The 144179-nt window shown below is 46.8% G+C and overlaps 2 protein-coding genes across 7 annotated transcripts in view; both read right to left on the bottom strand.

Annotated features, from left to right (window-relative positions):
- The window catches only part of USP36 (ubiquitin specific peptidase 36), a 211766-nt gene extending 202609 nt beyond the window's left edge, over positions 1 to 9157 (bottom strand). For 2 of the 6 annotated variants that reach the window (XM_063960724.1, XM_063960726.1), the window contains exon 1: positions 8955 to 9155. The gene's annotated coding sequence lies outside the window, so the exon portion shown is untranslated. The other 4 variants (XM_063960725.1, XM_063960721.1, XM_063960723.1 and 1 more) reach the window with 4 other exon arrangements.
- Positions 9158 to 56179: 47022 nt separating this feature from the next.
- Positions 56180 to 110960, bottom strand: TIMP2 (TIMP metallopeptidase inhibitor 2). The gene is made up of 5 exons (XM_063960720.1): positions 110393 to 110960; positions 82459 to 82559; positions 79734 to 79842; positions 63456 to 63580; positions 56180 to 58305 (listed from the first exon to the last, which is right to left on the bottom strand). Exons 1-5 carry the CDS (start codon positions 110526 to 110528, stop codon positions 58108 to 58110), a joined length of 669 nt encoding a protein of 222 aa, XP_063816790.1. The 5' UTR covers positions 110529 to 110960; the 3' UTR covers positions 56180 to 58107.
- Between the last annotated feature and the right edge of the window lie 33219 nt (positions 110961 to 144179).

The raw sequence follows: 144179 nt of genomic DNA, 5'->3' as shown, positions 1-144179 counted from the left end.
TAGGAACTGAATTGAATAGTGAACTGAATTGAATAGTGAAGATGTCGAAATATGAAAATTCTTAGATCGCATGGACACGTTCAACGCATAAGAAGCCGGCTGCAAAGGGGATCGCCGCTCAGCGACGGGATTGTGCGAAGGATCAATTCGCACGGGCCTTTTGCAAGGTGATTGACAAAAAGAAGGCGTTTGTGGGTTGCAACTGACCGTTTTCAGGTAGTGTCTGGAAAAACACAGGCATGTTCAAGCATTTGAAGGGAGGGTGTCTGACGTCAAATCCGGTCCCAAACAGACTAATGTGAGTCTTGGGCTGCGCAGAGACTTCCCAAAATCTGTTTGTACAGCTCTGCTCCACATGCGTTCGCACGCTTGCACAGCTAAAATACACTCCCCCCTGTAGGCGGCGACTATCTGATCGCAGGGATGCACAAAACGCTGCCCAGCAATCAGATCTGAATTGCCTCCTTTATCGGGCGTGTGGTGGCAGTGATGCTGCAACAACGTACGCTTGCATAGTAGGATTCATGGGAGGAGGGACGCCAAGGCATATGACTCCACTGTCATTTAGGATGAATTTAATTTTATTTTATTCAAGTGCAGCAACAGTGTGCAAATACATGCGCAGGTACGGGGGGGGGGGGGGGGGGGGGGGGGGTTTAAGGTAGCGCCAGTCAACGTCATGGGGTGCAGTGCACTGAAGGTACTAATAACATTTGGCTGTCGCCTGTATGTCCCTGACTGCAGTGCTGCTGACTCAGGCTGATGGCGGCAAGACGAAGCCACAAGATAGCGTCCACCTACCCACCCGAGTCAGCAGCAGAGCAGTCAGGGACATGCAAGCAATGACCAAACGGTATGATAGTGGTATGATTTTTAGCCTATGTTATTAGGTGGATCTCAAGGAACATTTCAGTGAAAACCTGCCAACATACATACAAATTATTTTATTAATAGTATAGATATATTTCTTGAAACATTTGGGGGGGGGGGGGGGGGGGGGTTTCAGTCAATTTATCAGAAACAGACAAATGACTTCACTTTTTAAAAGCAGACATTAACAAAAAAAGATGTGATTGAAAAAAATAAGAATTTACTCACCGGTAATTCTATTTCTCGTAGTCCGTAGTGGATGCTGGGGACTCCGTAAGGACCATGGGGAATAGACGGGCTCCGCAGGAGACTGGGCACACTATAAGAAAGATTTGGTACTACCTGGTGTGCACTGGCTCCTCCCTCTATGCCCCTCCTCCAGACCTCAGTTAGGATACTGTGCCCGGAAGAGCGGACACAATAAGGAAGGATTTTGAATCCCGGGTAAGACTCATACTAGCCACACCAATCACACCGTATAACTCGTGATATTAAACCCAGTTAACAGTATGAAATATAACTGAGACTCTCAACAGATGGCTCAACAATAACCCTTTAGTTAGGCAATAACTATTTACAAGTATTGCAGACAATCCGCACTTGGGATGGGCGCCCAGCATCCACTACGGACTACGAGAAATAGAATTACCGGTGAGTAAATTCTTATTTTCTCTGACGTCCTAGTGGATGCTGGGGACTCCGTAAGGACCATGGGGATTATACCAAAGCTCCCAAACGGGCGGGAGAGTGCGGATGACTCTGCAGCACCGAATGAGAGAACTCAAGGTCCTCCTCAGCCAGGGTATCAAATTTGTAGAATTTAGCAAACGTGTTTGCCCCTGACCAAGTTGCAGCTCGGCAAAGTTGTAAAGCCGAGACCCCTCGGGCAGCCGCCCAAGATGAGCCCACCTTCCTCGTGGAATGGGCTTTCACTGATTTAGGATGCGGCAATCCAGCCGCAGAATGCGCCAGCTGAATTGTGCTACAAATCCAGCGAGCAATAGTCTGCTTAGAAGCAGGAGCACCTATTTTGTTAGGTGCATACAGGATAAAAAGCGAGTCAGTTTTCCTGACTCCAGCCGTCCTGGAAACATAAATTTTCAAGGCCCTGACTACGTCCAGTAACTTGGAATCCTCCAAGTCCCTAGTAGCCGCAGGCACCACAATAGGTTGGTTCAAGTGAAATGCTGATACCACCTTAGGGAGAAACTGGGGACGAGTCCTCAATTCTGCCCTATCCATATGGAAAATCAGATAAGGGCTTTTACATGACAAAGCCGCCAATTCTGACACACGCCTGGCCGAAGCCAAGGCCAATAACATGACCACTTTCCACGTGAGATATTTCAGATCCACGGTTTTAAGTGGTTCAAACCAATGTGATTTTAGGAAACTCAACACCACATTGAGATCCCAAGGTGCCACAGGAGGCACAAAAGGGGGCTGAATATGAAGCACTCCCTTTACAAAAGTCAACTTCAGGCAGTGAAGCCAGTTCTTTCAGAGCCGAAATCTGGACCTTAATGGAACCCAATTTTAGGCCCATAGTCACTCCTGACTGTAGGAAGTGCAGAAAACGACCCAGCTGAAATTCCTCTGTAGGGGCCTTCCTGGCCTCACACCACGCAACATATTTTCGCCAAATGCTGTGATAATGGTTTGCGGTTACTTCTTTCCTGGCTTTTATCAGCGTAGGAATGACTTCCTCCGGAATGCCCTTTTCCTTTAGGATCCGGAATTCAACCGCCATGCCGTCAAACGCAGCCGCGGTAAGTCTTGGAACAGACAGGGCCCCTGCTGTAGCAGATCCTGTCTGAGCGGTAGAGGCCATGGGTCCTCTGATAACATTTCTTGAAGTTCCGGGTACCAAGCTCTTCTTGGCCAATCCGGAACCACGAGTATCGTTCTTACTCCTCGCCTTCTTATTATTCTCAGTACCTTTGGTATGAGAGGCAGAGGAGGGAACACATAAACCGACTGGTACACCCACGGTGTCACTAGAGCGTCCACAGCTATCGCCTGAGGGTCCCTTGACCTGGCGCAATATCTCTTTAGCTTTTTGGTGAGGCGGGACGCCATCATGTCCATCTGTGGCCTTTCCCAACGGTTTACCAACAGTAGGAAGACTTCTGGATGAAGTCCCCACTCTCCCGGGTGTAGGTCGTGTCTGCTGACGAAGTCTGCTTCCCAGTTGTCCACTCCCGGAATGAACACTGCTGACAGTGCTAGTACGTGATTTTCCGCCCATCGGAGAATCCTTGTGGCTTCTGCCATCGCCACCCTGCTTCTTGTGCCGCCCTGTCGGTTTACATGGGCGACTGCCGTGATGTTGTCTGATTGGATCAGAACCGGCTGGTATTGAAGCAGGGGCCTTGCCTGACTTAGGGCATTGTAAATGGCCCTCAGTTCCAGAATGTTTATGTGCAGGGACGACTCCTGACTTGACCAAAATCCCTGGAAATTTCTTCCCTGTGTGACTGCGCCCCAGCCCCGAAGGCTGGCATCCTTGGTCACCAGGACCCAGTCCTGTATGCCGAATCTGCGGCCCTCTAGAAGATGAGCACTCTGCAGCCACCACAGTAGAGACACCCTGGTTCTTGGAGACAGGGTTATCAGTTGATGCATCTGAAGATGCGATCCTGACCACTTGTCCAAGAGGTCCCACTGGAAGGTCCTTGCATGGAACCTGCCGAATGGAATTGCTTCGTATGAAGCCACCATTTTTCCCAGGACTCGTGTGCAGTGATGCACCGATACCCGTTTTGGTTTTAGGAGGTCTCTGACTAGAGATGACAGCTCCTTGGCTTTCTCCTGCGGGAGAAACACTTTTTTCTGTTCTGTGTCCAGAATCATCCCCAGGAACAGTAAGCGTGTGGAAGGAACCAGTTGTGACTTTGGAATGTTTAGAATCCAGCCATGCTGTTGTAGCACTTCCCGAGATAGTGCTACTCCGACCAGTAACTGCTCCCTGGACCTCGCCTTTATTAGGAGATCGTCCAAGTACGGGATAATTAAAACTCCATTTTTTCGAAGGAGTATCATCATTTCTGCCATTACCTTGGTAAACACCCTCGGTGCCGTGGACAGTCCAAACGGTAGTGTCTGGAATTGGTAATGGCAATCCTGTACCACAAATCTGAGGTACTCCTGGTGAGGAAGGTAAATTGGGACATGCAGGTAAGCATCCTTTATGTCCAGGGATACCATGTAATCCCCCTCCTCCAGGCTTGCAATAACCGCCCTGAGCGATTCCATCTTGAACTTGAATCTTTTTATGTATGTGTTCAAGGATTTCAAATTTAAAATGGGTCTCACCGAACCGTCCGGTTTCGGTACCACAAACAGTGTGGAATAGTAACCCCGTCCTTGTTGAAGTAGGGGTACTTTGACTATCACCTGCTGGGAATACAGCTTGTGAATTGCCTCTAGTACAGCCTCCCTGCCCGAGGGAGTTGTCGGTAAGGTCGATTTGAGGAAACGGCGGGGGGGAGGTGCCTCGAATTCCAGCTTGTACCCCTGAGATACTACTTGAAGGATCCAGGGATCCACCCGTGAGCGAAGCCACTGATCGCTGAAATTTTTGAGGCGGCCCCCCACCGTACCTGGCTCCGCCTGTGGAGCCCCACCGTCATGCGGCGGATTTGGAAGAAGCGGGGGAGGACTTTTGTTCCTGGGAACCTGCTGCGTGGTGCAGCTTTTTTCCCCTTCCTCTGCCTCTGGACAGAAAGGACCCGCCTTTTCCCCGCCTGTTTTTCTGGGGTCGAAAGGACTGTACCTGATAATACGGCGCTTTCTTAGGCTGTGAGGGGACATGGGGCAAAAATGCTGACTTCCCAGCTGTTGCTGTGGAAACAAGGTCTGAGAGACCATCCCCGAATAACTCCTCACCCTTATAAGGCAAAACTTCCATGTGCCTTTTAGAATCTGCATCCCCTGTACACTGCCGAGTCCATAAGCCTCTCCTAGCAGAAATGGACAATACATTTATTTTAGATGCCAGCCGGCAGATCTCCCTCTGTGCATCTCTCATGTACAAGACTGAGTCTTTATATGCTCTACGGTTAGCAATATAGTGTCCCTGTCCAGGGTGTCAATATTTTCCGACAGGGAATCTGACCAAGCAGCTGCAGCACTGCACATCCACGCTGAAGCAATAGCTGGTCTCAGTATAACACCAGTGTGTGTATATATAGACTTTAGGATAGCCTCCTGCTTTCTATCAGCAGGTTCCTTTAGGGCGGCCGTATCCGGAGACGGTAGTGCCACCTTTTTAGACAAACGTGTGAGCGCTTTATCCACCCTAGGGGGAGTTTCCCAACGTGACCTATCCTCTGGCGAGAAAGGGAACGCCATTAGTAATTTTTTTGAAATCACCAATTTTTTATCAGGGAAAGCCCACGTTTCTTCACACACTTCATTTAATTCTTCCGATGGGGGAAAAACTATTGGTAGTTTTTTCTCCCCAAACATAATACCCTTTTTTGAGGTACCTGGGTTTATATCAGAAATGTGTAAAACCTCTTTCATTGCCTCAATCATGCAACGAATGGCCCTAGTGGACATTAAATTTGACTCATCGTCGTCGACACTGGTATCAGTATCCGTGTCGACATCTGTGTCTGCCATCTGAGGTAGTGGGCGTTTTAGAGCCCCTGATGGCCTTTGAATTGCCTGGGCAGGCACGAGCTGAGAAGCCGACTGTCCCGCATTTGGCATGTCGTCAAATTTTTTATGTAAGGAGTCGACACTTGCACGTAATTCCTTCCATAAGTCCATCCACTCAGGTGTCTGCCCCGCAGGGGGTGACATCACATTTATAGGCATCTGCTCCGCCTCCACATAAGTCTCCTCATCAAACATGTCGACACAGCCGTACCGACACACCGCACACACACACAGGGAATGCTCTTAAAGGAGACAGGACCCCACAAAAAGCCCTTTGGGGAGACAGAGAGAGAGTATGCCAGCACACACCAGAGCGCTATATAATGCAGGGACTAACTGTATTATGTCCCCTATAGCTGCTATAATATTTACTGCGCCTCAATCTGTGCCCCCCCTCTCTTTTTTACCCTTTTCTGTAGTGTAGACTGCAGGGGAGAGTCAGGGAGCTTCCTTCCAGCGGAACTGTGAGTGAGAAATGGCGCCAGTGTGCTAAGGGAGATGGCTCCGCCCCTTTTTCGGCAGACTTTTCTCTTGCTTTTTTCTGTATTCTGGCAGGGGTAATTACCACATATGTAGCCTCTGGGGCTATATATTGTGGTTATTTTGCCAGCCAAGGTGATTTTATTGCTGCTCAGGGCGCCCCCCCCCCAGCGCCCTGCACCCTCAGTGACCGGAGTGTGAAGTGTGTATGAGGAGCAATGGCGCACAGCTGCAGTGCTGTGCGCTACCTTGGTGAAGACTGAAGTCTTCTGCCGCCGATTTTCCGGACCATCTTCTTGCTTCTGGCTCTGTAAGGGGGACGGCGGAGCGGCTCCGGGAACGAACACCAAGGACGGGTCCTGCGGTCGATCCCTCTGGAGCTAATGGTGTCCAGTAGCCTAAGAAGCCCAAGCCAGCTGCAAGCAGGTAGGTTCGCTTCTTCTCCCCTTAGTCCCTCGTTGCAGTGAGCCTGTTGCCAGCAGGTCTCACTGTAAAATAAAAAACCTAATATATACTTTCTTTCTAGGAGCTCAGGAGAGCCCCTAGTGTGCATCCAGCTCGGCCGGGCACAGAAATCTAACTGAGGTCTGGAGGAGGGGCATAGAGAGAGGAGCCAGTGCACACCAGGTAGTACCAAATCTTTCTTATAGTGTGCCCAGTCTCCTGCGGAGCCCGTCTATTCCCCATGGTCCTTACGGAGTCCCCAGCATCCACTAGGACGTCAGAGAAAACACATTTAAAAACATCCACGTGCATAAACAAACTAAAACATATGTTCCTACATCAGTGATAGTCAACATGATATAGTTCGGGCCAATATTTAAGGGGCATACACACGAGGCGATGTTTAGCTCACTTGTAAGCAATCTGACATTGCTTAGAACATCGCTCCATGTGTAGGGGTGCCGGTGACAACGATACGAGGTCCCACGCGTCGATATCGCCGGTGCTAGATTGTCCTGCATGCAGGCACAGTCTAGCAGGTTGCGTATTTCACCGCTGGGTGAAATGAGCGGCCCCCTGTGTCCGTCCCCCCCCTCGCTCAGCACATCGCTCTGTGTGCTGAGCGGGGGAGAGATGTGTGCTGAGCGGTCTGTGCTAGATCGCTCAGCACACATCCCTGGGGAAAACTCCCCGTCAGTATGGCCCTTAAGTGGTCATCTAACCTCCAAAACTGCCACACATTGCTTGGGGGTTTATTTACTAAGCCTTGGGTGGAGATAAAGTAGACGGAGATAAAGTACCAGCCAATCAGCTCCTAACTGTCATGTCACAAGCTGTGTTTGATCCTAGGCTAGGGCATCCTAGGCTTAAGGGGGGTACACACGGAGAGATCCGTGCTGTTTGCTTAGTAGTTAAGCATGGATCTCTCGTGTGCATGCCCCCCCAGCGATAGCGATGCGCGGCCCCGCGCGTTGCTATCGCCGGTGCTAGATTGCCTTGCATGCAGGCACAATATAGCACATCGCTCATTTCACCTGCTGGGTGAAATGAGCGCCCTTCTCGCTTGGCACACATTGCACTGTGCTGAGTGGGGAAGGGGGGGGAGAGATGTGTGCTGAGCGGTCTGTGACAGATCCGCTCAGCACACATCTCTCCTAGTGTGTACTGGACTTTAAGCCCCGTACACATGGGGGACGTGTGCTGAGTGCTCTAGTACAGACCACTCAGCACACAGCGGCCATTTCCAACGGAGAGCTCCTGGGAAACCCTGCTGCAACTACAACTTGCGAAGTGTAGCCCACAGGCCACAACAATGAAAAGACTGCAGACTGCAGTACCCAATATCAGGAATGCTTGGCATTCTCTATATTGGCAAATCTGGCAGCATCGAAACCTATGGTGGATGCAGGCGGCAATGGAGCTGCTATCCCTTCTTCTTACATTGCAGGGATACATAAAATTTGTGGCTAGCCCCTGAAAGCGGGTGTAAACAATGGTGGTCATTCCGAGTTGATCGCTCGTTATTTTTTTTTCGCAACGGAGCGATTAGTCGCTAATGCGCATGCGCAATGTCCGCAGTGCGACTGCGCCAAGTAAATTTGCTATGCAGTTAGGTATTTTACTCACGGCATTACGAGGTTTTTTTCTTCGTTCTGGTGATCGTAATGTGATTGACAGGAAGTGGGTGTTTCTGGGCGGAAACTGGCCGTTTTATGGGAGTGTGTGAAAAAACGCTACCGTTTCTGGGAAAAACGCGGGAGTGGCTGGAGAAACGGAGGAGTGTCTGGGCGAACGCTGGGTGTGTTTGTGACGTCAAACCAGGAACGACAAGCACTGAACTGATCGCACTGGCAGAGTAAGTCTCGAGCTACTCAGAAACTGCACAGAGAAGTCTTTTCGCAATATTGCGAATCTTTCGTTCGCAATTTTGATAAGCTAAGATTCACTCCCAGTAGGCGGCGGCTTAGCGTGTGCAAAGCTGCTAAAAGCAGCTTGCGAGCGAACAACTCGGAATGAGGGCCATTGTTTGATCACTGATCCCCAGCACTGCGTGTAACATGGCAGTTAGCAGCTGACTAGCTGGTGCTTCATTTCGCCAACGCTTAGTACATCTCCTAGATTTTCAATTAATGGAATACTTGCTGGCGTGCAGATAGCAGGGCACGCGTTCACTATAAGGCTATACGCGGACTGTTTGAGAGGCGGGAGATCGGCAGCTGCACCCGGTATAATGAGCGAACATGTCACCGCTACCTGCTGTATATGCGTGCCCTGGAGGTTATGCCGCCATGGGTGCGGGCACTGGGCCGAAATAACAACGCGTCTCCTGCGGATACTGGGAAGACGGTGCCGGCGGGGAACGCACCTGGCACGTCCATAACCCGCCCGTGGACGGTCATACCGAGCGCGGCGCTATTTACTAACATAAGGTGAGGAGGAGACGGACGAGACACAGCCCGACAACCGCGTGCATAAGTACTGGCCCCATCACTTACCGCCGGGTCACTAGGCCTCCTCTCCGGACTGTTTTACTTCCTGTCCCACCTCTCGCAATATCCGCCTCTACTTCATGGCGCTGTGAGATGATGATACGGGCGCGCCGACCTGCAACATGGGTGCTGCGGCCTCGCTAACTGGCACCAGCTGGCAGCATCGTATTCCCGGGCACTGGGTGGGCAGCGGTGCTGTTGCGGGGCGTGTCTCTGGCACTAGGCTGCACTGGCGGCCGCCACTCTTACATGGGAGAGTCTCCTGAAATTACACGTTTACCTTTCTTTGGGAGACATGCTGCTGTTAGTATGCAGTCTCTTACATTATATTTTGTATTATTCATATGTGCATGTATCTTGTTTCACAGGGATGAGCATGATACCCATAAGTTGGTGTGTGATGCAGTAAGTAGCCACAGAAGGTGGAGAACGTGCAACCAGAGTTTCTTCATACTTATTATTGAAAGGACCCCCTGCAATTGGAAAATGCTTTTTACTGCTTATCCATCACAAGCCGATTCATTTCAGCAAAGTCCGGTTGTGCACACTTACGGATATTACTGGGGGATTCAATTATGGAAAGAGTGCAAATGGCCATTGCCATGGCATTTAAACGCTGTCAATAGCACCCCATCTCATACCCTTCGCCTGACCAGCTGAATGCCAAATGTACACAATATGCTTACTACACATTGGGTCAACAAACACTTTTTGTGCGAGATCTGGCTGCTGTATAGCGTGGCTATTGCTGGCATGGATTCGCCAGCAATTAAACATGCACCTATATCTAAGCAATGTTTTTTAGCTGTAAAATCCTTCCAGATCCTGTGTTCAATTGGATCGCCTCTTTACGATAATTTGTTACCACTGTGTGGTTTGTGTCCTCATAAGGAAACAAACACCCCATAAAAACAAAACCACTATTGTTAGTTGTAACTTTAACCCTATGAATATTTAATGCAGCCCTCTGTTTAAGGGGACACCTGTAAAACAGCAATTTTAGTTTTGTTTGAATTTTTTTTATGCTCTTCAGAGTGGTTTATTTCATTTTTATTTATTTTTTATTCCGTCTGGTGTCAGAAAATATTATGTTAAGTAAAACTTTTCAAATAGGATTTTGATAACCTACCGGTAAATCCTTTTCTCCTAGTCCGTAGAGGATGCTGGGGATGACATCAAGACCATGGGGTATAGACGGGATCCGCAGGAGACATGGGCACTCTAAAGACTTTTCATTGGGTGTGAACTGGCTCCTCCCTCTATGCCCCTCCTCCAGACCTCAGTTGTAGGAACTGTGCCCAGGGAGACTGACATTTCGAGGAAAGGAATTATTTAACTAGTGGTGAGATATCTACCAACTCACACCCTCAACCATGCCGCACACATGGCATTCAACATAACACACGCCAACAGGCATGAGCCAATTGCAGCAACATGCTGAAACCAAGAAAACACAACTTGTGTAACTCTAATAACTGAACTGCAGGTAAAGTACGCACTGGGACGGGCGCCCAGCATCCTCTACGGACTAGGAGAAAAGGATTTACCGGTAGGTTATCAAAATCCTATTTTCTCATACGTCCTAGAGGATGCTGGGGACGACATCAAGACCATGGGGTCTATACCAAAGCTCCAGTACGGATGGGAGAGTGCGGATGACCCTGCAGCACCAATTGACCAAACTTGAGGTCCTCATCGGCCAAGGTGTCAAACTTGTAGAACTTAGCAAATGTGTTTGACCCTGACCAAGTAGCTGCTCAGCAAAGTTGTAATGCTGAGACCCCCCGGGCAGCTGCCCAGGATGAGCCCACCTTCCTAGTGGAGTGGGCCTTTACCAACGTCGGTAACGGCAAACCAGCCGTAGTATGAGCTTGCTGAATCATATTTCTAATCCAACGTGCAATAGTCTGCTTGGGAGCAGGACAGCTAATCTTGTTGTGAGCATACAGGACAAACGGAGCCTCTGTTTTCCGTATACGAGCCGTTCTAGCGACATAGATTTTCAAAGCTCTAACCACATCTAGAGATTTTGAATCAGTGAATGTGTCAGTAACTACTGGCACTACAATAGGTTGGTTTATGTGGAAAGATGAAACCACCTTCGGAAGAAAATGTTGACGAGTCCTCAACTTTGCCCTATCTTCATGGAAGATCGGGTAAGGGCTCTTGTGAGACAAAGCCCCCAATTCAGACACCCGCCTTGCGGATGCCAAAGTCAAAAGCATCACCACTTTCCAAGTGAGAAGCTTCAACTCTATCTTTTGTAGAGGCTCAAACCAATCCGATTGAAGGAACCTCAATACCACGTTAAGGCTGGATGTGCAGAACCCCTTTCACAAAGGTCTGAACCTCTGGAAGAGAGGCCAATTGTTTCTGGAAGAACACTGACAAGGCCGAAATCTGGACCTTAATTGATCCTAATCGGAGGCCCGCCTCCACACCAGCCTGCAGAAAATGGTGAAATCGTCCCAACTCAAACTCTTCCGTAGCAGCCTTCTTGGATTCACACCAAGACACACATTTTCACCAAATACGGTGGTAATGTTTCGACGTTACTCCCTTTCTGGCCTGAATAAGGGTGGGGATGACCTCCTTGGGAATACCCTTCCTGGCTAGGATACGGCGCTCAACAGCCATGCCGTCAAACGTAGCCGCGGTAAGTCTTGGTACATGCACGGCCCCTGCTGCAGCAGGTCCTCTCGAGAAGGAAGAGGCCGAGGATCTTCTATGAGCAACTGCTGAAGATCTGGGTACCAAGCCCTCCTTGGCCAAACTGGGGCAATGAAGATTGCTCAAACCCTTGTTTTTCTTATGATCCTGAGTACTTTTGGGATCAGCGGAAGTGGAGGGAAGACATACACTGACGGAAACACCCACTGGGTCACCAGTGCATCCACTGCTACTGCTTGAGGGTCTCTCGACCTGGAACACATCTTCCACAGATTTTCTCCAGCATGCAGCCTTAGATTCAGACTTATCTAATTTACGGTTAATCATATGCATACTGTCACGTATCTTTCACCCATGCAGGCTCTTGGTGTGCCGGTAGCGCCACCACATTACAACTCTGTATCCCTAAAATGGCTTCTTCTGGGGAGGAACTCCCTGCCTCAGACATGCCTCACACTTGTACAGCACACCAACAGACACACTGGGACTTATTTTGGGGACATACCCACAGTGAAATCTGTCAGAGGCACACGGGATAGGAGCAGCCAATTCACAACCCCAGCGCCAGTATTCCCTGTGAACACAGAATGTCCACAGCCAAATAGCGCCTTTAAACAGTAATTCACACTATTAAATGCACCACAATCGCTTTGTGCCCCCCCCCCCCCCCCCCCCTTAATAGCACCCTGTACTTGTCAGAAGTGGAGGAGAGGACCAGCGTGTTCTCTGCAGCCTGAGGAGAGAGAGAAAATGGCGCTTAGTAGTGTGCTGGCTGCCTGAGGTAGAAGCTCTGCCCCTGCAATGGCGCATCCTTGCACTCATATAAACACTGTGATATTTATATTGGCGGGGGTAGGGCTGTGCCAGCAGCAACTTATGCCCCCTTTTAGCCAGTTTTGAGGTATTTTTCTTGCTGCCCAGGGCGTACCCCCGCACCCTGTAGTGCCTGTGTGTGTGGGCAGCAATGGCGCGCTGCGCTCCCGCCAGCTGCGCCGCACCTTAGCCGTCACTGGATAGAAGATCATTCTTTTTATACTCGCCTGTCTTCTGGCTCTGTGAGGGGGATGACGGCATGCTGTGGGAGTGAGCATCTTGGCATGGCTAGCGTTCAGTTCCCTTCAGGAGCTAATGGTGTCCTGTCAGCCAGAAGCAGGGCCATGAAACTCTAAGGAAGTTGGTTCTGTTTCTGCCCCCTCAGTCCCACGAAGCAGGAAGTCTGATGCCAGCAGATCTCCCTGAAAATAAAAAACCTAACATAAGTCTTTTCAGAGAAACTCAGTAGAGCTCCTCAGAGTGCATCCAGTCGACCTGGGCACATTTCTAAAACTGATGTCTGGAGGAGGGGCATAGAGGGAGGAGCCAGTTCACACCCAATGAAAAGTCTTTAGAGTGCCCATGTCTCCTGCGGATCCCGTCTATACCCCATGGTCTTGTTGTCGTCCCCAGCATCCTCTAGGACGTATGAGAAACAGGTTTTCTTTATAATGAGAAGTTGGGCTTATATGTATTTGTGTGCTGATTAAAAATTGTAACAGGAAAAAAAAGATTTTAGGGAGTTGTTACACTGTTGAACACAGTAAAATGTTCAATGACTATTGAAGATTAATGGGCCCTACACACTTGTCGACCTGCCGCCAAGCTGCCCGACGGCCAATACGGCCGGCGCGGGGGGGGGAGGGAGGTGACCGGGGGAGTGAAGTTTCTTCACTCCCCCGGCTCCATAGCACTGCATGCTAATATGGACGAGATTGTCCATAGTGGCCTGCATGCATAAGCGACGGGGCACCAAAAATGAGCGATGAGCGGGGCCGCGGGGTTCATTGTTGGTGCTTCCACACTGAACGATATGAATGAGTTCTCATTCATTTAGAACGAGAACGTTCATATCGATCACTGTTATCGCCCAGTGTGTAGGGCCCATAATTTGCTCCTTAATGGTACAATGTCCTCCCTGAGTATTTATTTGGGGATGGGGTGGGTGAGGGAAGCAATGGAGAAGAGAGAGGGGTTCTGTAATTTGAGTATTAATGCAGATCATTGCTTACCCAGGTGTCCAATGCAGCTCTTGTTTGTCTGCTGTGATTTGGTGATGGTCCTCTTTTTTTTTTTTTTTATGTTGATAAACAATATGCTACCTGTACAGCAAAAGTCTGCCTGGGCAAGAGCGAGGAGTAGCCGCTTCTGCCGATGCGGTATGGTCTAATAGCCGTACTACCAGGGACTTAGGAAGTTTCATTTATATTTCACCATCTTCTGAAGAAACTTTCAAAAGTCTGTAAAAGAGTTGTCCACTTTGATCAAATTCATCCCGTCTATATAATCTGCCACCTTCCTACCCCCTCATTCCTAACAGACTCGGGGGTCTATTTACTAAGCCTTGGATGGAGATAAAGTGGACGGAGATAAAGTACCAGCCAATCAGCTCCTAACTAATTTTTCAAACACAGCCTGTAACATGACAGTTAGGAGCTGATTGGTTGGCACTTTATCTCTTTCTACTTTATCTCCACCCAAGGCTTAGTAAATAGACCCCTAAGGGCGGTATCCTATTAGGTGCAGTGATTTACCGCACAGTAATAACAGGCTTTCTCTAATGTCCTAGTGGATGCTGGGGACTCCGTAAGGACCATGGGGAATAGACGGGCTCCGCAGGAGACTGGGCACTCTAAAGAAAGATTAGGTACTATCTGGTGTGCACTGGCTCCTCCCTCTATGCCCCTCCTCCAGACCTCAGTCAGAATCTGTGCCCGGCCAGAGCTGGGTGCTCCTAGTGGGCTCTCCTGAGCCTGCTAGTAAAAGAAAGTATTTGTTAGGTTTTTTATTTTCAGTGAGCTTCTGCTGGCAACAGACTCACTGCTACGAGGGACTGAGGGGAGAGAAGCAAACCTACCTGCTTGCAGCTAGCTTGTGCTTCTAAGGCTACTGGACACCATTAGCTCCAGAGGGTTCGAACACAGGAATCTGTCCTCGATCGTCCGTTCCCAGAGCCGCACCGCCGTCCCCCTCGCAGAGCCAGAAGAACAGAAGCTTGAAGACGGCGAAATCGGCGGCAGAAGACTCCTGTCTTCATTTAAGGTAGCGCACAGCACCGCAGCTGTGCGCCATTGCTCCCAGCACACTTTCACACTCCGGTCACTGTAGGGTGCAGGGCGCTGGGGGGGGGCGCCCTGGGCAGCAATTGAAGTACCTTTTTGGCATAACATACATATATACAGTCAGGCACTGTATATATGTAAAAAACCCCGCCATTTTTTTCACACAGAAGCGGGACAGAAGCCCACCGCTGAGGGGGCGGGGCCTTCTTCCTCAGCACACCAGCGCCATTTTCTCTTCACAGCTCCGCTGGAAGGACGCTCCCCAGGCTCTCCCCTGCAGTATCCAGGTACAAGAAGGGTAAAAAAGAGAGGGGGGGGCACATAAATTTAGGCGCAAAAGACATAAAATCGGCAGCTATTGGGTAATCACTTATTATAGTGAATATCCCTGGGTTATATAGCGCTGTGGTGTGTGCTGGCATACTCTCTCTCTGTCTCCCCAAAGGCCTTTGTGGGGTCCTGTCCTCAGTCAGAGCATTCCCTGTGTGTCTGCTGTGTGTCGGTACGGCTGTGTCGACATGTTTGATGAGGGTTACGTGGAGGCGGAGCAAGTGCGGATAAATGTGGTGTCGGGGCCGACACCTGATTGGATGGATATGTGGAAGGTCTTAAATGATAATGTAAGCTCCTTGCATAAAAGGTTTGATGACACTGCAGCCTTGGGACAGCCGGGGTCTCAACCCGGGCCTGCCCAGGCGACTCAGAGGCCGTCAGGGTCTCATAAACGCCCACTATCTCAAATGGTTGACACAGATGCCGACACGGAGTCTGACTCCAGTGTCGACGATGATGAGGCACAATTACAGCCTAAGATGACCAAGGCCATCCGCTACATGATTATTGCAATGAAAGATGTATTGCACATTTCAGAGGTTAACCCTGTCCCTGACAAGAGGGTGTATATGTTTGGGGAGCAAAAGCAGGCAGTGACTTTTCCCCCGTCACATGAATTAAATGAGTTATGTGAAGAAGCGTGGAGTTCCCCTGATAAGAAAGTGGTGATTTCCAAAAAATTACTGCTGGCGTACCCTTTCCCGCCAACGGACAGGTTACGTTGGGAATCCTCCCCTAGGGTAGACAAGGCGCTGACACGCTTATCTAAGAAAGTGGCCCTGCCATCTCAGGATACGGCCGCCCTAAAGGATCCTGCGGATAGGAAGCAGGAAGCTATCTTGAAGTCAGTGTATACACACTCTGGTACTCTACTGAGACCAGCTATTGCTTCAGCCTGGATGTGTAGCGCTGTAGCAGCATGGACAGATACTCTGTCAGAGGAAATAGACGCCCTGGACAGGGATACTGTCTTGCTAACCCTGGGCCATATAAAAGACGCCGTCTTATATATGCGGGATGCCCAGAGGGACATTTGCCTGCTGGGCTCTAGAATTAATGCAATGTCCATTTCTGCCAGGAGGGTCTTATGGACTCGGCAATGGACAGGGGATGCCGATTCTAAAAAACACATGGAGGTTTTGCCTTATAAGGGTGAGGAATTGTTTGGGGACGGCCTCTCGGACCTTGTGTCCACAGCGACAGCTGGAAAGTCGACTTTCTTGCCTCAGGTTTCCTCACAGCCTAAGAAAGCACCGTATTCTCAAATGCAGTCCTTTCGTTCTCAGAGAAGCAAGAAGGTCAGAGGTGCATCCTTTCTTGCCAGAGGCAGGGGTAGAGGAAAGAAGCTGCACCATGCAGCTAGTTCCCAGGAACAAAAGTCCTCCCCGGCTTCCACTAAGTCCACCGCATGACGCTGGGGCTCCACAGGCGGAGCCAGGAGCGGTGGGGGCGCGTCTCCGAAAATTCAGCAACCAGTGGGTTCGCTCACAGGTGGATCCTTGGGCTATACAAATTGTATCTCAGGGATACAAGCTGGAGTTCGAAGTGACTCCCCCTCACCGTTACCTAAAATCAGCCTTGCCAGCTTCCCCCACGGAAAGGGAGGTAGTCCTGGCGGCAATTCACAAGCTGTACCTCCAGCAAGTGATAATAATGGTCCCCCTCCTTCAACAGGGAAGGGGTTACTATTCCACACTGTTTGTGGTACCGAAACCGGACGGTTCGGTAAGACCCATTCTGAATTTAAAATTCTTGAACATTTATATGAAAAAATTCAAGTTCAAAATGGAATCGCTCAGAGCGGTCATTGCAAGCCTGGAAGAGGGGGATTTTATGGTATCTCTGGACATCAAGGATGCTTACTTGCATGTCCCCATTTATCCACCTCACCAGGAGTACCTCAGGTTTGTGGTACAGGACTGTCATTACCAATTCCAGACGTTGCCGTTTGGTCTGTTCACAGTACCGAGAGTATTTACCAAGGTAATGGCCGAAATGATGGTACTCCTTCGGAAGCAAGGAGTTACAGTTATCCCGTACTTGGACGATCTCCTCATAAGGGCGAGGTCCAGGGAGCAGTTGTTGATCAGCGTAGCACACTCTCAGGAAGTGTTGCAACAGCACGGCTGGATTCTGAATATTCCAAAGTCGCAGCTGATTCCTACAACGCGTCTGCCCTTCCTGGGTATGATTCTGGACACAGAACAGAAGAAGGTGTTTCTCCCGGAGGAGAAGGCCCAGGAATTAGTGACTCTGGTCAGGGACCTCCTAAAACCAAAACAGGTGTCGGTGCATCACTGCACACGAGTCCTGGGAAAGATGGTGGCCTCATACGAAGCCATTCCCTTCGGCAGGTTCCATGCGAGGATCTTTCAGTGGGATCTGTTGGACAAGTGGTCCGGATCGCATCTTCAGATGCATCGGCTGATCACCCTGTCCCCGAGGGCCAGGGTGTCTCTTCTGTGGTGGCTGCAGAGTGCTCATCTTCTTGAGGGCCGCAGGTTCGGCATACAGGACTGGGTTCTGGTGACCACGGATGCAAGCCTCCGCGGATGGGGGTAGTCACTCAGGGAAGAAACTTCCAAGGGCTGTGGTCAAGTCAGGAGACTTGTCTGCACATAATTATACTGGAACTAAGGGCCATATACAACGCCCTGAGTCAAGCGGAGCCCCTGCTTCGAGACCAACCAGTGCTGATTCAGTCACACAACATCACGGCGGTCGCCCATGTAAACCGCCAGGGCGGCACAAGAAGCAGGGTGGCGATGGCAGAAGCCACAAAGATTCTTCGTTGGGCGGAGATTCACGTACAAGCACTGTCAGCAGTGTTCATTCCGGGAGTGGACAACTGGGAAGCAGACTTCCTCAGCAGACACGACCTCCACCTGGGAAAGTGGGGACTTCATCAAGAAGTCTTCACACAGATTGCAAATCGATGGGAACTGCCACAGGTGGACATGATGGCGTCCCGCCTCAACAAAAAGCTAAAAAGATATTGCGCCAGGTCAAGGGACCCTCAGGCGATAGCTGTGGACGCGCTAGTGACACCCTGGGTGTTCCAGTCGGTATATGTGTTCCCTCCTCTTCCTCTCATACCCAAGGTACTGAGAATAGTAAGAAAAAGAGGAGTGAGAACAATACTCATCGTTCCGGATTGGCCAAGAAGGACTTGGTACCCAGAACTACAAGAGATGATCACAGAGGACCAATGGCCTCTGCCTCTCAGACAGGATCTGTTGCAACAGGGGCCCTGTCTGTTCCAAGACTTACCGCGGCTGCGTTTGACGGCATGGCGGTTGAACGCCGGATCCTAACGGAAAAGGGCATCCCGGATGAAGTGATTCCTACGCTGATAAAGGCTAGGAAGGATGTAACAGCTAAGCATTATCACCGTATATGGCGAAGATATGTTGCTTGGTGTGAGGCCAGGATGGCCCCTACAGAGGAATTCCAGCTGGGTCGATTTCTGCACTTCCTACAGTCAGGTGTGACTATGGGCCTGAAATTAGGGTCCATAAAGGTCCAGATTTCGGCCCTATCCATTTTCTTTCAAAAAGAACTGGCTTCACTGCCTGAGGTTCAGACGTTTGTAAAGGGAGTGCTGCATATTCAGCCCCCTTTTGTGCCACCAGTGGCACCTTGGGATCTTAACATTGTGTTGGATTTCCTGAAATCCCACTGGTTTGAACCACTTAAGACCGTAGAACTAAAGTATCTCACGTGGAAAGTGGTCATGCTGTTGGCCTTAGCATCGGCGAGGCGTGTATCAGAATTGGCGGCTTTGTCATGTAAAAGCCCTTATTTGATCTTCCATATGGACAGGGCAGAATTGCGGACTCGTCCCCAATTTCTCCCAAAGGTGGTATCATCGTTTCATTTGAACCAACCTATTGTGGTCCCTGCGGCTACTCGGGACTTGGAGGACTCCAAGTTGCTGGACGTAGTCCGGGCTTTGAAAATATATGTTTCCAGAACGGCTGGAGTCAGGAAGACTGACTCGCTGTTTATTCTGTATGCACCCAATAAGCTGGGTGCTCCTGCTTCAAAGCAAACTATTGCTCGCTGGATCTGTAGCACGATTCAGCTGGCTCATTCTGCGGCTGGATTGCCGCATCCAAAATCAGTGAAAGCCCATTCCACAAGGAAGGTGGGCTCTTCTTGGGCGGCTGCCCGAGGGGTCTCGGCTTTACAGCTTTGCCGAGCGGCTACTTGGTCGGGTTCAAACACTTTTGCAAAGTTCTACAAGTTTGATACCCTGGCTGAGGAGGACCTTATGTTTGCTCATTCGGTGCTGCAGAGTCATCCGCACTCTCCCGCCCGTTTGGGAGCTTTGGTATAATCCCCGTGGTCCTTACAGAGTCCCCAGCATCCACTAGGACGTTAGAGAAAATAAGAATTTACTCACCGGTAATTCTATTTCTCGTAGTCCGTAGTGGATGCTGGGCGCCCGTCCCAAGTGCGGACTTTCTGCAATACGTGTATATAGTTATTGCTTAATAAAGGGTTATTATGAGCCATCCGTTGAGTGATGCTCAGTTGTTGTTCATACTGTTAACTGGGTAAGGTTATCACGAGTTGTACGGTGTGGCTGGTATGAGTCTTACTCTGGATTCCAAAATCCTTTCCTTGTAATGTCAGCTCTTCCGGGCACAGTTTCCCTAACTGAGGTCTGGAGGAGGGGCATAGAGGGAGGAGCCAGTGCACACCAGATAGTACCTAATCTTTCTTTAGCGTGCCCAGTCTCCTGCGGAGCCCGTCTATTCCCCGTGGTCCTTACGGAGTCCCCAGCATCCACTACGGACTACGAGAAATAGAATTACCGGTGAGTAAATTCTTATTTTTTAGCCCAATAACGCTATCGCGCTTTTTAATTCCATACCATTTTTACTGTGCAGTAAATCACCTGTTATCAGCCAATATCACATGGTATCTGTGACAATATCACGGACCAATGTGTTTCCATCTGATAACGGGTTTTTGAGGCTGGTTATCGGGGATTGTTCATGCAAAGCATAATCCTTGATAACTGCCGGTTTACGGGGCTATTAGGATACTGCCCTAACTCTCCACCTGTCCCTTGACGTTTACAGCACTGCAGTGACACAAGAAAAAAAAGAGGATTGCAAATGAACTGGAACCGTGGTCACAGTTTATTTGCTGCCTGGTGCTTTAAATAAAGTAATTAGATGACGCCTAAAACTCCGGCTGCATAATGGTCACAGCTTGCTAAACTGTGCAAGAAAAATTGGTAAATAGGAAAAAAGAATCACTGCGCTTGGAGTGAGGAAATTGTAGTGTTATAAAACCAAACTCCCTTTATGCTACCTACACGTGATCCCCTGCTGTCGGACCTTGCCACCGATCTCATCAGTTTGGCACGGGCTCCATTAGCTGTGTGGCGGTGGACGGCGCCACAGACAAACCAGGTCCTGCATCTCCTTCACGCCACTGTGGGAGATTAACAGCGCCCAACGGGACATAGGGAGTGGATCATTACCTATACAGCTGCACCTGTTGCAAATGGGACATTGCCGCATTTGTATCTTTACCACGTGTGCAGCCTTACAAGGAACCTCTATCATTGATATATACAGGGACCAACACAGTAGTAACTATACATAAAGGGGGTCATTCCGAGTTGTTCGCTCGTTATTTTTTTCTCGCAACGGAGCGATTAGTCGCTAATGCGCATGCGCAATGTCCGCAGTGCGACTGCGCCAAGTTAATTTGCTATGCAGTTAGGTTTTTTACTCACGGCATTACGAGGTTTTTTTTTTCGTTCTGGTGATCGTAATGTGATTGACAGGAAGTGGGTGTTTCTGGGCGGAAACTGGCCGTTTTATGGGTGTGTGTGAAAAAACGCTACCGTTTCTGGGAAAAACGCGGGAGTGGCTGGAGAAACGGAGGAGTGTCTGGGCGAACGCTGGGTGTGTTTGTGACGTCAAACCAGGAACGACAAGCACTGAACTGATCGCAGATGCCGAGTAAGTCTGGAGCTACTCAGAAACTGCTAAGAAGTGTCTATTCACAATTCTGCTAATCTTTCGTTCGCAATTTTGATAAACTAAGATTCACTCCCAGTAGGCGGCGGCTTAGCGTGTGCAAAGCTGCTAAAAGCAGCTTGCGAGCGAACAACTCGGAATGACCCCCAAAGTTCTGTGACTGCCTTCTGTTATACTTACCAACTAATCAGTGCATGTGCTTAAGAGAGCATAATAATTAGCGGAGTTTCCACAACTAAACCCCACTGGGACGCCGGTGTAAGGGTTATTAATATCTTTGGGAGAGACTATTATTTTAACCATTACTAACCTATATCAACCAACATTAATCAGTAATCTATGGTATAACTTCAAACCCAGCAATCCGTTGTCTTCAGTTGACATTAATTATTTTTAAGCTTGCAAGCTCATATTGTGTGCTTTAACTTTTAGATTTGTTAAATTAGTGTTTGTAACATTGTGACTTTTTTATTCATAAAAAAATATTTTATAATATTGGGCTTTACTGTGTCCGTGTCATTCTTGGTGGACAGCACAATTTTTGGTTTTATAAAACTACAATTTCCTCACAACAAGCGCAGTGATTCTTTTTTCCTATTTACTGCAGTGACACTGCTGCAAACTACCAAGTAACACATGAATCCAGGCTTCAGTAGTGACTTATAGAACATTAGAGAGAAAGATTAGACTGATTGAGACCCTCTGTGTCTGAAGCTATATGGAAGAGCCGGTTATATTCAGGGAGGTGTTCACTAGAGATTAGCATTTATAGAAGGATAGACCTGAAATGGCCAGCATGGGTGGTGTAATGGTTAGCATTACTGTCTCACAGCACTTAGGTCATGGGTTCAAGTCCCACCAGAGCCCTAACTGTGTGGAGTTTGTATATTCTTCCAGTGCATGTAGGTTTCCTCCCATAATCCAAAAATATACTGGTAGGGTAAATTGGCTCCCAACTAAATTAACTGTAGCGTGAATGTGTATGCATGTACATGTGGTAGGGAATATAGATTGTAAACTCCACTGGGGCAGATAATGACATGAATGGCCAAATATTCTCTGCAAAGCTCTGTGGAATATGTGTGTTCTATATAAATAATTGGTAATAATAAAAACATGAAATCCTTTGAAAATGCTTCGCAAACCACACACAATAAGATGAAATTTGATTGAACCATTGTTTGTGGGAGTAATATTTAGAGGGTTGGTGTTTTCACAAGGTGGTTAAAGGAACGTTATAGTTGTACAGATCTAGAAACCCAGAACATCTTAGTACTTACATTGTTGTGCCTCAATGTTCCGCACACCATACATTGTGGACAGGTGAAAAAAAAAAGTCTTTCATCCAACTTCCTGCTCTTTAACTACTACTCTCTCTTTTCTCCTAAAATAAAGCTGACTTGCTTACTGATTACATAAACATCCTTACTTGGGATTTATTTAATGTGTCCAATTCTGTGAGTTTAAAGTTTTCCATTATGTAGTGTGGAGTGCATAAAATATTGCCCTTCTCCACTAAAGGCATATTTCTATTTGCATAAAAATGTACTCCTCTGAAAGTACGCCCCTTTTCTCTTACATCCTAGAGAATAATGGGGTCAACATTAGTACCATGGGGGATAGACGGGTCCACTAGGTGCCTTAGGCACTTTAAGAAATCAATAGTGTGTGCTGGCTCCTCCCTCTATGCCCCTCCTACCAGACTCGGTTTAGAAAATGTGCCTGGAGGAGCCGGTCACGCTTAGGGAAGCTCCTGCAGAGTTTTCTGTATTTATTTTCTGTTTGTTGTTTTCAGACAGGGCTGGTTGGCACCAGCCTGTCTGCTTCGTGGGACTTAGGGGGGAAGGGGGGGGGGATAGCCCAACCTCTTATAGGGTTAATGGTCCCGTTCCCCACTGGCAGGACACGGAGCTCCTGAGTGTCCTTTTCGCAAGCCCCACCACAGCGAACATACAGTCCCACAGCCCGCCGCCGCCCCTAACAAAGCCAGAAGTAAGAAGAGTAGTGAGTAGGTGGCCGGCGTCCCGGTTAGTGGGTCGCCGGCTGTAATGGCGGCATAAGGGTATGGAGTGCAGCACTGACGTGCAGGCTGCGTCTCCAGGCTCCGTACAACAGGCTGTATGTTGTGTGTTTCCGCTGAGAGGGGCGAACTGAGCTTTTTAACATTACTCTACGCTGGCAAACAGCTTACAGGGGTTCTATCCCGCTGTAAAGCTTCTCGGGCACCTCAGCCAGTATAATAAAACCGGGAAGCCCGTGCGCCATTACGAGGGCAGGGCATCACTATGAGCGGATCCAGCAGCTCACCAGCACCCTTTTCCCTCTGCAGCTCACACTGACAGGACTTGCAGGGAAGCGCAGCTCCTCCACAAAAACTCCACATTTCCTCAGCGGTACCAGGGGGTCATAGTAAGGGGGGGGGGGGAGCGGTGTTAGAATACTAAGCCCTATCAAGGAGCTTAGTTTGCGACCCAGCTGAGCTTGGCTTTAGCATAAAATTACTGTGTGTGTGTGTCCCCCTTCACATTACCATGTCAAGGGAGAGTGTTTCCTGCACAGCAAAGTGTTTGTCTTCCCGGGGGATTCACTACAGTGTACCCAGGATATCAGTAGGTGTGAACATCAACAAACCAGTACATCCCCCACTAGTACACAGTGATTTCCTACTTTAGTAGTGGCTAGGAATAACTAATTATAAGTAAAGTTGCATGTTACCTAGCACAATTCAAATAGTCATTAAACGTTGCAGGAATGAGATTGTTGCAGAAGTAAGATAAAGTTGCAGGTTACTTAACAGCTAAGATGCTTGCAGCCAAGAGGCTTGCAGCCAAATATATTCCTCATCCACCTCCGCCACCTTGTCAGGAATGTGCAAGACTTCTCCAATAGCTTCTATCATGGGCTGTATTCCTAGGGACAGGGTTGCATCCCCCCACACAAGTCCACTTCACCATCCTCCACGTCTGATACGTCATCATGTGTCAGCCTACAGAATTGGGCCAGAGTACGCTTTTTTGGACAAATGGCAGGGGTCTGAGACGCTAGTATGGGAACTGAATCTCTAGTCATCAGGTCCTCCACAGACTGTCTTAAGTATTGTGTCGCTTTCTCATTATGGGATAATTTATTAGAAATATGTGAGATCATCCCTTTAAGGGAATCCAACCATGTGGGTTCAGACCCACTAGCCTAGTTCCCACCATTGAATATAATGGAGTGGCATAATGCTATGCGCCGTCTGACAGCTCAGATGCGCACAGCCAATCAGGAGAGTGCCACGACGTGGCGCTCCCTGATTGGCTGAAGGGACCCTCGGTGACAGGAGTCACAGGGGGTCTCAGCAGTCGGGGAAAGGGGTCCCATGTGTAAACATGGGACCCCTTTCAGTGCGTGGTTCGGGTTTTTCGTGTTTTTTTTTGCCAAGTACGTGGATTACAAACAGAAGAGGACCGATCTACACAGGATTGTTGTGAGTATAATTTTATTTACAGGTACCCCGTGGATTCTACGTGGAGAAGGGGACCGAGTCGGCGTGTGAACATAGGTAAGTATGTGTGTCGGCGTGCATGTATGTAATAAAGTTTTACTTTCACGGTGTGCGTGTACTGTTTTTATTTGGGTATTTTTTTTGCAGTAGAAATACAGGTACCAGCGGGCCCGTTTTCCCCCTGCATGCTGGTACTTGTGGTTCTCCAAGTACCAGCTTGCGGGGGAGGCTTGCTGGGACTTGTAGTTATGCTACAAAAAACAATACTCTTTATTTTGTCACTTGGCTATCAGCCTCCCATCCGCAGCCCTTGGATGGGGGGGACAGCCTCGGGCTTCACCATTGGCCCTTGGGTGGCTGGAGGGGGGACCCCTTGATTTAAGGGGTCCCCACTCCTCCAGGGTACCCCGGCCAGGGGTGATTAGTTGAGGATTTAATGCCACGGCCGCAGGGACCGGTATAAAAGTGTCCCCCGGCTGTGGCATTATCTCTCCAACTAGTGGAGCCCGGTGCTGGTGTTAAAAATACGGGGGACCCCTACATCTTTTGTCCCCCATATTTTTTGCACCAGGACTGGACGCAGAGCCCGGTGCTGGTTGTGAAAATACGGGGGATCCCCTGTCATTTCCCCCCCCCCCCGTATTTTTACAACCAGGACCGGCTCAAAGAGCCCGAGGCTGGTTATGCTTAGGAGGGGGAACCCCACGCATTTTTTTTCACGATTTTTAACCCATTCCCACCCCTTCCCACTGAAAAACATGCTCTGATCTCTCCATATTATTTTAGTCAGTAAAAAAAAAAATATTCTTTAAAAAAATATATAAATTATACTTGTGGCTCCTAATAGACATACCAAGTACATAATCCCTTCTAATATAAATAGATATGCTATTAGCAATAAAAAAAACAACTTGTTTTTAAAAAAAATTATTAGATCCCACCAGCAAAATGAGGTGGACTGAAATTGACGAACTGACTGTCGAAAAGCACTGTTGTCGAATCGACATTCTTCAATTGAATATACTTTTGTCGAAAAGCCGCACTTTTACCATTGCAGACATGTCGAATTGCAAAAAGTCGAATCTGAAACGGCAGGTTTTTTGTCGAAAAGTACTGTATTGGATTGTCGAATCTTTTTTTGTGTCGAAAATGCCGCGTTTTTCGACATTTGCGGCAATTCGACCACAATTGCATATACCCCATAAGGAGATAAACAGGAGAGAAACAGAAGGACAGCAGACTATCTTCCCCGCCTCTACAAAAGAACTGCAGTCAACATACTACAGTGAGTTACCAAATCCACTACCACCAACGCCTGCAGCCTGCACAGCCTGGACACTGAACTACCTGTCTGATTAAGTAACAGCCCTACTGCTCTCACACATTGCTCACACTCCTCATTTATACAATCTACAACCACTGTGTATCCATCTCAGCCTTTCCGTTTCTTCAATTTATTTCTTAAAATCTTTGCCTTCACTACACCCCACCATTCTATTCCTCAGAACAACACTACTGTACTGGAATTATGGCTCCTCGATCCTGTCCCATACCAATTCTCACTGCCAGGTCTCACACCCCAAATTCCAAATCACCCACACACACTCAAAACCCAGCCCACCTTATCCCTTTCTCCCCTGTCCCTTCCTTTCTCCTGTGCACTCTGATATGCTAGATTAATCTGCAACAAGCTGCCAACTATCCACGACTTCTTCATCTCCCACTCTTTTCACCTTCTCGCCATCACTGAAACCTGGCTCTCCTCCTCTGACACCACCTCCCCTGCAGCCCTCTCCTATGGAGACCTCTCCTTCACCCACACGGTCAGACCTGATGGCCGCGAGGGTGGAGGCGTGGGCATCCTTCTCTCCCCTAACTGCACCTTTCGTGTCATCCCACCTGAGCCCTCCCTCACCTTCTCCACCTTCGAGGTCCACACTATCTGCCTCTTCTACCCCATTCACCTCCTTGTGGCAGTGATCTACCGCCCCCCTGGCCACTGTTCACCTTTCCTTGACAACTTTGCTGCGTCGCTTCCCCACTATCTCTCCTCTGACCTCCCCTCTGTCATCCTCGGTGACTTTAACATCCCTATTGACATCACTAATGCTGCTTCCACTAATCTTCTCGCCCTTTCCACCTCCTTTGGACTTTTTCAATGGACCGCCACCCCTACTCATATTCTCGGCAACTCCCTTGACCTTGTCTTCACCCACCGATGTGATCTCTCTCATTTCTCAAACTCTTCCTTCCCTCTCTCTGACCACCATCTGCTTTCTTTTACCCTCTCATCCTCCTTCCTCCTCTCCATGCCCAGACCCACCACCACCAGACGCAATCTCGGGTCTCTCGACCTCACTTTCATGTCCTCCCTCGAGACTTTCCTCTCTCCTCTTTCCACTATGACCTGTCCCAACCAGGCAGCCTCCTTCTATAACTCTTCTCTAACCGCTGCTCTCGACTATGTGGCCCCCCTCACCTCTGTCCCCCTTTGCCGCTCCAAACCCCAACCCTGGCACACCAAACTAACACGTTTCTTACAAAAATACTCACGCTCTGCTGAACACCATTTCAAGTTTATTCTCTCCTCCTACAGCTCTGCTCTTCCCTCACCAAGCAATCCTTTTTCCAAGTACTCATCTCTTCTCAGTCCTCCTGTCCATGCCGTCTCTTTGAAACTTTCAACACTCTCCTTCGCCCCCCTCCTCCTCCCCTCCCATCCTCCCTCACTGCCACTGACTTTGCCTCCTTCTTCATCTCCAAAATTGAGGACATCCGACACGACATCTCCCGCCGTCACCCCTCTGTTACCCCCCTGCCCCCATCATTCCTCCCCTCCATCTATCCCACCTTTCCTCCTTCCGTCCCACTTCAGACAAGGAAGTCCACTTCCTCATCTTATCCCCCCTCTACCTGTTCCCTGGACCCCTTCTCTCCCGTCTTCTCTGCTCCCTCTCCCCCACTGCCTGCTCCCACCTTGCTCACCTCTTTAACCTATCGCTCCCTACCGGCATCTTACCCTCACCATTTAAACATGCTCTGGTCTCACCTATCCTCAAAAAATCCAACCTCGACCCTTTATCACCCACTAACTACCGCCCCATCTCTCTTCTCCCTTTCACCTCCAAATTACTTGAATGACTGGTCTCACAAGCTACCTCTCTGACAACTCCATCCTCGATCCACTACAATCTGGCTTTCACCCGCTCCACTGAGACTGCCCTGGTGAAAGTCACCAATGACCTGCTTTTGGCCAAATCCAGGGGCCACTTCTCTCTGCTCATCCTTTTGGACCTCTCTGCTGCCTTTGACACCGTGGATCATCCTCTCCTCTTCCGCACACTCCAAAACGCTGGCCTCTCTAGCTCTGTCCTTGACTGGTTTTCTTCTTACCTTACTAACCGCTCCTTCTTTGTGTCTGCCTCCGGCACCACCTCACACCCTTCCATCCTTCCTGTTGGTGTACCTCAGGATTCTGTCCTTGGCCCCCTTCTGTTCTGCCTGTACACCTCTTCCTTGGGTGCGCTCATTAACTCCTTTGGCCTTCAGTACCACCTCTATGCTGATGACACACAACTCTACCTCTCCTCTCCTGACCTGTCCCCCTCTGTCCTCGCTCAGGTTTCCAGCTGCCTCTCCGCAATCTCCTCCTGGATGTCTGAGCGCTCTCTGAAGCTCAACATGGACAAAACTGAACTCATCATCTTTCCCCCATCCAGAGCAACACCCCCGACCAAAATCTATCATTGTTGACAACACCACCATTTCCCCCATTCCCCAACTCCGCTGCTTGGGCGTCACTCTTGACACCTCCCTCTTCTTTGCACCCCACATCCAAGCTCTGGCACAATCCTGTCTGTTCCAGCTACGCAACATTGCTCGTATCAGGCCATTTCTCCCCCAGAGTGCAACTAAACTTATCATCCACTCACTGGTCATCTCACGACGCAACTACTGCAATGTTCTCACTTGCCTCGCTTGCTCCCATCTTGCTCCCCTCCAATCTGTCCTGAACTCCGCAGCTAGGCTTATCTTCCTCTCTCGCCGCTCCACATCTGCCACTCCCCTTCGACAAAATCTACACTGGCCCATTCACCTACAGAATCCTCTTCAAACTCCTCACCCTCACATACAAGGCGATCTCTAATTCCACTGCTCCCTACATCCAACCTCCTCTCCCTTCATACTCCCTCCCACCACCTACGGTCGACCAATGACCGTCGCCTCTCCACCGCCCTGGTCACTGCTTCCCATGCTTGAGTTCAAGACTATGCCCGTGCTGCACTCCTTCAGTGGAACGCACTCTCCCGCTCCATTAGACTCTCCCATACCTTGCAAAGCTTCAAACGGACACTAAAAACCCACCTATTCATCAAAGCATACCCTCCCGATGCATAACCTAGTCCTGATGCCTCTCCTCCATCCCCCTGCCTCATGCCTTGAACATCTCAGCTTTGCTTGCATACTGCCATCAGGCTACCTCCCACTTGCTTGCACCTCATGTCATCTGTCGACCCTTCCCACTAGATTGTTAGCTCTTCAGAGCAGGGCCCTCTTTCCTCGTTATCTAAGCCCTCTTCTCAACACATTTCACTTGCAGCTCTCCCCTACTCAGTGACCATCTTTACCGCTTTTTCTCCTGCTGGTAAAGGCTCATCTCCATCTATGGCCACCAGCCCCTAGTAGTACGATGATCACTTCCTCACTACTTACATCTTAGCTGTATTATGTCTTGAGAATGTGTGGTGCTCCTTGTTACCTGTACTCTGTTTTTGTTATTTATTTACTGTAATGCTAAGATTGTCTCCCTGTACTGTCCTTTGTACGGCGCTGCGAAACACTTGTGACGCCTTATAAATAAAATGTAATAATAATAATGTCAAAAATAAATCCTCTGCTACTTTCCCTGCTACAAAGGAGTTAAATTCTCTGTTTGAAGAAACTTGAGTTAATCCGGACAAGAAGTTTCAGATCCCAAAAACTTTACTCACATCCTTCCCGTTTTCTCAGGATGATAGGAAAAAGTGGGAAAATCCACCGATTGGTGACGCATCGGTGTCTAGATTGTCATGTAAGATAGTCTTACCTGTCCCTGGGGCAGCCTCCTTAAAGGACACGGCTGACCGCAAAATGGAGACCACTCTCAAATCCCTGTACACAGCTGCTGGGGTGGCCCAGAGACCCACTATTGCTTGTTCATGGATCACTAGGGCCATTGCAAAATGGTCAGCTATCCTAATTGACGGGTTCCTTATCCAGGGGGGAGATCATTTTACTCCTACAGCATATACAGGACTCTGTTAATTTTATGGTGGAGGCCATAAAGGAAATTGGTTTGCTCAACGCACACACCACTGCCATGGCACTGTCAGCACACAGGGGCTTGTGGCTACGCCAGTGGACTGCGGATGCGGATTCCATGAAAGGCGTGGAAAGCCTACCATTCACAGGTGAAGCCCTTTTTGGAGATGAACTGGATACATGGATATCCAAGGCTACGGCGGGTAAGTCTACATACCTTCCTTCCGCAGCACCCGGGGCTAGGAAAACCTACTCTGCAGTCCTTTTGGACAGCGAAATGTAAAAGTAAATCCAAAGGTTCTTCTACAGCCTTCAAAGGGAATAGATGTAAACACAGAAAACCTGCAACATCAGTTTCACAGGAACAGACCTCCGGTTCTGCTTCCTCAAAGCCATCAGCATGACGGTGGACCACACTGCCTGGAAGACAGGCAGGTGGGAGCCCGATTAAGATATTTCAGTCACATATGGGCAACATCATGTCTGGATCCATGGGTCAAAAATCTTATCGCCCAGGGCTATAGACTGGAGTTTCAGGAACTCCAACATCACAGATTCCTCAAATCAGGCTTACCAGCTTCTCCAGAAGCAAGCATGACTTTACAGACAGCAATTCAAAAACTGGTACAGACTCAGGTCATTGTTCCAGTTCCACTTCAACTGCAAATCAAGGGTTATTATTCCAACCTGTTTGTGGTACCGAAACCGGATGGCTCGGTAAGGCCCATTTTAAACCTAAAACCTCAAGTCACTGAACCCGTACTTACGGGTGTTCAAATTCAAGATGGAGTCTCTGAGAGCAGTGATCTCAGGTTTGGAAGAGGGGGAATTCCTGGTGTCTCTGGATATCAAAGATGCGTACCTTCATATTCCGATTTGGCCACCTACCAGTTCCAGGCCCTGTCATTTGGCCTCTCCACGGCACCGGGGGTGTTCACCAAGGTAATTGCAGAGATGATGTTTCTCCTCCGCAAGCAAGGAGTGAACACAATACCGTACCTGGACGATCTGCTGATAAAAGCACCATCCAGGGAGAGGTTGTTACACAACATTGTCCTCTCAACATGACTACTTCAGGATCATGGGTGGATTCTGAACATGCCAAAATCTCACCTGGAACCAACACGGGGGCTTCCGTTCCTGGGGATGATACTGGATTCGGAGGCACATAAGGTATTCCTTCCACTGGAAAAGGCATTGGTTATTCAGTCGATGCTGTGGGACGTTTTAAGACCGACCCGGATATCGGTGCATCTATGCATTCGCCTCCTGGGGAAGATGGTAGCCTCTTATGAGGCACTGCAGAACAGAAGGTTTCATGCAAGGCCCTTCCAGCTGGATCTGTTGGAAAAATGGTCCAGATTGCATCTTCACATGCACCAGAGGATACGCCAAAAGCCAGGATTTATTTTCTGTGGTGGCTTCAGACTTCTCACCTGACTGAGGGCTGAAGGTTTGGGATTCAAAATTAGATTCTGCTAACCACAGACGTAAGCCTCAGAGGTTGGGGATCAGTCACCCAAGGGGAACAGTTCCAAGGAAAATGGTCAAGTCAGGAAACCATTCTTCCGATCAACATTCTGGAACTAAGGGCCATATACAACCCCCTTCTACAGGCATCACATCTTCAGGATCACGCCATTCAGGTTCAGTCGGAAAATGTGACGGCGGTAACGTACATAAACCGACAGGGCGGAACGAAGAGCAGAGCTGCAATGTCAGAGGTAACAAGGATTCTCCTCTGGGCAGAACGGCACGCTGTGGCGTTGTCTGCAGTATTCATTCCAGGGGGTTACGGTCGTTAGGTCGACACTCATTAGGTCGACCACTGAAGGTCGACATGCATTAGGTCAACATGGGCGTTAGGTCGACATGTAGTTTGACATGTACTAGGTCGACATGAATTTTTCACTTTTTTCTTTCTTCATTTTTTGGATTTTTTCATACTTAACGATCCACGTGGACTACGATTGGAATAGTAATCTGTGCCGAGCGAAGTGGTAGCGGAGCGAGGCACCTTGCCCGAAGCATGGCGAACCATGCGAGGGGACACGGTGCACTAATTTGGGTTCTCCGTCACTTTACGGAGAAGACGACACCGAAAACAGTCAAAAACCCCATGTCGACCTTTTGACCTGTCGACCTAGTACATGTCGACCTAATGACCATGTCAACATAATTGCAATGTCGACCTTCAGTAGTCGACCTAATGAGTGTCGACCTAAGTTGGGTTGACCAAAAAACCCATACCCATTCCGGGAGTGGACAACTGGGAAGCAGACTTCCTCAGCAGACATGACCTCCACCCAGGGGAGTGGAGCCTTCACCCAGAGGTGTTTGGGTGCTTGACATGTCGGTGGGGAATTCCACAAATCAACATGATGGCCTCTCATCTCAACAAGAAGCTCAAGCAGTATTGTTCCAGGTCGAGAGACCCACAAGCAGTGGGCGCTCTGGTGACTCCATGGGACTACCAGGTGGTGTACGTGTTTCCACCACTTCCATTGATCCCAAGAATTCTCAAAAGAATAAAAACGGAAAATATCCAAGCTATTCTCATTGCTCCGGACTGGCCAAGAAGGGCCTGGTACGCGGATCTACTGGAGATGCTCATAGAGGACCCGTGGCCTCTACCTCTTCGCGAGGATCTTCTACAACAGGGGCTGTTCGTCTATCACGACTTACCGCGGCTACGTTTGATGGCATGGAGGTTGAGCATCAAATTCTAGGCCGGAAAGGGATCCTGGACAGGGTTATTCCTACCTTGATCCAAGCCAGAAAGGGGGTAACATCTAAACATTACCACCGAATTTGGAAAAAATACGTCTCTTTGTGTGAGAACAGGAAATTTCCTGCGGTGGAATTTCAACTGGGACGTTTTCTCCTTTTTCTGCAGTCAGGAGTGAATGTGGGCCTACGTTTGGGCTCCTTAAAAGACCAGATTTCGACTTTATCCATTTTCTTCTAGAAACAATTGACTTCTCTCCCGGAGGGTCAGACATTTTTGAAAGGTGTTCTGCACATCCAACACCGCTTTGTGCCTCCTACGGCACTTTGGGATCTCAACGTAGTGTTGCAGTTCCTGCAATCAGAATGATTTGAGCCTTTACAGGACGTTGATGTCAAGTTTCTTATGTGTAATGCTATCACACTGTTGGCCTTGGCTTCAGCAAGGCGTGTGTCGGAGCTGGGGGCGTTGTCTCACAAAAAGCCCCTATATCATTTTCATGAAGATAGAGCTGAACTCAGAACTCGTCAGCAATTTCTTCCAAAGGTGTTCTGCGTTTCATATCAACCAGCCTATTGTGGTTCCGGTGGTTACCGACACCTCTGCTACTTCAAAGTCCTTGGATGTTGTGAGATTTTTGAAGATCTATGTGAAGCGGACAGCTCGTCACAGAAAATCGGACTCGCTGTTTGTTCTCTATGAGCCCAATAAAATTGGGTGTCCTGCTTCAAAGCAGTCTGTTGCTCGCTGGATCAGGCTTACTATCGGGATGCAGTCAATTTACCGACAATCAAAATCCCGATGGTCAAAATACCGACAGCAATTGACCAATGGTCAAAATACCGACATGATCAAAATACCAACATTTAAAATACCGACAAGGTCAATATACCTACATTTATAATGTCGACAGGTCAAAAAGTCGACATACATTTTCAGTGATTTTTTTCATTGAAACCGACTTGTTCATACTTTACTTTCCCAGTGGACCTGGAGGGGGAATATAATAGTGTGCCGAGCGCAGCAAGGCACTGTGCCCGAAGCATGGCGAGCGCAGCTGAACACTTACATGGTGTCCATGTCTACATACACCCAAAAAATATACAAACAACTTGTGTCAGCATTTTGACCTGTCGACATTTCACATGCCGGTATTTTGACCTTGTCGGTATTTTAAATGTCGGGATTTTGTCCATGTCGGGATTTTGACCGTCGGTCAACTTCTGTCGGGATTTTGAGCGTCGGGATTTTGATTGTAGGTATTTCATACCGATCCCTTACTATCCAAAAGGCTTATTCTACGGCAGGTTTGCCGGTTCCAAGATTTATACAAGCCCACTCTACTAGGTCGGTAGGTTCTTCCTGGGCGGCTGTCCGTGGTGTCTCGGCTTTACAGTTCTGCTGAGCAGCTACTTGGTCAGGTTCGAACACGTTTGCTAAGTTCTACAAGTTTGATACTTTGGCCTCTGAGGACCTTCTGTTTGGTCAATCAGTTCTGCAGGAACCTCAGCACTCTCCCGCCTGGTTTGGGAGCTTTGGTACATCCCCATGGTACTAATGTGACCCCTGGTATCCTCAAGGACATAAGAGAAAATAGGATTTTAATTACCTACCAGTAAATCCTTTTCTCGTAGTCCATAGAGGATACTGGGCGTCAGGCCAGTGCTTTGTGTTTCCCTGCACTGTTACTTGGTTCAGTATTGTTGTTGATTCAGCTGTTGCTGTTCCTGTTCAAGTTTGGTTAGCATGGTTTTCCTCTTGTTTGTATGTGTGCTGGTTGGAATCTCACCACTGTTTTTTAAAATCCTTCTCTTAAAGTATGTCCGTCTCCTTGGGCACAGTTTCTAGACTGATTCTGGTAGGAGGGGCATAGAGGGAGGAGCCAGCACAAACTATTGATTTCTTAATGTGCCCAAGGCTACTAGTGGACCAGTCTATACCCCATGGTACTAATGTGGACCCCAGTATCCTCTATGGACTACAAGAAAAGGACTTACTGGTAGGTAATTAAAATCCTATTTATTCCACATGCCATTTAGGTAAACTTGTGCCACTATATGGCTGTGCAGCCAGCTATGCACCCATTACACAGAAACAGCTATTGCTTCACCTCTACCTCTGTAATCTGCTGCTCCTCAAAGATGTACTCATCCTGCTCCTTATGTGGGCACGGGGCTGGGTCCAAAGCTGCATTTGTGCTGTGACTTGGTTCTTTTGTGCTTTGGTGTTTAACTAAATGTTGTAATTGTACCTACGTGCTGCTTTTGTGGCACCCCTGAACTTGGCGTGTGTACCCCTTCAAGAAGGTTTGCTGCAGCACTGCAGCAGCAGGAGGAGTTAACTGCAGCCCTGAGTTCGGTCACGTGGCCTCAGGAGAGAGGGTTGATTGGACAGAGGCTGCTAGGAGGAGAGACTGCTGAGAAGAAGAGGGGAGAGCGCACGTGCGTGCTAGACAGAGTAGCGTGGGGGAGAGTGGGAGCCGTATGTTGGAGATGGCTGCAGGACACTGGACGGTAAGAGCAGCGCTGCTAAGGAAGAGCAGCGGAGTATTGCCGCAGAGCAGGTGTTGAAACGCCACAGCCGGAAGACCGGACACCGCCAGGCCTGGTGAGAGGCGCAGAAGCCGCAGCCATCTTGAAAGGGAATAAGCAGCTCTTACAGCTGGAGCAGCCAGCTTGAAACTCCATTCACTGGTTCTGAGTGAGTACAGTTTGAAACCGACAGCTAGCCACAGGCAAGTGTGCCTTCAGCCTCTGCCGGGTTACAGACCAAATGATGTTTAAAAAGGGCGCAGCCAGCAGTGCAATATTGTGCCAGTTAAGACCCATAGAAAGAGTGCTAAACAAGGACTGAGTTTATTACAAGTTCAGTTACAAGAATAAGATAAATATTAGTTCTAAAGGACTGAGTTTTGTGCAACTGACAGATAGTTATTGCTGGAAGGACTGAGCTAATTATGCAAATGTATATCAAACCCTACAACTGAAAGATAGTTTGTTCTACACAAAAGCCCCTTATTGTGACGTAAGTGCCGTGGTCAGGAGACCCTCCTGTTCCTTCGCTAGTTACATCCTTTTTGAAATAAAGAACTGAGTAACAAAATTTTCCATCCCAGGATCCCCTCAGTATCTGTGTGCCCCTCCCCCCATTGACACGCTGACTTTAACCAGAGCTCCAACGATATTGCCGGTGAAGATATTTGTTACCTTGGCTAGTGAGTGCTAGAAAGTTAGTATTTAGGATTATTAAACATATTGCTATTATTCTTCCTATCAGCAGTGCCGGCCCTAACCAATATGATGCCCTAGGCAAGACTTTGGCTGGTGCCCCCTAGCACCACCGCTGGTTCGCCTCTGACCTTTCACCTCTTTCCCAGCACCACCACCCCTCAGCCATAGCAGTCCTTATTTTGGTGTTGGTACCCCCTATATTTTAAATAGGAACAGTTCGCACATTTGGCGCACAGCCCAAAAAGGGGTGTGTTTTTGCTGGCAAGGGGCATGGCCACACAATAGTAACCCCAATTCCAATTACGCGACACAGTACTGCAACTTTATTCACATTTGATCATGCGATAGTGTCCATAATTAATATTACATCCCACAGTAGTATCACTTTAACTTATAAACGTTACTCCTCACTGTAGAGCCCCTTATTCACATTACATCACACTGAATTGCTCCTTATTCACATTACACCACACCCTATTGCTCTTTATTCACATTAGATGACACAGTAGTGCCCTTTCTCTACGCAATGCCACATAGTAGAGAACCTTATACACATAATGCCACACAGTAATGCCTCTTACACATATGAGACACATTATTAATGTCCTTATGAACATAATGCGCCTTACACATTATGACAACCTTTATTAATGCCCTTTTACACATAATGTCCCTTACACATATGCTGCACATTATTAATGCCCTTATACACATAATGACACACATAGTGCCTCCTACACATTTGCTGCACATTATTAGTGCCCCTATACACATAATGACACACATAGAGTAATACCCTGTAACACATATGTTGCACATTATTAATGCCCTTATACACATAATGACACACAGAGTGCCCCTTACACATATGTTGCACATTATTAATGCATTTTTACATGACACACATAATGCTTCTTACACATATTCCGAACACTACTGCACAACCAACCCACTCACATGCACACAGCACTCACACTGCCACTAACACTGTGACCTCTGCCTCTGCTGGATACAGATGTGTCCTCATAAATCTTGCCTCAATACTAACGTTGGGCACATTTTTTTATGAAAATGCATCTTATTTGCATTGCTATGTGGCTAGGATGCACAAGCAGCTTCTGCTGATTAAAATGATATGCAGCATCCCTATATGCTGTGTGAGACTGTGGCTGTATCTGCATGTGAAATGCTACACACAGAATATAGGCATGCCGGATATCATTTTAATCAGGAGAAGCTGCTGATGCCCCTAGGCATATCAAATGCCCTAGGCAATTGCCTAGTTTGTCTATGCCTATGTCTGGCTCTGCCTATTTTCACTATTATAGAGTGGAATGCACAGTGTCTGATATTATTTCATGATACCAATGATTTTATGTTAATTATTTGTTATTCCAATTGTTCTTCATCCTGATTCCAATTCTTCTTCTGTGATTCAAATTACTTGTCTTTTGCATATCGGATGATTTTTTTGAGGCATGAACTGTAGTGAAATGTATATTCCTGTTCTTCTTGTGCGTCAACGTCTTCTTTTTGTGATTTTACAACCAAAGCAACATCCCCTAATCAACCAATTACTCCAAATCCAGAGTTCATGCAGATCACTAAAAATGCTTTCTGTTGGAATTGCTGACTCTCACTTCTGATTTGTATCAATCTATTCTAGCTCTCTGAGCACGGTACTATGAGACGATGTACAGGAAACAACATTTCAGGGGAAAGGTCCGTCACATAGCCACCGCAGCTACTTAGACATACCTGTTAATCCTGGGGGTGTTACACTTTGGAGGACTCAACACAGACGGCAGTGCTTTTAATATATTTAAATCCAGAAGATGGGATAATAATGAGAGGAAGTTTAATTCCTTACGTTCTGTCTTCAACCAAAGGGTCACTAAGTGTTTGAAAGTAAAACATTGGCCACTTAATCTTCTACTATTTTAAATAAACTATTAAACGTGTATATTTGTGTACAAAATTCTGTGCTTAGACTGATAAATAGACATTGGTGCTGCTGCGCTTTTAATAAGGTGCAAATTACATAGTGTTGTGCAAATGTATCAGGGAGGGGGGGCATGTGGCATATCAATGACTGAAAGAAGAAGGATTTCACATGCAAGAAAATCTATATATTAAGACAAGCAACTCCTTACGACTAAAATTGTATTGTATGAAAGAGTTACTGACAATGGGCCTGATCCAGTTGTGGATGGAATAGCTATCGCTGCTGTTTACATGGAAGCAGCAGCGATGGCTCTAATATGGTAATGCAGCATTATCAGATCATTCTACAACCCCATTGGCCGGCTGCCTGAACCATGGGCTCACGCAAGCCAGCTGCTGCAATATCTGCCAAGGGGCCAGGAAATCTCCGTTCTCTGACTGAGATTCTGGCCTCGTCCCTCTGAGAGGGTGGTGATGGCCTGCGAGTGCGTGTGGTGGTGCCTGCTGCCGTGCAGGTGTAGACTCGGTACTCACCAGGCGCCGCTCTCTCTCACCTTCAGGTACCGGAACCTTCAACGGACCTGGAATTCTTCAGTCGGATCCGGACACGGCGATTCCCTCTTGGAGCTGACCGTCGACCGAGCTGAGGGGAGAATGGTCTACATTAAAGGGGGTATCGACCCTGCTTCCGGTGGAACAAGGGATACCCCAGGGGTGGCTGCGACCTTCACCGGCTGGGTGAATGGTCATCACCGGCACAAAGCCTCAGCTACCCAGCTTTCACACACTCGCGCTTTCGCACGTAGTGTGATGAAGGGATTCTCACGTCCGTGAGCAATCCTAACTCCGGCGCTCGGGGACAAACAAGGGACAGACATACACGGATGCTACTCACCGTCACAAGTCTTGCACTCCGATCTTCTCCACTTACAGGTCCCTGTAAGGAGACAAAGAGAAACAGCCGTGCAGGGCCTAACTCTGACCTAGTGTCACACCCTATACTATCTACAACAGCAGAGCCCTCAAACTAGCTCTGTGGGTGTGGTGCAACACAACTATGCACAACTTACACAACACATACACTTTGCCCTGCACGGTAACAACATATATCACACTATCGGAGTTACAACATAAAACGGTGCTGTCCCTTTATCTACCCGACTCAGAACACCCAGCAGTGGGGACCGCACAGCTCACCCACCTACCGTACTCTCAGGGTGGCCTGAGCCTAACGCCCAGTGTCACCTTTACTCACGTCGGGGAAAACACTGCTTCGATGGGCCTAGCGCCCCCTAACTGTCCACAGGCCGGAGGCCTGACTTTGCCCACGGGCCTAGCGCCCGCCTACCTTGCTGCCCGTTGGGTGAGGTCACCTTATCGTACCTATTTGGCCAAAATCCACTAGGGCCTAATGCCCTCTAATGCTCCCACAGGCCTAGTGCCTGACCGTGCCCCTCGGGCCTAATGCCCGCCTAACTGCGCCCACAGGCCGGTGGCCTGACTATACTTATGGGCCTAGTGCCCAACCTGCGCCCAGGCCTAGTGCCTGCCTATGTGCCCCCACGGGCCGAGAGGCCCGACCAAATGCCCACGGGCCGGGAGGGCCCGACTACATGCCCACAGGCCGGGAGGGCCTGACTGTGCCCACGGGCCTATTGCCCGAACACCCGGTGGTCTAGGGAGGGGCGGGTACAGGGGCGCCTGATAAGGTCCTACCTGACCCGCTGGGAGAGGCACCGGGGGGGAGCTTCGGCAGCCCTTTGCTTCCCACCCCTGGTGACCCCTCCGGCGCTGTTCTTTAATCTTCGGCCGCTGGCCCGTCCTGGCCAGCGGCGCCGCCGTCGTCGCGCCGCGTCCAGCCGCCGCTGGACATCTTCTCCGAGCCCGTCTTCTTTCTTCTTGCCGCCGGGATCTTCTTTCCTCTTCGCGCTCTTCTGCGCGCGCGCCCTCTTCGGCTCCCGCCCGGCGTCTCTTCTCCCTTCGCCGCTCTTCGGCGCGGCCTCCTGCTCCCCGTCCCGCCCGGCGTCTGACGTCAGACGCCGGGGGCGGGGCCTATGACGCGGCGAGCGCCGATTGGCTCGCCGCGTCTCTCTACGATTGGCTGCCGCTCCGGGAGCCGCGATTGGCTCCCGGAGGGCGCCAAGATTCAAACGCTGCTGGCGGCGCTTCTGATTGGCGGCCCGAGCGGCGCCAAGTTCAAAGCGCCGCCGCGCCGCTCCCCGCCGCCGCACACTCCGCGCTGGGGACAGACAAGCTGCCCCAGCGCGGCCCCCAGTTAGGGACAGCAGCATGGATGTGCCCACAGGGCACATCCTTACATTTCCCCCCCCTTTTTCCTTTGTAGTCCCTACAAAGTTCCTCACGACGTCCATCGTCCGCGGGTCAGGGAATTCCAAGGTCCTTCCGGCGAGGGTGCATTCGGGGGCCCAGCCTGGACCAGCTGTGACCCCACATCCTTCCTCCTCCAGCTCCGGGTTCCTCTTACGGCCTGACCTCCATCGGCGGATCCTCTGGGGGAGTGGCATCTCCTCACGGTCGCTTGACGCTGGCCACCAAGGGGAATCTTCCTCCACGGGGACAACAGTCACCCACTCTTGGCCTCTGATATTGTCTGTGGCTTCGTCCCTGTCTTCCGGGTGTGGTATCGACCACCACCCAACAGCGGAATCCTCCGGGGCATCCGTTTCCTCCCGGGTAACAGCCACCACATGTCGAATTTCCTCGTGGGGCATCTCCAAAGGTCCTGTGTCTTCCTCTGGAACGGGTCCTCCCACGGCATCACAGTCCTGTCCCCGTACGTCGGTCCATCTCAACACTCCTGGCAGGTACTCTTGCTCCAGGACTATCTCCTCCTCTTCACGGAGGGCATTCAACTGGGAGCATGACTCCACCCGATCCTGCCAGTCTCTCTCGTCGGCGCTTCCGATGCCAGAGTCGTCCTCCATCTGTTCTTGGAGGGATTCGTCGGCGGACAGCTCACCGTAGTCCGAGTCTTCTTCCGATATCTGGACTGGGGTATTTCCCTCCTCAGCGTACTTAGTCCTTTCCGCTGGCACCTCTGTTTCCTCAGCGTACTCCTTCGCTTCCGCTGGCATCTCTTCTTCCTCAGCGTACTCCTTCGCTTCCGCTGGCATCGTGACTTCCTCAGCGTACTCCTTCGCTTCCGCTGGCATCTTTTGGTACCCAGGACACTCCTGTTCCGCACGTCCTGGACGTGGACGGTTCCATCGCGGGGAGATTCCGGACGTCTCAGTCACTGGGTCTTCACGCTTTTCTTCGCAGCGTGGTCTCTTCACCTCCCAGTCGTCCACCTCCGCCTCATGCGGGAAAGGATCCTGCCTTACTGGGGTCACTCTCTTGGGACAAAGTAGGTCCGCGGCATCTTCCCAAGGGCACTCACTGGCCGCATGTCCTGGTCGCCGACACTTCCAACAAGGGAGGGCCACTGCCACCTTCTCCAAGACGGGTTCCTGGTCCACCTCCTTCACTGGGGAATCTTCACCCGTTGGTTCCGGCTCAGAGGAAATGGGCACCTGCGAATTAACTTCAAGCAAGGCCTTCCGCTCCATTTCCCTGGTTTCCTCCTCCCATCTCTGGGCGCGACCATCCGCAATCATCCGGTCTTCATTCCACGGACAATCGGGAAGCGCATGTCCTCTCGCCTCGCAGAGCGCACACACAGGCTCTGCAGCCACCCGGTCCCAAAGCTGCTGACGAGATTCCGTCAGCTGCTTCACCGTGGCCTCGTAGTCCGTCCTGTCTTCCGTCCATGGACATTCCAGGAGCCGATGTCGGGGATCTCCACAGCCTTCACACCGGGAATCAACCTCGTCTTCGCTCAACTCTTCGTCCCAGGGACAACTGTTGTGCTCATGCCCGTAGTTTCCGCAGAGCAAACACCAGGACTCTTTCGCTTGGCCCTTCTGACGTCTTCGGTCCGCTTCCTGGACCACCTTCTTTGGGGACGTCTCTCGCCAAGTACACTCGTCGGCAAAGTGACCTGTTTGCCGACATTTCTTGCAGGGCGTCACAGCGGCCTTCTTGCGCCCCTTCTCCCGGCGCTCTTCTTTTTCCCGCTGGACCGACCGCTGCACCATCTTCAGGATGTCTGCCCCAGACACCGTCACCCAGTCGCTCTGGTCCGCACACGTCCGGGGGTGAGTCTTCTCCGGAGCCGTCCGCAGGGAGGTCTTTTTGGTGGCGTTCCACATCGTGTCCGTGATCCGGTCTCTTTGATCCTGCCGACTACGCCAAGTGTGAGAGGGTGGTGATGGCCTGCGAGTGCGTGTGGTGGTGCCTGCTGCCGTGCAGGTGTAGACTCGGTACTCACCAGGCGCCGCTCTCTCTCACCTTCAGGTACCGGAACCTTCAACGGACCTGGAATTCTTCAGTCGGATCCGGACACGGCGATTCCCTCTTGGAGCTGACCGTCGACCGAGCTGAGGGGAGAATGGTCTACATTAAAGGGGGTATCGACCCTGCTTCCGGTGGAACAAGGGATACCCCAGGGGTGGCTGCGACCTTCACCGGCTGGGTGAATGGTCATCACCGGCACAAAGCCTCAGCTACCCAGCTTTCACACACTCGCGCTTTCGCACGTAGTGTGATGAAGGGATTCTCACGTCCGTGAGCAATCCTAACTCCGGCGCTCGGGGACAAACAAGGGACAGACGTACACGGATGCTACTCACCGTCACAAGTCTTGCACTCCGATCTTCTCCACTTACAGGTCCCTGTAAGGAGACAAAGAGAAACAGCCGTGCAGGGCCTAACTCTGACCTAGTGTCACACCCTATACTATCTACAACAGCAGAGCCCTCAAACTAGCTCTGTGGGTGTGGTGCAACACAACTATGCACAACTTACACAACACATACACTTTGCCCTGCACGGTAACAACATATATCACACTATCGGAGTTACAACATAAAACGGTGCTGTCCCTTTATCTACCCGACTCAGAACACCCAGCAGTGGGGACCGCACAGCTCACCCACCTACCGTACTCTCAGGGTGGCCTGAGCCTAACGCCCAGTGTCACCTTTACTCACCTCGGGGAAAACACTGCTTCGATGGGCCTAGCGCCCCCTAACTGTCCACAGGCCGGACTTTGCCCACGGGCCTAGCGCCCGCCTACCTTGCTGCCCGTTGGGTGACCTGGGCCTTGTGCCCAAGGTCACCTTATCATACCTATTTGGCCAAAATCCACTAGGGCCTAATGCCCTCTAATGCTCCCACAGGCCTAGTGCCTGACCGTGCCCCTCGGGCCTAATGCCCGCCTAACTGCGCCCACAGGCCGGTGGCCTGACTATACTTATGGGCCTAGTGCCCAACCTGCGCCCAGGCCTAGTGCCTGCCTATGTGCCCCCATGGGCCGAGAGGCCTGACCAAATGCCCACGGGCCGGGAGGGCCCGACTACATGCCCACAGGCCGGGAGGGCCTGACTGTGCCCACGGGCCTATTGCCCGAACACCCGATGGTCTAGGGAGGGGCGGGTACAGGGGCGCCTGATAAGGGCCTACCTGACCCGCTGGGAGAGGCACCAGGGGGGAGCTTCGGCAGCCCTTTGCTTCCCACCCCTGGTGACCCCTCCGGCGCTGTTCTTTAATCTTCGGCCGCTGGCCCGTCCTGGCCAGCGGCGCCGCCGTCGTCGCGCCGCGTCCAGCCGCCGCTGGACATCTTCTTCTCCGAGCCCGTCTTCTTTCTTCTTGCCGCCGGGATCTTCTTTCCTCTTCGCGCTCTTCTGCGCGCGCGCCCTCTTCGGCTCCCGCCCGGCGTCTCTTCTCCCTTCGCCGCTCTTCGGCGCGGCCTCCTGCTCCCCGTCCCGCCCGGCGTCTGACGTCAGACGCCGGGGGCGGGGCCTATGACGCGGCGAGCGCCGATTGGCTCGCCGCGTCTCTCTACGATTGGCTGCCGCTCCGGGAGCCGCGATTGGCTCCCGGAGGGCGCCAAGATTTAAACGCTGCGGGCGGCGCTTCTGATTGGCGGCCCGAGCGGCGCCAAGTTCAAAGCGCCGCCGCGCCGCTCCCCGCCGCCGCACACTCCGCGCTGGGGACAGACAAGCGGCCCCCAGTTAGGGACAGCAGCATGGATGTGCCCACAGGGCACATCCTTACACCTCTCCCGCAACAGTTGTGGCACGTCTCGCTTTTAAGATACAGAGGCCGCCGCCACCCCCAAATGGCATCAGGTTCTCAGTCACTGACAGTCTGATGCCGCCCTGCATCCCCGTAGTGCACTTTACTGAGATTCTGGCCTCATCCCTCCCCCGCAATGGCGGTAACATGCCTCCATTTTGAGAACCAGGCCGTCGCTGTACCCTCTTCACCCCAAAATGGCATCAGACTGTCAACCACTAACAGTCTGATGTCGTCCTGTATCCAAAGTCACAGATCCGTCCTGCACATGCACAGGGTCCAGCGCATGTGCACAGTATCAAACATCAGGTACTTTGCACTATGCACCACAGGTCTGTTGGGACCTAAATAAGGCCCAATGTACACAGATACTGTATATAGTATGCATCCTTTCCAGCAGATTGCCAACATCCCAATAATTAGAGGTCACCGAAGAAGGATGATTCTGTTTGCAGGGCAGCCCTCCAAAATTATTGGGATGTATGTTTTTACTATAAGATAAAAACATATTTCTGAGGGATTTACTGAATTGTAATGTATAGTGGCGACAGCTATTTTGTAGTTTCTCTTATGTCCTAGAGGATGCTTGGGTCCACATTAGTACCATGGGGTATAGACTGGTCCACCAGGAGCCATTGGCACTTTAAGCGTTTGAGAGTGTGGGCTGGCTCTTCCCTCTATGCCCCTTGTACCAGACTCCGTTTAGAAAATGTGCCCGGAGGAGCCGGTCACAGCTAGGGGAGCTCTACAGAGTTTCTCTAGTAAAGTTTATCCTTGAGTTAATTATTTTTCAGGGAGGCTGCTGGCAACAGCCTCCCTGCTTCGTGGGACTAAGGGGGAGAGTAGTGTCCGCCCTGCGGGGTCTGAGCCACTATCTCCGCTGACAGGACACTGAGCTCCTGAGGGGATAGATCGTTCCCCGCCACAGGGGATCACTCACCCCGGCAGCATGCCGCCACCCCCTTACAGAGCTGAATATTTGTGGCGAGTGAGTCACCGACCCCCCTAGCAAGCGGGGGGCCGGTGTAAAGATGGCGGCATAAGGGAGGCTCAGCGGTACATAGTGCAGCGCTGTGAGGGGCGCCCTGAGCCAGCTCCTACACCCTATACTGGTCACACAGCCTGTCGGGGTCCCCGGATCTCAGCCAGCACAAATCCTCAGGCCAGTATAATCCTATGAAGAGTGGGAAGACAGCGCCATTTTGGGGGTAGAGCTTCTCCTTAGACAGACCCAGCAGCGTTCAGCGCCATTTTCCTGCCTGCACAACGCTGTCAGTGAAGAGCAAGTCCCTCCACAGCAACTCCAGTTATCTATCACAGTACCAGGGGGTTGCAGAAGGGGGGGAGGCTGCAAAATGACTGTGTAACCTATTAAGGTGCAGAGTCAGCGCTGATAGGGGGACTCCCTTTATATTAAAAGCGCTGTGTGTGGGTTGGCTCCAATCTCTGTGTCTCTCTTGCCATTCTTGGGGGGTGAAACTCTGTCTGCCCTCCCGTGTGTGTGTGTAGTGTCTGTGGTCTCCATTAAGCAATGTCCAGGGACTCTGTGTCATATGCCTCGCAGGATGATCCCATTCCATGTAATCAGGATTCCGCTGGTTTAGCACAGATTCCAGCAAGGGAGCCTGAGTGGTTATCCTCTATCAAATCTATGATTTCTCAGATTTCAAATAGGGTTGCACAAAATGAATCTGCAACTCAGGCTTTACAGAACTCTATTGCAGTCTGGCCCAGTTCTGGTACATCAGGGCTCACCGCTGTATACAGTAGCGTATCTTGCCACAGGCAAGTAGGACTTTTGCCCAGGGCGCCGCCTTCCGAAGGGCGCCGCACCAGGGCAAGATCCGCTGCTGCTGTGTCCCGCTGCCCGCTGTGAAACGCGTCTAGTTTCCCTTCGTGGAGAGGACCTTTACTGTGCGGTGCACGATGACATCATCGCGCACCGCACAGCAAAGGTCCTCTCCACGAAGGGAACCACGATGACATCATCGCGCACCGCACATCATTTCAGCGGCGCTACTACTGTACAGGGGCGTAACTGACCATGCCCCCTGTATGAAGCCATGCCCCTATTGCCGCACGGGGCGTAAAAAGCCCCTGAAACGGCCCTGTCTGTATATTCACATAAACGTGCTCTTGCTCAGATCATGCAGGATGATACCGATTCTGATACTGCAGACGGTGATGGGGATGGGGATGTGTTGCGGGGGGCTGCATTTCTTGCAAAAGTGGTGCAGTTGATGATAGAGGCTATCAGGGATGGGTTGAATATTGCTGATACAACACCCGAGCAGGTTGAGGAGGCTTACTTCACTGAAAATAAGAAATCCTCGCTAACCTTCCCTGCGTCAAAGGAATTAAATGCTATATTTGAAAAGGCTTGGGAAAACCCGGATAAAAAATACCAGATACCTAAAAGGGTTCTGGTAGCGTTTCCTTTCCCGGTAGAGGATAGGAAAAAATGGGAAAATCTGCCTATTGTTGACACGTCAGTATCCAGACTCTAAAAAAAGGTGGTTTTACCGGTGCCAGGATCTACCGCCTTGAAAGAGCCGGCTGATCGTAAAATCGATAATACGCTCAAATCCATGTACACGGCTTCTGGGGCAATCCTACGTCCCACTATTGGCAGTGCTTGGATTGCCAAAGCTATAGTAAAGTGGTCAGGCACGTTACTTGAGGACTTGGATACTATGGAGAAATATGATGAATTGTTTTTACGTAACATTCAGGATTTGGCAGGATTTCTGGTAGAATCCATCAAAGACCTGGGTTCTATGGCTGCGGGGATTTCCTCCATGTCAGTATCAGCTCGTCGAGGACTGTGGTTGTGTCAGTGGCCTGCCGACGCGGAATCCAGGAGAAGTGTGGAGACCCTACCCTACACAGGTCAGGCTCTCTTTGGGGAAGCGTTAGATGCATGGATCTCACGGCTACGGCTGGTAAGTCACCCTTTCTTCCCTGCTCCGAAGAAACCCTTTTCTTCAGTTACATCACAGCCCTAACATCACATGCATAACATCACTTGGGATACGGTAAGGATCCCAGCGTTCGGGATCTTGGCAGTTGGAATACCGACGCCGGAGTCCAGACACTGCTTGGAATATCGATGATGGGATACCGACATGGATTGCAGTGCCGGAATTCCCGAACGCTGGGATGACTGCCGGCTCTGCATTGAGGTAAGCCGTGGTGGGAGGTTAGGGTTAGGCACCACCGCAGGGTTGCCTACTTTAAATAGCTCCTCTCCAGGAAAAGCCCAGAGAGGAGACGCAGCAGGAGACTTCAGGGGGCGGGGCTGGGACATCATTAAGCCCCACCCCACATCGTGAAACGCCGCAATTCGCGGGTCCACGGGAAGGGGGCAGGGCTAAAATGACGCAATTTGCGCCATTTTAACCCCACCCTATGGACTCGCAAAAACGGCAGTGTATCTCTTCATCCTGACCGCATCACAAGAGTGCGAGCAGGATTCGGGAGACCTGCCTACTCTTCCGGGGCTGCGGAGGGCTACCCCAAAAAACGGGATCCTCCCGCAGCTTCCGGGAGAGTAGACAAGTATGCACCACCGACAAGGGTTAGGGTTATGCTGCGGGGGAGGGAGGGTTAAATTTAGGCTGCAGGTAAGGAGATTAGGGACTAGGGGTAGCATAGTTAACTTTTAGGTATTGGGATGCCGCTGTCGGTATTCTGAATGCTGGCATCCTGTGTGCCAGGATCCCGATACCATCTCAATCACTCATCATTGCACCATAAAGGTGTAAGCAAGGGGCAAGGTTTTGCTTCCTCTGGTAACCTTCAATGTGCAGCATGGGCCTGAGGTTCTGACTACATACACTTTTTAAACAAGACCACTAGATGGTAGCCTTGTATAACACAAATCAGAGCACAGCATCCATTTTCTAGGAACTGTAGGAGCTCAAAAACTGTAAATAAACTCCGAGAGTTCCAGGGGAAAGTAAAGGACATGAACTGAATTGTTCTTTTCCTGGGCCCTTGTTCACTGGAACACTATATAATATGAATGTTATATTCTAAACACAAAAGTACTGAAACCTAAGCATTGAAAAGAACATTAGATTTGTCATTTGTAAATCGCAATAGTTAGTGGTAGTAGTGTACCACACAGTGGGGTAAACAGGACAAACATAAAACAGGGACATACAAAGTAGGCAAATTAAATGCAGATTTAAAGATAAATGGTCGGGAGGACCAGGCCCATAACTGTTCTACTGGGCATCACAGACCTCAATATTCTAGAGACATATACTTCAACGCTTCATTCTCCAGCGTCTCCAGTGCTACCTATCTACTACTACAGCCTTCTCCATCTGCAACATTTCTGGCAACCACCAAGAACTGCACATTGCCATCCTCTGGTGATGACAAGATGATCAGAGACATTAACACCATGACTGCTAAGGCATTGCTTATTTACGAGTAGCACAGAGTACTGCTGGGCACTCTCTGCAGTCGCCTGAAGATTGATCATATTTGCTGTCCCCTCTGGTATTTCAGAGACTGTTCCAGTGCCCCTGTTACTTCCTTGGTTTCTATCCAGAGCCGGCCCTAACCAATATGATGCCTTAGGCAAGATTTTGGCTGGTGCCCCCTAGCACCACCGCTGGTTCCGCCTCTGACCTTGCGCCTCTTTCCCAGCACCATCACCCCTCACCCATAGCAGTCATTATTTTGGTGTTTGAATCCCCTATATTTTAAATAGGAACATTTCGCACATTTGGTGCTCAGCCCAAAAAGGGGTGTGTTTTGCTGGCAAGGGGCATGGCCACACAATAGTAACCCCAATTCCAATTACGCCACACAGTACTGCAACTTTATTCACATTTTATCATGCGATAGTGTCCATAATTCATATTACATCCCACAGTAGTATCACTTTACCTTATAAACGTTACTCCTCACAGTAGAGCCCCTTATTCACATTACATCACCCTGAATTGCTCCTTATTCACATTACACCACTCCCTATTGCTCTTTATTCACATTAGATGACACAGTAGTGCCCTTTCTATACGCAACGCCACATAGTAGAGCACCTTATACACATAATGCCACAGAGTAATGCCCCTTACACATATGAGACACATTATTAATGTCCTTATAAACATAATGCGCCTTACACATTATGACAACCTTTATTAATGCCCTTTTACACATAATGTCCCTTACACATATGTTGCACATTAATGCATTTTTACATGACACACATAATGCTCCTTACACATATTCCAAACACTGCTGCACAACCAACCTACTCACATGCACACAGCACTCACACTGCCACGAACACTGTGACCTCTGCCTGGATACAGATGTGTCCTCATAAATCTTGCCTCAATGCTGACATTGGGCACATTTTTTTTATGAAAATGCAGCTTAGTTGCATTGCTATGTGGCTAGGATGCACAAGCAGCTTCTGCTGATTAAGATTATATGTAGCATGCCTATATACTGTGTGAGACTGTGGCTGTATCTGCATATGAAATGCTACACACAGAATATAGGCATGATGCATATCAATTTAATCAGCAGAAGCTGCTGATGCCCCTAGGCATATCAAATGCCCTAGGCAATTGCCTAGTTTGCCTATGCCTATGGCCGGCTCTGTTTCTATCCAATGAACATTAATCTATGTAATACCTATGCAGAGGGATTTAATCAAACATCCAAGTTTCTATTACACGGCCTCCAGCAATATATCCTCAGATACTACCGCGGATCCAGACAAACATAGAGCCTGTATATAACAGCTTACATGCCAACTGATCAGTTATTGTTATGTAATGGAATGATGTGATTGTATTACATTAGCACGATAGGGCTGTGGCAGCATATAATGCTATCCTAAAGACTGTTAGGCTGATGCAGAATTGCACACAAGTCTGTACTGTGGATGGATTTTGTGACTTTATTCACTGCACTCCTAGCCAAATGTATGCATAATCCGGTGATACAGAGTCATACACATCTCACTCACATATACTATTGTGACTGAATGGGCATAACTAACTAGGTGATGATGATGGGTCATTCACACATGGGCTTAGCGAGCGCATGTGGGAGCAATTGTGTGCTTTGCAGAGGGGACGGCGGTCAAATTACCGATGCCAGGATCCCAAACGCTTATTAGCCCGCCAGTCTGCATGCCCAACAACAGGGACCATTCCCACGCCATGACACCCATAGAGTGTGAATAGAACCTGTGGCTTCATTGCGCTCAAACCCCCCCCCCCCCCCGCCCCCTCTCCGGGCATCTAAATGCCGGGATCCTGGCATCGGTATGGTGACCGGTGGTCTCCCAACCACCAGTCAACTGAACCCAACCCTTACAGAGTTGTGCGTATACAGAGATCAATCTGATTTGTGGTAGGCATAAATCTTGCCTGTCTCAAATCCCCCATAGTACTGAGCACTTGATTCTGTTTCCTGGAAGGGGGGTGGGGGGTGTCCAAATAATGTGTACTAAATCAATGCTGACAAGCACTGGCCTATTCTGCTTCTCCTCCTGGCTGTTGGGATCTAAAAGAATGTAAAAAATATAGCGCTACCTTTTGGTAATCTTCTCTTTCTGTGTTTCTAATGCAACCAGCTGCAACCCCGTATGGAGTGCCAGCTGCTGACATTAAGAGGCTATGTGAGAAACTATTGCTGGGTACACACTGGCCAATATATTGCTTGTGGGTCGGCGGGTGTATACAACCAATAGGTCTGTGAATGACATCGTTTAGACATATCGCATAGGCTGTGCAACACAGTCAAAGGCAGATGTATCAACGCATCTGGCTGTGTGTACAGGCGGTCCACCATCCGTACACTTTCTGCAGGGGCTGACATCACAACTGGCCAGGCAAATTGAAATGCCCAACCAGCTGTGCCCAACCAACTGTTTGACAGGACAGACACATGGAGCAGCTGATTGATAAGTGTATAGCCCTCACGAGCAGGGCCCTCTTCCCTCATGTGCTTATCCTTTCTTACTTTAATAATCTTCAACTGCACCAAATCCAGCAGTCTTCTGTTACCTGATACTTATTCCAGTGTCATCTGCTGATGTAACTATGTTTATTTACCCTGTACTTGTCCTATACTGTCATCAACTGTAAGTTGCTGTTTTCCTGTTTGATTATTTGTTTATGTACTCTGTAATTGGGCGCTGCGGAACCCTTGTGGCGCAATATAAATAAAGGATAATAATAATTCTTACCTGGATCAGCTGCTCTGTCAGGGCAAGGGCGGGTATGCCGCCATCTCTGTCTGCTGTGTACTTAGACAATGATGTCACTGCCAAGCAACTCACTCCAACTGTGGAGCAGAGGATGCCAATCCCACCTCTTACAGAGGATAACACAGTGTCTGGGGGGGGTGTACCCTTTCCAAGAGGGACGGGTGCCCCTGGAGAAAGCGCTGGTACACCACACCAGGCGCTGCACTGCAATATGATCTGGCCTAATCACAGTCAGTTTAGTGGTTTTCAAACCAACACCCATTGTATAACACCTTAAACGAATCAGCGGCCATCCAGTTGAGGTGCACTTTGGCAAAAGCATACTTTGCTTTCCTACTCTTGACACTGCTCAAGGGCTTCTTGCTCATACAATGAGCCAGTAAGCCATGATCTTTCAGTCAATGCTTTACTGCTGAAAATGTGATCACTTTATAGTTTTTCTGAAATCTTGAACTTTTTGCCACACAGACTTGCGAGGATCAGCTACAAACTTATTTGTAATCATTCTGTCCACTCTGCTTGTGGTTTTCTTGGGGGATGCCCTGCCAAGAGTTGTTGCTGACATGGCCCCAGAGTGACACTCTGGAGAGGATTCCAAACATTGAATATTTGACATGAGATATCAAAATCACGGGCAGCGCTGGGCTACGTCATTGCCTTGCAGCACATATTACAACCTCCCTCACGTTTTGCTGAGTATTATTTTCTGCCTGTCCTCTCCGTGCCTGTCAGGGAATGCCATTACGTACAAAACAGACTTCACAAACCTTTTTACCCATTGTATTTTTCTGATAAAAACTGTTCTTACCAATATCATGTGAAATCCCTGTGCTGAGGTGACAAGTATGTATTTCCTATAAGCTGTTGTGTGTCAATCAGAGAATCACACCACTGTTGTCACTTCTAAGCGCCAAACAGTGATCTGTCAACAGACTTTTGTAATCTGGCTGGACCAATTTGATCCTAATCTTGTGAGAGAGTCCTCTTATCTCTATGTCTGTCTATTATTACCAGTCTTGTTTGTTATGGTTTTGTTCCCAATTGTAAAGTGCAGAATATCCTATACAAATGTTAATAAATTACACATGTAACAAAATTGCATATAATTTGTTGCAGCAGTAAGTATAAGGCATAAGTAATGTCACATGATAACTTTGTATTTATAGTGTAATCCAATGAGTTTTGCTGTTTTTCAACCTAAGCATAGGCACTGGAACAGAGGGGCAGCACCCCCCCCCCCCCCCCCCTTCAAAATAAAAATAAAAATTGAGATCCGCCAAAGTACTGCGTCGCAGAGGGCAGTGCGGCCGCCATCTTTGTCTGGATCCCTCCCAGGTAAAGACACTGGTGTATGTGCAGTCATATGATTGCACATGCAAAGCAGGCCCACAGCATAAAGTAAAGTGATCCCTAATGCGATCACTTTAGCTTACACATTGCTGGGGTGGGCTCAGGGACGGATTGGGGGGTCGAAGTCGGCCCTGGCATGTGGGTGCGCGTGCACGATTGGGGACGCACGGACACTGTAGACGGGGGCATGCCACGAGTCAGGGGTGCGTGGACTCACGGCACGCCCCCATTTCCATGGAGATGGGCGGGGGCGCGCGACACACACATGGGGGTGTGCCACGAATCAGGGGGCATGGACTTGCAGCACGTCTCAATTTCTAAGGAGGCGGGGGAGCGGCCAGACCAGAGAGCCGTAAGCTAAGCTGCGTGCGGCCTTCCCGGCTCTGTGTGTGACAGGTCCGGCCCATCTAGCATTTGCCAAAAGTTCCAGATGAGCCTTCCGGCCCTGGGTGGGCTCCTAACGAAGCGCCGGTCCCTGGGTGAGATTTTTTATACATCTGGGCAGAAATGAATTTCTTATTGCCCAAATAGTGGCAATATGAAATAGTATTTATCGAGTCTACACCTCAGTAAACTAAATGGGCCCCTTAATGTTGTATTTTTCTTCTAATACACTATCTGCATTCCCCATAGTGACCTCTATGGTGTTTTTGACATAATTGTGTGTGTATGTATACAGAGATATCTGTGTGTATGTATACAGAGATATCTCTATAAAGAAATATAGATATCTCTGTTATCAAGCAGGTGATGTGGCGGGTAAGTCCTGCTTCCCTTGAGGAGGTGACATTCAGTGATTCAGGGGTGCCAAAATTAAATTAAATCTTATCCCCAACCAAAAAAGGTTGTCACGCCACCCGGATCTAAGTGTAACATACGTAATCATTGAATGGCTAAGACCATACCTGCTTATTTGTACATCCGAGGGGACCAAAGGTAACAACATGCAGTCGCCATGTTTCCGGAGATCTGCACATGAGCAGTAGACTCTTGTACAAAGCTAGAATCTACTGAGCTCAGTTCGCTGCCAGAGAGGAGGGGGCCCACACGGAGCCTGCACACAGGACCTATCCTCTCTTAGGGGCCTATTTATCAGTAATCGCATTTGCAATGTTATCTGGATGAGCTATTAGTGTCCAGAACAGCATTGCAGGATGTGATTACACCACCCAAATGCATGAAGCAACAGCCATATGGACAGACATCCCTGAGATGTGTTAAGTTCAGTGCTACTCCTGTGTATGCGCAGTCCCCTGATCACGCATGCATGACAGGGGAGGCAGTCAATTGACGGTCGGGATCCTGGTGGTCAAGATACCGATGCTGGAATCTCAACACCAGCTGGAATACCAGTGGTCGGAGTCCCAAACACTGGCTAGTTCCCACACTTGGGTGGTGGTCCACGCCACCCCCCAAGGGGGAATAGAACCCTGTGGCCCGAGGGGACACTCTGCGCTTGCCGCCGAGATCCCGGCGTCTGACTCCTGACCACCGGGATCTCATATTGATCCCCATGACGCCCATTGCTGGGGAGGGTTCTGGAGGAACTCTCTCCCAGTGATTTTTGCAATCTGTAATCCATAGGCTGCAACAGGCTAACGCCATCTCCAGATTGCATTAGCTGCAGTGGCCATCTCTTGGTAAAGCATTACAACCCATAAAAACCTATGAGGGGTGCAGCTGCTGTCGGAAGTGAAGGGATTGTAGCAGATATTGCAGGAGATATCTGCTGCGGTCCCTCCATCATATATGCGGGTGATACTAAATATTTGCGTTTACCCCACAAAAATGTCTCTTTCGGTGGAATATGCAGCAAATATTTAATGATAAATGATCCCTTAATCCACCCTTGCATTACTTTGTTTTTGTCTTCAACAATATTTGAGTTTGGAGATCAATATTAAATTGTATTTCCAGCAAACAAGTAAAATTTACATTTTTAAAACCTTGAATTTTAATAAACACTTGAAAGTAAATTGAATCTTATTAAAAAACTACAAAATGCACACCCTGCCCCCATTTCTTCAATACTTACTCCTCTGGAGTCCTGTGTCGGAGGCAGCAGAGCTGTACAAAGCACCAGGAAATGGCACGTTGGCCATTTTCCTGGCGTTTTGCACATGGGCAGTAGAAAAATCAGTTGGAAAATGGTGCAGGGACCTGTGCGTGCACAAGACATTCGGGCACAACACTAGGGTCTACTAGTGACCCTAATGCTCAGAGTCTGCTGCCCTAATGGCTAGAGAAGAGGGTGTCCAGACAGAGACTGCACACAGGCCCCCTCCTCTATTAATATGCCCTGCTCTGGAACAATAATTAATTTAGGTTATAATATACAATAGAGATTTCCTAAAGATTTAGTATACCCAGCCATGGCCAGCTTTACCTATTTTCACTGTTTAGGTTAACCTGCCGATAGCTACAGGGCAGGGTCAGAGAGCCATGTCTTATATTATACATACAAAAATGGGGAAAATTTGGGGCTTCAAAGCGGAGTGCAGCTCTATTTTAAAGACTATCTGTAGGGCAAAGGCGTATGAAAAATAAAAGAAATGTAGATACAGCGCAAACTCCTATGAGGGTGAAATTAAATGTCTGAATTCAATGCGACGGAGATACTCTTCACAATTCATATCCTCAAATAACAGACTGTAGAAACATATTCCCAGAGATAAGTGGAACAGAGGGAGGATAAGTCCTACAGTCTGTTATTTGAGGATAAGAAAGAATTCTTGGGCTTATTTTGAAACAAAGAACATTCATCATGGACATTTGACTTCTATTAGGTTACTCTGAAACTACATACATTTGAATTGTGAAGAGTATCTCCGTCGCATTGAATTCAGACATTTCATTTCACCCCCATAGGAGTTTGCGCTGTATCTACATTTCTTTTATTTTTCATGTCTTATATTGCTTAGTCACAGAGAGTCCATCTGGGTATTGGCACATTCAGACCTTCTGAGGTTGAGGCTCAACACAGACACTCACGACTGACCAATAAAGAACTGCAACTCCTGCACAGTTGCACTTACCTTTAACGACAGGGGTCATGAATCACAACTGGCCTGGGATCATGAGGCCATAAAAAGTACTTAATATCCTCAGCTGTGACCTCTGTATCAGATACACACCAGTGGAGTGGATACTGCCATATAGATCCATCCACTTCATCCAAAGGATGTATACTAGTGGAGTAAGTGTGTGTGTGTCTGTGTGTGTGTGTGTGTGTGTGTGTTTTTATTTAGCTTTTCTTTTTTAATGTGTATGGCTGGCATGGAGGAAAGGATAGTAACACGTACTAGAACCAGAGTAAGGTGCTGGTGCTGCTGTGCTGTAACCCTAGATCCAGGCATAATTTATAACCCTACAAATATAGTCCCGTACCCAGCAAGCACAGATCTTGAAGCTTTTTCAACAAGACATAAGGTTTTTGGGGAACCATCTAAAAGTGTTACTTATTTCAGGTACTGCTAAAATACAGGTTACCCTTAGCAGAACAAATACCATAAAAAAATAAATAAAAAAAAAGGATATATTGCTTAGCACTAAAATATCACGCTCTTATCCACTGGTGTAACAGTTTAATTGTTTAAATTAGAATTTTTTTTTAAAGTTTAAAACATTAGTATTAAAATGTAATCCAGGTTGCAAAATAGTATTGTCTACCAGGGTCACACACAATAACAGAGCAAAGGCCTCTCCTGTTGGCAGATAATACTGTTTAATGGCACCGATGAAACATTCACATACAGAATTTGTCATCGAGCATTGGAATGAGTGCAAAGCACAGAACATGCAACTTTCCCCTTCTCTCTCCACAAGTCTCAGACTTTTATTCTCGGCAAAAAAAAACACAAAGATAACAAAAAAGCTTTAAATTAATACTGGCAGCAGAAAAAAATACACATTTCGTTTTATACTTACCAAGCAAAAACTCTACAAGTAGCATTACTGTGAATTACAGTATACTTGTTTGTACAGAGGGAGTTGGCTTGACACAAGGACCAGAAAGCCAGGTCAGGAATAAACTGGGAAATACGAAATAATATGATATAAATAGGATAAACATTGTTCTAGCACTGGAAGGGTTTAAATACACCCAAAAGCTATGCAATACATCAGGCACATGTAACATCCAGTCCTTTGCACCGTGATGTAGAGATCTGTTTATGTGTCAGGTGTTTGGGACCGTGTGCACACAATCTGCTCTGTGGGATGTAAAGGAGGTTTGCTATTGCTTTATACTGTACACACCTGGACCAAGGTGATTGAGTGTCATCTATGAATGAAAAACAAGGTGCAGTGTTTATAGCGTTCACTCCAGGATGCTTTGTGTGTCCTGTAAATTGTGATTTTGTAGTGGGCACATTTTATGCTGTTTAAGTTAAAGAAGTTTGTGTACATTTGACTTACACAATCTAATCCTATATTACTGCAAAAATGAACACTGCCTAATTATAAAGCAAAGTGCTGAAGGCTTATATTAATGCAGTCAAAACACTGCACATTTACACTGTAATCCACTTAAAAGAAAACTAATGCAAAATAATCACATTGCACAGTGGACATATAGCATGCTGTAGCAGTCACCATTTTATAAGTAAAAGTGTAAATATCAGGCTGTTTTGTTTCAGCATGTTATTTTCTATTGTTGTTAGCTATTATAGTCATCTGTTGTTCTTTAGTATCGCCATGATATAAGTGAATATTTCAAACTGCTGTCTCAATTTTCTGACAAAACCCCAAGATTATCAGATGGGCACAGATTGCAGACAAGCCAACCGCAGATACATAAAACATGCTGTAGGGGCCCATTCAGCCATATCTAGCTAGCTTTGCGAGACATAATATGCTTCTTTTCATATAAGATATTCATCCCTGTTGTGGGATTTGGTTTTGCGCCCAACCCTAGAGAACTTGAAGCAACTCTCAATGTTCATATGAAGCCCTTTTCTTATCCAGAAAGTGCTTACCCTAACATGTATACTTCAAGTGCTATGGAAGAATTCTATGAAAACCACAACAGGCTTTTTCTAATGAGATGAAGTGTTATTTTAGCATTAGTATTCCTTTAAGATCACTCCTAGACAGATCCCAAAGATAGAAACACCAGGTATTGAAAAAAAAAGTATACATACACTGTATAATGAGAGCTGTCTCAGATTTATACAGATAACAGTGTTGTGTGTGAGAGAGCACTCATTATACTCCCTGCACTCAGAACTTGGACCTCGCTTTGCAGATTATCTTTAATGTAATGAGATCAGGGCGCATGGGGTAAGTGAGGAAAAGGGCTGTAGACCAGCTACACAGAATAAGGGGATTCTATATGTGGCCTTGTGTGCTCCAACAGACTGCATGATAGGGAATGTGGTAAAATGAAGTCTAACAGGTAGGGTGGAAACAGAGTCCATCATCTTGGATTCATTTAATCCTTTCAGTGCTGCAATCTTTTCAGCAATGAAGGGGTTAAGCCCTTGTCCCATGACAGCTTGCAGTCCAGCTTCTTCTGTTCAGCCATGTGACTTGCAGGAACTGATGTTAACCTGTGACAAAATAAAAAGGTTGCCTGCATCCCCTCCTCCTTGGCTAGGTTCTCTGAATGGTGACTGGGACTTGGTAGAGACAGGCTTTACGGATCCTCTATGTCGAGGAACTCCTGCTTTGGGGGAGCAGTCCCCCGGTACCAGGAGCAGGATCCATCACTGCGCTTTATGCAGGCATAATGTTTTGCCTGCCGTCCATTTATGCTCTTCTCTGTCATCCAGTCTGTCCAGAGACATTCATCGTGAGAAGAGACGAAGCAGGGTATGGAAGGACAGCGTGAGATCTGGAGGAACAGAACAGAGTACAATCATACCTAGCTCTATTATTGTACAGTTTTAATACATATATAATTTTTTCAGCCAAAAAAAAAATGGATACTTGTGGATTACCAAAAAAAAAATAAAAAAATAAAAATCACTGTCACAACTCATATAACATGACAGAAATGGTACTTTGTGTACAGAAGAGCTTCTAAACTCTTACAGCGAACAGGGCAATTTCTCAATGTGAGAAAATCACTGGTGAAACCTCATAGTTAAATGTACATGGATATGGAAAACCTTAAAAACAACCCCACATTATCACTGCTAGAATGTCTATAATTTCTCTCAATGCACAGGACTGATTTTTTAGATGTCTAGAAATATCAAATAATAGTACGCAGGTATACATTTCTGAAACAAGAAGCGTGATCAAATGTGATGCCACCTATAACTCCCTTATATTCTTGCACATGATTGTGCATGAGTGTGAAAGAGGATTTGGGTAACAAGTTCACCACAATGCTTGCTGTAGAGTTCTATCATCATCATTGCACAAGAAATGCAGTACGGACTGTGTTATCAAACTCTCTTCTTGCACACACACACACACACACACACACACACACACACACACACACACACACACACACACACACACACACACACACAGTTATTTCACATTCAGTACCAGTATTTGGGCCAGATGCATCATCGCTTGGAAAGTGATAAAATGGAGAGTGAAAAAGTACCAGCCAATCAGCTCCTAACTACCATTTTTCAAACACAGCCTGTGACATGGCAGTTAGAACCTGATTGGCTGGTACTTTTTCTCTCTCCATTTTATCACGTTCCAAGCGATGATGCACCTAGCCCTTTATCTCCAGCTGATGGGGACCGCTAAAGGAAGTAGTATCAAACCACAGGAATACATTTATGATTGGTGTACTTAGAAGTATGTTGTCACTCTATAATGGAAGTCTTGCAGATATAATTGATACATAGATGTATTTATTACTTATTAAAAGTTATATATAGCACACACAATTTATTACACAGTGCTTTACAGAGAATATATAGTCATTCACATAGGCACCTAGCCCCAGTGGAGCTTGCAGATCATTTTCCCGGGGTGGTCTTCAGTATGCCGACTGACGGGATACCGGCGCACAGTATACCGGCGCCGGGATCCCGACAGCCGGCATACCGACACTTATTCTCCCTCGTGGGGGTCCACGACCCCCCTGGAGGGAGAATAAAATAGTGTGGCGCGCCACCTTGCCCGTAGTCTGGCGAGCGCAGCCAGCCTGCAAGGGGCTCATTTGCGCTTGCCACACTGTCGGTAAGCCGGCGGTCTGGCTCCCCGGCGCCGGTATGCTGGTCGCCGGGAGCCCGACCGCCGGCATATCGTAGTGAACCCTTTTCCCTACCACATGTACACACACGCATGTACATTAGGGTATTTTTTTGTTAGAATACAATTAGATTACAAGTTTAATCAAATGTTTAACATTTCACCCACCAATTAAATGTTCCATTTACCATAAACTCACGATAACCAACCAGACACTTCAAGGGCCATATGGGTAGCCTCCTAACCTTAAAAAGGGCCACACTGGTTGTATTCAATTGTCTGCAGCAAAATGTATGCTCACTGCGGCTTGGAGTAATGTGGATATCACACGCTAATTGCACTTATTGATTGATGCTTAACCTAAATGTAAAAAGTGGTCACACAGTAGCTTTCTATGCTTTTAGTCATGTTAAGTGTGTAGGAAATCAGACTGTACCCCAAAACAGTGCAAACTAACATTGGATAACAATATATATTAGCGGCCAAAAGCAAAGTAATTGGGACTCTTAAAAAGTGTCCGATGGCTGATATTTGCATTTTTAAATAACACTGAAAAAAATATAGAAAGCAAGTGTTTTCCAGAAATGAATGCTCTAGATTGTCATAAATGTCATAAAAATTCCTGTAAGGTGAGTTGTTTGTCACTCATAGAACATGCCCTTTAGACAGACCATCCTCATAGACACCTCCCTGACACCCCCAGTCACTAACCACGAACGCCCAATATATTTTCAAGTCACTTCTGTGACTGTGAGTCTCAATTACAACTGCGACGTTGTGTGCTGAGACTCTAAACGCACGTGCATTAGAATTTTTTTTAAATCGCTCAATTGCGTCCAACTCAGGCTCACAATGTGATAATGCAGCCATGGATGTTACACTGAGTAGAAATTCTGAAATGTAATGTTTTGTCCCAGGTTTTAAGCATTTAGCAATGAAGAACTTGAAGTGAATGAAGAATGTTGCTTTGCTGGATTTACCAGACGTAGAACTTTGCATTTAGAGCAAAATGTTTCAATGTTATTTTGCCTGACCGCAAAACCTTTTGTCAATGCGTTTAACATTAGATAAATGGTTAGTTGCTGTGTCTGTTATTTTAGCTTCCTTTCCCCCAGTAACGGCTTACTTTTACCATGTTGCATTGTAGGACAACTATTTGGATTGTATGGATACTGATGACTCATGGACATCCTATCCTATCCTAGCCTGTAAAGTGAGTTAAACAGGTCTTTTAATGTGTGTGGTTTTGTTAGTAAGCTGAATAACGTTTACACTTTTCCTGTGAATTTGGTCTCAACACTGATATCTCCTGCTTAACTTTCAGTCTCGATCTGACTTCCTGTCCCCATACTATTGTTTGGGACCCTAAATTCATCAAGCTCCTGAAATACATTTTTTGAGCTTAACAGCAGGAACCTTCACCATCTTCAGATGGCGCAGATACCCGGATCCTACGGGAAGGAGTCATGGTTTGCCCCTGTTTGGCTCCCTATGCTGGAAGTCATGCATGTATGAACCAAAGTTCCAGCATTCGCACTAGCACTGCTGAGTGCTAAGTTTCACCGCTACTAAAATAGAAGTGATAGGGATCACGGGGTCAGTCGTTGAATTGCTCCAGTGATTTTGTATACACCACTGCTATGGGTACCACTCAGGCCCCCGATAATGACTAAGCCCCTAAATGTATTTAACAAAATAAGAGTCATTTTAGTTCTCTCATGCATCTTAACCATTTCCATCTTCTCCCACAAAACTGCTCATTTAACAGAATATAAAACTCCTTAAAAATAATTAGGACTGGAGCTGCCGATATATGAAGGGAGAATTTTTTAATTGTCTTTTTTATTATTATTATTATTATTATTATTATTTTTAAATAAGTTATGAAGATTTTGCAGAGTTGGATAGAATTTGCGTCTGAATCACAAGCGCACTATGGGCCCTTTAAAAAAAAGTGCATTTGCTTAACTTGCAGAACTTGTCTAACTGCAAGATGCTTCTAACTTGGAAACACTTGCATATGTGTCTACTTCAATTCTGGAGTGTATGTGACATGATTGCCCTTTGTGTGCAAATGTTTATACGTTGTGCCATGTTTGCAGTTTTACAGCTTAATTTCCTGTGGAGTGCTGTGGTACACCCATTATATTGTTGGGTAACTGCTGGGTTTAGATGCATTTTGCACTAGGCACTTAAACTCCATCAGTCAATGACTACACATACTTGTTCAAATACATTTCAAATGTATTGTAGAATATAGTGTCCTATAGTAGTTCTCTTCCTATGCTATAGAATAGGCTTTGAGGAATGAGGAATTGCCCGCGCTGCCCCTCTTCACTGGAACAAGCTCCCTTGCTCTATTAGACTCTCCCTGACTTTGCAAAGCTTCAAACAGGCACTGAAAACTCACCTGTTCATCAAAGCCTACCCTTCCGCATAACCCAGTCTAGAGGCTGCTCTCCTATCCTCATGCCTTAGCTATCCCTGCCACGCTTACTTCCTGACACCAGGCTACCTTCCGCTTGCTTGTATCTCATGTCACCTGTCTCCCTCTCCCCCTAGATTGTAAGCTCCTCAGAGCAGGGCCCTCTTCCCTCCTGTTCTCACAGCCCAATTCTCTTGCACTTCAAATACAGCTCTCCCCTACTCAGTGACTGTCTATAGTACCTGCATTTCCTCCTGCTCGTGACTGTTCATCTCTTCCAACGGCTGCCCGCCCCTGTACATTGTCGATTTCTCCTTTGCTTCTGTACATCTCAGCTGTATTGTGTAATGAGAACTGTGGTACTAATTGTTACCTGTGCTCTGTTTTAGTTTTCTGTGATGTTAAGTTCTGTGTACCCTGTATTATTCTAATGTGTGTTGTATATATGGCGCTGCAAAACACTTGTGGTGCCTTATAAATAAATTGTAATTATAATACAGGTTGAGTATCCCTTATCCAAAATGCTTGGGACCAGAGGAATTTTGGATATGGGATTTTTCCGTATTTTGGAATAATTGCATACCATAATGAGATATTATGGTGATGGGACCTAAATCTAAGCACAGAATGCATTTATGTTACATATACACCTTATACACACACAGCCTGAAGGTAATTTTAGCCAATATTTTTTATAACTTTGTGCATTAAACAAAGTGTGTGTACATTCACACAATTCATTTATGTTTCATATACACCTTATATACACAGCCTAAAGGTCATTTAATACAATATTTTTAATAACTTTGTGTATTAAACAAAGTGTGTGTACATTAAGCCATCAAAAAACAAAGGTTTCACTATCTCAGTCTCACTCAAAAAAGTCCGTATTTCGGAATATTCCATATTTCGGAATATTTGGATATGGGATACTCAACCTGTAATATAATAAATAATGAAATATTTGTATTTTAAATAGTGCAGGCCTTCAGTGCAAATATTATTTTGAGACATCATGCCCTTATCTTTGCACGAACACACTCAATTTTGTTAGTGGGTTTAAGAAAATGGGCATTTTGGCTGTGAAAATCTGTTTTTACTTGTTGAATATGGTCCACGTGTACTTTAGCACCCGTATTGCAGCTTCCAAGGGAAAGCACATAACTAAGGGTTTTTCAGTTACTGCATAGATGGTCCCGTTTGATAATTGAATCTGTACTTTAAGAACTTAAAGTGGAAATGATTTTGAATGTGTCACCTGTGTGAGCAATGGGGGGAAAAGTATGCATTACCTTCACACTAACAGGAAAAGCAGCCAATGATGAAGGAGATATCGGATTCACCTCACTAAATTAGACAGATATTAGGCCCCACCCACTTATGTCGTCTCTTACCTTACACTCACAGCCCATCTCATATCTCTGATTAAGACTTTTCTTCTGGGTCTGGGTGAGAGAATCCCATGGTACAATGAAGTCACACAGTGTGATATGCATTTTTCCATCACCCTCCGTCTTGCCTGGAGAATATGAAAATCACAAGATGGTCAGAAAGTGCTGCAGTAATGTGAAATAGCTGAATTCGTTAGAAGAAAAGATATAACGCAAAAGTCTTATTGATTAAAAAATGGTCTTCTTGACTTTACCAACAAAGTCATAGGGGCATAATTATCACAATTCGCATTTTAAATGTCATTGTGATGTGATAATATTGATTAATATCACATAGCAATATTTAATATCACAGATGTATCATAATAAAGGTCCCAGGACAGAGCTAGTCCCAGTGGTGTGTCTGCATTAGGCTTTTTCAGTCTCTACATAACACCCAATACGTATACCATATAATAAAAAGCTAACGCTGTTCCTCACCTCTATGGGGGGTGGGGTTTCAAGGTGTTTGAGCGTAGGCAGTCACTAGATGGCGCCCGACAGAGCAATTCAAGTGTTGCTCCGATCTGGCGCGCACAACTGCCGGTGCTGACCGTTATGTGTTACCGTCATTTTGATGGGCTGGTAACTAGTGATAAATAATGCTAGACGTCATCCAAATAAGATAGATGAACTTAAATTTATTTTGAATAATTGCGGCTGGAGGAGAATTATAGATCATAGAGAAAACATGGCTAATTTTGATACATGACTGATCAGGCATAACTTGAATCGTACAGCAAGTTTAGGAAAATAAACAGTGTAGACCAGCGCTGATAAAAAAAAGATATGTAGACAACCAATAGGGCTGACTTAAAAGTCAAGACATAATATATGTAATTTTTTCTTGTTTTTTGAATTTATTTGGGTCACCAGCAGCTTATAAATATTAGTTTTACAGTACAGACATTGGTGTTTTTTCACACTATAAAAATTCTTTATATATTAGCGTTGGAGTTAGTTTTGTATTTTTCTTGTTTTGTAAGAAAGAAAATAAGAATTTACTTACCGATAATTCTATTTCTCGGAGTCCGTAGTGGATGCTGGGGTTCCTGAAAGGACCATGGGGGGGTAGCGGCTCCGCAGGAGACAGGGCACAAAAAAGTAAAGCTTTACTAGGTCAGGTGGTGTGCACTGGCTCCTCCCCCCATGACCCTCCTCCAGACTCCAGTTAGGTACTGTGCCCGGACGAGCATACACAATAAGGGAGGCATTTTGAATCCCGGGTAAGACTCATACCAGCCACACCAATCACACCGTACAACTTGTGATCTAAACCCAGTTAACAGTATGACAACAGAAAGGGCCTCTTAAAGATGGCTCCTTAACAATAACCCGAATTAGTTAACAATAACTATGTACAAGTATTGCAGATAATCCGCACTTGGGATGGGCGCCCAGCATCCACTACGGACTCCGAGAAATAGAATTATCGGTAAGTAAATTCTTATTTTCTCTATCGTCCTAAGTGGATGCTGGGGTTCCTGAAAGGACCATGGGGATTATACCAAAGCTCCCAAACGGGCGGGAGAGTGCGGATGACTCTGCAGCACCGAATGAGAGAACTCCAGATCCTCCTTTGCCAGGGTATCAAATTTGTAAAATTTTACAAACGTGTTCTCCCCCGACCACGTAGCTGCTCGGCAGAGTTGTAATGCCGAGACCCCTCGGGCAGCCGCCCAAGATGAGCCCACCTTCCTTGTGGAGTGGGCTTTTACAGTTTTAGGCTGTGGCAGGCCTGCCACAGAATGTGCAAGTTGAATTGTGTTACAAATCCAACGAGCAATCGACTGCTTAGAAGCAGGTGCGCCCAACTTGTTGGGTGCATACAATATAAACAGCGAGTCAGATTTTCTGACTCCAGCCGTCCTTGCAATGTATATTTTTAAGGCTCTGACAACGTCCAACAACTTGGAGTCCTCCAAGTCGCTAGTGGCCGCAGGCACCACAATAGGTTGGTTCAGATGAAATGCTGATACCACTTTAGGGAGAAAATGCGGACGAGTCCGCAGTTCTGCCCTATCCGAATGGAAGATTAGATAAGGACTTTTATAAGATAAAGCCGCCAATTCAGATACTCTCCTGGCAGAGGCCAGGGCTAGTAACATAGTCACTTTCAATGTGAGATATTTCAAATCCACCTTTTTCAATGGTTCAAACCAATGGGATTTGAGGAAATCTAAAACTACATTTAGATCCCACGGTGCCACCGGAGGCACCACAGGAGGCTGTATATGCAGTACTCCCTTGACAAAAGTCTGGACCTCAGGGACAGAGGCCAATTCTTTTTGGAAGAATATTGACAGGGCCGAAATTTGAACCTTAATGGATCCCAATTTGAGACCCATAGATAATCCTGATTGCAGGAAATGTAGGAAACGACCCAGTTGGAATTCCTCCGTCGGAACCTTCCGATCCTCGCACCACGCTACATATTTTCGCCAAATGCGGTGATAATGTTTCACGGTGACTTCCTTCCGTGCCTTAATCAAGGTAGGAATGACTTCTTCTGGAATGCCTTTCCCTTTTAGGATCTGGCGTTCAACCGCCATGCCGTCAAACGCAGCCGCGGTAAGTCTTGAAAAAGACAGGGACCCTGCTGTAGCAGGTCCCTTCTCAGAGGTAGAGGCCACGGTTCGTCCGTGAGCATCTCTTGAAGTTCCGGATACCAAGTCCTTCTCGGCCAATCCGGAACCACTAGTATTGTTCTTACTCTTCTTTGCCGTATGATCTTCAATACCTTTGGTATGAGCGGCAGAGGAGGAAACACATACACTGACTGGTACACCCAAGGAGTTACCAGTGCGTCCACAGCTATTGCCTGTGGATCTCTTGACCTGGCGCAATATTTGTCCAGTTTCTTGTTGAGGCGAGACGCCATCATGTCTACAATTGGTCTTTCCCAACGGTCTATTAACATGTTGAAGACTTCTGGATGTAGACCCCACTCTCCCGGATGAAGATCGTGTCTGCTGAGGAAGTCTGCTTCCCAGTTGTCCACGCCCGGGATGAACACTGCTGACAGTGCTATCACGTGATTCTCCGCCCAGCGAAGAATCTTGGCAGCTTCTGCCATTGCACTCCTGCTTCTTGTGCCGCCCTGCCTGTTTACATGGGCGACCGCCGTGATGTTGTCCGACTGAATCAACACCGGCTTTCCTTGCAGGAGAAGTTCCGCCTGGCTTAGAGCATTGTAGATTGCTCTTAGTTCCAGAATGTTTATGTGAAGAGACTTTTCCAGACTCGTCCATACTCCCTGGAAGTTTCTTCCTTGTGTGACTGCTCCCCAGCCTCTCAGGCTGGCGTCCGTGGTCACCAGGATCCAATCCTGAATGCCGAATCTGCGGCCTTCTAATAGGTGAGCCTTCTGCAACCACCACAGAAGTGACACCCTTGTCTTTGGTGACAGGGTTATTCGCAGGTGCATCTGCAGATGCGACCCTGACCATTTGTCCAACAGATCCCTTTGGAATATTCTTGCATGGAATCTGCCGAATGGAATTGCTTCGTAAGAAGCCACCATTTTTCCCAGGACTCTTGTGCATTGATGTACTGACACTTTTCCTGGTTTTAGGAGGTTCCTGACCAGATCGGATAACTCCTTGGCTTTTTCCTCTGGAAGGAAAACCTTTTTCTGAACCGTGTCCAGAATCATTCCTAGGAACAGCAGACGAGTTGTCGGGATTAAATGGGATTTTGGAATATTCAGAATCCACCCGTGTTGTCTTAGCACCTCTTGAGATAGTGCTAAAGCTGTCTCCAGCTGTTCTCTGGACCTTGCCCTTATTAGGAGATCGTCCAAGTATGGGATAACTAATACGCCTTTTCTTCGAAGAAGAATCATCATCTCGGCCATTACCTTGGTAAAGACCCGAGGCGCCGTGGACAATCCGAACGGCAGCGTCTGAAACTGATAGTGACAGTTTTGAACAATGAACCTGAGGTACCCCTGGTGTGCGGGGTAAATCGGAACGTGTAGATACGCATCCTTGATGTCCAAGGATACCATAAAGTCCCCTTCTTCCAGGTTCGCTATCACTGCTCTGAGTGACTCCATCTTGAACTTGAACTTTTTTATGTAGAGGTTCAAGGACTTCAGATTTAGAATAGGCCTTACCGAGCCATCCGGCTTCGGTACCACAAATAGAGTGGAATAATACCCCTTTCCTTGTTGTAATAGGGGTACTTTGACTATCACCTGCTGAGCGTACAGCTTGTGAATGGCTTCCAACACCCTCTCCCTTTCGGAAGAGACGGTTGGTAAGGCAGACTTCAGGAAACGATGAGGAGGATCCGTCTCTAATTCCAACCTGTACCCCTGAGATATTATCTGCAGGATCCAGGGGTCTACCTGCGAGTGAGCCCACTGCGCGCTGTAATTTTTGAGACGGCCCCCCACTGTCCCCGAGTCCGCTTGAGAGGCCCCAGCGTCATGCTGAGGTTTTTGCAGGAGCCGGGGAGGGCTTCTGTTCCTGGGAAGGAGCTGCCTGTTGGTGTCTCTTCCCTCTTCCTCTGCCTCGTGGCAGGTACGACAAGCCCTTTGCTCTCTTATTTTTGTAGGAGCGAAAAGGCTGCGGTTGAAAAGTCGGTGCCTTTCTCTGTTGGGGAGTGACTTGAGGTAAAAAAGTGGATTTCCCGGCAGTAGCCGTGGCCACCAAGTCTGATAGACCAACTCCAAATAACTCCTCCCCTTTATACGGCAAAACCTCCATGTGACGTTTTGAATCCGCATCGCCTGTCCACTGTCGTGTCCATAAGGCTCTTCTGGCTGAAATGGACATAGCACTCACCCGAGATGCCAGTGTGCAAATATCCCTCTGTGCATCACGCATATAGATAAATGCATCCTTTATTTGTTCTAACGACAGTAAAACATTGTCCCTATCTAGGGTATCAATATTTTCAATCAGGGATTCTGACCAAACTACTCCAGCACTGCACATCCAGGCAGTTGCTATAGCTGGTCGTAGTATAACACCTGCATGTGTGTATATATTCTTTTGAATAACTTCCATCTTTCTATCTGATGGATCCTTAAGTGCGGCCGTCTCAGGAGAGGGTAACGCCACTTGTTTGGATAAGTGTGTGAGCGCCTTGTCCACCTTAGGGGGTGTTTCCCAGCGCGCCCTAACCTCTGGCGGGAAAGGGTATAATGCCAATAACTTTTTTGAAATTATCAACTTTTTATCAGGAGCAACCCACGCTTCATCACACACGTCATTTAATTCTTCTGATTCAGGAAAAACTGTTTGTAGTTTTTTCACACCATACATAATACCCTGTTTTACGGTATCTGTAGTATCAGTTAAATGTAACGTCTCCTTCATTGCCAAAATCATATAACGTGTGGCCCTACTGGAAAATACGTTTGAATTTCTACCGTCGTCACTGGAATCAGTGCCCGTGTCTGGGTCTGTGTCGACCGACTGAGGCAAAGGGCGTTTTACAGCCCCTGACGGTGTTTGAGGCGCCTGGACAGGCATTAATTGATTGTCCGGCCGCCTCATGTCCTCCACTGACTGTTTAAGGGAAGATAAACCATCACGTAATTCCACAAATAAAGGCATCCATTCTGGTGTCGACCCCCTGGGGGGTGACATCTGCATATTTGGCAATTGCTCCGCCTCCACACCAATATCGTCCTCATACATGTCGACACCACGTACCGACACACACCGCAAACTCACAGGGAATGCTCTAATGAAGACAGGACCCACTAGCCCTTTTGGGGAGACAGAGGGAGAGTCTGCCAGCACACACCACAAAGCGCTATATATACAAGGGATATCCTTATATTAAGTGCTCCCTTATAGCTGCTTTAATATATATATATATAGCCATTAATGCGCCCCCCCTCTCTGTTTTACCCTGTTTCTGTAGTGCAGTGCAGGGGAGAGACCTGGGAGCCGTTCTGACCAGCGGAGCTGTGACAGAAAATGGCGCCGTGTGCTGAGGAGATAGGCCCCGCCCCTTTTTCGGCGGGTTCTTCTCCCGCTATTTTTCCAGTCAGGCAGGGGTTAAATATCTCCATATAGCCCCTATGGGCTATATGTGAGGTATTTTTAGCCTTGTATAAGGTTTATATTTGCCTCTCAGAGCGCCCCCCCCCAGCGCTCTGCACCCTCAGTGACTGCCCAGTGAAGTGTGCTGAGAGGAAAATGGCGCACAGCTGCAGTGCTGTGCGCTACCTTATGAAGACTGAGGAGTCTTCAGCCGCCGGTTTCCGGACCTCTTCACGCTTCAGCATCTGCAAGGGGGTCGGCGGCGCGGCTCCGGGACCGGACTCCACGGCTGGGCCTGTGTTCGATCCCTCTGGAGCTAATGGTGTCCAGTAGCCAAGCAGCAAATCCACTCTGCATGCAGGTGAGTTTACTACTTTCCCCCTAAGTCCCACGTTGCAGTGATCCTGTTGCCAGCAGGACTCACTGTAAAGAAAAAAACCTAAACTAAACTTTCTCTAAGCAGCTCTTTAGGAGAGCCACCTAGATTGCACCCTTCTCGTTCGGGCACAAAATCTAACTGGAGTCTGGAGGAGGGTCATGGGGGGAGGAGCCAGTGCACACCACCTGACCTAGTAAAGCTTTACTTTTTTGTGCCCTGTCTCCTGCGGAGCCGCTACCCCCCCATGGTCCTTTCAGGAACCCCAGCATCCACTTAGGACGATAGAGAAATATAGAAAAGCAGAAGATGCCTGTCTATATTTCAAATCCGGTTTATGACCATATCTTAAAATATGACATGCTTGCTGTGATTCTGATAATGTATGAGCCTTTTAGGGCGGTATCCTATTAGCAGCGCTACTTTACCGCTGCTAATAGGATCGCCAGGGGCCGATGCCGGGATCCATTCATTGGCACCCAAAGCATAATCCCCTGATAAGCAGCCCCCGAAGCCGCAATTACACATCCCATGTGTTTGCTTGCGATCGCGGGTCCAATTTTGGGCAATCAAAACAGCCTATAATTGGATACCGCAATAATGCCCACCGGTCATTAATCGTGATATCCAGCCGTTTTAAGAGGCCAAAACTGCATCAGGGCTAATAGGATACCACCCTTAATCTTTTCTCTCTTTTTTTTACTTCACAAGTACCCCTTTTTTCTAGTTCAAAACAATAAGTGTAAAAACATTGTAAAAGTCTATCCCTGTAATTATTAGAACATAACATAGCTTTAAAAATTAGCATATGTAGACTATAGTTTTATTATTATTTTCTTTCATTAATTTGTAAGATGTGAGAAATATATCTGTACAATTCATTGTATTCTTACATAATTGTTTTATAAAATCGAATTTAGCATATTTCCTGCATTTATCTAATAGCAAATAAGAATTTACTTACCGATAATTTTATTTCTCATAGTCCGTAGTGGATGCTGGGAACTCCGAAAGGACCATGGGGAATAGCGGCTCCGCAGGAGACTGGGCACAAAAGTAAAAGCTTTAGGACTACCTGGTGTGCACTGGCTCCTCCCCCTATGACCCTCCTCCAAGCCTCAGTTAGGATACTGTGCCCGGACGAGCGTACACAATAAGGAAGGATTTTGAATCCCGGGTAAGACTCATACCAGCCACACCAATCACACCGTACAACTTGTGACCTGAACCCAGTTAACAGCATGATAACAGAGGAGCCTCTGAAAAGATAGCTCACAACAATAATAACCCGATTTTTGTAACAATAACTATGTACAAGTATTGCAGACAATCCGCACTTGGGATGGGCGCCCAGCATCCACTACGGACTATGAGAAATAGAATTATCGGTAAGTAAATTCTTATTTTCTCTGACGTCCTAGTGGATGCTGGGAACTCCGAAAGGACCATGGGGATTATACCAAAGCTCCCAAACGGGCGGGAGAGTGCGGATGACTCTGCAGCACCGAATGAGAGAACTCCAGGTCCTCCTCAGCCAGGGTATCAAATTTGTAGAATTTAGCAAACGTGTTTGCCCCTGACCAAGTAGCTGCTCGGCAAAGTTGTAAAGCTGAGACCCCTCGGGCAGCCGCCCAAGATGAGCCCACTTTCCGTGTGGAATGGGCTTTTACAGATTTTGGCTGTGGCAGGCCTGCCACAGAATGTGCAAGCTGAATTGTACTACAAATCCAACGAGCAATAGTCTGCTTAGAAGCAGGAGCACCCAGCTTGTTGGGTGCATACAGGATAAACAGCGAGTCAGATTTTCTGACTCCAGCCGTCCTGGAAACATATATTTTCAGGGCCCTGACTACATCCAGCAACTTGGAATCCTCCAAGTCCCTAGTAGCCGCAGGTACCACAATAGGCTGGTTTAAGTGAAACGCTGAAACCACCTTAGGGAGAAATTGAGGACGAGTCCTCAATTCTGCCCTGTCCTTATGAAAGATTAGGTAAGGGCTTTTATAGGATAAAGCCGCCAATTCTGAGACACGCCTGGCTGAAGCCAGGGCTAACAGCATTACCACTTTTCATGTGAGATATTTTAAGTCCACAGTGGTGAGTGGTTCAAACCAATGTGATTTTAGGAACCCCAAAACTACATTGAGATCCCAAGGTGCCACTGGAGGCACAAAAGGAGGCTGTATATGCAGTACCCCCTTGACAAACGTCTGAACTTCAGGAACTGAAGCTAGTTCTTTCTGGAAGAATATCGACAGGGCCGAAATTTGAACCTTAATGGACCCTAATTTTAGGCCCATAGACAGTCCTGTTTGCAGGAAATGCAGGAAACGACCCAGTTGAAATTCCTCTGTAGGGGCCTTCCTGGCCTCACACCACGCAACATATTTACGCCAAATACGGTGATAATGTTGCACAGTTACATCCTTCCTGGCTTTGATCAGGGTAGGGATGACTTCATCCGGAATGCCTTTTTCCTTCAGGATCCGGCGTTCAACCGCCATGCCGTCAAACGCAGCCGCGGTAAGTATTGGAACAGACAGGGTCCCTGCTGGAGCAGGTCCTTTCTTAGAGGTAGAGGCCACGGGTCCTCCGTGAGCATCTCTTGAAGTTCCGGGTACCAAGTCCTTCTTGGCCAATCCGGAGCCATGAGTATAGTCCTTACTCCACTCCTTCTTATGATTCTCAGTACCTTGGGTATGAGAGGCAGAGGAGGGAACACATACACTGACTGGTACACCCACGGTGTTACCAGAGCGTCCACAGCTATTGCCTGAGGGTCCCTTGACCTGGCGCAATATCTGTCCAGTTTTTTGTTGAGGCGGGACACCATCATGTCCACCTTTGGTTTTTCCCAACGGTTCACAATCATGTGGAAGACTTCTGGGTGAAGTCCCCACTCCCCCGGGTGGAGGTCGTGTCTGCTGAGGAAGTCTGCTTCCCAGTTGTCCACTCCCGGAATGAACACTGCTGACAGTGCTATCACATGATTTTCCGCCCAGCGAAGAATCCTTGCAACTTCCGTCATTGCCCTCCTGCTTCTTGTGCCGCCCTGTCTGTTTACGTGGGCGACTGCCGTGATGTTGTCCGACTGGATCAACACCGGCTGACCCTGAAGCAGAGGCCTTGCCTGACTTAGGGCATTGTAAATGGCCCTTAGTTCCAGGATATTTATGTGAAGTGACGTTTCCATGCTTGACCACAAGCCCTGGAAATTTCTTCCCTGTGTGACTGCTCCCCAGCCTCTCAGGCTGGCATCCGTGGTCACCAGGACCCAGTCCTGAATGCCGAATCTGCGGCCCTCTAGAAGATGAGCACTCTGCAACCACCACAGGAGAGACACCCTTGTCCTTGGAGACAGGGTTATCCGCTGATGCATTTGAAGATGCGATCCGGACCATTTGTCCAGCAGATCCCACTGAAAAGTTCTTGCGTGGAATCTGCCGAATGGAATCGCTTCGTAAGAAGCCACCATTTTTCCCAGGACCCTTGTGCATTGATGCACTGACACTTGGCCTGGTTTTAGGAGGTTCCTGACTAGGTCGGATAACTCCCTGGCTTTCTCCTCCGGGAGAAACACCTTTTTCTGGACTGTGTCCAGAATCATCCCTAGGAACAGCAGACGTGTCGTCGGAATCAGCTGCGATTTTGGAATATTTAGAATCCACCCGTGCTGTCGTAGTACTACTTGAGATAGTGCTACTCCGACCTCTAACTGTTCTCTGGACCTTGCCCTTATCAGGAGATCGTCCAAGTAAGGGATAATTAAGACGCCTTTTCTTCGAAGAAGAATCATCATTTCGGCCATTACCTTGGTAAAGACCCGGGGTGCCGTGGACAATCCAAACGGCAGCGTCTGAAACTGATAGTGACAGTTCTGTACCACAAACCTGAGGTACCCTTGGTGAGAAGGGCAAATTGGGACATGGAGGTAAGCATCCTTGATGTCCAGAGACACCATATAGTCCCCTTCTTCCAGGTTCGCTATCACTGCTCTGAGTGACTCCATCTTGAATTTGAACCTTTGAATGTAAGTGTTCAAGGATTTCAGATTTAAAATAGGTCTCACCGAGCCGTCCGGCTTCGGTACCACAAACAGCGTGGAATAATACCCCTTTCCCTGTTGTAGGAGGGGTACCTTGATTATCACCTGCTGGGAATACAGCTTGTGAATGGCTTCCAATACCGCCTCCCTGTCGGAGGGAGACGTTGGTAAAGCAGACTTCAGGAACCGGCGAGGGGGAGACGTCTCGAATTCCAATTTGTACCCCTGAGATACTACCTGCAGGATCCAGGGGTCCACTTGCGAGTGAGCCCACTGCGCGCTGAAATTTTTGAGACGGGCCCCCACCGTGCCTGAGTCCGCTTGTAAGGCCCCAGCGTCATGCTGAGGACTTGGCAGAAGCGGGGGAGGGCTTCTGTTCCTGGGAAGAGGCTGCCTGCTGCAGTCTTTTTCCCCTTCCTCTGCCCCGGGGCAGATATGAGTGGCCTTTTGCCCGCTTGCCCTTATGGGGACGAAAGGACTGAGCCTGAAAAGACGGTGTCTTTTTCTGCTGAGAGGTGACCTGGGGTAAAAAGGTGGATTTCCCAGCCGTTGCCGTGGTCACCAGGTCCGATAGACCGACCCCAAATAACTCCTCCCCTTTATACGGCAATACTTCCATATGCCGTTTGGAATCCGCATCACCTGACCACTGTCGCGTCCATAACCCTCTTCTGGCAGAAATGGACAGCGCACTTACTCTTGATGCCAGAGTACAAATATCCCTCTGTGCATCTCGCATATATAGAAATGCATCCTTTAAATGCTCTATAGTCAATAATATATTGTCCCTGTCCAGGGTATCAATATTTTCAGTCAGGGAATCCGACCAAGCCACCCCAGCACTGCACATCCAGGCTGAGGCGATTGCTGGTCGCAGTATAATACCAGTATGTGTGTATATACTTTTTAGGATATTTTCCAGCTTCCTATCAGCTGGTTCCTTGAGGGCGGCCGTATCAGGAGACGGTAACGCCACTTGTTTTGATAAGCGTGTGAGCGCCTTATCTACCCTAGGGGGTGTTTCCCAACGCGCCCTAACCTCTGGCGGGAAAGGGTATAATGCCAATAATTTTTTAGAAATTAGCAGTTTTTTATCGGGGGAAACCCACGCTTCATCACACACCTCATTTAATTCATCTGATTCAGGAAAAACTACGGGTAGTTTTTTCACACCCCACATAATACCCTTTTTTGTGGTACTTGTAGTATCAGAAATGTTCAAAACCTCCTTCATTGCCGTGATCATGTAACGTGTGGCCCTACTGGAAAATACGTTTGTTTCCTCACCGTCGACACTGGAGTCAGTGTCCGTGTCTGGGTCTGTGTCGACCATCTGAGGTAACGGGCGCTTTAGAGCCCCTGACGGTGTTTGAGACGCCTGTACAGGTAATAACTGATTTGCCGGCTGTCTCATGTCGTCAACAGTCTTTTGTAAAGTGCTGACACTATCACGTAATTCCTTCCATAAGACCATCCAGTCAGGTGTCGACTCCCTAGGGGGTGACATCACTATTACAGGCAATCTGCTCCGCCTCCATACCAATTTCCTCCTCATACATGTCGACACAACGTACCGACACACAGCACACACACACAGGGAATGCTCTGATAGAGGACAGGACCCCACTAGCCCTTTGGGGAGACAGAGGGAGAGTTTGCCAGCACACACCAGAGCGCTATATATATACAGGGATAACCTTATATAAGTGTTTTTCCCTTATATAGCTGCTGTATAGATTTATCTGCCAAATTAGTGCCCCCCCTCTCTTGTTTTACCCTGTTTCTGTAGTGCAGGACTGCAGGGGAGAGTCAGGGAGCTTCCCTCCAACGGAGCTGTGAGGGAAAATGGCGCCAGTGTGCTGAGGAGATAGGCTCCGCCCCCTTCTCGGCGGCCTTTCTCCCGCTTTTTTAAGGAAAAATTGGCAGGGGTTAAATGCATCCATATAGCCCAGGAGCTATATGTGATGTATTTTTTGCCATCTAAGGTGTTTTTATTGCGTCTCAGGGCGCCCCCCCCCCAGCGCCCTGCACCCTCAGTGACCGGAGTGTGAAGTGTGCTGAGAGCAATGGCGCACAGCTGCGGTGCTGTGCGCTACCTTATTGAAGACAGGACGTCTTCTGCCGCCGATTTTCCGGACCTCTTCAGTCTTCTGGCTCTGTAAGGGGGCCGGCGGCGCGGCTCTGGGACCCATCCATGGCTGGGCCTGTGATCGTCCCTCTGGAGCTAATGTCCAGTAGCCTAAGAAGCCCAATCCACTCTGCACGCAGGTGAGTTCGCTTCTTCTCCCCTTAGTCCCTCGGTGCAGTGAACCTGTTGCCAGCAGGATTCACTGAAAATAAAAAACCTATACTTAAACTTTTCACTAAGCAGCTCAGGAGAGCCCCTAGTGTGCACCCTTCTCGTTCGGACACAAAAATCTAACTGAGGCTTGGAGGAGGGTCATAGGGGGAGGAGCCAGTGCACACCAGGTAGTCCTAAAGCTTTTACTTTTGTGCCCAGTCTCCTGCGAAGCCGCTATTCCTCATGGTCCTTTCGGAGTTCCCAGCATCCACTAGGACGTCAGAGAAATTATATTTATTATAAATGTTTTGTTTTTCAATTGTTGGAAGAACAAGTAATGCAAGTGAGCAATTTCGTGAAAATTTGTAAAAATGCCCCAAATGTGACATTGTAAAAAAATCTGTACCTCTTTTGGAGTTTTCAACATAGGTTGACACATTAAATAATAGCTCTTTCTCATAGGTTTTCATGAAAAATAAGACACTCGTAATTTGGAGTAAAGGGAAATTATCAACTAAAAGTTTATTTTACAAAACTGTGGTGGACTTGGCTTGTCCTATATGTGACAACTACATTTTATGATATTGGGCCTGATTCAGAGCTGTACACTATTGCACAGCTGCAAGGAAGTGGCTGTGCAATACCATACAGCTCATATGCAAATGCCGCAACAGGCATCTGGAGTAAATAGACGTCTCCTAAATGCTTCCGTGATCTGCTGGTGTGTCTCTGCGTGACCATTGTTCATCTAATACCTCTTTCAGACCACCAGCTTGTAACTCGTGTCACGGTCCGGCGGGTCGGGTTCCGGGACCAGTGGTACTTACCTGTCCGGACGCTCTGGCGCGGTCCCTCCGGTGGGGGTGCGGGCTGCTGGCGAGGGGGACGACTTGCTGGCATGTCTGGGAGGAGAGGACCCAGAGGCAGCAGCAAACGTTTGTGCAGCTTCCAGCTGCAGAGGTTCGCGATGGGCGTCGCCGCCTTGGAAGGGTCAGCTAATCTAAAACACTCAGTCACCTGCAAGGTTTGCAAAACCAATGGGAAACAGTCTGCAGGTATAAATCTAGGGATTTCTGGGTAAGCAAATTGCCAGTGCAACGTCTCTCACACAGCCTTGTGTGTGCTAGTTCCCTGTGCTCTACAGCATTGTTTCTAAAGCATCCTGTTTCCGGAGTTCTCATCTGGATCGCTGGATCTACACCCGGTTATTTCTCCTCGCATGCTGACCTCTCCGAGTCACCATCTCTCTCAGCGAGTCTCAGTAACCCCAGTCTACAGTCTTCCTATCCGGGTTTCCGCCCGACGTTCGTCCACAGACGTACAGGTCCTGCCGACGCAACCGCTCTAACAGGTAAACCGCTAGGGCACCCGTGGAACCTCCTTAGAAGATCTATGAAAAAAACCTTCATTCAGCCTGCTCGGCTAATCCTGCCTAAAGTCACCGATACCAAACCGCAATTCCGGATTCACAAAACCCAGTCCCCGTGACACTCGGGTTACTGCACATGAGTGCGCAGTAACCCGGGTTGCTGTGCGGTCTGAAAGGGCCCAGAGGAAATATCCCGGGTAGTGACCAAGGTTAAATACGGCTTCAAGCCAGGTCGCTGTGCGGTGTGAACAGGTTGCCGGGTCGATACAACCCTTTTCCCATTCACACTGTATGGACGGGCAGCGCTTGGAGATCATCTGATAACCATCGGGTTAGCGTACAAGTCTGAATTAGACCTATTGTGTTGGGTATAATGGATAATTGTTTACTTATATACTTAAAAAATAAGTCTAGCTAGGCATATTACATGAATCTTTTTTTTTACACCCTTGTATAAGTTTTAACAAAAATTGATATGTTAAAACTTGTACAAATGTGAGAATGGAATGGCCCTAATAGGCTGTCAGGGGGTGTCCAGGTAAAACAATTACTGAGAACCTCTAAGCTACAGAGTATTATTTAATGTGGATGCTATTATAACTAATATATAGATAACTGGACATTTATGCTGTAAGGATCATAAAATGATGGGGGAGGGGTGATGGGAGCAATGTGAGCAGTAGGGGGCAGTGAATGGTGCAGGAGCAGTGAAGCAGTAGCGAGACAGTGTGCATGGTGGGGGGGGGGGGGTTGATGGGGCAGTGAGCTGTGATGGGAGCAATGTGAGCAGCAGGGGGTCAGTGAGGGGTGGGAGAGCAGTGGAACAGTTATACGAGCAGTAAGGTGTGAAGTGTAGTGAGCTGAGGGGGGGGGGGGGGGGCGCAATAAGGTGTGAGGGGGAACGTGTGAGCTAGGGGGGCAGTGAGGTGTGAGGAGAGCAGCCAGAGCTGTGGAAGGGGGGAGGGCAGCAAGATATTGAGAGAGCTATGAAAGGGGTAATGACACACACACACAGTATATACAGTATGTTACTTCTATTTCTTTCTTTTTTTCTGTAAACATATATAGGCATGTTTCCTCGTTTTACAAGGTAATTGAGACAGATATTAGGCCATAACTGGTAGTTCCTCAGTAATAGTCTTTAGTAATAGGATTGCAGCCTTACTTCATTACTGGTTAGAGTTATGTCACCAGGTAATTTAGAAATATATTGTTTTAGTTTTATACTCTTGATGTGTTTTACCAAAAGTAGATAAGATCATATAAACATAACCATATTACCTTGTGTGTTCATTTCTGTCATAGCGTAGTAATATAACGGTTTTATCAGAATATTTAGATCCTCTGTATATAATGATGGCACAGAATTCTAGCTGAGCAGATGTGTACAACCTGTATCTAAATAAAGTAGTGGACCAGGGGTTCCTCTTCCTCTATAGTAGTGGACCAGGGGTTCCTCTTCCGCAGCACATTAACGCGCTGCGGAATATGTGCACGCTATATAAATAACTGGTAATACAGAAAATAAATAATTAATAGCATTTCAGTAGCACGAACATCGTGCTGATTGGTGATGGAAGGCGCTATCCACCAGTCAGAGTGCTGACAGCCATTCACTGTATGGAAGCATGTGGAGAGATGGCATGGACACTCCAGAGGGCTAGTTATGATTTTTATTTACTTATTCCGTAAATGGGTGGGTAGAGTCCCCAGTGATTTGCTTTGTCCATGATGCTGTTAAGACAGCCCTGAAGCAACAGACTGGAACACCTTTCTGGACAAAATCCCCTGTGATGTTAACTGATTCCACAGCTACCACAATGCGGAACAAACACTTCCTTCCCTCAAGGCACATGGCTCACACTTCCATGAGAGACGATTCCCGATACTGGACAGTGAGGCACCAATTCAAGTCTGGTTTGGAGAAGTAAAGTGTTCACCTTTCAGAACATACTGTAGAATATAAACCCTGCTGGACTAAGCCCCAAAATGAAGATGGGCTAATCTGATTTCTATAACTATCAGGGGGACTGTTGATAAATGCGGTTTCGGAGGAGGTTTTGCGTGTGACTACAAATTCTGTATTGTTATTAATATACTATCAGACTTAAATGTAACAAAATGGTGATCCGCTTTTTATGACAATACAATGATAAAATAGGAACAAACCTGCAATCAGGTACTCTTTCTTGCCAGCAGTCTCCAGAGTCACCCCACACACTGCAGACGAAGTAGCTGTGAAGATGTATTGTATGTCCTCAGCAGGTCCCTTGAACATCTACAAAGACAGAAATAGAGACATTATTAGTGGTTGAGAACGTTTTCATGTCACGATCCAAACCAGTAGAGAATGTGCAGGATTACTTCTGATTTTGTTGTCAATGGAATTCTGAACTGACTTTGATAAGTGGACCTGCCTAATATTTAATAAAGAATGTTATCACACAGCGCTCTGACTTCATGCCATTCTAATACCTTAAATAATAATCTACTAAATCCAAAAAAAGAGTTTCATTCCTGCAGTTTATTTTGTCCCATTTACACTCTTTCTTTTCTAATGATGCCAAGACTTTATCACCGCCAAGTGCACTAAGCTTAGCTCTGCAGGTATAAACTAGGATCTACATTCTTTACACTTAGTATGTATGTATTTATGTTGCCTTAAATAGTACATAATGCATTACAAGTTTCTGCCAAAGTCTAATAAGTAGTCACAGGAAAGGTGGTTTTATTGTAACTGCTGCCGCTTCACAAACTCTATTCTATACCTACTGCCATTTGCCAATGCTCACTACATTTGCCACCCATGAGTATGCATTGGGCCTGATTAGGAGTCTCATACGTCGCTGATGCTCCGTGACTTGAGCGATTTTTTTTGGCTGCTGCACATGTGACCAAGTCTCTACAAAGTCGCACAGCTTACACACAGAGGTTCATCTGTGATACATCAGAAATGTGCTTGGCTTTCCTGTGTGGCGACATGTAGGTGGCTATTCAGATGCACAGGCATGGTTAGTCTTATGGGCGTGTTGCCGAAGTGGTCTCATGCGCAAAATCGCTTACACTGGAGGCCATACTCTGATGGACATTTTGCACCTAGCTTGGGGCAGGTGCAAGTTTCCATGGTGTGACCAATGGTTGCGTTTAAACATGCACAAAGCGGTTTTTGAGATGCTAAAAGTGGGTGTCTCAGTCCTTGCACAGATGCATGCCTGCACACCAGGGGAGGGGCTTGTAGCAGTATTTGCATATCATTTTCTGGGGAATACGTACAAAGTCTTGGAGAGAGCAAAAGTACCAGCCAATTTAGCAGTGATTGGTTAGTTGTTTATTTTTCTCCACTTTATCACTCTCCAAGGCTTAGTACATGTCCCCATATATATATGAACATCATCTAACACTTACTGAATCTCTCTACTTCCTATTCACATCTATGTCCTTCAAGCTTATCTAACACAGCAGTCTCTCTTCTGAAAACAGTCACATTCCATCAGATTCTTTCCCAGCTTTCTTCCATCAATAAATAACTCAGTGGAGTCATCTCTATGCTATTGTTTTATTCTGCTTTTGCTAAAAAAAACAAAATTCCTGACTATGAATTGCTTGTTTTGTTCTGTATTCATATTGGAGGTGCTTAATAATATATTTTACAGACAGCAGTGAAAAACATTAGCTATACACAAAAAAAAGCACAAACTTCTGTTATTTCTGTCTTTAAATTAGAAATGAGCAGTTCAATTTTCAACACACCCAAACTTTAAGGTTTCGAGTCAAACAGAGTCACAGCGAGTGTTTTTGATAGCATGTAAGTCCCTCCCTTGTGATTGAAGGTGCCATTTCACACTGGAAATAACTAGAAATTAATGTTATTGAAGTTAATATTACTGTACTTTATGATAAACAGTTTTAAAGGATTCCAAACCCAAAACAGAAACTGAATTAAAACACTTGAGGGTGGTTTTTGCCCTATATACGAGAGTGGATCATTAAGACCTCTCACGCATGTCATGTTCTCTATTCCATTTAATTTCCCGCCAGGCCAGAGCAGGTAGACCACTGCTTCCCCTCATGGCCATTAGACTGCGCCTCATATCAGTCATACTGTCCCAACACCAGTTGTAAGATGGTGGGGCTGGCGAAAACTGGTGTTGGGACAGTATGACTGATGTGAGGCACAGTCTAATGGCTGAGAGGGGAAGCAGTGGTCTACCTACTCTGGCCTGGTGGGAAATTAGAATGAAAAAGAGAATACGGAGGTCCTGTTACCTTACTTATTAAACCACCCTTGTGTATATGTGTATATGTGTACACACACACACACACACACACACACACACACACACACACACACACACATAGGCTTAAAACCTAGCACAATAAGCAAAACATGAAGGTCTGAGCAAACAGACTACAAACATAACTACTGATAAATTCAAGATAATAAAGTATCTGAGTTCAACATATGGCTGCTACTCCCATGTTGTGTAATAGAACTAAATGTGTATATTTTCTGGTATGCAGAGTTGTAGACATCTTGAGGTTGCGACTGCCCCATCCGATCACTTGTTTTCATAACAATTATCAGTGTGCACTTGCACCAGCCCTATCCATGGTGATCATATGTAAACCACGTACGCACAACTCTGCATGGCCTAAAGTTCCATCAGTGTGCCCTCGCTGATCTTAGTCTAGATGAGAACAGCCAGACACACTCCTCCTGAAGCAGGCAAGGACGCGCTCAGCTTGTGTACGATTCTTCATCTCATGTAGTTGCATGCACTTGGTTCTGGCACATGCACAGGGCGAAAACATGCAAGATATACGGACTCTCTATCAACTCTGCTTCAGCCCCAAAGTGATTAGTGACGTGCAAAGATTACATTTGTCTACATACCTTAATCTGCTTGATTTCATACTGAATTCTTTTGATAGGATTCCCATAGACATCACTTCCACTGTCCACCTCTTTACCCACAATGGCCTTGGCTCTTATCACTGCATGGAAAGAGTGGAATAGATTTAATATTAGCTTTGCATACACGTGAGTACAGAAGCCTTTATGAGAAAGTTATAAAACAGTAAGTTGAGTATCCTTATCACTATCACAAAGTCAATGAGACACCAGGGACAATTACTAGTATCTCTGTGACTTGATAGTTAGCCAGCATTTAAGGACTTATAGAACATAGGACCTGATTCAGCTTCAGTTGCAGTTTTGCTAATATAGCAAAACTGCTATCAATCACATGCTGGGGGCCGCCCCGCACAGGGCAAGCTGATGGCGGACAGCAATGCAATCGCAATTCAATTGCGATCTAATCGCTAAATAAGTGAAACCCCCCCTGCCTCTACAACTTGGCTGCAAAGGCAGTCGGCCGCCGCCATATTCCTGTTTGCCGAGGCCGCGCATGACGTCACACAGCCACCCGAACCTGCCATTTCCAATGCCACGCCCCGTTACGCCAACGCGCCTCCTGCCCAACGCCGCTTCCCGGCCCAGACCGCCTCGCGAAGGCCTCTGCCTGTCAATCAGTCAGAGGCATTCGCATTAGCAAGATACAATCGAATCTCTCTGCATGCGCACGCGCAGTACAGCTCCTGCATATGAACACTGGGCATAAACTTGTCAGTATGCAATCACATCGCTGATGCGATCCATACTGAAAAGGTAGTGTACATATTTTGGACCCAAATTCAGATCCCGATTCAAGTGGGCAGAATGACGCAATTTACTGATGTTTGGTACTTTGCACAAGCACCGGTCCCAGACTGCGCGTACAGGTCCTGCGTCGTTGGATGCACTAAGGCTGCAGACATCAAGTGATTGACAGTCTGCAGCCATTTGGAGGTAGCAATGGCTGCCGTTTCCCAAAACGGAGGTGTGTCATCTTCGTTTTAGGGAAGTACGGAGGCCAGGATCTTCGTCCGAAGACAGATTTCCTGGCCTCTTGGTCAGAGCTGCGGCGGCCATCTTGCATGACCCCATGAGTCACGCAGCGGGCCGGTGGTGTTGCAGGTGATCCAATGTTGTGTTCTAGGACGCTGCATGGATCACTAATGCAAGCAGGAAGCATCTGCTTACACCAGACACCTCCTGCTGCATTAACATATCAGAGCAGCGATACTCAGTCCAGCCACATCTGAATTAGGCCCTTTGTACTTACAGTATATGACTAGTCCAGCTATGTCACATAACTCTAATTCAGAAAACTACCGCACACACCTCACGAAAAAAAAAAAAAAAAAGCTTTACCTAACGTAAAACAGGAGTTACACACAAATCTCTTTGAGTACTCGGAAATTCGATATACAGTATGCTAGATGTAAAGCAGGGACATACGGTTATTCAAGGTGTCTAAATAAGAGAATAAACCTGTGAGATAAATGGTAAACTGTACGGGGTGGTAATCTGTGGACAGTAATGGGCGGTGGTGTGGAATGATGGCTGTGGGTAGCAGAGAGATCCAGCTCTTTTCCTCTCATGTGCTGCTGAATCATTAGACAAAAATGCATCCAAATTCTGAGAGGATTTGTTGGAAACAGAGAAGCTTTGTGGAGGGAACTGCTAGTCTGCACTTTCCAAGCCAAAACCAAAGCAACAGAGCCAAGAGTTAGTGCAAAACGCGTGATGGAAGAGAGTAGAATCAGAGAAGGAAGGAGGGGGGGAGGGGAGGGGGAAATAAACAGGGATAGATACAATTCTATGATAGTGGAGAAGAAAATTAATGATAGAGAACTATAGAGACCAAAAAAACTGGATCTTTGTATATAAAGGCCATAAATTTTGCAGGCCGCAGTTGCCATTTTCTGCATTGTTCTCATTAGCAGTTCACAGACATCATTGAGTGTTTTCAGTTCTCATGCCTAAAATATATGGCCTCTTTTCAGAAGCACGAGACAGACACAGATTGGATTAAGATGTGCAGGCGTATGAAGCTGCAATTAAACCACAGCAAAAAAATAAGTAACAGATTGTAAAGCAGGAGGCAGAATTCAGATACTATTTATACAAAGTCTGTACCTAAATGGCTAATTATACGACACAAAATGTGCCATGTGCACAATTCTATCCCAAAAATGAAGATCAGCTACTCTACATTCCATACAATATGATGGACTATAAATGAATACCCAGGCAGAATAAATCAATAGCCTACATATAAAAAGTGTTTTCTTTTTTTATAGTAACTGTTTTTCCTATGCCTTTGGGTGATTATACACTTAATACTCCTTCACACCTGCATGCTACCTTTCATCCACTAAAGAACCTGAAAACAACATAGGAAAATAGGATGAATGGCTTCTTCTGGGATCATTCCCACCACTGTGTTCTAAAATATGTTAACACAGCCTTTAACAAAGTCTATTTCATTTACATTGACATGTGCTACTAGTACAACAGAATGTTTTGGCAAAGTGCTCTAAAATTGCATGGAAAACACATTATAAAAACATCAATAGAACATGTCAAGTCAAAAGCATGTATTTATATTCATGTACTTTCCCAATTGCCCAGCACATATATGTGAACAAGCAGGGCGCTTCAACATACAGTATGAGCTGTCCCGTGTGTAGATGTTCAAGCCCCCTCCCCTCTGAAAATATGGTGCATGCGTAGAAAGTAACAAAAACTCTGGTACAGTCCTAGCTACCTTTTGCGCATGCACTATATTTCAGACTAAATCACTGGTAATGTGATTTAAAGCAGTTTATACTGAGCTTCACAGGCTCTTACTAGTTAACACTATTGGTCTAGAAAAGGGATGCGGAACCTTCGGCCCTCCAGCTGTTGTTGAACTACACATCCCAGCATACCCTCCAAAAGTTTTAGCATGGCCAAATAGCAAAACTGTAGCAAGGCATGCTGGTATGTGTAGTTCAACAACAGCTGGAGGGCCAAAGGTTCCCCATCCCTGGTCTAGAACATGGGTATTTAATATGCAGTTCTCCAGCAGCTGTGGCACTACACATCCCATCATGCCCTGCCAGTTTTACCATACCCTATTAGCAAAATGGTGTCAGGGCATGCGTAGTTCCACAGCAGTTGAAGGGCTACATGTTGAATACCTCTGGTCTCGAAAATGCTACATGCATCAGAAAAGACTGAACATGGTGCTGTATAAGGGATAAATGCCGTTTAATTTATGAATATATATATATATATATATATATATATATATATATATATAACATTTTTATTTATTTTTTGCAAAATCATGCAATAACAATTGGTGGCATCTTGAACCAAACACTAAGCAGTCATATCAAGTATCAAGCCTGGGAATTGATCAAAACTTGGAGAGAGGTAAAGCAGAGACAGGTAAAGTACCAACCGATCAGCTTCTGTCATTTTTCCAGCACAGTCTGTAACATGACAATTTGAAGCTTATTGATTTGTACACGATCTCTACTTTATCTCTCTCCAAGGCTTGATACATATCCCCCACACAGTGGCTGTTATCTCTAAGTACTCCTTCTTATAAGGAACGCGTTCCAGCCTGGTAGGATGACAGTGGTGCTTGCTGAAGGCGCATTTTATTGATATAGGGGTCTATTTACTAAGCCTTGGATGGAGATAAAGTCGCTGGAGATAAAGTACCAGCCAATCAGCTCCTAACTGTCATTTTTCAAACACAGCCTGTCACATGGCAGTTAGGAGCCGATTGGCTGGTACTTTATCTCCAGCGACTTTATCTCCATCCAAGGCTTAATAAATAGACCCCTTAGGTTTCTAGTGACCTCTAACAATGCTTCCCACTAAGCTCTGTATGTGCAGAGAGGGGAGAATCAATTATGGGGGGTAATTCAGATCTGATCGCTGTTGTCAGACGTGACTGGCTCCTCCGGCAACACATTTTCGTAACTGAGTCTGGTAGGAGGAGCATAGAGGTAGGAGCCAGCGCACACTATCAAATTCTTAAAGTTCCCAAGGCTCCTAGTGGACCCATCTATTCCCCATGGTACTAAATGGATTCCCAGCATCCCCTAGGACGTAAGAGAAAAAATATTTCAGAAGCTTAATATCTTCCCTTACATCTGATTATAGCAGGCTAATGACCCGAATAGCTATAAATAGAATAACTTCCACAAAACAGCACTTGTGTGTCCAACTGTAACCCACATATGGAACTCAGTGGTTTAAGTTATTAGTTACCAGCAGGTCACCATACCTTATCAAGCTGGAGTCCAGAGCAGGTAGGCAGGTCTCCTATTTGGCTTGTATTTCAAATTGTATGTCCCAATGGGTGTGGATTGTTTTGTTGACCCAAGTGTTGTCGACCTAAAGACCGGATACCATCCCAATAATGGGGATCATTCCGAGTTGATTGCTCGCAACTTTTTGTAGCGCTGCGATCAGGTTAAATCTCGGCAAAACTGCGCATGCATATGCACCACAATGCGCAGGTGCATCGTACGGGTACAATGAGGATCAGTGCTGGGCGATGGATTTAACGAAGAATCCATTCGCACAGCCGATCGCAAGGTGACTGACAGAAAGAGGGCATTTATGGGTGTCAACTGACAGTTTTCTGGGAGTGTTTGCAAAAACGCAGGAGTGTCCAAGCGTTTGCAGGGCGGGTGTCTGACCTCAATTCCGGGACCAAAAAGACTGAAGTGATCGCAGCGGCTGAGTAAGTCCAGTGCTACTCAGAAACTGCAAAAAACTTTTTTGTGACGTTGGCTGCAACAGCGTTCGCAAAGCGAAAATACACTTCCCCATAGGCGGCGACTATCTGATCGCAGCGCTGCAAAAAGTTGCTAGCGAGCGATAAACTCGGAATGACCCCCAATGCTGGATGTGTATCATACCCTCCAACATGACCCGCCCCACTAAGTACAAAATGCTCTGTTTCTAGACTTCCCTCTTAATTTATTATTGCCATCACCTGTGAAGAAACAGCTTTCTTATCATTTAACTAGTTCAACACAGGTGATGGAAATCATAAATTAAGAGGGAAGTCCAGAAACAGAGCATTTTGTACCTAGTGGGGCGGGTCATGTTGGAGGGTCTGTTTTGTATCTCTATTACGTACAAAATAGCTGTTAAACAATCTATATGAATGAAATCCAGTCAGTGTTTCCCACGTGAAATCTCTAGAACATAGGTCTGCAAACTCGTTCCTCATTACCCCACACAGTGCATGTTTTGAAGGTAACCCAGCAGGTGCACAGGTGTATTAATTACTCACGGACACATTTTTAAAGGTCCGCAGGTGGAGTTAATTATTTCACTTGTGATTCTGTGAGGAGACCTGCAAAACATGCACTGTGTGGGGTAATGAGGACTGAGTTTGCAGACCTATGCTCGAGAAACCATCATAGTAGGTTCCTAGGACGCTTGTAAAATATATTTGATTTGGTGGTGTGGTGACACCTATGGAAAGTGTTGAGCTGGACTAGAACGATGTGTACCCAGCCAACCCATCAGCAAGTGCATATATGGATAACGCTAATGCCATATTGGAGTATATTGGTACACGTGTCTTCCTATAATCAGGGAAAGGTTCAGTGTTATCCTAAATATCTAAAGAGATAGTTTAATCAAGCCAATTGCAGCCTCAGTACAGACTTATCCATAAATTGAATGCCCTACACTGTAGGGCATTCAATTTATGGATAAGTCTGTACTGAGGCTGCAATTGGCTTGATTAAACTATCTCTTTGGATATTTAGGATAACACTTAACCTTTCCCTGATGAAGACATATAATTCTAACAGTGGGGAAAATATACCAGAGGGACATATATAGGTGAGGTTCAGATTGCAGTATTTACAGCAAATATTTTATTTTCTCTCCTTTAAATCCATTTAACAATTTAATTCTGAATTTATATCCAAAGCTATTTATTTCTGCAGCTAAGGTATACTGTTCTGAATAAAGTAAGAAATAACAAGTAACTGTGTACCTGAACATGCCACACTGCAATTCAAGGGGTGCAAATATATACATTTGTTTGCCTGCAGGGTAAATACTGTCTGCTTCTGCATGTAGCCCACAAATGCTGGTCAGCTTTATATTTACACTGCAATTTAGATTTGAGTTTCAACACGACCCTCTAATCTCTCTGCATATTTTAAATCTGACCAACCTGCAGTGCAACCAAGTGTTACCAAGGTGCAGTTATTTGATCTTTTTGCTTTATTCCTAAATCAGAATCAGGCCCTTAGACTCTTGCAGGGAAGTGCAGCTGAGCACACGGTAGTGTCTAGTTACCCTTCATGGAGAGGACCTTTCCCATAAGCCCCTGGGTCCATGTCACTAACTATTTGGAATAGTAACCTGTGGCGAGCGGAGCGAGACACCGAGCCCGCGAGGGTACAATGGTGCATAGATAAAACAAAATAACCTCAAACAAATGGAGAATGGATAAAACATTAAGGTGCTGTAAGGGTGGAAGTTTTCTTCTGCCCTCTCATGCTGTCATTTCCAGGTCCTGATCACGATGGGAACATAGGGGCTAATTCAGACTGGATCACTGCAGCGGCAGCCATCGCAGTCTGAATTTTTTCGTGGAGTGTGCACATGCAGTGCCCGCACTGCGCGTGCGCACCCCTGGAGCCCAGTGAGATGCTATCAGCATCTCTGGTCTGCAATCGCCTCTGCCTCATTGACAGGCAGAGGCGGTCGCGGGGCAGGAGGGGGCGTGCCAACGGCGTTAGAACACCATCAGCGGGGCGTGGTCCGGACAACGGAGGCGAGTCCGGACTGTTGGGGGGGGGGGCGGGCCGCGGTGGCTACGTGACATCAAACGCAGCCGCTACGACCCGGGACGTGGCCAGTAGCTCTGCTGGCAGGGAGCACTTGTCAGGTACAAAACCATTGCCGCCGTGCGATGCTTTTGTACCTGTGCAGGGGGGCTAGGGCCTCACATGTGGGGCGGACTAGCCCTGTGCTGGGCATCCCCGGCTTGTCACAGAAACTGATCGTAGATGTGCTAAATTTAGGAAAATGCTGTTTGTTGGAGGAAAATTTAGACTGTCCAGGCTGCACTCTGTGTCCAGTGTTCCAGTGCCTACCGTAGGACTCAGAAAAACAGAAAACTCAAAACAGTCTCGATTTTGTCAGTGAGTAGCCCTCCTACATCAGGCCGCAGAGAATCAGGCCGAGACATCCTTAAGCCTGGGGTATTAGAACACTACAGTATGCTCCTGTGGGACCAGCCACTCCTTCGTGAATATAGTGTTCCGGCTTCAACTTGATGGCGCTTAAAAATGCCCAGAAACATTGGTGCATACATCAAAAAGAATCTCATGATGGCCAACCCCAAACCTACTACCCATCCTCCTTCCACCAAACCCTGCTTGCTCCGCCTCCCTCTCAGAATCCTCGTATTGCAATGTAATACACATCTTGATCCTAAAAATAGTTTGGGGGGAATCACTGTGATAAGGTTCCTGAGCACTGGCACCTTCTGGCTTCATGTAGAAAAATTGTATTTTCTATAAGAAATATTAGTCTGTTGTCGGATTATAAAAAGAGTTCTTTAAAAATAAAAACAAGACAATCAACACATTCTAATGGCATACACTAGGTTCCTGACCCTCTACATTACAGTGTAATTACATAAAAAATGAGATTCCGTTTTTAAACATAAATCACTCTTGTTACCCATAAAATGACAAATGGAGTTGTTAATTTTTCCTAAGGATTTTGAAACAAGCCACTATTACTTATTCCTCTGTCATCACGAGTTTGCACTCTCCTTGGAACAAGTCCAGAGTTTCCTGGACAGAGTATTTTTTTTTTTTACATTGGCTGCCATATATATTTGTTCACAGATCAAATTGGCAAGGGAAACACTGAACTACAGGAAAATGGTTCACCCTACTTTTATGTCTGTTGTGTGTGTGTGAATTTACAGCATTGGTTCAGCTCATTCAAATGAAGACCACAAGCAACAAAAATGTGGAATATCACCAGGGTGATTCCCTTGTAGTTAGGCTTATCATACTATCCCTTTAAACCGGGACACTCATGAATTACACAGGTTCTCTAGCTGCTCAAAACTAGGTGAAATGCAGGCTTGAAGTCAGCTAGACACAGAACCTGTGTAATTCATGAGTATCCAAGTTTAAAAAGGGATAGTATGGTAACCCTACTAATAGAGGCACGTTACGGTGCAGTGCCTGCAGCATAAGAAAAAAAAAGTGGTTATAACCCCCCCCCCCCAAAAAAAAAAACCCAACTGTTTAGTTTAAAGCAGCCAACCCTAGAATGTAGAAAATAAAACAAAAACACTGATGAGGGATTGAACCTTTAATAATCTTGCAATGCTAATGAGCGCTACAGTACATTCCCCACCTAGGTTTCCTTTAATGTGACAAAATCAGATAGGTAAGTACTAACATGTAACCTACTGAGAAGTTTACCCAGTACTGCTGGATGTGCAATCTCTCGGATTTTTTCTCGCAAGTTCAATTTTTCGGTAAATGTAATTTTAAGTTTGATAGCTTTTGAGGAACCAGTGATCCTTACACTATGGTGGTCATTCCGAGTTGTTCGCTCGCAAGCTGCTTTTAGCAGCTTTGCACACGCTAAGCCGCCGCCTACTGGGAGTGAATCTTAGCTTAGCAAAATTGCGAACGAAATATTCGCAATATTGCGAAAAGACTTCTCTGTGCAGTTTCTGAGTAGCTCGAGACTTACTCTTCCAGTGCGATCAGTTCAGTGCTTGTCGTTCCTGGTTTGACGTCACAAACACACCCAGCGTTCGCCCAGACACTCCTCCGTTTCTCCAGCCACTCCCGCGTTTTTCCCAGAAACTGTAGCGTTTTTTCAAACACTCCCATAAAACGGCCAGTTTCCGCCCAGACACACCCACTTCCTGTCAATCACATTACGATCACCAGAACGAAGAAAAAACCTCGTAATGCCGTGAGTAAAATACCAATCTTCATAGCAAATCTACTTGGCGCAGTGCGAACATTGCGCATGCGCAATTAGCGGAAAATCGCTGCGATGCGAAGAAAATTACCGAGCGAACAACTCGGAATGACCACCATAATCTTTACACATATTTAATTACCCACACTGTAGGCTGCCACCCACTCTCTGCACTAATATTGCTAAACACAGTTATCATACAAGACACACGTTATACTACCTCCCCAGCCCCATGTTTAGCAACTTCCCAAAACACACAGTTGCCAAAATTGTAAAATACTTTCTAGGGCAATCTGCCGCAAAAGCTAATACATCTTAGCTGACGACATGCAATAAACTGGCGGCACTTGGAGTACTACTGCTCCCATCAAGACATTCAGTCCCCTCCACCCAGTACATGATGCTTTGTTTCCGAACTCCCCACTTTATTTACTACTGCAGTTACCCATGCTTTTACGAATCCATTTTTTAGTATATATATATATATATATATTATATATACACACACACACACACACACACACACACACACACACACACACACACACACTGTATAGTATCTATTCACAAGTGTCATACAGCTCTGGTCCACAGTTATAAGTTATATTACTTTTTAAAATATTGTAATTGCGGATATCTCATCAATAAGCACCTTGTCCATCTTCTAAAGCACACATATTTTTTTTTGGAGAACTAGTTCCCATACAGTAGCATATTGAGAGGTTACCACCACTCAGTTAGCTAGTAAAAGGGATTATTCTGTTTGTTTTTTTATTAACACCAAAGAATGCATTCAGAACAGGTAACTGCAATAGCAAATTATGTGGGAAGTTTGGAGACAAAACATGTACCAGTAGGAAGGACCTTGTTGAAGGGTCCGGTCAATTTTACTGAATTTGTTTGTAGTGTACATTTTTTATATTTTATATTATCCTCTTTAATAAACTGACAAAGCCAAGAAAATAAAAACAGATGTATGAATTGCAGCTAACATCTAGATAGAATATAAGGAAGGTTATTGTGCAGCTAGACAACACTGGAAAAAAGGGACATTTTCAGGGATAGAAATGAACTATGCTTGCAATCTAGTGACATTTGTCAACCAGATAGACATTACTTTGAAACATACTTTCCTACTCTCACCCGAACAGGTGGGAGGCTCCCAAAATGTATGTGGCACTTCTGGCCACCTGGAAGAGTGAGCAAGTTCTCTTGAGCTGGGTCCACAACCCGTCTGTAGCTGGCCAAATAGCGAAAGTGGGCGGTCTGGGTGTACGACAATGAAAATAAGAATTTACTTACCGATAATTCTATTTCTCGGAGTCCGTAGTGGATGCTGGGGTTCCTGAAAGGACCATGGGGAATAGCGGCTCCGCAGGAGACAGGGCACAAAAAAGTAAAGCTTTACTAGGTCAGGTGGTGTGCACTGGCTCCTCCCCCCATGACCCTCCTCCAGACTCCAGTTAGGTACTGTGCCCGGACGAGCATACACAATAAGGGAGGCATTTTGAATCCCGGGTAAGACTCATACCAGCCACACCAATCACACCGTACAACTTGTGATCTAAACCCAGTTAACAGTATGACAACAGAAAGGGCCTCTTAAAGATGGCTCCTTAACAATAACCCGAATTAGTTAACAATAACTATGTACAAGTATTGCAGATAATCCGCACTTGGGATGGGCGCCCAGCATCCACTACGGACTCCGAGAAATAGAATTATCGGTAAGTAAATTCTTATTTTCTCTATCGTCCTAAGTGGATGCTGGGGTTCCTGAAAGGACCATGGGGATTATACCAAAGCTCCCAAACGGGCGGGAGAGTGCGGATGACTCTGCAGCACCGAATGAGAGAACTCCAGGTCCTCCTTTGCCAGGGTATCAAATTTGTAAAATTTTACAAACGTGTTCTCCCCCGACCACGTAGCTGCTCGGCAGAGTTGTAATGCCGAGACCCCTCGGGCAGCCGCCCAAGATGAGCCCACCTTCCTTGTGGAGTGGGCTTTTACAGTTTTAGGCTGTGGCAGGCCTGCCACAGAATGTGCAAGTTGAATTGTGTTACAAATCCAACGAGCAATCGACTGCTTAGAAGCAGGTGCGCCCAACTTGTTGGGTGCATACAATATAAACAGCGAGTCAGATTTTCTGACTCCAGCCGTCCTTGCAATGTATATTTTTAAGGCTCTGACAACGTCCAACAACTTGGAGTCCTCCAAGTCGCTAGTGGCCGCAGGCACCACAATAGGTTGGTTCAGATGAAATGCTGATACCACTTTAGGGAGAAAATGCGGACGAGTCCGCAGTTCTGCCCTATCCGAATGGAAGATTAGATAAGGACTTTTACAAGATAAAGCCGCCAATTCAGATACTCTCCTGGCAGAGGCCAGGGCTAGTAACATAGTCACTTTCAATGTGAGATATTTCAAATCCACCTTTTTCAATGGTTCAAACCAATGGGATTTGAGGAAATCTAAAACTACATTTAGATCCCACGGTGCCACCGGAGGCACCACAGGAGGCTGTATATGCAGTACTCCCTTGACAAAAGTCTGGACCTCAGGGACAGAGGCCAATTCTTTTTGGAAGAATATTGACAGGGCCGAAATTTGAACCTTAATGGATCCCAATTTGAGACCCATAGATAATCCTGATTGCAGGAAATGTAGGAAACGACCCAGTTGGAATTCCTCCGTCGGAACCCTCCGATCCTCGCACCACGCTACATATTTTCGCCAAATGCGGTGATAATGTTTCACGGTGACTTCCTTCCGTGCCTTAATCAAGGTAGGAATGACTTCTTCTGGAATGCCTTTCCCTTTTAGGATCTGGCGTTCAACCGCCATGCCGTCAAACGCAGCCGCGGTAAGTCTTGAAAAAGACAGGGACCCTGCTGTAGCAGGTCCCTTCTCAGAGGTAGAGGCCACGGTTCGTCCGTGAGCATCTCTTGAAGTTCCGGATACCAAGTCCTTCTCGGCCAATCCGGAACCACTAGTATTGTTCTTACTCTTCTTTGCCGTATGATCTTCAATACCTTTGGTATGAGCGGCAGAGGAGGAAACACATACACTGACTGGTACACCCAAGGAGTTACCAGTGCGTCCACAGCTATTGCCTGTGGATCTCTTGACCTGGCGCAATATTTGTCCAGTTTCTTGTTGAGGCGAGACGCCATCATGTCTACAATTGGTCTTTCCCAACGGTCTATTAACATGTTGAAGACTTCTGGATGTAGACCCCACTCTCCCGGATGAAGATCGTGTCTGCTGAGGAAGTCTGCTTCCCAGTTGTCCACGCCCGGGATGAACACTGCTGACAGTGCTATCACGTGATTCTCCGCCCAGCGAAGAATCTTGGCAGCTTCTGCCATTGCACTCCTGCTTCTTGTGCCGCCCTGCCTGTTTACATGGGCGACCGCCGTGATGTTGTCCGACTGAATCAACACCGGCTTTCCTTGCAGGAGAAGTTCCGCCTGGCTTAGAGCATTGTAGATTGCTCTTAGTTCCAGAATGTTTATGTGAAGAGACTTTTCCAGACTCGTCCATACTCCCTGGAAGTTTCTTCCTTGTGTGACTGCTCCCCAGCCTCTCAGGCTGGCGTCCGTGGTCACCAGGATCCAATCCTGAATGCCGAATCTGCGGCCTTCTAATAGGTGAGCCTTCTGCAACCACCACAGAAGTGACACCCTTGTCTTTGGTGACAGGGTTATTCGCAGGTGCATCTGCAGATGCGACCCTGACCATTTGTCCAACAGATCCCTTTGGAATATTCTTGCATGGAATCTGCCGAATGGAATTGCTTCGTAAGAAGCCACCATTTTTCCCAGGACTCTTGTGCATTGATGTACTGACACTTTTCCTGGTTTTAGGAGGTTCCTGACCAGATCGGATAACTCCTTGGCTTTTTCCTCTGGAAGGAAAACCTTTTTCTGAACCGTGTCCAGAATCATTCCTAGGAACAGCAGACGAGTTGTCGGGATTAAATGGGATTTTGGAATATTCAGAATCCACCCGTGTTGTCTTAGCACCTCTTGAGATAGTGCTAAAGCTGTCTCCAGCTGTTCTCTGGACCTTGCCCTTATTAGGAGATCGTCCAAGTATGGGATAACTAATACGCCTTTTCTTCGAAGAAGAATCATCATCTCGGCCATTACCTTGGTAAAGACCCGAGGCGCCGTGGACAATCCGAACGGCAGCGTCTGAAACTGATAGTGACAGTTTTGAACAATGAACCTGAGGTACCCCTGGTGTGCGGGGTAAATCGGAACGTGTAGATACGCATCCTTGATGTCCAAGGATACCATAAAGTCCCCTTCTTCCAGGTTCGCTATCACTGCTCTGAGTGACTCCATCTTGAACTTGAACTTTTTTATGTAGAGGTTCAAGGACTTCAGATTTAGAATAGGCCTTACCGAGCCATCCGGCTTCGGTACCACAAATAGAGTGGAATAATACCCCTTTCCTTGTTGTAATAGGGGTACTTTGACTATCACCTGCTGAGCGTACAGCTTGTGAATGGCTTCCAACACCCTCTCCCTTTCGGAAGAGACGGTTGGTAAGGCAGACTTCAGGAAACGATGAGGAGGATCCGTCTCTAATTCCAACCTGTACCCCTGAGATATTATCTGCAGGATCCAGGGGTCTACCTGCGAGTGAGCCCACTGCGCGCTGTAATTTTTGAGACGGCCCCCCACTGTCCCCGAGTCCGCTTGAGAGGCCCCAGCGTCATGCTGAGGTTTTTGCAGGAGCCGGGGAGGGCTTCTGTTCCTGGGAAGGAGCTGCCTGTTGGTGTCTCTTCACTCTTCCTCTGCCTCGTGGCAGGTACGACAAGCCCTTTGCTCTCTTATTTTTGTAGGAGCGAAAAGGCTGCGGTTGAAAGGTCGGTGCCTTTCTCTGTTGGGGAGTGACTTGAGGTAAAAAAGTGGATTTCCCGGCAGTAGCCGTGGCCACCAAGTCTGATAGACCAACTCCAAATAACTCCTCCCCTTTATACGGCAAAACCTCCATGTGACGTTTTGAATCCGCATCGCCTGTCCACTGTCGTGTCCATAAGGCTCTTCTGGCTGAAATGGACATAGCACTCACCCGAGATGCCAGTGTGCAAATATCCCTCTGTGCATCACGCATATAGATAAATGCATCCTTTATTTGTTCTAACGACAGTAAAACATTGTCCCTATCTAGGGTATCAATATTTTCAATCAGGGATTCTGACCAAACTACTCCAGCACTGCACATCCAGGCAGTTGCTATAGCTGGTCGTAGTATAACACCTGCATGTGTGTATATATTCTTTTGAATAACTTCCATCTTTCTATCTGATGGATCCTTAAGTGCGGCCGTCTCAGGAGAGGGTAACGCCACTTGTTTGGATAAGCGTGTGAGCGCCTTGTCCACCTTAGGGGGTGTTTCCCAGCGCGCCCTAACCTCTGGCGGGAAAGGGTATAATGCCAATAACTTTTTTGAAATTATCAACTTTTTATCAGGAGCAACCCACGCTTCATCACACACGTCATTTAATTCTTCTGATTCAGGAAAAACTGTTTGTAGTTTTTTCACACCATACATAATACCCTGTTTTACGGTATCTGTAGTATCAGCTAAATGTAACGTCTCCTTCATTGCCAAAATCATATAACGTGTGGCCCTACTGGAAAATACGTTTGAATTTCTACCGTCGTCACTGGAATCAGTGCCCGTGTCTGGGTCTGTGTCGACCGACTGAGGCAAAGGGCGTTTTACAGCCCCTGACGGTGTTTGAGGCGCCTGGACAGGCATTAATTGATTGTCCGGCCGCCTCATGTCCTCAACTGACTGTTTAAGGGAAGATAAACCATCACGTAATTCCACAAATAAAGGCATCCATTCTGGTGTCGACCCCCTGGGGGGTGACATCTGCATATTTGGCAATTGCTCCGCCTCCACACCAATATCGTCCTCATACATGTCGACACCACGTACCGACACACACCGCAAACTCACAGGGAATGCTCTAATGAAGACAGGACCCACTAGCCCTTTTGGGGAGACAGAGGGAGAGTCTGCCAGCACACACCACAAAGCGCTATATATACAAGGGATATCCTTATATTAAGTGCTCCCTTATAGCTGCTTTAATATATATATATATAGCCATTAATGTGCCCCCCCTCTCTGTTTTACCCTGTTTCTGTAGTGCAGTGCAGGGGAGAGACCTGGGAGCCGTTCTGACCAGCGGAGCTGTGACAGAAAATGGCGCCGTGTGCTGAGGAGATAGGCCCCGCCCCTTTTTCGGCGGGTTCTTCTCCCGCTATTTTTCCAGTCAGGCAGGGGTTAAATATCTCCATATAGCCCCTATGGGCTATATGTGAGGTATTTTTAGCCTTGTATAAGGTTTATATTTGCCTCTCAGAGCGCCCCCCCCCAGCGCTCTGCACCCTCAGTGACTGCCCAGTGAAGTGTGCTGAGAGGAAAATGGCGCACAGCTGCAGTGCTGTGCGCTACCTTATGAAGACTGAGGAGTCTTCAGCCGCCGGTTTCCGGACCTCTTCACGCTTCAGCATCTGCAAGGGGGTCGGCGGCGCGGCTCCGGGACCGGACTCCACGGCTGGGCCTGTGTTCGATCCCTCTGGAGCTAATGGTGTCCAGTAGCCAAGCAGCAAATCCACTCTGCATGCAGGTGAGTTTACTACTTTCCCCCTAAGTCCCACGTTGCAGTGATCCTGTTGCCAGCAGGACTCACTGTAAAGAAAAAAACCTAAACTAAACTTTCTCTAAGCAGCTCTTTAGGAGAGCCACCTAGATTGCACCCTTCTCGTTCGGGCACAAAATCTAACTGGAGTCTGGAGGAGGGTCATGGGGGGAGGAGCCAGTGCACACCACCTGACCTAGTAAAGCTTTACTTTTTTGTGCCCTGTCTCCTGCGGAGCCGCTATTCCCCATGGTCCTTTCAGGAACCCCAGCATCCACTTAGGACGATAGAGAAATTAGAGTAATTGCGGCCTCGCCCCCAATGCACAATGCTGGTAATCGTGGGAATGTGTAGCAGGGAAAAGGCCATGATGACACAATCGCATCATCACACTCATTGGCCGCCCCCCCTTGCAGAATCCACCTGGCTGCCCCATCCGGAAGGAGGCAGTCAGAAAGTTTGCAACTTTCACTAATTTATTCCCCCTGTATTCTGAACGGCGGGTTTCCCTTGCCTGGCAGGATTCCAGCATCTGTATCCTGACTGTCGGGATCCAAACAGCCGGGAAACTAAATGCTTCCCATAGCAAGGATGTGTTGGTGCAAATGCATCTCATGCACACCACAACACAGGTGCATATGTAACAAATGGTAGCCGCTTGCAATTGGCTGATTGCGGCTAGGCCCTAATCACTCATTAGTGAGTCTACTACATTATATAGCGTAGTGGCCATATACTGTAGCCTCATTTTGACTTCTTGAAGGGGAAGACAACAGATTCTCAAATTTAATTAAATGTAATTAATCATTTTGTATTTGTTTTTAATAAGGTAAATGCAGTTTAGCATGTATTAATAACATTGTATGTAAATGACACTTGATTAAAATACTATGGGGGAGATTTATCAAAACACGGAAAGAGATAAAGTGGAGAGAGTAGCAACCAACCAGATCCTGACTGTCATTTTTCAAATGCAGCCTGTAATCTGACAGTTAGAAGCTGATTGCCTGGTGCTTTATCTCTCTCCAAACTTTGATAAATATAGCCCTATACCTCCCAACTGTCCCGATTTTAGTAGAACAGTCCCGCTATTCGGACACTGTCCCGCTGTCCCACCCGCGGGCAGCTGGGGAGGCTTTGATCACCCGCTGCTCTACTCCGCAAAGCAGCGAGTGATCTCTGAATAGATGCCGTGCGCACGTGCACAGCATCTATTCAGTGTAGGGAGGGGAGCAGGGGGCTGCCCAGCTGCTCAGGGAGCGCTGGGCACGCCCCCAGAATGACGGATAACGGGTCAGCGGGGTGTGGCCACGCCCACACACCATGCCCCTCGTTACCGAGGCCACACCCCTTTTTTGGGTCACGCACGGCTTTGCAGCGCAAGCGTCCCGACCCATTGGTATTCAAAGTTGGGAGGTATGCTATATTGGGTATGAGTTCTGTAGTGTAACTTTAGCATTTACTACTGTTAAGCCACATCCTTAAGCATAAACCTGGGCCATATAGTACTGTTTTCCCCTGGGATACACCTAGTACACATACCACTGTTCTCTCCTGGTATATATACTTCCCATGCAGACATCTTATTTGGGCGCATTTACACCTGTGTTTTTGGTGCAATATGTGTCCAACTGTACATAAGTCTCATATTGTGCCAAAAACAAGTTACTAAACAGAAGTATGCAGACAGAACAAGCACTAATACATGTATATTTTGCAACAAAATAAACTCTTTTGGGAAGCAGTGGAGTATATCATTCATACAAATAACAGAGACTCAAAGAAGGAACAATTCATAAGGCAGGGGCTCTCAAACTGTGTGCCGTGGCACCCTGGGGTGATTCGGGACACTTGCAGGGGTGCCTTGGGTTGGTAATCCTGGAGCAATTCTAATTATTTATAATCAATGTAATAGGCAAAACCAGTGCTTGTGGCTTCCAATCATAAACTATGTGGACAAACAGAAGCGAATCCGGTCCCTCACCACATAACTGACACTAGGGATGACATATAAACACAATTTAGTTTATTAATTTTTTTTTCTTTTTTCTCAATGAGAAAGTTTTGGCCTAGCTGTGCCGTGAAAAAATTTCTGATACTCTAGGGCAGTGGTGGCCAACCCGCGGCTCTCGAGCCGCATGCTGCTCTTTCATCCGCCGCATGCGACTCGGTCAGCTTCTGGCCACCGCTGCCCCCAGCCAGAGACACACTCACGCCCCTCCGGCGGCGGTGTCTCTCTTCATTTGGCGCTGCCCGTGAGCCAATCAGAGCTCGCAGACCGGCAGCTAAGGTTCCTGATTGGCTGCCGGACCGTGAACTTTGATTGGCTCACGGACCAGGTGCCTAATTCAAGAGAGACACTGCCACCGGAGAGTGAGCAGCAGCAGCGCGGTGAGCAGAGACGTAGGAGAATGGGGGGGTGGGAGCACTGTGGGGACATGTATCTGCACTGGGGGCATAGCAGGCACTGTGCGGACATGTGTATCTGCACTGGGGGCATAGCAGGCACTGGGGGCATAGCTGGCACTGTGGGGGCATGTGTAGCTGGCACTGGGGGCATATCTGGCACTGTGGGGATATGTGTATATGCACTGGAGGCATAGCTGGCACTGTGTGGGGACATGTGTATCTAGCACTGGGGGCATAGCAGGCACTGGGGAGACATGTGTATCTGCACTGGGGGCATAGCTGGCACTGTGTGGGGACATGTGTATCTAGCACTGGGGGCATAGCAGGCACTGGGGGCATAGCAGGCACTGTGGGGACATGTGTATCTGCACTGGGGGCATAGCTGGCACTGGGGGGACATATGTATCTGCACTGGGGGCATATCTGGCACTGTGGGGACATGTGTATCTAGCACTGGAAGCATATCTGGCACTAGGGGCATAGCTAGCACAGTGGGGACATGTGTATCTGGCACTGAGGGCATATCTGGCACTGTGGGGACGTGTATCTGCACTGGGGGCATAGCTGGCACTGTGGGGACATGTGTATCTGGCACTGGGGGCATAGAAGGCACTGTGGGTACATGTGTATCTAGCACTGGAGGCATATCTGGCACTGGGGGCATAGCTGGCACGGTGGGGACATGTGTATCTGGCACTGGGGGCATAGCTGGCACTGTGTGGGGACACGTGTATCTAGCACGGGGGGCATATCTGGCACTGTGGGGACATGTGTATCTGCACTGGGGGCATAGCTGGCACTGTGGGGACATATGTATCTGCACTGGGGGCATATCTGGCACTGAGAGCATAGCTGGCACTGAGGGGACATGTGTATCTGGCACTGGGGGACATGTGTATCTGGCACTGGGGGCATAGCTGGCACTGTGTGGGGACACGTGTATCTAGCACGGGGGGCATATCTGGCACTGTGGGAACATGTGTATCTGGCACTGGGGGGACATCTGTATCTGCACTGGGGGCATAGCAGGCACTGTGGGGGCATGTGTATCTGGCACTGGGGGCATAGATGGCACTGTGGGGACATATTTATCTGCACTGGGGACATATATGTATCTGGCACTGTGGGGACATATGTGTATCTGGCACTGTGGAGGCACCCATTTTTTGGTGCTTTTATATGTACTGTACTGGGGCATTATATGTATGTGGCACTGTACAACAGGACGAAAAACAGGGTTATGATATGAGGTCATACTCCTACAAACGTCATACCGAAAGGTGTGCGCACAAAAATGGGGTGTGGCTTTGTGACAACTATGCCACGCCCCATTTCTGCGCGAGCGCCTACGCCGCGCGCATGATAGTGGCTCTTGCTCTTGACTACAGATCTTTTCTTGCTCTTTGCCTCTGACTGGTTGGCCACCCCTGCTCTAGGGCGTCGTGATTCAAAAAAGTTTGGGAACCCCTGTCATAAGTAAAGAGTGCCTTAGAGATACAGACCAAAAACAGCGTATGCGAGGTACTGTATATGAACAGCATCATTCCTGGTCCTGTTGCCACCTAACATGACCAGCGCTGCTGACTTCCCTTTTCCCAGTAATGTTTATTAAAATATTTTTATCTTCTGCATATATAAGTCTTGTGCTTCAGTCAACATATCAATCACACACTTATTTTTTCATGTCACTCCAGGCACTCCTCCATATACTTACATCAGAAAGGGGTGTACGGTGTCAAGTTGACATATATCACTCAGAAAACTCTGGAGAATGCTTGAGGCAAATTAATGGAAAGTTGCTTTGCATGCTGGGCACTTCAGGAGAGGAGATCTCTTGCTTAAATGAATGGGAAGCAATGAAAGGGTTCAGTATGGTATGCCGGCGGTCGGGCTCCCGGCGACCAGCATACCGGCGCCGGGAGCCCGACCGCCGGCTTACCGACAGTGGGGCGAGTGCAAATGAGCCCCTTGCGGGCTCGCTGCGCTCGCCATGCTGTGGGCACGGTGGCGCGCTACGCTATTTTATTCTCTCTCCAGGGGGGTCGTGGACCCCCACGAGGGAGAATAAGTGTCGGTATGCCGGCTGTCAGGATTCCGGCGCCAGTATACTGTGCGCCGGGATCCCGTCAGTCGGCATACTGAAGACCACCCCAATGAAAGGCTGGATTGGTTGTGGTTGTCTGTATGGAAGTATCATGCTGTATGTTGATTTTTCTGGATATTTAGCAAGCACATAGTATTCTGCTAGTGACAGCGTCATGGGAGGTACAGAGAAGACAAGAGGCTCCCGCTATATTCATCTGCCCTTTATATCTTCTATGGTCACTGGCTCGCTCATCAATTGTGTGAATATATGGAGCAGGGGGAGACATGCTAGTGACAAAAGGCAGAGGCACGCTGCATGCATAAAGATTGGGCAATATAAAAGCAACCCTGTCTAGAGGTCAGTCACCTTTTCTCTGTTGTTCACTCAGTCAAGTGATTTAACTAGAAACATGAATTACCTCAGTGGGTGGATGACCTGAGCAGAGTCATACCACACAACTGTTCTATATGACATGGAAACAATGGAATATTCTGGGTGTATGGCTAGTGAATGAGCACATACTGTAAGTTGTGTCTTATAGCCCAAATGGATGTGAAGACACTACTTAAAATCTTATAGATCTTAAAACGTCACAGGTTTATACACAACAGCCTGTCGTACATGGTTTGTGATCTACTGTAATTATATCTTCCTTAGTGTGTGCTACTGTCATTGTTTATCATACATTTTAGGCTTCATAAAGGGGAGTATACACGGGAGAGATGTGTGCTGAGCGAACCGCTCAGCACACATCTCTCCCGCCGCTCAGCACATCGCGATGTGTGCTGAGCGATGCGGGGGGAGGACGGGGGACGCTCATTTCACCCAGCGGGTGAAATGAGTGACCTGCTAGATTGGCCTGCATGCAGGCTCAATCTAGCAGCGGCGATAGCGATGTGCGGGGCCGCGCATCGCTATCGCTGAGGGGGGTACACACGAGTAACTGTGCTTAAAATCTAAGCAATTAGTCAGATTGCTTAGATTTTAAGCATGGATCTCTCCGTGAGTACCCCCCTTAAGTCTCTCTGTAGTGCATTAGTCGGTATGCTTATTGAGCAATGTTTGCCCTTTGTGCACTTGAAAGTATGGTTTGGATGGATAATTTGTCTTGATATTAAAATCAGGTATGCTAGTGGATTATGAATTATCATAGGTTTAACTCTGCGAATATTCATACACATTATGTAACTATTTCTTCAATAAATTCAAAAGAAATTACATTTTACATTCTATTTCCTTTACACAAAATCTTCCCATAATATGAATTTAGACCCCCTCACTTGTTTATGACCTTCCTCTCCTTCATAATGATCATTTGTACTTATAATTGCCTTGTTGGTGTATCTGGCATTGATAGAGCGGCATACAGACCACTACAAGGAGCATATCAGTGCACAGAACTATAATGTGAGCAGCATGGATGGGTTCTATTCCCACCACAGCCCTAACTGTGTGGAGTTTGTATGTTCTCTCAATGCTTGGGTTTCCTCTCACAATCCAAAATTATATTGGTATGTTAATTGGCTCCCAACAAAAAGTGAACCCCAGTGTGTAAGTTTGTCGTGTACATGGGCAGACTAGCTGGGCCAGTGGTTCTTATCTGCTGTCAAATTCTATGGACAGGACGTAATGGTGACCATGCGGGATGCCGGATTGAACTTTGACTTTTTTAAAGGGACAATCACTTACAAGGCATAGTTTTACCTTGTAAGTGATTGACCCTTTAAAAAAAAAAAAAAGTCAGAGTTCGGCCGACACCGAACTTGGGCGGCATTACATCCCGCCCTATGTTTCTAATATTGTAGAACAGCTTTAAGCAAAATCAGATTGTTTGGTTAATGTGACTAAGGGGTCTATTTACTAAGCCTTGGATGGAGATAAAGTCGCTGGAGATAAAGTACCAGCCAATCGGCTCCTAACTGCCATTTTTCAAACACAGCCTGTGACATGGCAGTTAGGAGGTGATTGGCTGGTACTTTATCTCCAGCGACTTTATCTCCATCCAAGGCTTAGTAAATATACCCCTATAACCTTGAATTCATTGTAAAAAGAATGTAAAAATAGTTTATCTTCAAAAGTAGACAATGTGGCTATAGAATGGATGTACATTTTAGAAGTCAGTCATGCTGCTTTCACATCGCAAAACCTGCTTTTGAAACGGTTCTTTAAACGGTTCTTAAATTGTGTCTGAGCAGTTAACCCCCCTTCACATCGCATGTTGTAACCAGTATATTACCATTTCATTACCGTTTTGGTACCTTTCACACTGAACCCGTTTCACCCATACAAAACAGTGGTTGTCATTTTAAATGTTTATTTCCTGCTTCTGCCTGGTGAGATCACACATGGAGACAGCCTATCACCTTCTGGGGCTTGCAAATACCGTTTCAGACCCTTTCACACTGCACAATTAAACGGGTCTGAAACGGGTAGGACCCTGCTTTTTTACCGTTTCAAAATACTGGTATTTTGTAAACGGTAAATTGAAGGTGACCCTTTCACATCGCAGCTCGAACCGTTTAGGAAGCCAGTAAAAACGGCAAATTACCGGGTACAAGCTGCGGTGTGAAAGGGGTATCAGTCTGTCAAGGAGGAATGTTAGAGATACCGGTAACACAGTTGAGTGGTCACAATTTCTCCGAGTCAGGAGGGGGTGTGCTTCCTGGCATGATCTGTGCTGGAGCCAGTGCTGACGGTCAGCAGGAGCCTGTATCCCTCCCAGCCGCAGTGTGGTCTGTAGACTTCCTGACAAGTATATTTAAGCTCCAGGCTACAGAACAAGGAACAGGGGATCTTGGAATGTGCTCAGCACACAGCTGAGGTGGAGCTGAATTGCATTGAAAAAGCAAGAAAATAGCTGATTGAATGTAAATTCAGCAAGAAAGAGGAGAGCTTTTGCTGGGCATGCATTCTATACCCTCATGGTAAGGACAAATGGACCATAAAGTTAGTCACCACTTCCATGTAATCTACCAACAAAATGGATTGAAAAAACACACAAGTCACACAAAAAAGCTATTTGTGTAAGTAGATTCTCCTGTTAAAATATTTATTTGCCTTCCAGCACGATGTGAGCATGCAGAGCCTCTTTATTCAGTAAGACACAGTCAAGGTCATGCAAGGAGAATCCATGGGTTTTGGCAGATAGGCAGCAGCATAGAACTACAGCAGTCACAAATACATCCAGGCCCAGCGGACCATTGGTACTAAGACAGGGCCCTCAAAAGCATCAGTTACTTTGAAGCTGCAAGCTGACAACTATAACCAGTGGACCAAGGGGGTCATTCCGAGTTGATCGCTCGCTAGCTACTTTTAGCAGCCGTGCAAACGCATAGTCGCCGTCCGCAGGAGAGGGTGTTTTCGCTTTGCAAGTGTGCGAACGCATGTGCAGCCGAGCTGGACAAAAATGTTTGTTGCCGTTTCTGAGTAGCTCTGGACTTACTCAGCCCTTGTGATCACTTCAGTCTTTTTGGTCCCAGAATTGACGTCAGACACCCGCCCTGCAAACGCCTGGACACGCCTGCGTTTTTCCAAACACTCCTTGAAAACGGTCAGTTGACACCCATAAATGCCCTCTTCCTGTCAATCTCCTTGTGATTGGCTGTGCGAATGGATTCTTCGTTAAATCCATCGCCCAGCAACTATCCGCTGTGTACCCGTACGATGCGCGTGCGCATTGCGGTGCATACGCATGCGTAGTGGTAACCTGTTCACTGCGCTGCGAAAAACGGCAGCGAGCGATCAACTCGGAATGACCCCCAAAGTGTCTCCTTAGTGTTAGACTAACCATCACTCAGATGTTTCACAATTTCTAAGCACGCCATACTTGCCATGTGCCAAATGGATAGCTTATGATTTATTGAGGAGGTAGTTACTCAGATGTATAATTAAATTCATGTTTTTGTATTGAAGTTGGTGTAAATGTGAGACATGCACAGATGACACTAGTGCACATGAATAATGTCTGTACAGCATGTATTTGCAATTTATGGGACAAAAGGGTGAAATTCAATTATTTTGTGGGAGCCCAAAACGTAATGCATTCCCCCGTTGGGCACACATGCCGTGTGTGCATGCCCAGTAGTCCTGGGCTTAGCTGCGCAAGGTAGCTAAACTAGTTGAAAGTCCTGGTTAGGGCGCTCCTGTTGCATGCACGCCCAAACACAGCAACAATTGAATTGATCCGTTGAGCGCCATCTAGTGGCAGCTGGAGGTAGAAACAACTGAATTCCCCCCAAAGTACAAATACAAATCTGGGCTGACAGGAATTTTGTTTCAATGTTGGAACGAATGCCCGTTGCTCTAGAGTGTACCCAGCTTTAGGGGTATAGTCATGAAACAGTGAAAAGTGTGGAGAAGTTGCCCATGGCAGCCAATCAGCTGCTACGAATAATTTTATAAAATGCATTTTATAAATGTTACCTCAACACTGATTGGTTGCCATGGGCAACTTCTCCACTCTTTGACTTCTTCATGAATAGAACCCTTAGACCAGGCATGTCCAAACTGTGGCCCTCCAGCTGTTGAGAAACCACACATCCCAGCATGCCCTGACACAGCTTTAGCATTCTCTGACAGCAAAACTGTGTCAGGGCATGCTGGGATATGTAGTTTCACAACAGCTGGAGGGCCGGAGTTTGGACATGCCTGCCTTAGACTCTGATGAGTTGCTCAGGGCAACTACTCCACTTTATCTCTCTCCAAGGCTAGACACATCTCCCCTAAGGAGAGAAGACAAGGAGCCTGGGTGTTGTGACTAGGAGCATTTATCTTTGCTTCTACAGACAAATGGTATTATAATAGTATTTCCATAGTTCAAAAAAAACCTATTCATCAATAATCGCAAATGAAGAATCTATCTCACTGCAATTTGAGGCAGGAGCAATTCATCACTGCTCAGGTACCAGGACAGCTCCACCAGAAAGCAGCTGTACCTCAAACCGTAACACTAGCACTTTAGGGTACACACTAGACTATGTGCCTGATATGTGGTCCGATCTGACGGATCGGACAACATATCGCCTTGTGCGTACTCAGCTTAAGGGTAGTCCCAAGTACTACTGTTTTAATTGTTACTATGACCACTGGATGGTGCAATTCTGCAAATACAGGTTGAGTCTCCCACATCTGAAATGATTTGGACCAGAAGTATTTTGGATTTTTCCATATTTTGGAGTATTTGCACACCATAATGAGATATCTTTGGGATGGCACCCAAGTCTAAACACGGAATGCATTTATGTTTCATATACACCTTATACACATAGCCTGAAGATAATTTGTTCCAGCATCACGCAAAAAGTACTGGATGAATTTGGATGATGTTTACACTATTGGATAGCTAAGTGACTTAACCACTTGCCTGGCATGGTCACATCAGATCCGACCACACCAGGCTGGGCTTTCCGTGACAGCTGCAGCTGCAGGGAGAGAAGCTTCCTGCAATTCCCGCTCTCTGCTTTTTATTTGTCGCAAGACATCGACGTGAGTGAAGCCGCAGACAAACGCTAGTTTTTAATACTTTTGAGCATGAAACAAGTTTGTGTACCTTCAACCATAAGAAAGCCAAGGTGCTACTATCTCAGTCGAGTTAAAAAAAATTGTTTTTGTTTTTAAACAGGGGCCTGATTGCTGGAAGACAATGGAAATTATCTATTTTAAAATCGAAATCATAGTTATTAAACAACAAAAGGTTACACAGTAATGCTATCTTAATACCACTGTTCTAGATTCACCTAGAACTGTAGGAACTGAAATGAACTCAAGACAAGCATGTATTTTAGCATTAAATAGGTGAAAAATAAAACAAAGAACAAACAATTTTAGTCTACATTGGACTAAAAGGGGGCAAGATTGCACAAAAGCTTGCACACTGCTCCCCTCATTTGATAAAACACCACTAACCGAAAACAGAAAGTCATAGAACATCCAATAATAAATTTAGAGGAATACACAGCAACTTAAAAATGTAAAATAAGCAAATGGTACAGTTGGCAACTACTTTTCAAAATCACAAATCTACAGAAAGTGTTGGTCCTAGTTCATATAACAAGGCAAAGGAAAATTATAGAAAACATTCAACTTCTTTTCAAATACATTTAAATATTCCTTGTGCCCGTTTCTACATGTAGACAGATCTTTGGTTATTTTATGTGCCATTTTCGATTGCGCTCTACCCTTTATCAGCATAAAAGTGGCTCTGTTGCTAGTACTGTTTATGGATAAGTTACTAAAATATACCTACAGTACAAACCAGATATAATTCAATAGTAGCTACTCCCACAAAGCATGTGCCCATATGTAAAAATACAAATGTGCTGAAAAGGCATATTGACAGCAAGCAATAAATTCAGCTCATATGCTTAACTGCCCATTTAAGGAAGCATGAGCTCTACTTATAAAATACGGAATGTTTTCCTTTAAGTCAGTATTTCTCCTCCCCATTTTCTCTTCATCTGGATATAGTTAATGTGCAAAGGTAGTATGCAACTAGTGTGCTGTCTGCACAGTCATACAAACAAGCCCATTACAGAGGAGGATAGATTGCAGGCCTATTGTATCTGCATGCGCACATCCATGAATCAGCCAATATCAGCATACAATACACAGGGATACATCCCCACCCAGTGACTTATCCTAAAGCTATTTTGATGATTTAATTCCCAAACAGCCATCCTTAAATGAGCTTTTATGTGAAAGTTCTCACTTTTCTTTAAAAACTATGCGGGAGATGTATCAACCCTTGGAAACAGATAAAGTACCAACCATTCAGCTTTTAACTGCCCTTTACAGGCGGTGTTTAAAAAAATGACAGAAGCTGATAGTTTGGTACATCTCTCCGAGGTTTGATACACCTTCCCCTATGTAACATAAGTGACATGTAAAATGTACAGTTCCATGTTGCATTATATTAACTTAAGAAAGAAAATAATAAGGGTAGTGAACAGAAACACAAGGTAAGTGGGAATATCTGCACTAAAATGTTGAAAGGTACAGAAACATTTTCTAATTATGTCCAACATCATTTTAATATTTTAGCAAATATTCCAGTTATTTTTACTAGATCACGTAATATATAACCTAACAGACCACGGTGTAGCTTTCCATGATAAAAAAAAGAAATAAAATAAATACATAACAAAAACACGGGGACAGTGCAAGGGTAGGTAGCCAAAGGACAGAAATTGTACAGTGGTTTTATTCTTTCCAAACATTGATCCAAGGGCAAATTATTTAGTATCAAACAGGTTTAAGATGATTAATCTGAGAAATAACAACCACTGTCACTCATTTAGATAACCTGGAAATGAAGATGGACATGACAGATAAAATAAATGAAAAACATGTTAGCAATGATATTCCAGCCCAAGCTATTATTAACCTTCTTTTTCTAGCTGAATGCAAATCAACATGTTCAATTGAACTTTTATCAATAACTGGTGGCTCGAGGCGTCGTGGCACAGGCAGATGCCAACTCTAGAACGTCGACTCTCATAAGACCTGATGACAGCAGCAACCTGGATCCTGGATCAGCCAATTGCTACCACACATCAGCGCCCACAACCATGTTTACATTCTGAACTCTCATCAGCACCCAACAGCGGCGTCTGGCCAGCACCTAGGATGGTGCCCTGCCGACATAACAACATCACCATTCAATGTTCATCCCCAACAACAACAACAACACCCTATTCCCCAAAATCAAAGCAGCCTGCCCGAGGGAACTTCCAAGCCATCACCCCGAAGTCACTCAGCCCCTGTAACCACACTGACAGCCTCACCTATGTCTGCGTTACAGAAGGCCTGCTGTGGGTGTACGGGTGAGCAGCTGCAGGCATCAGTAAATCTCTCTGAGGGCCACAGGAGAAGCAGCAGAGCCACGGGGGCCAGGAGGCCAGAAACCGGGGCTGCACGCATTCTCAAAGCCGCATGTAGAACCCTGTGAGAGGAGAGCAACGAACGCGGTAAGTCTGGAGATCACTGGCTGTCCCGGGCAGTGCCTTCTGTCTACGCCTCGTCTGTACTGAGGGGAGCTCTGGGGCCGAGACTCCTCCTCTTGGGAAGCCAGCCAGCTTCCCAAGCAGCCAGTGTGAGCCTGGACAGTGTTTCCACTCTGAAATCTCGGAATCCCCTGGTGCGACCTGTTTTCCCTGGTTTCTCCTGGTCAAAATCTCAAGATTCCCATTTTTTTCCGGTGTACATTCCTTCTGGATAAAACACTGCAATAGAGGCTTTAAAAGCCAAAGTTAAAGCTCACAGAATGACGGTCCCTGTACGGTTTGCTTTGTTTGTGCAGTCTGCAAAATAAGCTAGAGTGATTTGATTACTGCCTGCTGTTGCTGCTAGCACTCTTCAATTACTCCATCCCTCCCCTCTCCATTGCCATCCCGATCCCTTTCATCTCCACTCTCCACTCTCTCCCCGCCATCTCCTCACCTATGCTAATTGGCCATATAAAGTAGATTTAGAAGACGGATTCTCATGAAATCCCCAAATTAAGAGTAGGTATACACTGGGGCGACTGCTAATCGTTCCAACTTTACTGCCAATTTCCCTTGAGCCCAGAACAAGCAATAGTGAGCGTACCTACACTGCTGTCTTGCTAACAACCTAACGATATATGATATTGCATCCTTGCATCGTTTGCTTGCTAGCGATACATCATTGCTCCTGTACCCACTAGAATAACCTTTCATGCCACTCCGTTCTAAGGAAGTGACGTCAAATCGGTCTGACATATCATTCGTCGTCAGGTTTGCCATACACACTGCATGATAGGCACAGAATCGCCAGCGATATCGCTCATTTGATGTGCAGCACGGATGACCAGTAACAGTTGCAAGCGACCAGCGGGCGTTCGCAATCATGCATACACACTGAGCGATGAAGGCGATATGTCATTACGAAATGGCATATCGACCCAACATCGTTCCGGTGTGTACCCAGCTTTAGTGAATTTAAAATCACCTACAGATTTTGGCATGCAACTGACCTCTACTTTTGATGAACTTGTAGAAATGCATGCATGTTCTCCAGGATAACACATTACTCATAGGAATACTGTGGTATTCATTTTCACTGTCAATATAATTCTGTTGCCGCTTTATCGTGTAATTGTTCACGCATGCACACTAGCTGACTCGGCAGTGCTAATTTTCACACAAACAGAAGTAGCGATGATGTAGTTCGCGGGGACATTACGCCGATGTTTTAGTATCTACAAGTACTACTCGCAGCAAACTGGATATTTTATTATCAGAGGCCACCCAGCCCCTGACAATAAATAGGCCCCCACGGTTTGAAACATCTCCCAATGAGAATATGTATCAAGCCTTGGAAAGAGTTGTGGAGAGAGGTAAAATATCAACCAATCAGATGGATAAAATGACCAAAAAGTTTCTGGAGAGGGGGTACTCTAATCGGGACCTTACCAAGGCCAGAATGAAAGCCATGTCGGAACCAAAAGTTAAAATCTGCAACACAGGCAGCAGTAGTAAATTGGATGATGCTATGATATATGTGAGTCAGTACAGCACGGCTAGCAAGGGGTTAATGAACAAAGCAAAAGGGTTTTGGCCTATGGTCCAATCTGACCCGGATTTAGGGTCACTGTCTGAAAAGCGGCTAATGCCCTGTTATAAGAGAGGCCCCAATATTAAAGATATGCTGGTACACAGTGATATTTCTGATTATACCAAGCCAGCATCGGAGCATTTTTTTTTAGTAAAAAACCTGGCAATTATAAATGTCTTGGGTGCACTACATGTATGTACCTTGAGACAGGTGATACATTATTGCATCCACATTCAGGCAAAAGAATACAGTTACGGCATTGCTTCACTTGTACATCTCGTTTTGTCGTTTATTGTATCATATGTCCATGCGGACTCTATTATATCGGGAAGACGACTTGTACATTTAAGGGCGGTACTCACGGAGCGATATTCTAAGCAATCTGACTAGATTGCTTGGAATATCGGCATGATCGCTCCGTGTGTAGCCCCCTCGGCGATAGCGATGCGCGTCCCCGCACATCGCTATCGCTGCTGCTAGATTGGCCTGCATGCAGGCCAATCTAGCAGGTCGCTAACTTCACCCGCTGGGTGAAATGAGCAGCCCCCCTGTCTCCCCCCGCACGCTCAGCACACATCGCGCTGTGCTGAGCGGCAGGAGAGATGTGTGCTGAGCGGTTCGCTCAGCACACATCTCTCCAGCGTCGGCCCGTGGGTACTGGGCTTAAGGGTTCGGATGGCCCAGCATAGAAGTGCTATAAAATCAGCACTTGAGGGCAAGCAGACAGAACAGCCAGTAGCTAAACACTTCAAACTCTGTTCCCACACATTATCATCATTAAGATATAAAATGATTGACATGATACCAGAGAGCAGGAGGAGAGGAGATAGGTCCACTCGATTGTTACAGTGTGAAGCACGCTGGATCAATAGGCTCAACACTATTGCTCCAAGGGGTCTGAATGAGGCACTTTCTTTTAATAGCTTCATATGATTCCATGGCAATTTGGGACTGCATGTTACCTGCCCTGAAATCAGGCCCGGCGCTAACCGCTCAGCAAGGTCTGCAAAGCAGGGAGGCGCTGGGCTAGAGAGGCGCACTCCCCGCTCTGCCACCTTGCTGAGCTGTTGTGCACTGTTTCACTGCCGCAGCGCTCCTGTCACATGCAGTATGATAGGCAGCGCAGCGGCATCAGCAGATTACAGACTCCTTTCCTCCAGTCTGATGATTGCATGTTGGGCGCTCCCCCTTCTCTCTCGTACCTGCTCCTCCCCACTGCCCCGTCAATCTGGATAACAGACAGCAGCTCCGCCTGTCTGTCCCCGCCTCTGACTGTGCTCAAAGCAGAAGCCGGGCAGCCACCTCCCAGTTACGACGTTCTGCTGAGCTTTCTTCCTGATTAGATCAGGAAGTCACATGAGTCACACTTGTCTGTGCGCTGCACACACAGGAGGAGCCAGGAGGCGTGGAGCAGCCACAGGCAGCACATGATTAACAGAAAAGCAGAGACTCAGGCAAGTACTGGATAAAAGGGAAGGGGAGGGGGAATATCAACAGTGTGTGTTATGGGGGACAGGGGCATATTAATGTGTGCTATGGGGGGACAGGGACATATTAATGTGTTCTATGGGGGGACAGGGGCATATTAATGTGTGCTATGGGGGGACAGGGACATATTATTGTGTTCTATGGGGGGACAGGGGCATATTAATGTGTGCTATGGGGGGACAGGGGCATATTAATGTGTGCTATGGGGGGACAGGGGCATATTAATGTGTTCTATGGGGGGACAGGGGCATATTAATGTGTTCTATGGGGGGACAGGGGCATATTAATGTGTTCTATGGGGGGACAGGGGCATATTAATGTGTGCTATGGGGGGACAGGGGCATATTAATGTGTTCTATGGGGGGACAGGGGCATATTAATGTATGCTATGGGGGGACAGGGCCACATCTGTAGTTGTAGGAGGGCGCAAAATGTATAGTTTGCAGGAGGGCGTCGAACACCCTAGCACCGGCCCTGCCTGAAATATACTGATTTAGTTTACTCTGATATAGTTATTTAGTATTTTTGATTCCCTCCTAGGTGAAATGATTTATAATATATAAACAGCAGTTGCATTATGACATTTGCTATTTAATGTGCAGTATGCTATGTATAGCTTGGATCTGTGCTTCAGTGCTGTTTTCTTTGTATGGTGAAGGGTTAATGCACACCTGATTGGTAATCAGTCTGACCCTGGTGATGTCAGTGGAAATCTGACAGGCCGGGCTCTCAGGGATTGTGTTTGCACATGGTGATGTAGAAGTTATAAAGGTAAGATATGTTTTAATGTTTATATATGCCTGACGAAGGTTTGAAATAAAACCGAAACGTTGCTGAATATCGGGGTGTCGGACCCGTTCATTTGAGGAGTCCCTGAGTGCCGCTTATGATTGTTTGGCTATTTTACAGTCGCAGAGCTGTTTAAGAGGGCACCGGGCGAGTTGACTTCTAAAGCACAGAGTGCTGAGTTCCATATGCAATATATATATTTCTCTATCGTCCTAAGTGGATGCTGGGGTTCCTGAAAGGACCATGGGGAATAGCGGCTCCGCAGGAGACAGGGCACAAAAAAGTAAAGCTTTACTAGGTCAGGTGGTGTGCACTGGCTCCTCCCCCTATGACCCTCCTCCAGACTCCAGTTAGATTTTGTGCCCGAACGAGAAGGGTGCAATCTAGGTGGCTCTCCTAAAGAGCTGCTTAGAGAAAGTTTAGTTTAGGTTTTTTTCTTTACAGTGAGTCCTGCTGGCAACAGGATCACTGCAACGTGGGACTTAGGGGGAAAGTAGTAAACTCACCTGCATGCAGAGTGGATTTGCTGCTTGGCTACTGGACACCATTAGCTCCAGAGGGATCGAACACAGGCCCAGCCGTGGAGTCCGGTCCCGGAGCCGCGCCGCCGACCCCCTTGCAGATGCTGAAGCGTGAAGAGGTCCGGAAACCGGCGGCTGAAGACTCCTCAGTCTTCATAAGGTAGCGCACAGCACTGCAGCTGTGCGCCATTTTCCTCTCAGCACACTTCACTGGGCAGTCACTGAGGGTGCAGAGCGCTGGGGGGGGGCGCTCTGAGAGGCAAATATAAACCTTATACAAGGCTAAAAATACCTCACATATAGCCCATAGGGGCTATATGGAGATATTTAACCCCTGCCTGACTGGAAAAATAGCGGGAGAAGAACCCGCCGAAAAAGGGGCGGGGCCTATCTCCTCAGCACACGGCGCCATTTTCTGTCACAGCTCCGCTGGTCAGAACGGCTCCCAGGTCTCTCCCCTGCACTGCACTACAGAAACAGGGTAAAACAGAGAGGGGGGGCACATTAATGGCTATATATATATATATTAAAGCAGCTATAAGGGAGCACTTAATATAAGGATATCCCTTGTATATATAGCGCTTTGTGGTGTGTGCTGGCAGACTCTCCCTCTGTCTCCCCAAAAGGGCTAGTGGGTCCTGTCTTCATTAGAGCATTCCCTGTGAGTTTGCGGTGTGTGTCGGTACGTGGTGTCGACATGTATGAGGACGATATTGGTGTGGAGGCGGAGCAATTGCCAAATATGCAGATGTCACCCCCCAGGGGGTCGACACCAGAATGGATGCCTTTATTTGTGGAATTACGTGATGGTTTATCTTCCCTTAAACAGTCAGTTGAGGACATGAGGCGGCCGGACAATCAATTAATGCCTGTACAGGCGCCTCAAACACCGTCAGGGGCTGTAAAACGCCCTTTGCCTCAGTCGGTCGACACAGACCCAGACACGGGCACTGATTCCAGTGACGACGGTAGAAATTCAAACGTATTTTCCAGTAGGGCCACACGTTATATGATTTTGGCAATGAAGGAGACGTTACATTTAGCTGATACTACAGATACCGTAAAACAGGGTATTATGTATGGTGTGAAAAAACTACAAACAGTTTTTCCTGAATCAGAAGAATTAAATGACGTGTGTGATGAAGCGTGGGTTGCTCCTGATAAAAAGTTGATAATTTCAAAAAAGTTATTGGCATTATACCCTTTCCCGCCAGAGGTTAGGGCGCGCTGGGAAACACCCCCTAAGGTGGACAAGGCGCTCACACGCTTATCCAAACAAGTGGCGTTACCCTCTCCTGAGACGGCCGCACTTAAGGATCCATCAGATAGAAAGATGGAAGTTATTCAAAAGAATATATACACACATGCAGGTGTTATACTACGACCAGCTATAGCAACTGCCTGGATGTGCAGTGCTGGAGTAGTTTGGTCAGAATCCCTGATTGAAAATATTGATACCCTAGATAGGGACAATGTTTTACTGTCGTTAGAACAAATAAAGGATGCATTTATCTATATGCGTGATGCACAGAGGGATATTTGCACACTGGCATCTCGGATGAGTGCTATGTCCATTTCAGCCAGAAGAGCCTTATGGACACGACAGTGGACAGGCGATGCGGATTCAAAACGTCACATGGAGGTTTTGCCGTATAAAGGGGAGGAGTTATTTGGAGTTGGTCTATCAGACTTGGTGGCCACGGCTACTGCCGGGAAATCCACTTTTTTACCTCAAGTCACTCCCCAACAGAGAAAGGCACCGACCTTTCAACCGCAGCCTTTTCGCTCCTACAAAAATAAGAGAGCAAAGGGCTTGTCGTACCTGCCACGAGGCAGAGGAAGAGGGAAGAGACACCAACAGGCAGCTCCTTCCCAGGAACAGAAGCCCTCCCCGGCTCCTGCAAAAACCTCAGCATGACGCTGGGGCCTCTCAAGCGGACTCGGGGACAGTGGGGGGCCGTCTCAAAAATTACAGCGCGCAGTGGGCTCACTCGCAGGTAGACCCCTGGATCCTGCAGATAATATCTCAGGGGTACAGGTTGGAATTAGAGACGGATCCTCCTCATCGTTTCCTGAAGTCTGCCTTACCAACCGTCTCTTCCGAAAGGGAGAGGGTGTTGGAAGCCATTCACAAGCTGTACGCTCAGCAGGTGATAGTCAAAGTACCCCTATTACAACAAGGAAAGGGGTATTATTCCACTCTATTTGTGGTACCGAAGCCGGATGGCTCGGTAAGGCCTATTCTAAATCTGAAGTCCTTGAACCTCTACATAAAAAAGTTCAAGTTCAAGATGGAGTCACTCAGAGCAGTGATAGCGAACCTGGAAGAAGGGGACTTTATGGTATCCTTGGACATCAAGGATGCGTATCTACACGTTCCGATTTACCCCGCACACCAGGGGTACCTCAGGTTCATTGTTCAAAACTGTCACTATCAGTTTCAGACGCTGCCGTTCGGATTGTCCACGGCGCCTCGGGTCTTTACCAAGGTAATGGCCGAGATGATGATTCTTCTTCGAAGAAAAGGCGTATTAGTTATCCCATACTTGGACGATCTCCTAATAAGGGCAAGGTCCAGAGAACAGCTGGAGACAGCTTTAGCACTATCTCAAGAGGTGCTAAGACAACACGGGTGGATTCTGAATATTCCAAAATCCCATTTAATCCCGACAACTCGTCTGCTGTTCCTAGGAATGATTCTGGACACGGTTCAGAAAAAGGTTTTCCTTCCAGAGGAAAAAGCCAAGGAGTTATCCGATCTGGTCAGGAACCTCCTAAAACCAGGAAAAGTGTCAGTACATAAATGCACAAGAGTCCTGGGAAAAATGGTGGCTTCTTACGAAGCAATTCCATTCGGCAGATTCCATGCAAGAATATTCCAAAGGGATCTGTTGGACAAATGGTCAGGGTCGCATCTGCAGATGCACCTGCGAATAACCCTGTCACCAAAGACAAGGGTGTCACTTCTGTGGTGGTTGCAGAAGGCTCACCTATTAGAAGGCCGCAGATTCGGCATTCAGGATTGGATCCTGGTGACCACGGACGCCAGCCTGAGAGGCTGGGGAGCAGTCACACAAGGAAGAAACTTCCAGGGAGTATGGACGAGTCTGGAAAAGTCTCTTCACAAAAACATTCTGGAACTAAGAGCAATCTACAATGCTCTAAGCCAGGCGGAACTTCTCCTGCAAGGAAAGCCGGTGTTGATTCAGTCGGACAACATCACGGCGGTCGCCCATGTAAACAGGCAGGGCGGCACAAGAAGCAGGAGTGCAATGGCAGAAGCTGCCAAGATTCTTCGCTGGGCGGAGAATCACGTGATAGCACTGTCAGCAGTGTTCATCCCGGGCGTGGACAACTGGGAAGCAGACTTCCTCAGCAGACACGATCTTCATCCGGGAGAGTGGGGTCTACATCCAGAAGTCTTCAACATGTTAATAGACCGTTGGGAAAGACCAATTGTAGACATGATGGCGTCTCGCCTCAACAAGAAACTGGACAAATATTGCGCCAGGTCAAGAGATCCACAGGCAATAGCTGTGGACGCACTGGTAACTCCTTGGGTGTACCAGTCAGTGTATGTGTTTCCTCCTCTGCCGCTCATACCAAAGGTATTGAAGATCATACGGCAAAGAAGAGTAAGAACAATACTAGTGGTTCCGGATTGGCCGAGAAGGACTTGGTATCCGGAACTTCAAGAGATGCTCACGGACGAACCGTGGCCTCTACCTCTGAGAAGGGACCTGCTACAGCAGGGTCCCTGTCTTTTTCAAGACTTACCGCGGCTGCGTTTGACGGCATGGCGGTTGAACGCCAGATCCTAAAAGGGAAAGGCATTCCAGAAGAAGTCATTCCTACCTTGATTAAGGCACGGAAGGAAGTCACCGTGAAACATTATCACCGCATTTGGCGAAAATATGTAGCGTGGTGCGAGGATCGGAGGGTTCCGACGGAGGAATTCCAACTGGGTCGTTTCCTACATTTCCTGCAATCAGGATTATCTATGGGTCTCAAATTGGGATCCATTAAGGTTCAAATTTCGGCCCTGTCAATATTCTTCCAAAAAGAATTGGCCTCTGTCCCTGAGGTCCAGACTTTTGTCAAGGGAGTACTGCATATACAGCCTCCTGTGGTGCCTCCGGTGGCACTGTGGGATCTAAATGTAGTTTTAGATTTCCTCAAATCCCATTGGTTTGAACCATTGAAAAAGGTGGATTTGAAATATCTCACATTGAAAGTGACTATGTTACTAGCCCTGGCCTCTGCCAGGAGAGTATCTGAATTGGCGGCTTTATCTTATAAAAGTCCTTATCTAATCTTCCATTCGGATAGGGCAGAACTGCGGACTCGTCCGCATTTTCTCCCTAAAGTGGTATCAGCATTTCATCTGAACCAACCTATTGTGGTGCCTGCGGCCACTAGCGACTTGGAGGACTCCAAGTTGTTGGACGTTGTCAGAGCCTTAAAAATATACATTGCAAGGACGGCTGGAGTCAGAAAATCTGACTCGCTGTTTATATTGTATGCACCCAACTAGTTGGGCGCACCTGCTTCTAAGCAGTCGATTGCTCGTTGGATTTGTAACACAATTCAACTTGCACATTCTGTGGCAGGCCTGCCACAGCCTAAAACTGTAAAAGCCCACTCCACAAGGAAGGTGGGCTCATCTTGGGCGGCTGCCCGAGGGGTCTCGGCATTACAACTCTGCCGAGCAGCTACGTGGTCGGGGGAGAACACGTTTGTAAAATTTTACAAATTTGATACCCTGGCAAAGGAGGACCTGGAGTTCTCTCATTCGGTGCTGCAGAGTCATCCGCACTCTCCCGCCCGTTTGGGAGCTTTGGTATAATCCCCATGGTCCTTTCAGGAACCCCAGCATCCACTTAGGACGATAGAGAAAATAAGAATTTACTTACCGATAATTCTATTTCTCGGAGTCCGTAGTGGATGCTGGGCGCCCATCCCAAGTGCGGATTATCTGCAATACTTGTACATAGTTATTGTTAACTAATTCGGGTTATTGTTAAGGAGCCATCTTTAAGAGGCCCTTTCTGTTGTCATACTGTTAACTGGGTTTAGATCACAAGTTGTACGGTGTGATTGGTGTGGCTGGTATGAGTCTTACCCGGGATTCAAAATGCCTCCCTTATTGTGTATGCTCGTCCGGGCACAGTACCTAACTGGAGTCTGGAGGAGGGTCATAGGGGGAGGAGCCAGTGCACACCACCTGACCTAGTAAAGCTTTACTTTTTTGTGCCCTGTCTCCTGCGGAGCCGCTATTCCCCATGGTCCTTTCAGGAACCCCAGCATCCACTACGGACTCCGAGAAATAGAATTATCGGTAAGTAAATTCTTATTATAATCAAGCCTGTGTAGCTGTCTCATGTTTATGAATCCGTGGAGTGCCGCCCGTCTCTCTCTCTCTCTCTCTCTATCTATATATATATATATATATATATATATATATATATATATATATATATATATATATATATACATAAACAAACAAATAAAATATATATATGTATATCTATATATGTGTGTATTATTTTTTTTTAACTGTTAGATTAAATGTTCAAATTTACTTCTTATTGTTGAAATTGTAATATTTTATTGTATTCCACTTTCTTGCATTGCAGTGCCTCAATAAAAGATTATTTAAATAGTCAGCGCATTGCTCAATCTGTATGTGTGTGACTTCAAGGCCTTTCCGGCCACAGGCTGCTGTAATTTATTTATTTATTTTTTCAGAAGAAACCTTGTGCAAAAGGAGGTTAAGACATAAAGTCGTTAAATAACTAAAGATGTGCGGCGGACACTTTTTCGTGTTTTGTGTTTTGGTTTTGGATCTGAATCCCCGATTGTGATTTGGATCTGGATTGGTTTTACCAAAACTACCCTTTCAGGTTTTGGTTTTGATTTTGGATCTGGATGATTTTTGGAAAAAAACATAACAGCTAAAATCACAGAATTGGGAGGTAATTTTGATCCTACGGTATTATTAACCTCAATAACATTCATTTCCACTAATTTCCAGTCTATTCTGAACACCTAACACCTCACAATATTGTTTTTAGGCCAAAAGGTTGCACCGAGGTAGCTGGATGACTAAGCTAAGTGATACAAGTGGGCAGCACAAACACCTGGCCCATCTAGGAGTGGCACTGCAGTAGCAGACAGGATGGCAGTTTAAAAAAATAGGTGCCAAAGAGCACATAATTAAAAGAAAAAAAGGTGCAACGAGGTAGCTGGATGACTACGCTAAGTGACACAAGTGGGCGGCAAAAACACCTGGCCCATCTAGGAGTGGCACTGCAGTGGCAGACAGGATGGCAGTTTTAAAAACTAGGCCCCAAATAATATTGGTGTGGAAAAAAAGGACTTCAACCAAGCAAATATACTGTATAATTATTAATAACCACATTACTGGACAAACTGAAAAACTAGGGGCCAAAACCTCCAAAATTGTACCCCCTTCTTCATTTTCAGGGTTTAAGTTAATCTTGGATTTAATTCTGGGATGCAAATAAACTGGTGTATACCACAGGATCAAGATTGGATATTTTCCCCTCCGCGGAGTCTGGAGACTTATTTTGTGAAAATCTCATGGGTTTCTTTTTTTTCCATTTTTTTTTTTATTGCATTTTTATTTACATATTTTGTGGCAGATGCCTTATTTTTGTTTTTCACAGCTCCCAGCTACACGCATGTGAGCATACCTGTGTGTCCCAGTTACACACATGTGAGCATACCTGTGTGTATTGTCTATTTTATTCATATTTTATTTTTAAATACAGCAGCCTTTAGATGTTTTAGCAGCCCCACCTGTGCACCCACAGCAGTTCGGATGGGGAAAGTTGAGCTCGGGTGGGTTCGGTAAAGTACTAAGCACGACTGTGTAATACATTTTTTTGTTATTGAGCCCCTGCCCTAGTGGAGCTTACCACTCTACAGTCCAAACTCATTTCATACCATAAGTAGGACTGTAGGAAGAAGCAATGCTAACCTCTGTGCCCACAACATGCCTCAGCCTGGCAAGCCAGACATCTTCCTGGCTGTAAACTACCATGAGACTCCAATCTGGGCCTTATTCAGTAACTGTTTGTGCCTCACAGGAACTCCTGGCCCACCTAGTGCTGCAGAGCAATGGAAAGCTGATGCAATGCAAGATCACTGAAACTCTGTTCTTTTAACACCGCAAGGTCTTGCAATAACCCTACGCAGCCCTTAGGAAAGAAGATCCCTGTACAACAAATGCGCATCTTCTAAATAAATTATCCCAAAATGTGGAACATCAATAATAAATCAAAATTAAGGTTGACTAATTGGAGCCATTCATTTGAGTGCCTAACATTAAATAATTGAGAAGAAATCATTCAGATGCTTTATACACCAAAACAGCAGATATTGTTAAGGTTTTCCAGGATTACTATAAACAATTTTACACAGCAGCCCCTCATGATCCAACTCTAATGTCAAAATCGTTGGATGAAGCAAACTTGCCATGCATAACGCCCTTGCAGCGTGAAGCATTGGAAAGTGCGATTACTGAAGAAGAAATAGCAAAAACAATAACCACAATGCATTTAAATAAAGCGCCGGGACCTGATGGTTACTCCTTAGAATATTATAAACTCCTACACCATGATATTATACCAGCGCTCCATACACTTTATCGAGGTATCCAATCAGAATCCCCTGCCTTACCTAGTTTTAATCAAGCATTCACAACATTAATCCCAAAACCCAATAAGGACCCGTCAAATCCATCCTCCTATCGTCCCAGTACTCTGTTAAATGTGGACTTTAAAATTTTAGCTAAAGTAATGGCGGACAGACTCCAAACTTTTCTGGCTCCCATGCTTACAAACCATCAACCTGGTTTCACCAAGGGAAGACACTCTGTGAAAGGTATACGCACAGCTCTGGCAGAAGTTATGGCTGCTAGCTTACAACCCCATACATCAAATATGCTTTTGAGTCTCGAGGCCACAAAAGCCTTTGATATGGTTTCTTGGCCTTATCTTTACAAAACGTTAAACAGACGGGGATTTGGGTCGAAGTTTCAAGCCTTGATAAAACTCTTTTACACACTCCCGACTACCTCCCTCCTGATTAATGGGACAGTGAGTGCGCAAATTGGAAAGACCAGGGGAACAAGACAGGGCTGCCCCCTTTCGCCTCTACTTTTCAACTTAGCTCTAGATCCAATGCTCAGAGTCCTACAGAACTGGTCCCAGTTCACGGGCATCCGGATCGGCGCAGAGGTTGTGAAGGTATCGGCTTTTGTGGATGATGTTCTTTTATTCATATCAGAACCAAGGGGGACCGTTGGACCGTTGATGGAGAATTAAAAGAATTTGGATTAGTGTCAGGCTTTGAGGCCAACTTTGAAAAGTCCATAGCACTCTATCTAAAACCTGGATACGCACGCCCAGCATGGTTTAGGACCACTCCTATTGACTGGGCAACCAAAACTATTACTTATTTAGGGATCCAGCTCCCGAAAAACTTAAATAATTTATATCCCTTAAATCTACGATCAATTATACGTAGTATGAAGGAAGATTCCGAAAGATGGCGACATTTACAACTATCATACCTAGGTCGAGCGAACTTAGTGAAAATGATCCTGTTCCCCAGACTATTATACCCAATTCAGTCCCTCCCAATACTTTTAACCAGGCAAGATACACTAGAAATTGAGAAAATAATATGCACATTTATCTGGAATGGTAGAAGGGCGAGAATAGGTATGATAAAACTTCAGCAGAATCTAATGGAGGCATTAATTTACCAAATATCACTGAATACAGCTATGCCTCCCATTTACGTTATTTACGAGATTGGCAAGTTACTGACAAAAGTACGTATTCCAACACTGCCTTAGAGGTGGAATTTCTGAACGGCGATAATTTTACTTCCTTCTTACATATGCATGATGAAGAATTACCCATTTCGATTTGCAATAATCCATTGCTAATGTCATCTCGTAAGGTATGGCATATACTGCGTCACAAAAGTTCTTTAAATTCACATGTATCCCTTTTCTTACCCCTAGTCCGTAACGCAGGCTTTCAAGAGGGGACCGCAAGTTATCCCTTTACACTATGGGAGAGAAACTGAATACTAGCCATACGACAGCTTGTCAATTGCGCATCCAGAAAGCCACTCACATTTGCACAAGCAGTAGATTTATTCCCAATACTGCGGTCTTTTCCTCTAGCATACCTGCAAGCTCAGCATTATCTGGCTGGCCTCTCCAGAGTGCTATCATCAAGGGATTATGACAACCCTTTGGATAGCCTACTAATGACGGAGAACCCTTCTTATAAAGCAATTTCAGTACATTATAAATTCCTTCACACACCTTTACAATATGATTCCCTGAAAACTGGGATGGCACAATGGAGGGACCAGTTCAGAAGTTTGAGCACTAGGCAGCTGTTATAAGCGTTTGAATTGGCCACTAAATTGGTCCCAGCGGCAGCCTATACTGAGCTATTTTTAAATATATTGCACAGAACATATCTATCACCCCATCGTAGATACCTAATGGGAATGATAGACAATCACACATGTCCAAGATGTGGCTCTCAAAATGCAGAGCTATTACACTGTTTATGGGGATGCCCTATAGTGCGGAGATTTTGGATCCAGGTGTGGCACTTTGTGAATCGTCACCTAGTCAATTGCTTACCCCTAACACCTGAATGGGCTGTATTTGGTATCATACCTGAAGGTACCCGTGTAGCGCGTGGAGTGAGAAAATTGTTGATAATATCTGCAGCAGCAAAAAAATGTATCCTTCAGAAGTGGATACATCCCACAGCTCCGCCATTTTCACTGTTTTTGGAAAAAATGCTTCATATTTTTAGGATGGAATGGCTGGAAGCTTCGCTGGAAAAAGAGAAATTCACAGAAACTTTTTTTGAAACATGGGAGAGTTATATAGATACTTTACCCAGATCATTATAAGAACAGGTATGGAAATGCTTTAGAAACACAATGTGGTATGAAACACGTGTTTATGAACAAGATCCCCCAATAGTCTTATGTTAATTAGGAATTAGAGTGGTGGCGATGTGGAGTCTCCGCTTTGTGGAGGTGTGACTTGTGCGGGAATGGATCTGGGTCGTTTAATCTTATACTATGATTTTTGTTACTTTCAACAAATGTAACCCAGTTAACATTAATATTTTGCTGAGAAAAACGTTACTGTAGCAGATATGCTGAAATTGTTTTTTTTTGTTTTGTTTTTGTATATTAGCTACTTATTTACAATGTATGTAAACTTATGTCTACAAAGAAATGTATACTTGTTGTACACTGTTCTCATGCTTCAATAAAAAGAAAAATAAATAAAAAAATAAAAATTGAGAAGAACCTCTCTAATGCTCCACCAGAAAATATCACTTTTACCCCTCCACCAGTCTCTTCTGAGTCACACTGACTTTGGCCACAAATGTGGTCTCTCCCCACTTTATTTAAAAACACTTCTGCAATTTCCATTTCCACCTTTGCAGCTAGTTTTCACAAATCTGTTTGTGATGTTGAAGCTTGTTTCATATCTGCTCTAAGTTTTCATTTAAACCTAGGATCAAGTACAGCAGCACCCCTGAAATTATACAGCAGCACCTCTGGATTTATACAGCATAGGCAGCATTCCTGGACAATTACACAGCACAGCAGACAGGCAACTGCACCCCTGGACTTAAACGGCAGAGGGGCAGCACCCCATACAGGACAGCACCTCTGGAATGATGTGGCAAAGAAAAGACATGCAAGATGGAATTGTCCTTGGGCCCTCCCACCCACCATTATGTTGTATAAACAGCACATGCACACTTTAACAAACCAATCAGTTCAGCGACAGGGTCTGCCACATGACTGTGGCTCAAATTATTGGTTTGTTTGGGCCCCCACCAAGAAAGAAGCAATTAATCTCTCCGTGCACAAATTGGCTCTACAGTAGCAAGATATCGTCCTCATCCTCAGATCCCCCCCCCCCTTAGTGTTTACATCCTCATCCTCACAGAGAAATACTATTCACACAAACAAACAAACAAACCAACCACATAATTTAGGTGTCAGTGGACTGCTTACGTTATTACCCATAGTTTCTGAACTTGACAATGACTTATGAATACGCTGCAGGTTCCTAGGTGGTTAACATCCTTACCCCTACTTATTATGGATTGACAAAGGCAACAAATGGCTTGACACCTGTTGTCTGGATTTGTGGATAAATAATTCCACACCGAAGAGGTGGCTTTTTTGGTATTTTGCCCAGACATGACAAAGGGCTTTTTCATCCCATGGGCAACAACTGTCTCCACTGGTGCCTTATTCAAACAAACCACATCACCATCAGAATCTTCATTGTCAACTTCCTCCGCAGCGCCAGCTACACCTGTATCCTCCTCAACCTGGTGTACTTCTACAGGGACATCCTCAATCTCAATATCAGCAACTAGACTGGCGGTGCTCCTCCCAGCACTTGCAGGGAGTGTGCAAATGGTGGTAGGAGCTAGGGAAGCCATTCCCGGGCCATTTTTTCAATCCCGGGTATTGGGATTGAAAAATGGCCAATCCTGGGATACCTGGGATTGACTTAACTGTGTGGCCGCCCCCTCGCCCCACCCCACCCCACCCACATTACTAGCCATATACCGATGACGGGAGGGTGGGGATCTCTTCCTGCACTCCCTCAGTGCACGGCTGACGGCGCAGTGTGACCTCATGCTGCACCAGGGGAGCCGGAAGGAGGAAGCCGGGCAGTGTATGATCAGCAACACTGATCCCTCAATCCCCGGGATTGGACCTTCCAATCCCGGGATTGAATCCCGGCCGTTTTTGGCCCTAAATCCCGGGATCCCGCCGATCCCGATCCTGGGATTGGCCACCATATTAGGAGCCTCCACTTCCAATACAGTGTTGTGAAGGTCAGGCATAGAAATCGCAACCACGGACAGTGCCAGCACCCCTGTATTTTCACTGCACCCCTGTATTTTTACAGCATACAGGACCAATGTATTTTTATTTTAACAATAGCACCCCTGAATTTTTACAGCATACAGGGCCAGTGTACATTTATTTTCACTGCACCCCTGAAGTTTTACAGTATACAAGACAGGGCCAGTGTACATTGATTTTCACTGCACTCTAGAATTATTACAGCATACAAGACAGGACCAGTGTACATTGATTTTACTGCACCCCTACATTTTTACAGCATACAAGACAGGGCCAGTGTACATTGATTTTCACTGCACTCTAGAATTATTACAGCATACAAGACAGGACCAGTGTACATTGATTTTACTGCACCCCTACATTTTTTACAGCATACAGGGCCAGTATAATATTATTTTAACAGAAGCACCCCTATATTTTTACAGAATACTGGACCAGTGTGCTTTTAATTTTTAACAACTGCACCCCTGAATTTTTACAGCATACAGGGCCAGTGTAATGTTATGGCAGCACTCCTATATTTTTACAGCATACAGGACCAGTGTGCTTTTAATTTTTAACAACTGCACCCATGAATTACAGTATACAGGGCCAGTGTAATGTTATTTTAACAGCAGCACCCCTATCTTTTACAGCATACAGGACCAGAGTGCTTTTAATGTTTAACAACTGCACCTCTGAATTTTTACAGCATACAGGGCCAGTGTAATGTTATTTTAACAGCAGCACCCCTATATTTTTACAGCATACAGGACCAGTGTGCTTTTAATTTTTAACAGCTGCACCCCTGAATTTTTACAAAATACACGGCCAGTGTAATGTTATTTTAACAGCAGCACCCCTATATTTTACAGTATATAGGAGCAGTGTGCTTTTAATTTTTAACAACTGCACATCTGAATTTTTACAGCATACAGGGCCAGTGTTATGTTATTTTAACAGCAGCACCCCTATATAGTTACAGCATACAGGACCAGTGTGCTTTTAATTTTAACCAACTGCACCCCTGAATTTTTACAGCATACAGGGCCAGTGTAATGTTATTTTAACAGCAGCACCCCTATATTTTTACAGCATACAGGACCAGTGTGCTTTTAATTTTTGACAACTGCACCCCTGAATTTTTACAGCATACAGAGGCAGTGTAATGTTATTTTAACAGCAGCACCCCAATATTTTACAGCATACAGGAGCAGTGTGCTTTTAATTTTTAACAACTGCACCACTGAATTTTTACAGCATACAGGACAGTGCCCTTGCCCCCTGTACAACACAGTGACAGCCAGGACAGCAACACCCATGTACTGCTGCAGCACCCGTAACAGCACATGAATCACCAGTGACAGCCAGGACAGCACCCCTACAAAGCACAGGTGACTCCAGCAGCACCCCTACAGAGCACACACTAACCCCACCCAACACCACCACCCACAGAGAGACAGGGGTCTGGAGTGAAAATGGTGGGGACGTGCGGCTGTTTATATGGAATCCAAAATCTGCGAGAATCCGACAGCGGGATGATGATGATGTTTTGCCTTGTTCTGGTTTCCGAGTCTGGCGGGAAGTCCCGAGCTGAGCTCGATACCAGCTCGGAGCGTGAAGTTTGGTGGAGGTCAGTTCTCAGGGAACCGAACCCGATCATCTCTATAAATAACAGTATGCCTTTATTTCTAAAGCTGGGTACACACCTATACAATATTCGGGCCATTCTTTCAATTTTCAAAACGTTCTTTTGATATCACAAAGTGTATACACATACACACTTTTGATCATGTTTTGTTGGATGAACACTGGTCGAATTGAAGGATTGCATCTTATAAACTGTTTAATATTCATCCAATACAACTGGGCCATATCGCACCAAAAGTGCAGCGTGTAAATACATTCAACCATTTTTTTGTGATTCTCCACAACCATGTCAGGTAACTTGCTACATAGGGGTATATTCAATTTCTGTCGGGTCCTTTCCAACGGAGAGAACCCGACAGCTCTCTATTCAATGCCGGGTTTGGCCCTTTCCCAACAGTGTCAATCCAACTTTTTTTAAAGTCGGATTGACTTTGTTGGAAACTGGGCTAAAGCCTGTCGGGTTTGGCCCGGCTTCCAACAATACACTCGGCTCAGCGGCTGAAGCCGCCGATCCGCGTGAATTCCGACTCCTTCCGACCTATTTCAGTCGGAAACTGCCGTCTTTCCAACAAGATAGATAAAACGCTTTTTTTTGTTTATTTACATATAAAAAAAATGAAAAATACAAAAAAAAAAAAAGTAGGAATAAAAGGTGTTTCAGGGTTACTTTGAAGTAACTAAAAAAAATGTAAAAAAAAGAATAAAAAGCAATTATTTAAAAATAAATCTCTAATAAAATTATTGGTGCCTAAAGCAATGAAAAAGTTGATTTTAAGGTAATTTGATGCCATTTTCTTCTTAAACCCCCAAATAATAAGATTTTAAACCTACCGGTAAATCTTTTTCTCCTAGTCCGTAGAGGATGCTGGGGACTCCGTAAGGACCATGGGGTATTGACGGGCTCCGCAGGAGACATGGGCACTATAAAGAACTTTAGAATGGGTGTGCACTGGCTCCTCCCTCTATGCCCCTCCTCCAGACCTCAGTTAGAGAAACTGTGCCCAGAGAAGACGGACAGTACGAGGAAAGGATTTTGTTAATCCAAGGGCAAGATTCATACCAGCCCACACCATCCATACCGTATAACCTGGAATATACGAACCAGTCAACAGCATGAAACAAACAGCATCAGTCAAGACTGATCAAAACTGTAACATAACCCTTATGTATGCAATAACTATATACAAGTCTTGCAGAATGTTGTCCGCACTGGGACGGGCGCCCAGCATCCTCTACGGACTAGGAGAAACAGATTTACCGGTAGGTTTAAAATCTTATTTTCTCTTACGTCCTAGAGGATGCTGGGGACTCCGTAAGGACCATGGGGATTATACCAAAGCTCCAAACCGGGCGGGAAAGTGCAGATGACTCTGCAGCACTGATTGAGCAAACATGAGGTCCTCAACAGCTGTAATGCCGAGACGCCCCGGGCAGCTGCCCAAGAAGAGCCCACCTTCCTAGTAGAATGGGCCTTTATTGAATTAGGTAACGGCAATCCAGCCGTAGAATGAGCCTGCTGAATCGTGTTACAGATCCAGCGAGCAATAGTCTGCTTAGAAGCAGGAGCGCCAACCTTGTTGGTTGCATACAGGTCAAACAGTGCCTCTGTTTTCCTAACCCGAGCCATTCTGGCTACATAAATTTTCAATGCCCTAACCACATCAAGAGACTCGGAATCCTCCAAGTCCTGGGTAGCCACAGGCACCACAATAGGTTGGTTCATATGAAAAGAGGCAACCACCTTAGGCAAAAATTGAGGACGAGTCCGCAACTCAGCTCTATCCACATGGAAAATCAGGGGTTCACTATGGTATGCCGGTGGACGGGCTCCTGGCGACCAGCATACTGGCGCCGGGAGCCCGACCGCCGGCTTACCGACAGTGTGGCGAGCGCAAATGAGCCCCTTGCGGGCTCGCTGCGCTCGCCACGCTATGGGCACGGTGGCGCGCTACATGCGCCACGCTATTTTATTCTCCCTCCAGGGGGGTCGTGGACCCCCACGAGGGAGAACAATTGTCGGTATGCCGGCTGTCGGGATCCCGGCGCCGGTATACTGTGCGCCGGGATCCCGTCAGTCGGCATACTGAAGACCATGCGAAAATCAGATATTGGCTTTTGTGAGACAAAGCCGCCAACTGGGACACTCGCCTTGCAGATGCCAAGGCCAACATGACCACCTTACAAGTGAGATACTTTAATTCCACCTTTTGAAGAGGCTGAAACCAGTGAGACTTAAGGAACTGCAACACCACATTAAGGTCCCATGGTGCCACTGGAGGCACAAAAGGAGGCTGTATGTGCAGCACTCCCTTTACAAAAGTCTGGACTTCTGGGAGAGAAGCCAATTCCTTCTGAAAGAAAATGGATAGGGCTGAAATCTGAACCTTAATGGAGCCTAATTTTCCAGTCTGTAGGAAGTGGAGAAAACGGCCCAGATGGAAATCTTCCGGAGGAGCATTTTTGGTTTCACACCAGGAGACATCGTTCCTCCAGATACGGTGATAATGCTTCGCTGTCACCTCCTTCCTAGCCTTTATCAGAGTAGGGATGACTTCATCCGGAATGCCCTTCCCAGCTAGGATCCGGCGTTCAACCGCCATGCCGTCAAACGCAGCCGCGGTAAGTCTTGGAACAGACAGGGCCCCTGTTGCAACAGGTCCTCTCTGAGAGGAAGAGGCCACGGATCTTCTGTGAGCATGTCCTGCAGATCCGGATACCAGGCCCTTCGAGGCCAATCTGGAACAATGAGAATTGCCTGTACTCCACTTTGTCTTATGATCCTCAATATTTTTGAGATGAGAGGAAGAGGAGGGAACACATAGACCGACTGAAACACCCACAGTGTCACCAGGGCGTCCACTGCCTGAGGGTCCCTTGACCTGGCACAATACCTCGGAAGCTTGTTGTTGAGGCGTGACGCCATCATGTCTATTTGAGAAAGTCCCCACTGACTTGCAATTTCTGTAAAGACATCTTGATGAAGTCCCCACTCCCCTGGATGGAGATCGTGCCTGCTGAGGAAGTCTGCTTCCCAGTTGTCCACTCCCGGAATGAATACAGCCGTCAAGGCGCTTACATGATTTTCCGCCCAGCGAAGAATCCTGGCGGCTTCCGCCATCGCCACCCTGCTTCTTGTTCCGCCCTGGCGGTTTACATGAGCCACGGCTGTGACGTTGTCTGACTGAATCAGAACAGGCAGGCCCCGAAGAAGAGTCTCCGCCCGACAGAGGCCGTTGTAGATGGCTCTCTATTCCAGTATGTTGATGTGTAGACAAGCCTCCTGGCTTGACCATAGTCCCTGAAAGTTTCTTCCTTGTGTGACTGCTCCCCATCCTCGGAGGCTCGCGTCCGTGGTCACCAGAACCCAGTCCTGAATGCCGAACCTGCGACCCTCTAGAAGGTGAGCACTCTGCAGCCACCATAAGAGAGATACCCTGGCCCTGGGGGACAGGCTGATCTTCTGATGAATATGTAGATGGGATCCGGACCATTTGTCCAGAAGGTCCCACTGAAGAGTCCTCACATAGAACCTGTCGAAGGGAATGGCCTCGTAAGACGCCACCATTTTTCCCAGAACTCGAGTGCATTGATGGACCGACACCTTTTTTGGCTTCAACAGGTCCCTAACCAAGATCTGGAGTTCCTGGGCTTTTTCCCTCGGAAGAAAAATCCCTTTTTGTTCCGTGTCCAGAATCATTCCTAAGAAAGGCAATCGGGTCGTTGGAACCAACTGTGACTTTGGCAGATTGAGAATCCAGCTGTGCTGCTGTAACACCCTCAGGGAGAGTACTACGCTTTTCAGTAACTGTTCTCTCGATCTCGCCTTTATCAGGAGATCGTCCAAGTACGGGATAATTGTGACTCCCTGCTTGCGCAGGAGCACCATCCTTTCCGCCATTACCTTGGTGAAAATCCTTGGGTCCGTGGAAAGCCCAAACGGCAACGTCTGGAATTGGTAATGACAATCCTGTACAGCAAACCTCAGGAACGCCTGATGAGGAGGATATATGGGCACATGCAGGTATGCATCCCCCCCCCCTCCAGGCTGGCGATGACCGCTCTGAGCGATTCCATCTTGAATTTGAACCTTTCAAGTATAGGTTTAGGGATTTTAAATTCAAAATGGGTCCTACCGAACCGTCCAGTTTCGGGACCACAAACAGGGTTGAGTAGAACCCCGTCCCCTGTTGAGGCAGGGGAACTTTGACCACTTGTTGTTGACACAGTTTTTGAATTGCATCTAAAACTTCTTCCCTCTCTGGGTAAGTAGCTGGTAGGGCCGATTTGAAAAACCGGCGAGGAGGCACATCTTCGAATTCCAGCTTGTAACCCTGGAATACAATTTCTATTGCCCAGGGATCCACCTGTGATTGAACCCAGACTGGCTGAAAAGTCGAAGACGTGTCCCCACTGGGGCGGACTCCCTCAGTGGAGCCCCAGCGTCATGCGGTGGATTTAGTAGAAGCCGGGGAGGACTTCTGTTCCTGGGAACTAGCTGTAGCTGGCAGCTTTTTCCCTCTGCCCTTACCACTGGCAAGAAAGGAAGATCCCCGACCTCTTTTGGACTTATGCGACCGAAAGGACTGCATCTGATAATGTGGCGTTTTCTTTGGCTGTGAGGAAACATAAGGTAAAAAAGTAGATTTACCTGCAGTAGCTGTGGAAACCAGATCCGTGAGACCTTCCCCAAATAAGTCCTCACCTTTTGTAAGGCAAAACCTCCATATGCCTCTTTGAGTCGGCATCACCCATCCATTGGCGGGTCCACAGGGCTCGCCTAGCAGAAATCGCCATGGCGTTAGCTCTTGAACCCAGTAGGCCAACGTCTCTCTGAGCATCTCTCATATATAGTACAGCATCTTTAATATGACCCAAGGTCAATAAAATGGTATCCTTATCCAGGGTATCAATGTCAGCAGACAAGGTATCTGTCCAAGCTGCCACAGCGCTACAAACCCAAGCCGACACTATCGCCGGTCTGAGCAAGGTACCAGTATGTGTATAAATCGACTTCAAGGTAGTCTCCTGTCTGCGATCAGCAGGATCCTTGAGGGCTGCGGTATCTTGAGACGGCAGCGCCACCTTTTTGGATAAGCGCGTTAACGCCTTGTCCACCCTCGGGGAGGATTCCCACCATATCCTGTCCTTAGCCGGGAAAGGATACACCATAAGAATCCTCTTGGGAATCTGCAATTTCTTGTCTGGAGTTTCCCAAGCCCTTTAAAACAACTCATTTAGCTTATGAGAAGGGGGGGGGAAATAACCTCAGGTTTCTTTTCTTTAAACATGTGGACCCTTGTGTCAGGGACATCAGTGATATACAACACATCTTTTATTGCAATAATCATATAATGAATACTTTTTGCCAACTTTGGCTGCAATCTCGCATCATCGTAGTCGACACTGGAGTCAGAATCCGTGTCGGTATCAGTGTCTGATGCTTGGGATAGTGGGCGCTTCTGAGACCCAGAAGGGCCCTGTGATATAGTGAAAGGCAAGGATTGACTCCCTGCATTTTCCCTGGACTCCGCTTTGTCCAATCTCTTATGTAATAAATTCAAATTTGTATTTAAAACATTCCACATATCCAACCAATCAGGTGTCGGCGTTGCCGACGGAGACACCACACTCATTTGCTCCATCTCCTCCCTAGAAGAGCCTTCCGCTTCAGACATGCCGACACACGCGTACCGACACCCCCACACACACTCAGGGAAATAACTAATCTGGAGACAGTACCCCAATAAGGCCCTTTGGAGAGACAGAGAGAGAGTATGCCAGCACACACCCAGCGCCAATGACCCTGGAAACAATTTCCCAGACCCACAGCACTTTAATATTATTCAATATACACTCACTGCCAAATTAAGTGCCCCCCCCTCTTTTTAAGCCCTCTGTCACCGTGTTCAGCAGGGGAGAGTCTGGGGAGCCAGCTTCTCTGCAGTGTGCTGTGGAGAAAATGGCGCTGGTCAGTGCTGTGGAATCAATCTCCGCCCCCTCAGCGGCGGGCTTCGGTCCCGCTCAAAAATACAATACTGGCGGGGGATTTGTATATATATATATATTGCCTCCTCAGCCCATATATACTAAAATGCCAGCCTAGAGGTTTTATATTGCTGCCCAGGGCGCCCCCCTTGCGCCCTGCACCCATCCGTGCCTCAGTGTGTGTTTGTGTGTGTGGGAGCAATGGCACGCAGCGTTACCGCTGCGCGTTACCTCAGTGAAGATCTGAAGTCTTCTGCCGCCTGTGATGTCTTCTGTCTTCTAATACTCACCCGGCTTCTATCTTCCGGCTCTGCAAGGAGGACGGCGGCGCGGCTCTGGGACGAACGGCTAGGGTGAGACCTGCGTTCCGATCCCTCTGGAGCTAATGGTGTCCAGTAGCCTAAGAAGCAGAGCCTATCACTTAAGTAGGTCTGCTTCTCTCTCCTCAGTCCCACGACGCAGGGAGCCTGTTGCCAGCAGGGCTCCCTGAAAACAAAAAACCTAACAAAATTCTTTTAATCAGGGAAACTCAGGAGAGCTCCCCTGTAATGCTCCCAATCTCCTCTGGGCACAGGATCTAACTGAGGTCTGGAGGAGGGGCATAGAGGGAGGAGCCAGTGCACACCCATTCTAAAGTTCTTTATAGTGCCCATGTCTCCTGCGGAGCCAGTCTATACCCCATGGTCCTTACGGAGTCCCCAGCATCCTCTAGGAAGTAAGAGAAAACATTTAATTATTGGACTAATTAAGCTAATTGGAAATTTGCAATTGCTTAATTAGTCATTAGGAGGGGAGTCCAAGGGGTTCTGCACGGTGTCCCAATATTTTAACCTTGAAATACAGAATTTCCCTACCATCTTTCACCCTCAGTAAGGTGCAAACGAAAAAATGCGAGTTTACTTTGCCTGGTTCAGTTTGTAATTGAATTGTAAAATGCGAATTTGCAGAGAAAACGGCAACTCACACCTCGCACCTGATTTGCACCTAATTGGATTTACTTTATTCAATTTACATTATTCAGTACACTTTTCTATCCTGCAGCTCCACCACAGCTCATGTATGCTGTATAGGTAATTATGGCATAGAAACATAGAATTTGACTGCAGATGCTATGTTTCTATGTTACCACTTGGCCCATCTAGTTTGGCCTAAACATATGTACACACTTACGCACTAGGGTTAATTTTTAACAGGAGACAATTAACCTACCAGTATATTTTTGGCTTGTGGGAGGAAACTGAAGTACTTCTGCTTACATTAAAACATTTTGTGTACAAAGTCTTGCATGAAAATAAAATGGCACTGTCTTGCAGTTGATACATAAAGAAAAATAAAGACTGCAGCTTATTTGGAGGTATACACCTTTAATTATGATTCTGCAAACATATAAAAGGTAATTCAGTTAACCACGAAAAACTACCGCCAATTTAACTTGACAGCTTATATTGACAAAAAAACAGTTGCTTTCTATAATTTTTTCATTTTTTTTAGAACAATACATATAACAGCCATTTGTCTGAATTTAAGTATCTTTAAAAAAAAATCTTAAGTATGACCACTGTCGAAGTCAAAAATATTACATAGAAAGAACATACGGACTCCACACATATAAGTCGCTATACTTGCAAATACGCGCAGCAAGCACAGCAATATATGGTAACACGCGCATTTACACGGACATGCCACAGAGATGGATTCAACACTTATTTCATACAGCACATAATTACAATAATATCAAGCGCCAGACATCATAATGATTTAAAATTATATAATGGAGTAATGTCATGTATGTGTATTATCGGAACGAAGCAAGATACACCTGTCATATTTGGTATTAAAGCAAACAGATTAATGTGTAGATTCATTTGATACTTGTTATTAAGTTGTAGTACATTGCAACAAATAGTTATGACTAAATGTATGAAAGCTAAAGTCATTTTTATTAGGACAATAGACATTTACAGAAACAGGTAGTGGACAGGAAGCTCAGGCCAGCCCCTTTTGATGTCTTCAAGGCTGAACCTGTTTAGCATACGAACAGACTAGTGACTCATCATGAATGAGAAAGTTCCATCCCCCAAAACTAGATAACACATTACAGAGACACACAGTTGCCAGTTGCTGTTTTTGTCCCAGACGATGGTGGAGATGTTGCCAGACCAGTTCCTGTATTTATTTGCTGAGAGAGATATATTAAGAGGAAGATGCATTGAGGGAATGGTATGGCATGCTGGCCTGTAACTGTATGTATTTTGTATTAACTGCTTACTGTATAAATTGTAACCGTGTAACTATATGTATACCGTACATTGTGATATATTGAATACATATCCTTTTAATAACAAATATATACATCAATAAACTTTGGAACTCAGATAATGTGTGGGTGTATTGTTTTCTCTTATGGGATGCAGTGTTTTGCGATGTATAGCGCACATTCATGGCACATGGTAATAAGATGTGCAGGCATTTACAATATATATTAGAGCGGGCATTTTAAATATTTGTTAGAAAGCAATTTGGTATTTACACCACTAATAGGCTTCTACACTGTTTTCCTATTTTAGGTGGGGGGGGGGGGGGGGGGGGAGCAGAAAGAATTCTCCATTTTCTCCTCCACTTTTCTCTGATCTTGATGGCAAGAATTATCACAAGAATCCAATTTTTGCAAATTTGCAATAGGTTAGGTCAAATTGCGGGAGCGCTGAAACCCACAATAAGCTGCTTTCCACTGTAGTTATTTGGCGATGTCTGCAAAAAGTCTAATCGTGGTTAATGACAGTGTTATCATGGCTAATTAAATTCCCACATATAGTAACATGTCAACAATACACCACATGTCAACATCCAGTCCTGTTTCCATATGATGTATTGCTGCAGTGCCGTAACTAGACATTTTTGCGCTGTGTGCAAGAAACAATACCGGTGGCCCCCCCCATATTTAAGATTAGGCTAGTACATGCAACAATAATATAGGGCGCTGGCTTCATGGGGGAAGGGACGTGGCCTCAAAATAATACCAATTCATATTACGCTGCACAGTAATCTCCATTATTTAAATTATACCACATTGTAGCGCCACTTACACACATTACACTAGGTAGAGCTTCTTTTACACATTATGCCAGGTAGAGCCCCTATCACACATTACGCCAGGTAAAGCTGCCTTTTTACACATTACACCAGGTAGAGTCCCCTTTTATACATTACACCAGGTAGAGCCCCATTTTACACATTACGGCAGGTAGAGCCCCCTTTTAAACATTACGGCAGGTAGAGCCCCCTTTTAAACATTACGGCAGGGAGAGTCCCCATTTACACATTACGGCAGGTAGAGTTCCCTTTTATGCATTACGGCAGCTAGAGCCTACTTTTACACATTACACCAGGTAGAGTCTCCTTTTACACATTACGCCAGGTAGAGCTCCATTTTACACATTACGGCAGGTAGAGCTCCCTTTTACACATTACGGCAGGTATGGTTCCCTTTTACGCATTACGCCAGGTAGAGTCACGTTTACAAGAGAGATAAAGAGAGAAGGAGGGAAAGAGATATAGGTTTGACAGAGAGAAGTGGGAAGGAGACAGGGGGCAATATTTACTAATATTCGTGTTTGGGTCGGTTTGTGTAGTGTTTAAACTCGTTTTGTATCGGGTGCATTTTCATGCAACTTTTTGAATCCATATACGCAAAGTTACGAAGCCATCGACTTTATGGTTGTCGTGTTTTCCGATGTCGATGCCAGTCGTTTTTTTTTTGGCACATTTACGGCCGTCATTGTTGTTTGCGTACGTGTTTTTGTAGTATTTGTTGTTTTTTTCCCTAAGTTAAACGCGGCAGGGTTTTTTTTTTCCGCGGCCGCATTTTCACTTTCAGTTTCGATTTTCATCCCCGTCCGTGATTGGTTGTGTTTCAGATGGTAGGAGTGACTGTGCGCAACCATATAAATACGCCCCAAACCGTCCGCACCTCGTGGGTTTAGTTAGTGGTGAGGAGGGAGGTTGTGCTGTGGAGGTAGGTGAATTTGTGGTTTGGTGAGGAGTGTTGGTAGCAATTTCTGAGTGTGGTATTGTGTTTGGAAGTCGTCTTGTCATTCTTGTTGTCTTGTATTTTGTGGTTTTGTCTCATTTTTAGTCCAAGTTATTTTTCTTTATAGTCCCTTGTGTGTGTGTGTGTGTGTGTGTGTGTGTGTGTGTGTGTGTGTGTTGTGTAGTGGAGGAGTGTGTTGTTTTTTTTTTTCCTGTGTTAACTGTTTAGACACACAATTATGTGTGACTCAGAGGTGGAGGGTGTGAGTGAGGGGGAGGAGGTTGGTCAGGTGGAGGAGATGAGTGTTAGTGAGGTGGAGGAGGTGGGTGAGGTTGCTGCAGCAGCCTCAAGTGATAGTGACAGTCAGAGTGCTCCGCAGCCACGCACCACTACTAAGACTGGGCGGAATGTAAAGTTTAGTTTTGCTGAAAATGTGGCATTGGTGCGTGAGCTTATGAAGTATCGGAGGCAGCTATTTGGCCCTGAGTCCGCCAAGGTGCCAACACGGAGGAAGACGGTGTTGTGGGCGAAAGTTGTTGCTGCTGTCAATAGTGAGGGGGTGGTCAAGTGGACGGAGGACACGTGCCGCAAACGGTACTATGACATAAAGCGACGTGTCAAGTCCAAAATGTCCAAGGAGGCCAAGGAGGCTCGGAAAACCGGTGGTGGGCAGCCCTATATTGCAAGTTATCTGGAGTATGAGGAGCCCATGCGGAGTGTAATCTCTCCAGAAGTTGTCTCTGCAACCCATGTCTGGGATTCAGATAGGCCCAGGAAGAATGGTGAGCATGTGTATTTGCAATTACATTCTATGTTGGGGTTTTTTTTTTTTAAATGTGTGTCATGTGACGTGGCATATTACTCCCATCTTCAAGTGTGTGTCAGCAAATACATTGTTTTGGTTAATGTTTTATACAAAAGCCAATGTAACATCTTACTTTATTGTATGTCATGTGTTTTTCAGACAGATATTTTGCATGTGTAGTTTGGACTTGGTGTGTCTCTGAATTGTCCTGCAATAATGTTTTCCTTTTGTGCGTTTAAAAAAAAAAAATTGTGACTATGTTTTATATTTAAGTGATCCATGTGCAATGTTTTAAAAACAGTGGTTGTCATGTTAGAGGCTGGAGTACTGGAAAGTGGTTTGGAAACCACTTACATGTGTAATGTCATCTTTAGATAATGTTAATTATTTATTTTAAAAAACAATATTTATTTATTTTTTGCTTGTATTTGTACCGTGACACCACACTGCAGTGTAATTTTTATAAAGATTGCTGCATTTTGTTTTTGCTCATATAGTGGTAATGTGTCTTTGGAGTGCAACATCACAGAGCAATTTATATATTGCATCTGTAATATTTTTCCTTTCAATACAAAATGAAGTTATGTGTTTTTTTTTTTTCTTTTCTTGAACTTGTGGCCTATGTCAGTGTCCTGTACATGTTTTGTTTTTTGTTTTTTTTAATTTCTGGTCCTGTTATGCACACCAGTGCCTGCAGGAAAGTACTGGTGTCAGAACTATTATGCACTCCAGTGCCTGCAGGAATGTACTGGTGTTTGAACTGTTATGCAAAACAAATGGACTCACAGACAGACTGGGGAATATGACATAACGTACACAGAAGGTGATAGGGTAACAAAATACACACAAAGTGAACAGAGAAGCCCAGAGGCTAAGGAACTGGGTATCTCCCTTGTATTAGAAATGCTCAGATGGGAAAAGCAAGATGTTGCGTTTTAATACGTAGAGAACCCGAAATGCTGTTGCTAAGGGCAACAGCAAAACCCTAAAGGGTTACCAACGGGTGTGGCAGTAAACTCCTTGGTCAGAGATGGAATGATAGACACAAGGAGAGTCTCCACAATCCTAATTCTCACTTGCAGTGCACAGGTTCAGCTTACTGCCACTAAACTGACCCCTGACACCTAGCACAGTGAGACAGGATTAGACAGGCAAGTCTTAGAATACAGCCGCAAACTTGCTAAGTTCACAGAGTAATAACAGAACCCCAGCAAGCTAAACGACTGACTCCAGTCTTACTGCTAGGTCTGGATTGGCAGAGTGTAATACCAAATCCCCAGGCCTATTTGCAGTAAGCAACAAACAAATACAAAGCTACACAGTACTGGTTAACTTTCAGGAACTGACTAACCAACAAAGATTCAGCAGCATCTGCTTACCCTGAGAAGAGGCCTTATAAAGCAGGTGCTGTCCACGCCCCACTCAGACCTCACAGACTGTGAGCACAAAAACCAGCACCGGATCCCCTGCTGTGCACAGAGCCTATAACCACTGCACAGCAAAAGACCCGAACCGGAGTATCAGCTGCGCTCAGGTTACTCCGCTAGCACTTGTCTCCCGGTTGATATGACGACGTGGCAGCACAGGGCAGGAGACCCTAACAGTACCCCCCCTCTGACGAGGGGTCAAAGAACCCCTACCACCGGGTTTATCGGGGAACTGCGAGAAGAAAGAGCGTATCAGTCTGGGGGCATGAAGATCACAACTGCGCACCCACGACCGCTCCTCCGGGCCATACCCCTTCCAGTGCACCAAAAATGACAGCCGACCCCGAACCACCTTGGAGTCAAGAATCCTTTCAACAACAAACTCCCTCTGGCCACGTATCAGAAGAGGGGAAGGTCTTCCACTGGAAGAAGGATTACTAATCGCCCGTTTTAAAAGGGAACAATTAAATGTTTTATTGATACCCAAAGAACGGGGCAGATCTAACTGAAATGCCACCGGATTGATAACCCTGGTGATCTTATAAGGGCCGATGAACCGGGGGCCTAACTTTTGAGATGGCTGTCTCAACTTCAAATTCTTGGTAGACAACCAGACGAAGTCTCCTAATTTGAAGCTGCAGGGTCTTTTCCGCTTATCAAAAACCCTTTTGGTCACTAATGACACAGACACCAGGGCTTTCTTCACTTTCCGCCAAATACCTCTAAGGACCGAAACCACAGAGGAACCACCAGGCGTGGAGTCCAGGGGGTCAAAAGAATTGGCCTTAGGATGATGCCCATACACACAAAGGAAGGGAGAGATCCCTGTAGCAGAGTGAGCCGCGTTGTTATAGGCAAACTCCGCCATGGACAGATGAGCAACCCAGTCAGTCTGACACTTGGAGACATAACACCTGAGGAACTGCTCCAAGGACTGGTTCACCCTTTCAGTCTGCCCATTAGACTGCGGATGGTAGCCTGACGACAAGCTGACAGAAATCTGGAGATCGGAACAAAATGCCCTCCAGAATTTGGCCACAAACTGGGATCCGCGGTCAGAGACCACATCAAGTGGCAACCCGTGGAGACGCACAACATGCAGCATAAATAATTCAGACAGGCGTCTGGCCGATGGCAGCCCAACCAGTGGAACGAAGTGCGCCATCTTCGAAAACCTGTCAACGACAACCCAGATGGCTGTCATCCCCGAGGATCCCCTGCTCCTGTGCTCTAAGGACTAATGATAAGAGGTCCTGGGTAATGCCCACTTTAATACATGATGGGGAAACAATGGGCAACGGCTCCTCGGTGGTCTCCTGGATTGGAGCAAAACTCCGCGAGAGCGCATCAGCCTTGATGTTTTTTGACCCAGGGCGATATGTTATCAAAAAATTAAAGCGAGCAAAAAACAAAGCCCATCGTGCCTGCCTGGCATTGAGACGCTTCGCTGACTCTAAATATGCCAGATTCTTATGGTCAGTGAGAATTGAGACCACAAACTTAGCCCCCTCAAGCCAGTGTCTCCACTCCTCGAGTGCATCCTTAATAGCCAACAATTCCCGGTTACCCACGTCATAATTCATCTCGGCAGGCGAAAATTTATGGGAAAAGTAAGCACAGGGATGAAGGCGATTATCAGACACTCCCATCTGAGAAAGCACTGCCCCAATACCCATCTCAGAGGCATCCATCTCCACCACAAAAGGACGCTCTGGATCTGGGTGTCGCAGCACCTTGGCCGAAACAAATGCCCTTTTGAGACGGGCAAAAGCCGCTTTAGCCTCACAAGACCAGTGAGCAACATCCGCCCCTTTCTTAGTGAGTGCCACCAAGGGCGCCACTATAGACGAAAATCCAGCGATAAATCGTCTATAAAAATTCGCAAAGCCCAGGAAACGCTGAAGCGCCTTCAAACTAGTGGGCTGCACCCAATCCAGGACTGCCTGTACCTTGGAACCCTCCATTTGGAAACCTTCTGGGGAGATAATATATCCTAGAAATGCGATTTGCTGAACTTCAAATTCGCACTTCTCCAGCTTCGCCCCAAGCAGGTGGTCTCTGAGTTTCTGGAGGACTAAGCGTACATGCTTCCGATGTTCCTCCAGGGAATAGGAGAAGATTAGGATGTCATCTAAGTATACAACTAAGAATCTATCCAAATATTCCCTGAGCACATCATTCATGAAATCCTGGAAGACTGCCGGGGCATTACAGAGCCCAAAAGGCATCACCAAATATTCATAATGCCCTGAGTGGGTATTAAAGGCAGTCTTCCATTCATCCCCCTCTCTTATTCGGATTAGATTGTACGCACCGCGTAGGTCAATCTTAGAAAAAATGGTGGCAGTACGAAGCTGGTCAAACAAGACCGAAATGAGAGGCAGTGGGTATGAGTTTTTAATCGTGATACGGTTCAATTCCCTGAAGTCGATGCAGGGTCGCAACGAACCGTCCTTTTTACCCACGAAGAAGAACCCCGACCCAACTGGAGACTGTGAAGGTCTGATAAATCCCTTAGCCAAGTTCTCCTGAATGTACTCTGCCATAGCCTGAGTCTCAGGACGTGACAGGGAGTACAACCTGCTCTTGGGAAGCTTAGCATTTGGCAACAAATCAATGGCACAGTCATAGGGGCGATGGGGAGGTAGTACCTCTGCAACTTTTTTGGAGAACACGTCCGCAAAATCTGCATAACACCCTGGCAATCCTGGCAAACTTAGCTGCGAGAGCCTGACTGGAAGGCTCAAGCAACTCCTGAAACAATCAGTACCCCAACTAAGAATCTCCCCAGAGACCCAGTCAAATTGAGGATTGTGGGCCCTTAACCAGGGTAACCCCAACACCAATGGGGCAAAAGTACAGACAGTCACATAAAAGGACAATTTTTCAGAGTGTGTGGCTCCAATAAACAAAGAAATCTGGCTAGTGCAAGAGGTAATTTTACCTTGGGATAATGGTTCCCCGTTTAACCCACAAATCTCAATTTCCGATGCCAAGGGTACTAAGGGAACAGAGTGTTTCAGGGCGAATTGGCGGTCCATAAAAACCCAGTCGGCCCCACTGTCCACAAAGGCCTCAGTCTTGACAGTTTGACCGAGGATCTTCAAGGTCACCGGAATGATAAAAGTCTTCTTGGGAAATTCTGACTTCTGGCCTGACAGGATATTTCCCATCACCCTCAGGCCCTGAAGTTTTCCGGCTTTTCTGGGCATGATACTACCACATGACCTTTATTCCCACAGTACAAACACAACCCCTGCTGTCTCCTCCGCGTCTTCTCACGCGAGGAGAGGCGGGTAGCCCCAATCTGCATAGGCTCCTCGGAAAATTCCTCAGAGTCTGAGGTTC

Source organism: Pseudophryne corroboree, chromosome 3, assembly GCF_028390025.1.
Source record: "Pseudophryne corroboree isolate aPseCor3 chromosome 3, aPseCor3.hap2, whole genome shotgun sequence".
Taxonomy (NCBI): Eukaryota; Metazoa; Chordata; class Amphibia; order Anura; family Myobatrachidae; genus Pseudophryne; species Pseudophryne corroboree.
This window is presented reverse-complemented; position numbering and strand designations above follow the sequence as displayed.

Excerpts from the sequence above, each read along its gene's own strand:
- TIMP2 (XM_063960720.1), bottom strand. The coding sequence starts at position 110,528 with ATGCGTGCAGCCCCGGTTTCTGGCCTCCTGGCCCCCGTGGCTCTGCTG. Across the intron at positions 63,581-79,733 it reads GAAAGAGTACCTGATTGCAG|GCAAGACGGAGGGTGATGGA; the intron begins GTTTGTTCCTAT and ends CATATTCTCCAG. Across the intron at positions 58,306-63,455 it reads AGATGGGCTGTGAGTGTAAG|ATCTCACGCTGTCCTTCCAT; the intron begins GTAAGAGACGAC and ends CTGTTCCTCCAG.